Source organism: Phodopus roborovskii, unplaced genomic scaffold, assembly GCF_943737965.1.
Source record: "Phodopus roborovskii unplaced genomic scaffold, PHOROB, whole genome shotgun sequence".
Classification (NCBI taxonomy): domain Eukaryota; kingdom Metazoa; phylum Chordata; class Mammalia; order Rodentia; family Cricetidae; genus Phodopus; species Phodopus roborovskii.
This window is the reverse complement of record NW_026126511.1, coordinates 54,584,601-54,718,762: the sequence shown is the minus strand read 5'-3', so window position 1 is coordinate 54,718,762 and position 134,162 is coordinate 54,584,601. Positions and strand designations below refer to the sequence as shown.

Genomic DNA, 134,162 nt, shown 5'->3' with positions numbered 1-134,162 from the left:
GCAAGGATCCAACCTAGGACTTTGTATGTCCTAGGTAAGCATTCTGCTGTGGGTTTCAGCTCTGATCCTCCTGTCTGGTGTGTTATAGAAGCCTTTTGCTGTCATTTGTTGTGTTAAGCATTTGTCTCAGCCAAGGTATGCAGACTCAGAAATTGCTTGTAAAATATAATTTCCCCAGAAAATGATCCCTTATTCGGTCAAAATGAGGAGCCAGTGCTGAATTCAGTTCACAAATGACCAATTTAATGTATATTATTAGTGCATAAAAATAATTGTAGGTGTACAAAGGGAGTCTGCCTTCTCAGCAGCTGCCTTAGGTATGCTGGGCTAACAGTGCCCAGTCAAGTTGGCTCCTGTCACATTTGCCCTCTGCTTTGGCTGCCCTCGCTGCAGTGTGGAGCTCTAAGAGGAGGGAAGAACAACAGCCTCACCTTATTTCTAAGAGCTCTTCCTTGATGGTGTGTTACTCTTGTGGCTTCTTTAGAGATAGCAAGCTGTTCCAGATGTACGTTGTAATTTCCTGCTCATTTTCTCTGTGTGTATTTAAGACCTATTGCCTAAGAGTTGGGAAATGCTTGTTCAGGGAGTTAAATTCTTTTTGTGTGTGTGTAACTAATTTTTTTTTTGTTTATTTCTCAACTTGAATGAGAGTTTGCTTAAGATGGTTGAGGATGCCTTTGGTAATACATCGATCATAATTAGATTCAAGGAGCCAAGTCTGTCCCTTTTTCATGATTTCTAGGTCAAGAAGCAAATTGTGGCACGTGTTTTTAATCCCAGCACTAAGGAGGCAGAGGCAGGTGTATCTCTGTGAGTCTGAGGCCAGCCTGATCTACAGAGCGAGTTCTAGTATTGGCTCCATAGCTACTGAGAAACCCTGTCGTTGAAAGTAATAAACAAACAAACCAAAGCAAATTGCGGGACTTTGGAGATGGCTCAGTGGTTAAGAACACTGTCTATTCTTTCTAGAGGACCTGGGTTTGGTTCCCAGCACCTACATGACAGCTTACAACTGTCTGTAACTCAGTTCTAAGGAATCTGAAGCCCTCCTCTGGCCTCTGAAGATCAGATGCACATAGTACATCTACAAATCTGCATGCAAAACACTCATATGCACAAACATAAAAAAATATTTTTTAAATGAAGCAAACTGCTTACTTTGAAAGCTCAAATGGAAACCTTTGTTTTGGAAAAATACAGGAAAACTGATGGATTTGGTAAAAATTCCTAATCCACCTCCACTCAGAAAATAGAAGTGATGTGTACTTTAACGGCACTGGTGTGAAGTGACCTAGGGAAGTGTGGACCATGGTCCATTGGAAACTTCAGCATTTGAGTTGGATAGTGACTTCTGGCAGCCTCCATCTATGAGAACATTGTGCCAGTTACTGAGACAAACAAATAGCCAGCAGTTTCTATGCCCCCATCAGGAGATATGAAAACCAGAGAGTATACATTTTTTAATTTAGTGCATTTTTGCTACTCAATAAATGTATAATAATAATAACCATCACATTTTTATTAGACACCGCACATTTATGAGCAAGCTTGGTGGTCTCTTTGGGTCTCTGCCAAGGTCTAATGGAACCTTCGTAGTTGTTCAGATTTCTCTTTTAGGTTTCTCTCATTTTTGCATAATTTAAAGAACAATGGCAAACTTACCCAGAATTTGGAGAAAATGGAAGAGGTGATATTTATCTTATCTGAGAGTCAATCTACTCTAGCATCTCTAAGCCAAGGACATTCTTCTAGGGATCTCAGTGCTATATAACAAAGTTGAGCAGAAGATAACACAATGGAAAATAAAAATGCTAGCTTAGCCTTTAGTTCAAAAATTGGTCTCTGATCCAAGACTTAACAGTCATTGACCTATGAAGCCAAATAGTATGCTTACTCATCACTAATAGCCCAACTGGGAATTGGCACAAAAACCAGTGCCTAGCTTTTTAGAAACTAGAAATGAAATCTGGTTGAAGGTAGAGTTATTGCCATAACATCAAGGCTCATGAATATAAAATGTCTTGAGAGTGAGAAAAATTTGGAAAGTAGCCACACAAATTGTTTTATAGAACTTGAAGTTTTCCTCCTTGTACTCCAGCAGAAAACTATGAGGTGTAGTCACACATCCTGATAGCCATTGAAATTGTGATTCATTTTCTGGCTTTTCACTTTAATTGGTACACTTGTCAGATAATCTGATTTGAGACATCAAAGGGTGGTACAAGGACATTCGTTAGTCTATGGACAAATCCTCACTGAGTGCTTAACCAGAAGCCAATCCTCTCTAGAGACTTGGATGCATCTGTGAGCAGGAAAAGCCTGGCCATGGCAGCACTTACTCTTCAGTCACATGAGGATGAGCACACCCTGCTGCCTATAATGTCACAGGAGATCTGCAGGACTGCTAAGGTTGAAAGGTGAAGAAAATGAAGCTGAAACAGGAAGATCTGTGTCACTCTGCTTGGCGAGACAGTTGAAATGAGGCTCACTGGTGACCCTCAAGTATTTGAAAAGTTCTTACCCACTTGAGGGAAGTACAAAATAAACCAAGCTAAATAAGGGCTGGGGTTGCTGGGAGGATATAGGTTTAAATAGGTGGCAGGGTACCGATGGGAGCTGGAATGCATTGTTGATGGAAGAAAAAGCAATCAGATGAATTATTGTTTTGCCTGAAAATTGCAAAGGATTGTCTTCCCCAGACAACCGAAGTGCAGGGTTAGTATTTATGTCAGTTACTCTTCTCATTGCTGAGACAGAACACTTGGCAAATGCAGCCTAAAAGAAGAAGGGCTTATTTGGGCTCACACTTAAAGGATGCTGTCCACCATGGCAAGGCAGTCGTGGTATCAGTTGCCTTCTCCTGCATATGCACTACCACTTAGAATGGGTCTTCCCAAATCAGTTAACTGAATCTAGAATATCCTTCACCAGCATTCCCAGAGACTTGCTTTCCTCTTGATGCGAAATCCTGTCAAGCTGACAGTCAATAATGTCAATGTTCCCTATACCTGAAATTTGGGGGTCAGAAATGTTATATATATATATACATATATATAATAAATTATATATAAATATATATCTTACATAATTCATAGTTCATATTTCACATAAAGTATATATACTATATAGTATATATAAATACTATATATTTTACACATATAGTATTTTAATATATTCCATACATATAGTATAAATATATTCACTTACATATAGTATTTATATATTATATAGTTTGTATTTCATATGTGTAGAATATCTATCTATCTATCTATCTATCTATCTATCTATCCATCATCTTGGGGGTGGTACCCAAGTATAAACACTAAATTCATCTATGTTTCATAAAGATCTTGTACAAATATCTTTAAGGTAATCTAAAAACAGTATGTAAAATAATTTTATGTGGAAAATAAGGTTTCACAATGTAAGATTTTCTACCCGGGCACCATTTTGGGGTCAGAACAGTTCAGATTTTGGGACACCTTGGATTTTAGGTTTTCAGATGAGGGATGCTTACTTCCTTACCCTCACAGCATATGCTGTGCTGTACACCAGTGGCTTGTGTGATTATGGAGTTGAAGCAGTCTGAATACTTGCACGTGGGGTAGTGGTTTGAGGGAGCTGGTGTCATGGTTCCAGCATGAGCCACAGGCCTGAGGACCAGAAGGACCTAGTCTCACATCTGAGTTTCCAGGCAGGACAGCAACACAAACTCAAAGCCTGGTAGTCAGTCAGCCAGAGGGAATTTCTTTCTCAGCTTTTTGTTCTGTCTAGGCTTTTCTTCAATAGATGAAGCCCACCCACGTTAGGGAGGGCAATCTGTTTTCTTCTGAACACCAATTAAAATGCCAATCATATCCAGAAACACTCCTAAAACATATGCAGGAACAGTGTCTGACCAAAAATCTAGGCACTTCAAGGCTCAGTCAACTTAATACATAAAATATGAAATTCATCATCATAGTTATGGAGAGTATCTTTAAAACTGGAGGCAGCCATAATTGTGTTCACCATAAGTAAATAGTAAGTCATCGTCTTAGTGAGATAATATGTATAATAGTCCATAGCCTTGGGTATCTAGGAAACAAATGCATTTATCTGATTTGTAGGTTGATGGTGGTGGTGGTGGGGACTTATATAGAAGTAATTTTTTGTTGTCTGATGTTAATTGATTTATAGCCAGTGTATTTTTTCAGAAGAACTGATCTTGAATGTCTTAGAGTTATTTTATCTTTTGAAAGTTAGGTAGGTATTGAGAGAGCAGCCGCGTTGGTTAGGAACAAAGCTGGTGAAATGGAAGAATGGGCTCCCAGCAGGGCTTAGAGAGGCATCCCAGCACCTGAAGCCATACTTTTTACTTTTGCTGATGATTGATGCTTGCCATTTAATGTTAGGGTGAGCAAGCTGATGGCAGTGACTGTACCCCAGGCAGCACCGAGTCCCTTCCACTGAGCACTGGATAGGAACTCAATCTGTGGGTTTATCTTTTTGTCTGAACTGAATATTATAAGCAGGTAAGAAATGTCTTCTTATGCAGAATGTTGTCATGACCGGCCTTCATTGTCAAGGTGGCCAATTTGGAATCATCACAGACATACACTTCTGGGTGTGTCTATGGGGTACTTCTGGAAAGGTCCAGCTGAGTAGGCAAGACCTTCCTTGAATGTGAGCATCACCATTCCATAGTGTGGGTCCCAGAATGCATAATGAGGAGAATGCGAGCCGAGCAACAGTGTTCATCACTGTTTGTTTTCTTGAGTGTGGCCTGTTATCGTGCCTTCCCTGACACGAAGCATCACACCTTCAGACTGTGAGCCCAAGCAAACCCTTCCTTTCTTAAGTGTTTCTCTAGGTCTTTGGTCACCAAGTCAACTGCCAGGACAGTAATTAACACAAATGGTGGGGGCTACAGTTCCATGAAAAATATGACAACTTCCCCCTACCCTGACCTTTCAGCCCTAAGCTCTGCTACCTGTAGTCATGCAAAGGGTACTGACCGGGAGAGGGTACTGTGCTCAGTGGAAGGGTGTTCATACTGGAATTGTTTAGGACAGCGAGATGCAGTTGGGAATTGAGGAGAAAATTGAGAAAGTATGGTGCATTTGTACTGTGGCCACAAAGTAGCCTTACAAAGGGTGGGGCATAGCACCTTGGGCAGTGAAGAGTTTCCAGGATGGAGTGCTGAGTTTTAAAAATACAGCTCTAATTTTCTGACTTCTGATTTTGGGGTGTTGTACAGTAAGTTTGCACTGCTTTTCAAAAATATTGTGTGTGTGTGTGTGTGTGTGTGTATGTGCATGCATGAGTGTGCATAGTAATTTTTAAAAAGGGCAGTCCCTTTCCATTATAAGAACTACTCTGGTTAATGTAGCCAAGGGAAAAATGGTAAATATAAAGAAAAGAGCATCTCAAACATACATGTGGTTTAAATATTAAATGACCTGCACAGGCTCATGTGTTTGAACACTTGGGCTCCAGCCATTTGTACTGTTTTGGAAGGTTATAGAATCTTTAGGAGGTGGAGTCACGATGGAGGAAGTAGGTCACTGCAAACAGGCATTAAGGTTTTATAGAGTGGCCCTCCTTCCTGTCTGCTCCATGCTTTCTGTTCTCCCAAGGTGTGGGGAGGTTGAGAGGACCAGCTGTACGCTCCTCCCATCTGCTATGCTTTTCCTTCCAGTGGTGACTATGGCTCCTCAAAGTGCAAACAGAAACATAAAGTGCCTTTATGTTGTTTCTTGGCAGGCATTTGGTCACAGCAAATGAAAAGTAGCACAGACAAGGAACCCTGAAGAGTGGGACTATGGCTGTGATGAGCCTGGCTGTGTGGTTCATGGACCTTTGACTTGTTTTGCCAGGGGAATGCAGAAGAGTTTGGGATTGCAAGCTTGAGAATTCTAGAATGACATAAGTAGAGGCTAGAGGGTCATTCTGGTGGGAGTTTGGAAGACAATGATGCTCAGTGAAGCATGGACACTAGTTTTAGAAAGGAGCTCGAACTCTTTTGGGAACCGGATTGGAGGCTATTTATGTTATATTATGGCAAAAAGCCTAATTTCATTCTGCCTATGTCCTGAGAACTTGTTTGAAGACAAACTAAAAGTAATAGACTAACTTCTTTGGCAAAGGACATTGCAATATAGGATAGTATTAATTCTGTGGCATGGCTGCTATTTCCTGCTCTTATCCAAACACAAATACTAACAACTAGAGCAGAAATATATGGAAAATACGTATCTTGGTGAAGAAAGAAACATGAATGTGTTTAAAAGATCTGCAATTGCTGCAGACTACCACTTTTAAAAAGAAATATCTTGATTGAAACAATGGGAAAGGTTCTTTGAGGGCAAGGCCTCACCCTTGAAAAATCCCACTTGTGAAAATGCATGTTCACTGGAAGGAAAGGGAGCCTGAACTGGGAAAGCGGCTAAAGGTGATAGATCCTCTTTGAAAAAAACACTCAGAGAAGTATTTCACTAGTATCAAACTCAAAATACACAGGACCTCTTGCAGCTGTTCCACAGGGCGCAGGTGACATCTCAAACAGTCAGGAGAACTTGTCAGTATTGTCTTTGGGGTACTGGCTTTTCAGTCATGAAAGACGCAAGGATGAATGGATCATGGAGATTTGTCCCAAGGTACTAGAGAGCCATGGAGGACAGGCAACATGTGGCAAGGCTGAATTTTTTGAAAGAAGGCCTTGAAAGGCCATTGCGTGAAGATGGGAAGGTGAAGCTTAAGCTGTAATGTAGGCCCTGGGATGTTGGTCATGCCTGGACCACTAGGCATTTACTGAAGAAAGCTGCAGACTACAGCGTAGAACTATCCCAAGAGAAGTCTACTTATGTTGCAACTGGACAAAGCAGAGTGGCACCATCCAAGGCTGTGGAGTCCAGATGGTTCTCCCAGGTGTTTCAGATGCTGGACACAGAGCTATAGGAGTTGGTATTTGCCCTTCTGGGTTCTAGTCTTGCTTTGGCCTAACGGTTCCATGCTATGCCTTCAGTCTTCCCTTTTGAAATAAACGTTTACACTGCAGCATTACATACTGCAAGTTTATAGCTGGGTTTTGCTCTTTTGATTTTTAGTTTTTACTTCATCAGGGACTCATGATTGAGATACTGCCTTGCTCTTCAGAAGAGACTTTGGCCTTCTAAACAGTGTTGGAATTGGTAAATCCATGGGAACTTTTGAAGTTGGAATGAATACATTTTTGCATTATAAGGGGGCTGTGACCTTATGGGGACCAGGGGTGGAATGTTGTGGTTTGATGATATATATTTATAGACTCATGTTTCCTGTAGCCCAGAGCTACTTCCTCTGCACTTCCTGCTTCTTGACTGTAGCTACAATGTGACCAGCCACCTCACACTTGTCTCCATGTCTTCTTTCCCACAATGGACTGCATTCACTCCTAAAGAATGAGCCCATTTTCTTATATCCAAAGAAAAGTAACAAGTAAAATTTCTTAAATATTTAGTGCCTATGAATTTATTTAGTATTTATGTAGTGTTGGCTTACTAAAGCAAAGCATTTCTCATGAGAGAGCCAGCCCCTCCTTAATGGGAAAATCACATGTTTTGTGACGGAAAGCATTTCATTGCATTCAGCTTGTATCATTCTTTGGGGAAAGCATCTAAGTCAGGTTTTCTATTGTTGTGAATAGATGTTATGACCACCACAGCTCTTATAAAGGAAAACATTTAATTGGGGCTGGCTTACAGTTCAGAGGTTTAGTTCATTATTGTCATGGTAGGAAACATGGCAGCATGTAGGCAGATATGGTGCTGGAGAGGTAGCTGCGAGTTCTACATTTGTCAGGAAGTGGCAGTGATATACTTGCCAGGCTTGAGCTTCTGAGACCTCAAGGCCCAGCCCCTAGTGAACATACCTCCATCAAAGTCACACCCACTCCAACAAGGCCACACCTCCTAATAGTGCCACTTCCTGTGGGCTTATGGGGGCCATTTTTAGTCAAACCACCATAGGGAGTAAGGGTCACTTTTCCCAAAGAGCTCTGAGATCCAGTGCAGGATGAGGAGGCTTCAGTTCAGAAGGACTTTCCTCTGCTTAGCACTAAAGTTCTTAATCTCTATGACCTCATTGTCCTCTGGAGTTGGAGTTCTGGCCATGGGTTCTGAAGGTGGTGGTGAGGTAGCTGAGTGGACGGGAGGCCACCTACAGCTGACTTCAACCAGTGGTCCCCTGGGAAGGTAGGTTGGCCCTGAACCAGTCTACACAGTATTTTTGAGAATGGGGTCTTGTTACCAGATAACTCAAGCCCAGTGAAATTTCTTAACCCTTGGGTTAAGAAGAGAAGATAAACCCTGATCATACAGTGAAACAATGACATAATTAGTACAAATGTTTCCTCATACATCATTTGTTCAGAGACCTTCACACTCTTCCAGTTCTTTATAAATTATACAAGTTAGTCTGAACTGGAGTATGGGTGTTTTTGCCTGTATATATGTCTGTACACCATGTGTGTGCCTGGTACCCACAGAGGCTAGAAGAGGGTGTTGGGTTCCCCAGAACTGAAGTTGCAGATGGTTGTGAGCCACTATGTAGGTGCTGGAAATTGAACTAGGGTCCTCTGGAAAGCAACCAGTGCTCTTAACTTGGAGTTTTTCTCTAATCCTGGAAGGTGCATATTAAAGAAAGGTTACAGGTGGGTGTTCAGAGAGGTCAATGAAGCTCCAGAATTAGCACATTTGCCTGGTAGTTAGGTGTTTTTGTTATTTGGTTTCTTTCTTTCTGTTTCTGTATGGTGCTGAGTTGAGCCAGGGTCTCACTATTTACCCCAAGATGGTTTTGAACTCCCGGTGTTTCTCCTGCCTCAGACTCCTAAGTGCTGCAATTCCTAGAGGTTTCTTTTCTCTAGGAATTTAGCCTATTTTGCAAGTGCTCTTTTTATAGTGGCTCAGTTGGAGTTTGTACTGGCCTAAGTCTCTAGACTAAAACAGGAACAACTTTGTAATAAAAACTCAGACCCTGAAAATATTCAGTGTTTCTTTATGCTTTGGAGCAGGTCACACATTACATATGGATATATATATATATATATATATATATATATATATATACTTTTTTCATATATACATATATATATATATATACTCATATATATGCAAAATGTCATTATATCAGAGCTAAACTCTGAAGAAATAGCATTTAAGAATGTATGTACCATTAGCAGATAGATGGATTATAAATGCATAGCAAATTCTGAAAATTTTCTTCTAGATATTGATCAAATTAAAACTATTACTACATATTTTTGCTCAGTGATTATTTGAAAAATAACATTAGTAAGACTTTATTTGATCCAAAACTTTATTTTAAATCACATCAGAGAAAACAGTTATGGAAATCTTGGCTCTGAGATTGTAGCCATATTATTTTTGTTATTAACCATACTTTACATGTCTTGTACTATTTTTTTTTACTGTTTACTTTGAGATTCTCAAACAATAAATTAAAATGCAGAATGCTGACCTACACTCAAACTGTTGGTTTGCTTCATTTAAACAGTCTCAAAGCCTGCTCAGAAAAGGAGTACTGTCTTCTTTAAGGTGGTCTCTGCCAACAGAGGTGTCTGTGGTGGTTGTTTGTTTTTGTTGTTTTTTAAACCATAGAGCATTATGTCAGGCTGACCTTGGAAAGGAAGAAAAGGGTGAGTAAGCATGGTATATTTCCTGAGAGGTCTTTATTCAGTGGGGTCTGAAATGAGGTGAGCCATCAGTGGCTTTCATTGACATTTATGACCTTTTGAGTCTTGCTATGTAATCCTGGTTGAGACTCCCAATTCACCATACACTGGCTTCAGCCTCCTGAGTACTAGACTTGAAGGTTTATGCTACCATTTCTGACTTTAGATAAACCAGAAACTAGAACTGGAGACCTAGAGTGACTATGAGAATCTATTTGATGTATCTTCCATCAAAGTGACAGCCCCAGTGATCCAATCAATCTCATGCATAGATGGGTCAAGCAACATGGATAACCAATTGGCTTTTAGTAAGGTAGATTATTCTGGATCAGTGGTTCCCAAAGTTCCTAATGCTTTGATTTGTTAATATAGTTCTTCATGTTGTGGTGACCCCCCCAACCACAAATTATTTTCATTGCTGCTTTATAACTATAATGTTGCTACTGTTATGAATGGCAATATAAATATCTGTGTTTTTCTGATGGTGTTGGGCAACCCCTGGGAAAGGTTCATTTGACACACCCCTCCCAAGGGGTCATCACCATCTACAGGTTGAGAATCATTGTTCTAGATAATCTTTTGGGCATATCCACTCAGTTGAAAGACATTCTTTCTGCTTAGCTTTCCTTCGTGGACATAGATGAACAGCTTCAAGTAAGAAATATTTATGTTTGACCCATGGCTTCAGAGTTTTCCTTTCACGGTCATTGGGCTAACTTGTTTCTGAGCCTATGGTAAGACAGAGCATCTCGGGACCATGGAAAGGGTGGGCTGGAATCCTGATAGCCTGTTGTTCCCTTTCAAAGGCGTGCCTTCAGTGACCCACTTCTTCCAACTAGACTTCTGGGTGTTTTGAATAAGAATGTCCCACATAGGCTCAGGTATTTTGAGCACATGGCCCCCACTTTGTGGTGCTGTTAGGGGAGGCTTAGGTGGTGTGGCTTTGCTGGAGGAGTTATGCCACTGGGGGTGGGCTTTGAGAGTTAAAACCTGGGGACAACTTTCAGTTCTTTCTGTCACCACCCTTGGTCAAGCTGTGAGCTCCCAGCATCCTGCTCTAGTTGCTCTGTCTTCTGCTTGCTGCCAGGCTTTCCTTCCATGATGGACTCTTGGCCCTCTGGACCATTACACTGAAAATGCACTCCCTTTTCTATAACTCTCTGGTTATAAGTTGTCTTGGTCATGGTATTTTATGACAGCAACAGAAAAGCAACAATAACTTTCCTCACCTGCAATAGTGTCACCAGCTGAGGAGCAAGCCTTTAATTGATAAATGGTTAGGGGGATAGTTTGCATTCCAACAACAACGGAAGATTTTCTGAGGAAGGAGAACTTCCATCTGCGTTCCGACTTGCAGGTGCCAACCCGCAGGCTGACCCTATGGATATCAGATTTACCTAGCCAGGCCTTCCTTCAGTAAATCTCTCCCACTTCCCTCCCCTTCCTCTCTATCCCTGCTACCCTGGTTAGAAGTCCTGAGACTGTCACCCTAAGTATTCAACGGGCCTTACAATGGGAGCATGTCCACCGTTGTTATTGTCACAGGACATAATGAGGGCAGGACCCTCTCATTTATTTTGTTTTCCTTCTGGAGGCTGCACATGGCTCTCCATAAATGATGAGTTGAATAAAATCATTGTTTGTGATCATTACAAACATCTCTAGAGGATTGAAACAGTATCTTTCTGCTTGGATGTGGGTAAATTATTATGAAGAAGGCACCTTTTAGCTTCTGAAAAATCATTAATGTCCTATTGAAAATCTAGGAGATAGGGGACAAATTCATCCACAAATTCATGATCCTGGTGTCTGCATTTTGATGTCTCCTCTGGGTCTGTCTCCTGAACTGTACCCCAGGCTTCAGTGGAATTTGTATAGTTATTCATGTTGTATTTAAATTACTTCTCTACTTTCTTTCCCATTATTATGTCATCCTCATAAATGTCATTCCTTCTCCTTTTCTATTAAAAATAGTTTAGTGTTTTGGTAAAATTAATGTATTCTTATTAATATATTGTAACTTCACAAAGCTCTTGTTTTGAAAAAATCAAGGCTATACAATATGTATGTATGTATTTTAAACCCTGGAAACAACCCATTTTACAGGAGGGGAAATGGCTTGGGGACTGTTATCCATTTGTTTACATTTTTTGCAGTGCTGGGGATAGAGCTCAGGCTACCCTAGCCCAGGTTTCCCACTCCTTACAGAGCTATCCCAGACTGCCTAATGGGAGGCTCTATAGAACAGGATGTAGTTGCTGTTCTCTTTTTACTTATTTACCTCCCTTCCCTCCTTTATCTTCCTCTGCTTTCCCTCCTCATCTTCTTTGATCATTCGTTGTTGTTGTTTGTTTTGGGACCAGATTTCACTATAAAGCCTAGGCTGGTTTTCTGCTTCAGCCTCAAAAGGATTAGAGTTGCAGGTGTGCCCACCATTCCTGGCTACAGATTCTTTCCTTTCTTGGTGAAAAATCTATGGGCTGTGGAAGCCCGCTCTACCTCATCTTGTTTTCTTGAGTGTTTTTCTTCCTCTCAGCACAGCAAAGCATGTCTTTTTATTTTTCCCTCCTTAGGTACACCTCAATTGACATTTCACAGTTCTTTACATCTTTACATTTACTTCAGATGATAATCTTTGATGAGGAAAAGGTCGTGGAGATTGGTGCTTTGGTTCAGCCATTGGCTACTGTAACATTTGAAATCCTCATCTATGGACATACCACCCTGAATGTGCCCAATCTCATCTGAAATCCTCAGAAGTGAGTACTCGGGATAAGCAGTAGAGTCATCCAATCCAATTAGAAAGATACATCCATGCATGCAGCTCAGCCATAATTTAAGGATTAACAATAGGCATGGCCTCTTGGATCTCATAGCTTTTGAGGCGATAAATGACTCAAAATGCACATTTTCCTTCACATTTGGATAGACTTAGAAGCAACAAGAATGTCTCATTGCTTTTTCACTGTGTAGTCAATACACTGAAGCAAACAGTGTCACACTAAAGTGAATAAAATGGTAGACCTATTTAAATTCTGTGTGATCAGACTTTGATTCTATAGAGAACAGTGGAGAACAGGGTCATCACTGTTGGCATTTTAAAACACTACTTCATTTTCTTAGCCATCCAGTGGTTCCTGTGCACTGCAAATAGTAATATCCTGGTGACATCTGTCTGCTGTGGTGTAGTATGCTATATCACATGGCCATGTTTTCCCACTTGTCTTTGAGCCCGTGCTATTCATTAATCCCTGTCTGAATACCTGTAAATGGCTTGCTATGTACCTCCTGGGTCTGGCTAGCTCAGGAATGGATTCTCTTTCTTTCCCCTTGACCCTGTTTTCCTTTCTTTAGATTGTAGTCAAATTAGGGGAGTTTGGAGGATAGGCGCTTTCTAGATCTCTCTCCATAGCTACTACATATGTTGTGTTGACCACTACAATAAAGGGCAGGTGGGACAAATAGTCACTGCCAAAGCTATTTAGAAGAAGATACATAAAGATGTTCTATGTTCTTAGTGGGGTATGGTGTAGGATGGAAATTCATACCTCCCAGTAATTAGGATGCAGAGGTTTCAAGAAAGAATTTCAGGCCAGCCTGAGCTGCATAGTGACACCCTCTGTCAGAAAACCCAAACAACAAACAAAAGGAAGTTGCATGGACTTTTTAAAAAATCACCAAGGTAAACCGTATAATAGTCTGTAACACCGAGAAGCTTGGATAGTTATTGAATTGACTGTCCACAATAGCATAATTAATAGAATCAATGTGTTCTCTTTTTTGCTGCAATGTATGCCCTATGAAAATTTGAAATGCTAATTTTGATTATATGCTTTCTCTAAGCAGCCACCCAGTACAAAATGGTGCCTGAGATGTGAATTTGTCATAATCTAAAGTGGTTATCCCTCTGTAACTTTAAATATCAACTTGGATCCATATTTATACATTTCTCTAAGTTAAGGCTGGTGAGTGCAAGTGTGCTAAAGCCTGGCCTGATGAGTAATTCCCTATTTATCTTTATGTATTTAAACTAGGGGAGCATAGAGACATATCAGGCCCTGGGAGAACTCAGAAGGGCCCTCCCAGCTCTGGGAGCACACCACGCTTAGAAGACTTGGTGTCTGGGAGTCTGTGCTGATTCAAGTGCCCTGTTCACCCAAACCACTTGCAGGGCACAGAACAGATTCAATAGAGAACAAAGTGCAAGCCCTTTAAACACCGTGGCAACACTAAGATGGTGTAGTGGGCTGACTGTGGAGGATAACAATACACAACACATTTGGAAAAGCTACAGGAAAGACTTCTTTTTGACATCAATCTAGTGATGGAACTGAGGGCCATCCATGTGCATGCTGCACAAGCCCTCTACCATAAACTTATACCTCCTAGTTTCAAGAACTTTGTAAGGTTTTAGTATACAGAAATGCCGGGGTGATGCCGGGCTGTGGCTGTGCGTGCATGTGTTCACAAAGCCATGGAGACACAACAAAGTCACCTTCAAAGACTGCCCTTGCTATCATGCTTCTCTTACCCAGGTCCTACCTCTTCAACATTTATTAGCCTCCCCACAACAGCACTTTCAGCTGGGAAACACATCCCTGTGTGGAGGGGACATTTCAGACAGATGGAAGTGTCATTAAGTTTGGGACTTCATTAACAGTGTTAACAACACTCAGAGTTGGAAACAAATGAAGAAAATACTATTAAATACATCAGTGGGGCCTGAGAGCGATTAATGCTCAGTTGGGGAAAAGTGAGGAAACAGATTGAGGAGTTTGCTTTGAGAAAGGCAGCTATTGGAAGAAACCCCCGGAAAGGTTAAAAAAAAAAAAATCTATTATTCTAACGAGTTGCTAAACTTTCAGACAGAGGGCTCCACAGTTGTCAAATACTGCTCAGCATTTGCTGGGTTTGAGAAGTGAGGTAATTGCACTTTTATGTTATTAATACATATTCTCTAGGAATCATTTAGTGTAGGAACTGAATCTTGCAGCATTTCTGCTCCTGTACTCATCGATGAGGTGGGAAACCACTGTCCTGGTTCCATTTCTCTTGCTGCCTTTGAACACTCTGACAAAAGCTACTTAGGGGAGAAAGGCTTTTTTAGCTCCAGTTCCAGGTTCCAGTCAGTTACAGCAGGGCAGTCAAGACAGATGGCATTTGAAGCACAGAGTCAGGAGGAGAGGGGGAATGCATGCAGATAGTGCTTAGCAGCAGGGGGATGGGGGTGTGGTACATGCATGACTGTGCTTAGCAGCAGGGGGATGGGGGTGTGGTACATGCATGACTGTGCTTAGCAGCAGGGGGATGGGGGTGTGTGGTGCATGCATGACTGTGCTTAGCAGCAGGGGGATGGGGGTGTGGTGCATGCATGACTGTGCTTAGCAGCAAGGGGATGGGGGTGTGTGGTGCATGCATGACTGTGCTTAGCAGCAGGGGGATGGGGGTGTGTGATGCATGCATGACTGTGCTTAGCAGCAGGGGGATGGGGGTGTGGTGCATGCATGACAGTGCTCACCTTGCTTTCTATTTTTTATACAGTTGGGAACCCACAGGAACCTAGGGAAATGGTCTCTCACTTTTATAAAGGTTGGGGTTTCCCACATTGATTAATGTAATCAAGACAATCCCCAAAGACTGTCCAATCTATTCTAGATTGTGTCAAACCAAAAATTAAAACTAACCATTTGACTGGGCTTTGGTGGCACATGCCTTTAATCCCAGCAGAGGCAGGGGGATCTCTGTGAGTTTGAGGTCAGCCTGGTCTACAGAGCGAGTTTCAGGACAAGCTCTAAAGCTATAGAGAAAACCTGTCTGGAAAAACCAAAAACAAACAAACAAAAACAAACAAAAACCAAAATACAAACACAAAAACAAACAAAAAACCCAAAAAACAAGCAACAACAATAAAACCCCCCAAAAAATCCAAAACCAAAAAAACAAACTAACCATCACAGATATGGAGGGATGTGTTCAATATTACTATGGTGAGGCCTGGTGTGGGGATTTTGAGAGGGCTGGGATGTTAGAGTTGGATGTCTCCCTTCCCACCTGAGGTAGCCTGGGGTGAAACAGTTTCCCCAAATCAGGAAAATGAGTGTTTTCCAAAGTGGGCCCTCGCTCCTTGCTTCTCCAAGGCCAGAAGGAAGGGATCTTTTTCAGATCTTCACAGTGGGAACCTGAGAGTCTGGAAATAAGGGAGGAGGAGGGCCCTCTGAGACTATGGCCCCTCCGACCTTTTAACTCTCAGGCTTATTCATGCTGAGCCTTTGGGAATTACAGTTTGAAGTAACTATACTTACCTCGGCTCCAGGTGTAGGCTGCTTCTCTTCTCTTCTGCTTCAGAAGCAGTGACTTCATGTCTGCCTGGCTTTCCGCACTTTGTCTCATGACCTCAATTCTCTGAGGATTTAAGATGAATTCCTGATTTTCAGTCTGTTCATCATTTTTCTCTGTGAATGGGAGTGATGACTTCCAGACTCACATATCAGACCAGACACCAGACCATTATAGTTATTGTTAAATTACCACCACCACCGTCATCACTGCTATTATTATTAGTTTGGCTAATAAGGGTCTCTCATCTGGCCAGCTGGTTTTGAACTGGCAATGTCCAACCTTGAACTCCCGATCTTCCTACCTCCACATCCTGAGTTCTGCGATTCGGGTCGTGTGCCTCTGTTTCTTCATCACTTATAGATTGTGCATAGGCAGGAGTGCTAGTCCTTTAACTTGACAGGCACCGTTTGCTCTACTTCACCTTTTAACTTCTGAATTTGGTTTCCTCCTGTGCGCCATATTTTGTGTGTAGTTGCGTTTTTTTAAGCATTCTTTTTCAGGCATTTGAATTCTGCGTTCCAATTAGAAAGGCTTTTACCACTCAGAGTGTAAAGGAATTTCTCCATTGTTTCTTTTAGCACCTTACAATTTAAATTTATACTTAAGTGTTTGCCCCAGTTGAGCTTTAACCTCATTTGAGTGTGAAAGAAAACTCTGTTTCTCCTAGATGCCTCTTCTGTTTTTTTAGAAACAACTACAAACTAGTTTATTTTCCTTATTAATTATCTTATATTATTCTATTATGTACTCAGATTTTTAAGAAATTTATAGACCATTACTGCTCTATCCAGTTATTTGTATGATAAGGCTGCATTTTATTTACTGTAATTTACAAATACTTGAAATTATTATGGCTAGTTAACATCTCATTTAGCATCTCATTTTCTTTCTTATCAAAAATTTGTCAGTTGAATTTTCAACATTATTTTTAGTTTCAATGTGGCTAATAAAACAATTTATTGGTACTTTTATTGTGATCATGGTAAGCTTTTAGATTAACCTAGTAAAGATTATATTTTTTCAAAATTGAGATTTTATTTTTCTATCTAGGAATACCACATGTCTTTTTAGTTGTTCAAGTATTTTGTGTCCATGGGGGGATTTAAAAACATTTCTTTAAATGGTTCCTGCACTTTTTTTTTTTTTAAAGTTGTTCCTGGGCTGCTTCTCTACCTTATCCTTTTTCTCCTGTTGTAACTGCCCCCCCTTCAATGTAGCTCTGGTTGTCTTGGAACTTGCTCTGTAGACCAGGCTGGCCTGGAATTCACAGAGATCTGCCTGCCTATGCCTCTGGAGTGCGGGGATTAAAGGTGAGTGCCACCACAGTGGCTGCAACTGGGTTCTTTATATTTTATCTAAAGTGTGTTACATGCACTCAGAATAACAGGTTGTTAAGTACATATACTCGTTATTTATACATATATTATTTATTTTGTTAAAACAAACTCACAAGGTTTATTTTTGGTTATTTTTAAGATAGGTTTTGCTCTATAGCACAGGATGGCTTTGAACTTGAAATGCTCTAGCTTCAGCCTCCTGAGTGCTGGGATTATAGGTATACACCATTATGCTCAGTAAGGGTATGTCTCATAATACATGGTATTGTTGTGCCATGGGGCTCTGAGATGTATGAACTTGGCTTTACCATTTTTAGCAATGGGGGCTAAACCACAATCTCCTCATTAGAAATAATTCAGCAACCTGGGCATGGTGGCACATGCCTTTAATCCTAGTACCTGGGAAGCAGAGACAGGCTGATCTTTGTGAGTTTGAGGCTAGCTTGTCTACATATCCAGTTCTAGAATAGCCAGGGCTGTTTCACAGAAAAACCCTGTCTCAAAACAAAAACAAAAACCAAAAAAAACAAAAACAAAAACACAAAAAAACAACCCCCCCAAAAAACACAAAAAACCAAAACAAACCAAAATAAAATTTAAAAAAAGTGACAAAATAGTATTCACTCACCAAGTTAGCTTTGAGAGTACGATGGCTAAAGCGCGAAAGGACCTGCAGTGTCTGCCCCACTGGAAGCAAGCCAGTGCTTGTTGCCATGGTTCCAGGCCTACCAAGTTCAAACTTTTCCATGAGGTCAGTCTGGGAACCCAAACCACCTGCCTTTCACCCCACGCCATGAGTAGATTGCAGGGTTGTAGGCCAGGGATGGGAGAATGGAGGAAACAGAAAGTCAAGGGCTGTGGCCTGCTTATGCAGTTATTGTTACTGGAAGGAAATGGAAGAATTCCATGCTGATTGTTGGTGTGTGTGTGTGTGTGTGTGTGTGTGTGCATGCCTGTGTGTGCTCATGTGTGTGTCCACAAAACAAATAAAGGATATAAAATTAATGAACAAGACAAGAACAGGTGAAGAGAACAAATGGCCCCTTCAAATGTGTTGAGAACTTATAGCCTATAGGCCACGCTTACATGCATGTATCTAAACCAGGGTGCACAGCAACAGTGAGAGTAGGTAGAATGTTGGATGCTGTGTTACGGATCTGTGGACTCTTGGGATGTTCATTCCTTGTCATACCTTGACTTCACTTACACCAATCTGGGTCCATCCAGAACAGTGACAAATGCCAAACCTGATAGAATATACAGGTAAGGGGGTGGGCAGGGAGGGAGGACAGGCAAGAGGGATGTGGTAGTTGGAGGAAAGAGAGCATCAGAGAGTTTGGGGATTAGGACTAACTAGAATTTACTGAATGCTTCATGTGCAGAAATGCATGGAGGGCTATTCGAGGAGTGAGGAGTATCATGGCATCATGAGGGCATCTGTCTTGAGTATCTATTGTCTGTGCCTTCTTTATGTGTATTTTTTTTCTTTTATTCTTAAGGTTGGTTGCCCAGTCAGGTGTTGTTAAGCCATGTGTGCCTAGAAAGCAAAGCCACCAACATCTTATTGTGATGGTTGGAGTATTGGTAAAACATTCCAGATCCTGATTATAGGAGTCTGTAGTTATGGTTTAACTCTGAAGCAACCTTGAAGAGGTTAGCCACGGGAGTGGGTGAGTGCCTGGAAAAATGTGATAAGGTCAGGGAGATAGCAAGGTCATTGTTTCTCTTACTATGCAGGAAAAGGACCAAAGCAGCAAAGAAACCTGATGGGCTAGCAAAGAGGCAGGGAATCAAGAAGGGGGCTTGCAGCCAGGGATGCAGATTAAAGGGAACTAACCTGACTGCAGTGGGAATGAGAAGGAAGAGCAGACTGCTGCTTCTTTTGCAAAAGTGCTGGGTCAGCTACTTTACTCTTTCTCACTGCTGCATTACTTTTAAAGGGACAGAATGCTTCAGGATTCAGAGGCGGAGATGGTCTTTGCTCATAGGCTAACAGCCTAAATTCAGACCTAAAGAACGTGGTTGGAGACAGCTGGTGGAAAACCGCCCCAGTTCAGTCCTTTGCAAATGTCTTCGCTCTGTGCTTCAGCTCTTTACACATCACCTTCCAGTATTTCATTTTCTCGAGCTCTTCTTCTTCTTTTTTAAATCAACCTGGCATTTCGTACTCAAGGGGTCTAGCAGAGTCCCTGCTTAACTCAAGGCTGTGGGCGACCTGGGGTGATTAAGACAAGCTACTCTGATGGTTTATGGGAAGTGTCACTTCCTCCCAGCTTCTTCTATCTGCCACCGAGCAGTTAACGCTACAGTCAGCTCTCTAACACCCGAGATGAGACTGCTGTGAATACCATACAGCAGGCTTCTTCTGCAGTGGAAACTTGTAAGCCAGACTCAGAAGTCAGTGCCGGGACTCCAGATGACCCCGGACTGCGGCAAAGAGGTGTGGGAATGGACAGAGGGGAGGGTCACCTGGCCCCTCTCTTCCCCCTCGGGGCCCTGCGGAGAACGCTTTCTATCCCCGGGGGTAGAAGAAGGTCGCTCCTGAGGCAGGCACCCCCACCATCCGCGAAATCTGCAAATTCATTGCTACCTTCGTCTTTGGAGCGAAACCCTCTGGACCCAGTGGGGCCAGACTCAGGGCTTCGCCGCCTTAGGCTTACTTCTCTCACAGAAAAAGCCTTTATTTGCTTCCCTATCGCAGGGCTCCAGTCTTTGGACTTTGCTTCTCTCATGCACGCCGTCAGGAGCTGCTCTTAAGTCTTAGCAACTTTCACCATCTTGACCCGAGAGTCTAAGACAATGTGAACAAAGAGGATCAGGGGGAGAGAGCCGGGCCTTTCGGCGGGCTGCGGGGGCAGTGCTTGTGTTGGGGATGCCGCACTCGCGGATCCGGTCGCTGGTGGGTGGCAGGGCGCGGACAGCGCCACCGGCGGGCCCTGCCCCTGGTCGCCCCGGCTAGTGCGTTTCTTTGTCCCTGCCTGGGGCTGGGCTCGAAGGCCGCTGGCCGCGAGCAAAAGCCCTGGCTGGGAAACAAGAGCTCTGGCTTCTAAGTGCACGGGCGGCAGCGGGCGAGCACTGAGCAGCGAGCAGCGCTGATGCCCAGCCGGTGGCTCCCGCCCTGCTCTCAGGCTATGCGGAGAGCTTCGGGCCACGGAGCTCGTGCCCTGGAACTCGTGCCTTTCACTTTTCCTAGGGAAAATAGAGCTCAGGCTGGCAAAGACAGTCCTGAATTGCTTGGCTTGGGAGTGAAACTCAGTGGAACCTTCTCCCCAAGACGCACACTCAGATCTAGGGCGTGAGTCGAACTCAAGGACAGAGGAGTCCCGGGTGCCCTTTGCTCCTAACTGCGGGAACCTGGGAGGCGGAGGCAGGACCTAAACAACCCGAAGATGCCAGTCAGAACGCCCCTAACAAACCCAAGTGTGTGTGTGTGTGTGTGTGTGTGTGTGTGTGTGTGTGTACGCGCGCGCGCGTCTGTATGTGTGTGTGAGAGGGAGAGACAGAGAGAGAGAGAGAGAGAGAGAGAGAGAGAGAGGAGAGAGAGAGGGTCTCTCTCTCACACACAGAAAGAATCTGACTCCACACCCAACTGTCTTACCTGCAATACAGTTTACGCTTCTCTGAGTCTGCCTGAAGAATGAAAGAGAAACTGCCCTGTCCAACCAAGCTTCCTCCACCAACCCTTCCCTCCAAGTCTATTTTATAATGCAAGGCAAGGTTACAGAGTCCACGCGAAAATTGCTTTCCCAGTTCCCCACAGTCCCCTGCGTCTCTAGCGAGCTAGATTTCAGGTGACCGAACATCTCCCGGCTGCTGCTTCCCTCCTCTGGCACCGCGTCTCTGGCTTTCTCGCCTCCAAAACAGGGTTTCTGTAGGTCGTCCGCCCGGAGAAGTCCCGCGCTCTGCCGGCCTGTGCCCGGCCTGCCGCAGAGCGACTCGGGCGTCAGGGCGGGCGCTAGGACCGGGCGGAGCGGGGCGGTCGCCGCGCTACCTTAAACCCGGCCCAATGCCGCCGCCTGCGCCACTCTGCGCGCCGGCGGGGGCTGCGCAGGAGGAGCGCTCCGCGGCCACGGCGCTGCGCGGCCCGCGCGGCGACACCTGTTCGCGGCAGCCTGGGCAGCACGCGAGCTCCGGGACGCGGTCCTCGCCCGCCGCTTGCCGCTCGTCTCCTTGCACGCCGCTGGACCTCCGCAGACCATCTGCAGCGTTCTGGATACTAGCTTTGGACGCCGAAAGTTTTTTCTTCTTTTTGTTATATTATCCTTATTTTTTGGAGGAGGGACTGGGAGGAGAGATTTGTCGCCGCCGCCAACGTGAGATTTTTTTTTCCCTCTCCTTCTTGAAGGATTCATGCTGATGTCTGCAGAGTCGGTTAGAGAGTAAAAACAGCGCATGCCTTTCTGGAGTCAGGATCCGTAAATTCTGACGTAGCCTGAGCATCTTAAAAATCCCTGTAATATCGCCCAAGCACTTACGTTGCTATGGTCATTCTGATCTCTAGGCAAATGGAGAAACTACGGATTTTTTTCCCTTATTACGGTCGGATGGGGTGAAGACCTTTCTGCCTGCTGAGAGCTGAGGCTCCATATGTAGTGATGCATAGCTGTGTTGATCAGTGTCAGTGTGTGAGTATAAAGTGGTGGCTTCTTAGACTATCAGTGGTTTGACCTTGAACCTGTGCCAGAAAAGCAGCAGATTACTTTTATTTATGCATTGGATGGATTGAAGAAAAGAACCCTTTTTTCCCTCTCTCTCTGCAACTACAGCAAGGGAGGGGAGTTGGATATACCTCGCCTAGTGTCTCCTGGTTGATACCATCATTATTGTTTATTCTTGTGCTTAAAAGCCGAGTCCTCTGATGGCTCCCTTAGGTGAAGTTGGGAGCTATTTCGGTGTGCAGGACGCGGTACCGTTCGGGAACGTACCGGTGTTGCCGGTGGACAGTCCGGTGTTGCTAAGTGACCACCTGGGTCAGTCTGAAGCAGGGGGGCTGCCCCGGGGACCCGCAGTCACGGACTTGGATCATTTAAAGGGGATTCTCAGGCGGAGGCAGCTGTACTGCAGGACTGGATTTCACTTAGAAATCTTCCCCAACGGTACTATCCAGGGAACCAGGAAAGACCACAGCCGATTCGGTAGGTATGCCTTTAACCCTTCCATGTCCACGCGGTGACCTGTTCAGATTGTTAACTACCAGGAAGGCGGTGGCTAGGCAGGGATGCTAGAAGGGATATATTCTCATATTCCCCCCCACCCCGGTCTCTGTGCGTGTCTTGCCACCAGCCCAGGGAGGGAAAAAGCCTCCGGAATTGCAGATCTGTGGCTGGCACTGGTGCAAGTCTACACTGAAAGGCCTTTCTTCTTCTTCTTCTTCTTCTTCTTCTTCTTCTTCTTCTTCTTCTTCTTCTTCTTCTTTCTTCTTTCTTCTTTCTTCTTTCTTCTTCGGGAGGGCGATGAGTTATGAATATAACCCAATACCAAGTTTTTTTTTTGGTCAGATATGCGAGAAGATCAGATTTAAGAAGTTTCTTTTTAATGGACCTATTCCACGAGTTTAAAGCTTTAATCGCTAATAACTTTAAAATATACCCAGTTTGTTGTAGGTAGTCGGTGTCTTGCTCCGATTAAGTTTTTCCCCCTTCCCTTTTTCTCTGATAACTGTTCTGATTGAATTGTAAATTAAGTGTGCTTCTTTTTCCTGGGGCTGGTCTGAAAGCCATGCAGGCAAAGATTGCTGGTGGTTCTGTGGGGAGAACTGAAGTCGGGCTTTAGATCTGAAGTGTGCAGGGCAGGAGCACCCGGGGAAAATGACCTGGGAAGGGGCCGAAATCCTACTAGGGGTAGGGATGCTGGATCTTGTAGCCATAGGCTCTCTCTACTACTGCCTTTTAATTTCCACAGTGTGCAGCCTTGTGTGGGTTTCCTGAGTGGCTTTCTGATGTGAGTTTTTGCGTGCGCTTGCAAAAGCTGCAGGCTCATTTTAAAGGCCATTCCGAAGATTTCATGCTCCTGAGCAGAGTACTTGTGACTCAGCATGGAAGGCTGCAGACTCAGGTGGGGACTCTGCCCACTTTCATGCCTTCACACACGTGCCTGGCGGGACACCTTCAGTGGTGCAGTGCTAAGTTGGTGAACACATTCTGTCTGGGGCTGGGGAGGGGGCGGGGTATGTGGAATCTAGGTCCCCCCCCCTTACTCACTTAAAAAAAAATCGACAGTTTGGGCAACCAGACTGTTGGAAGGAGTTAACTCAGAATAAACCCACCTGACGACACTTAGACTAGGTCGTAAAAACCAAGTCCTGTGGTGATTTTTCTTCCTCATGCTTTAATGCCAGATGTTGGACTCATTCTAAACTACGTGCTTAGCTTTGTGGACTGCGGATGTTGTCCCAAGGTGATGAGGGTTCAGGCCTGGATGGGTATAGTTCGGATTCTCGAGGCCCAGGGTTTCCCCCTTGGCTCCCTACTGAGGCTGGGCTCAAAACTGAACCTAGTCAATCTCTCCAACTGGCTTGTGTCTCCTCGCTGCTTAAAGGCAGAAAGCGTAGCTCATCGCCAAGATTTTTCCTTTGAAATCTTCTCACCACCTTAGAAGTGTAAACGTCGCTACTGGTTGTCGCGGAGGAAAGACTAAACTTTATTGGAGTGCTTGTCTAGCTGGCCACCTTAAGGATTGCTACCGAGACCAGCTTTCGGAGCAAGACAGGCGGCAGGAGGCGGGTGGTGGCGGGGATTGAGTGTCCCAGGGCGCCGGGCAGTCCGCCTGAAGCTCGGGGCAGCGGGAGTCGGGTCCTCCCGCGCTCAGGGCTGGCAGGTGCGGGCTCAACCCCCGGCCCCGCGGTGCTTTCGCTCCGCGCGGTCCTAAGCGCGCTCGGGTTCTACCTTCCTTTCCACCCTGCTCCAGTGCGCCCCTTGGTGCTGCGGGGACCGCTCGGGTCTAGGGGAGGGAGGACAGGGGCCGACACCCTTCTGGCCGCGTGAAAGGTGTTCGACTTTTCCTTTTTGCCCGTGTTCAGTCCCTTATCTTTCTCTTTGTGTATGGTGCGGGTCTGGTGGCTCTGACAGCCGCCGCCCGAGGCAGCGAGGTGGTGGTGTGCGGTTTGGGAACCGCCGGAGGCGCGCACCGCAGCCGGAGAGTTGGTGGCGGGGACTGAGGACGTACTAGAGGTCGGAACTGAGCTTCGCGGTCTCAGGCAGCCCTCCCCCCCTTTCTGAAGCGCGCAGCGGCGTTTGGGAGAGAGTCGTGGGGCTCCGCCGGGTCTGGGAGGTGGGTCTGGGGCCCCGGCCTGGAGAGGCCACAGCCGCAGGGGTGGGGGTGGGGGTGACAAAGGGCTGCGCAGGCGGTGCAGGGGGTGGCATGCTATTGTTAACTGCTGGAGCTGGCCTCGCAATGGCAGAAGGCCGGCTGCACTGAGAACGCACGGCTGCAGGGGCTCTGCGCCAGCCAGGGCCACCTTCATTGTGCGAATTTCCAGATCCCAACCCTGGGTGTTCCACTACTGGCCCAGGTCACTGGATGGCTCTTGCATTCCGGGCCCCTCCACGTACCTTCCCCCTACGACGTTCTTTCTTTTTTTTAAAATGCAGTCACCTTTAAGATAGGACGCTTGCCACGCGCACTTGAGACATCAGATATCTGTGCTAGGATGCAGGGCCAGGGAGCGCGCGCGTTCAGGGGTCAGCGGACAAGGACTGCAGGTATCGCGGCAGAACCGAGGCTAGCAAACAAAAAGCCCACCTCCTCACCCCGCCTCGATCCTAGAGGCTGGAGAAGGTGTCGCCAAGGAAGTGACATCTCTACTCTCTGGTTCCGCACAGTGTGTGTGTGTGCGTGTGTGTCCGTGTGTGTGTGTGTGTGTCCGTATGTGTGCGTGTGTGTGAGGGGGTGTTGATAGGAAGGAAGCGGAAGACCCAGCCTTTGCTGAGGACCCCGGGTGCGAGTATAGCAGGTCGGCCGGGTGTCTGCCGCGGGGGGAAGGGCGCGCCAGGCTCTTGGCGGTGCCACTCACCCTGGTTTGGATGGAGCTGAGTGGGCGGTTGTGCGCAGTGGGGGTGGGGAAGGAGGGTTATTTAAGTCTTTCATCCGGTTGCAGTGAGAAGCGGGCCCCCGGGGTGACAGCAGTGCCGCGGTCTCCCGCTGCTGCTGCTGCGGCAGGTCCCAATATTAGCAACCTCTGCAGCGATGTGCGTGTGCCGGGAGCCTCTGAGCCCTGCCTCCCCAGCCCCGCCCTCAGAGCGTCGCTTCGGCTCTAGGACCCGGCGGCGCGGGCCCGGGCGGGGCGGAGGGGCTGCGGGGCGCACCTGGCGTCCGTTCCGCGGCAGCTTCACCTTCCACCCCCTCTCTGCGGCCGAGGCCTCCGCGCCTCCTTAGCTCCTCCCAGGGGACTAGTCTTCTCCCTGGGTTTCAGAGTAGCTGTAGGTGGGGTGGGTTTACACCTCGATTAAAATAGAAGGTGCATTTTCTACCTGGAAGAGAACAGAAGGAAACGTGCTGGGCCAATGCCTTCTGCCGCCCCCGAGCCGCCGCAGGTGATTGCAGCTGCTGGCAAGCTCGGTGGAGGCTAGGCCGCGGAGGTGCTAGGGGACATGGGGTGAGGTAGTTTCAGCACTGCAGGGGCTGCGGTGGGGCCAGGGAGTTGAAGGTGGGACCTTCCGGAGCCCTTTGTTTTTTCCTTGGGAGTGATGAGAGCTGGGAGGAGGGGAGCTGGGGGTCGTGTCTCTTGAAGCTGGGAAGCAAGAGTGTGTTTTTTCCCTTGGAAGGGCTTTTTGGTGTTGCTAGACAATGAGCAGAAATTAAGTAGGCAAACGAAAAAGTGAACGCTGGGCCTGTGGAAGCTGAAGCAGGCCTTCCTCCTGGTGTGGGGGTGGTGACTCTAGAGGTCATTAGAACCCTAGGTGGATACCCCTACTGGTGATTCGTGCTCTGTTAAAGGAGTCGGTTCAGATGATGGTGGTCCTAGGTGGGACAAAGATGATGTGATTAGAAAATTAATAAATGGAAGTTAAAAACTTATTTGTAGGGTTTTGCATAAAAATCAAAATTCAATTCTTCCTGCCTTGCTTTTCAGTACCTTACAGGGGAAAAAAGCTTTCCTTTTAAGGGCGGCCTTTAGGCTTGCTGCAACAGAAAACTTGGATATTCACTCAGCTGCCATTTTCTAAGGGAACCCAGCTTTGTTCAAGCTGGTGCAGGAATTCCTAGATTCAGGCCCTGTGATGACCCTCTGGAGCCCCACATGGGCATATCAGGAGCTGTGAAAGAGAAGGGTGCTTGACCACCCCCCCACCCACTTTTGAAACAGGGTCTTAAGAAGTACAGGCTGGCCTTGAACTACAGATCTTCTTGCCCACCCACACCTCCCAAGTGCTGGGATTACAGGCCAATGTCACCATGTCTAGTTTAACCTTCCCCTCTGTCGTGTTTCTCTGTAAGTCTGGACCACTTTTCTCTCTCACCTCCCTTCCTTTGTTTTCTCTTCAGTCTCCTCTTCCATCTCTTTCATCTTCAACATAGTCACCAGGGCCACTACAATGCCCAAGCTGCTCTGTAATTCTTTGACTCAAGCAATCCTTCTGCCTCAGTTTCTGGAGTAGTGACCATTGGCTACTCCATGCTGCTGTTGCAGAGTATAGTCTTTTGAGAATGGCATATATTTATACAATGAAACCTGAGCATACCTGCCCTTTGTTTTCCCCCTCCAATTTCCCTTTGACACCTCCAACGGGTCCCCTAACTTCATGGTTGCTGCTTCCTCTTCTTCTTTCCTGAGTCCAGTCAGTGAGGCGTATATATGCACATGGGTATAGGGCTATCTAATGGAGCATAGGCAACCTACCAGTAGCCACACCCCTAGAGAAAAATGGCTCTTCCTCTACTAGTAGCTGTCAGCAGCCAAAAGCTCCTCAGCCAGGGGTGGGAGCTCATTAACCCCCTCCCATCCATGCTGGAATGTTGACTGGATTGATCTTGTGCAAGTTTTGTTCAGGTAACCACAGTTGTTATGAATCCATGAGTGTAACAGCCATGCCATGCTCAGAAGACAGTATTCCGGCAACACCCCTTCCTATCTTCTGTCTCTTCCGTTCTTTCTACCCTCTCTTCCCAGGTGTTCTCTGGGCCCTGGAGAAGGTGGTGGAGATGCAGATGCCCCAGTTAGGGCCGAGGACTCACTGTCACTTACTCTAAGAACTTCAATTAGGAGTCTGCATTAACAGCTGCCTGTTGCAAAAAGAAGCTTTGGTTAGAAAATAAAGTTGAGAGAAGCATAGACCTTTGAGTATAAACATAATTATTTAGAAGACAGCTTGGCAAATATTTAGAAGGCAACATGATCATTTTGCAAAATCACAATGGGAGATTCTATACTAGGGCCCATGAGATTGCTAGCCACCCCGGCTTTTGAGTGGGTTTATAGTACCAGGTATGAATTCTCTCCTATGGATCATGACTCATATCCAATCAGAAAGGGATTGGTTACCCATGTAACAGTCATACCACTATGTCACCAATGGGCACATTGTACCTGGCAGGTCTGTACTGTAGCATGCAGAGTAAATACCATTGATATCTCTTCTTCAGTGGTCTGCCTAACACCTTCTGGCATTATGAAAAGTAGCCAGCAGAGAGGAAATTTCCTGGTTAGTTTGGGATTTTTTTTCTCTGTGTCCTGCAGCCAAATTGTGTGGAGAAAGGAATTTATCATCTTGTTATGGTGTTCAGTGAAGCTGACAAATCTGGTTTCATCTGCTTTTGTTGTCTGATCTGAAGAGGGCACACGTGAAGGTGCAACAGCTTCTGTCTGCCAACTCTCTCATTTCCCATGTCTGGCTTTGAGGTGAGGGATGGCAAGGTGGACTCTAGGAGGGTGGACTAACTTGGGGTTACTGACACAATTGAACAGAACCGGACACCCAATCACTAGTAGTAAGTGAGACTTCAAAGAAGGGAGACCTAATCTGGACTAGTCAGAAGTGTGTGACCAGTGATTTTTTTGCCTTATCAGCCTCCAAGAGGCCACGAGTAGGTTCTTATAGAAATGGTTATCTGTGGTGGAAAAAGGTAGACAAATGTCCCTACTCATTTGCCACCCAGTTAGCACTTCCCACTGTGGCCTTTCTGAACTGATGTCATCTAGGTTTTGTGTGCTAAGATAGGCCACAGTGTCAGTTTTAGGCCAACCCATTATTCCCTGTTTCCCCCTTCCTTCTTTTTATTCCTCCCCTCTTCCCTTGATCTTGAGACATCCTATCTGTAGAACAGATAGATCTGTAGACAACCCTGAATTATCACTATCTTCAGTGCTGGTCATGTTGGTCACTCAGCTTTGCACAGGTCAGTGTAATGGGTGCTCTGTCCTCCAGGAAGACAGTTGGAAGCGCTCACTTGGCACCAGCTCTAGCCCACTGAGGCCTTGGTTGATCTGGTGTAGGGTGTAGAGTTCACCTTGGACAAGGTGGTACCAGGAATGATAAAGATCCTGGTCTGCATGGGGTGGCAGACTTTGGGGCTACTTTGTTGCCAGATCTCCCTGACCTTACCACATCTGTATTTTCCGGGTGTGGGAGAAGAGCTGTGGTTCACACATTTGGGTGTTTTTCTTGCTCTTGGGTCATGGAGGAAAACTCATAAAAGTCTAGGCTGTTTTTTCTTTCTTTCTTTCTTTCTTTCTTTCTTTCTTTCTTTCTTTCTTTCTTTCTTTCGGTCCTTACCCTTAAGGAACTTCAGGGATATGGATTATGGTTTGAGGTGATAAAATATTTCCATCTGGACTCACTGGGTCCTGCTTCTTCCTGGGAGAGCTCCTAGATTCATCTCAGATTTTTTTTTATGCTGCTCTCCTGACTTGCTTTTCTGTAACTGAACAAACCACTAGTCTTTGGATATACTAGTTCTCCACAGTCTGCCTCCCCCTATATGTGCCACAATGTTACCATAGTTCTCTGTTTATTTGTTCTTTCTATTATAGTAGCCCCTTCCTCCATTAACTTCACTTTTTACTGCATCTGAAATGTTAAGTAGACTTTTTCAGAAATAATTCAAGTTTCAAATACTTTGTGTTTATACTATCCTATACTAGTTCTAGTTCATTATTAATCTCGTATAGATTAAATTTTGTCATGAATTTGTGTGTGTGTGTGTGTAAACAGTGTAAATAGTGTTTGGGGTTCTGTGGCTTCAGGCATGGAAGCAATGTCTCTCCATAGATGATGAAGGCCTACTATTAAGCAGGAGGCAGGGCTGTATATTTTTGTCACATTTTTATAGTTAATAAGTGGTATGGTGCTTGGTTAATGTAGTCTCTCAATAATAATCCATTGATAGAATAAGAGAATGTATATTGATTTTAGGCATTTTGCTAATAACTAGAAATGATAAATATATTAATATATCCATTTTAATATTATATAACAGTAGTCTCAGAAGTTAAGTGTATAAAATGGTAAGAGATTACAGATACAAGACCCAAAAAGTTAGAGCCATCTGTGCAGTGTGTGGAATATTGAAGGAGGCCTTACGTTCTGATTGGCACAGATGATTGAAATTTCAGTTGTCCTATTATGCGTTGGGGCCGAAGACATCCAAGAGCCTAGGATTGTCCTACAGCCTGGAGAAGAGAAGGCCTCTCATGCTTTAGCATTCTGCCTGTTACATGATCCTTGCTGTGGCCATTACTGTTATTCCTGCTTTTCTTCAGACCAGACACTCAGGTAGTTTTTTGAAATCATATTTTTGTTGGATCAGGTAGAACTGTTTGTTGGTGGGTTATTCATTTTCAGAGCTGCCTTATATTTAGAGAGGAAATAGATTATCACATGGCCTCTCAAGGGATATGAACAGATTTTAGTTTTATGGTTAACCCTTTCCTCATTGATCTGGCAAATTAAATTGCACAGACTTCAAGGTGGATGAGTGTTTCCTGTTTTTTCACTTTATAGTCAAAGTAGACGTGAAGTAAGTACTTATGCTGATTCCAGGGTCTCTATGACCTTCATTAGGGTATTCTTTCTGGTACCAAGAAGAGAATCTTATCCAGGTGGCCTCTCCTAATGATTGTTCAATTTTGATTATTTTGAGTCCTAAAGGTTAGGAATAGTACCATAAAGTAAAATGACTGCATCAAAAAGGAGATATATCTTCTATGCAGTGAATCTCCGGGAGATACTGCCTCTTTGACCTCTGTGAAGGAGGGAAGACTAGTCACACAATGGCTGTGTCAGGGGGCTGGCCCATGAAAGTTACAGGTTAGTAGTTCAGATGTAATCTGCAGCTTTTCTCTTTATCAGTCACGATTTCACATTAGGATATGTTTCTGTATGTGGGCAGATATTCTGTAAGCTGTAAACATGAGACTCTTTGTAACATTTCGTGAGTCTACAAAAGTGAGTAAAACTGCATCTATGAGGGTAGATTCCCTTGCCCCTGAGTTTTCTTCGGACTTAATCTTTTACTTCATTGGATTTATTGATTCAGGGTCTGCATTTGATGGCAGCCCAGTCTAGTCCACAAGAGATGGAAAATTAATTGTTTAAAAATCCATATAAGTGTTTTTTCATTAGTCACAGGAGACTGACTGTAGCATGTAAACGCTTGTGCTTACCTTCTGTCTCTCTCCATATATATATTTACACACACACACACACACTGTTTCCATAGGCTTTCCCCTCTTCTTCTTCCATACTCTTAGATGTAAGTACACTGTCAATAATTGAAGAATCTTCAAAATAAGAGCTCATTATTTGATATATACCGATACAAGAGCTACACACAGTGTAGTACTTTAATTTATAACCAAAGTGGGAGCATGGCCAAGTACAGAGATGATTAGCAGCATCTGTGTGTCCTGTGGGATGCACGTCTTAAAGCAACAGTAGACTCAGGGAGACTGGAGCTGCTGTTGTGTGGCCATAAAATTCTGGACTGATGCCCAGCTTAGGTGTTGTTATTTTTAGTGAGGTAAGCAGGGTGAAAGAAGGAAGTGAGTGATCATTATATTGATTTACTTTGGGGATAGAGTATTCCATGCCTATTTTAATCAGGAGCATTTTTTTTTAACCAGTATTTTTCCTTCCAGAATATTAGGCTATTTTAGTTGTGTAACTATTTCTTTGAGATCTAGACAATAACATAAAAAGAATCAGTACTCTGTTTAAGCAGAGTTATTTGAAGTGTGTGTGTTTGTGTGTATATGTGTGTGTGTTTGTGTGTGTGTATGGTACTTCAGTGTTTCAAGTGGATCTCAGTAAGGTTCACAATTGAGAGTTAGTTCTGTCTCTGTATCAGCCAGTGAAAGATTTAATTAGCACCCCACACTATTATTTTTAGAGGCATAAGACTGTTCTCTGAATAGAATCTTAAAAATTATTTGTGTATATGTACATACACATGTACATATTCACACACACATATATGCATACATATATATTATAGATATTGTGCCAGGGGATGGTAAGTATAAAATCAAGATAACCATACATAAATACTTAATTTCACATATATAAAATGAAAATATTCCATTTCCCCCTGAGTTTATTCTTAGCTCAGTACATTGTTTTCATCAGACATCATTTAGAATGTTTATGTCATTATTAATTCTAAGAATTTTTAAACTGTATTAGTTATCATGTAAGTCATGCCCAAATATAATAATTTAGGTCTGAAGTCGATAAGATAGAATTTAGTTGGAACATCAGTTTTTTTAGGGCAGAAGTCTTAACTTGTATGAAATGTTCCAAGTAGGAAGCTGAGGCCAGTTTCCTCTCTGGAGCCCCTGGGAATGCTGTGACTTTGGGGACATGCTCTGGGCTCTAACTCTCCTCTGTCTGCTGTTTATCTCACAGGCATTCTGGAATTTATCAGTATAGCAGTTGGCCTGGTCAGCATTCGTGGCGTGGACAGTGGACTCTACCTCGGCATGAACGAGAAGGGGGAGCTGTACGGATCAGTAAGTAGCAGCAGACACTTTGTTAATTCCCAATTCCTATCTTTGATTTGAGCTGTTTTTGCTGGGTTGAATAAGAAGAGAAACTGAGTCTGGAAGTCAAATGGGACTTTTTACTCCCTGCTGTTTCATTACAATTCTGCATCTTCACTAGACCAGATTTGCCAAGAAAATGCTTTATTTATATGCCAAGCCATCTTCATTATCAAGTAAATAAAAATTCACAAGTGTAAAAAATCCATCTTCTTCTGTTGAATGGGGAGTTATTTTTGAAATGAATTGAAATGATCCCCAAGCTTTGCCAAGCATTGTAATTAAAACTAGAAATAGGCCATGCAGTGAGAGTCTAAACCCTTTCTCTGAATAGCATAAGAGTTTCATTATGTAGGAGAGATGGAGGTGGAAATTATTGTCAGATAGTCCTGTATGTGAATAGGATCCAGCAGCATTATAATTATTTGCAAGCATTAGAATTTCTTTTCCCCTGGTCTCACTTTCCATCCTTACTAGCTAGGAAGGTCCTGATGGAGTATTTGCTGTACTCTGCCAGTTGTTGGGAACTGTGCCTGAGCCTGGGGTATAGCTGTGAGTGACATCAAGTCCCTGGTTCTACTCCACAAGAAGGTGGTTGGTTTTACCCTCTGGCATCTCTTCACACTCTTTGTATAGGAGCACATCACAGGGCATGGAACACAGTCGGGATTTAGTATTTTCCTGAACATGAATATGGTGGATGGGTTATGGTTACTGTGAGGAACCAGAGTTCAACAATAAATTTTTGAACAAAATAACCTTGAGTTTTCATTGTAGTTGCTGGTGGCCAAATGATCATTTCATTCAAGTTACATGAGCTATGAAACCTTAGATTAGTGCTTACAAAGAATTGAAGTTTAGAGGAAGCTCAGAATAGGGAAAGTTGTGAAATTCTCAGCTGGTACAACCGAAAGACAGCCTTTCTGTAGATACACTTCTTTACCCGTTTCCTAGTTTTGTTGTTTTAGATTTTTAAAAGCTTTTTAAAAATAATGCTTTATCTGTGTGTATGCTTGTACACCATGTATATGCAGTGTCTTCAGAGGTCTGACAAGGGCATCAGATCCTCTGGAACTGGAATTACAGATGGTTGTGAGCCACAGTATGGGTGCCAGGGACAGAACCAGCAAGTGCCCTTAGCCATAGCACCATATCTCTACCCTCCTTATCCTGTTTTTAAAATATGTATACATACGTGTAGTGAAAAGTTCTACCCCAATATGACAAATGACAAGATTATGTCCTGTATAACTTGAATATATTACACATTAAAAAGTTTTTAAAATTAATTTTTTAGTGTATAAAGGAATGTTTCCTTATTATATTTTTATACATGTGTTAAGCTTTGCTTATTTTCCCCTTCATTACCCTTCCTTGTCTCTTCCTTTCTCTCTCATTCCCTCTCTTCCCTCATGTAGTTCTCCTGTAATACACATATGTGTGTATAATAAATACTATTAAATGCCAGGCGTTGGTGGCACACACCTTTAGTCCTAGCACTTGGGAGGCAGAGGCAGGTGGATTTCTGTGAGTTTGAGGCCAGCCTTGCATACAGAGCAAATTTCTAGACAGGTTCCATAGCTATACAGAGAAACCCTGTCTTGAAAAACCAAAACCAAACCAAACCAAAACCAAATCAACAAAAAATAAACCAACAAAATCTAGATTCCATATGTAAGAAAAAGTATGCACTATTTTTCTTTTTACATTATCTCTTTTCTTTTAGATCTCTTCTAGCTTTATGTCGTACATCATACACACATTTGTGCCCATGCATGTATGCATGCACACATACATATACACACTAGTGAATGCACACAATACATACACATGTACACATAAGTGCATGCACACAACACACACGTACATACATACATGCATGTATATAACCTACACACATGCACTCACACACACATGACTCCATGTTCTGCATACGAGAAAATATGATCTTTGTCTAAACTTGGCTTATTTTGTCAAGTTTGGACTCAGGTCAGGTCCATCTATTTTCCTGCAAAGGGCACACCAATTTTTCTTTATAGCTAAATAAAACTCCCTTGTGAATATGTGCCTCATTTTCCTTGTCAATGTGTGTGTTGATAAGGTTGGTTCCATATCTCAGCGGCTGATAACACACAATTTTTGACATCATAGGATGTGATTTTTCTGTTTTGGAAGACTTTTCCACTACAGGTTAATTGGTTTAGATATTTGAATACTTTTTAGAGGTGCTTCTTGAGAAAGAAAAGAAATTATTTGAAAATGTTTGTTAGGCATAGAATTTAATTCAGCTTTTGAAACTCATCTCCTGAACAAGTTTTCGTAGTACTTTTAAATGCAATGATTTATATATATATATATATATATATATATATATATATATATATATATGTTTAAAAATAGCTTGGTAGTGGTGGCACCCCTTTTATATTTTTGATTGTGAGCCTAACCTTTAACGGCTGAGCCATCTCTCCAGCCCTGGCACCCACTTTTAATTCCAGCACTTGGGAGGCAGAGGCAAGTGGAACTCTGAGAGTTTGAGGTCAGCCTGGTTTACAGAGCGAGTTCCAGGACAGCTAGGGCTGTTACACAGAGGAACCCTGTCGTGAAAAATTTTAAAAAAGTTTTAAAATAAAAAATTATGAAATTATATTCTCCATTTGACATGCTTTTATTTTTTTATTTTGGACATGTGAGTGGATTTAATTAAGTCTATCCCAGATGAATACAATACAATGCATTTTTTTTTTTGTATAGAACAGAAAATCTGCCCTCAAGTGAGTTGAAGGAACTGTGGGTTTATAAATTTCTGTATTGTTATTTGGAGACAGGGTCTAACTATGTAGTCTAGGATAGCCTTGAACACATGGCAGTCCTGCGTTGCCTTCCTCAGTGCTGAGATTATAGACACAAAACACAGCAGCTGACAGGGACTGTGTTATCACAACGCTCTCCACACTTTTCTGAGCACAAATTCATACCTAAAAAGGTAGCTTTTTTCCAATAGGCATTCATCTCAAGGTAGGAATTTTAAATTATTTTAGGTTGTATATAGATTCATTTATACCCTTACATAAAATATGCATCCAGTAGGTGTTTCTGCAAAATGTAGTGATTGAACTAACTCGTGTCTAGGCCATACCATTTGATCCTTACTTCAAGGACTATCTTTCATGCCCTTCTGGAATGTTCTCCCCAGCTGACCAATGGCTACACTGTCAGATGACATGGCCAATATGATTCACACCCCTGAGATTCATTGGCTGACAAGGAGAGCACATAAAACTCCATGTTCACCAGTGTTGTCTGAAGGACTTTCACTGACTTTTCTCATCTGTTCAATGGCTTCTGGAGTCATTTTCTCTGTCTCTCTGGAGTCATTTCTCCTTCATTGTGGCTGTCTCCTTGCCCTCCTGTACCCCAGGGCTAGCACAGTACCTGGAACATGGTGGCAAGAACACTGAATGTTGATCCCCCAAACTCCCAGAACAATATTGCAGGAAGTTGAGCCCAGACTGTTAAAGCTCTGTCAATCCCAGCTCCTCCTCCAGGGCTCTTTGCAAACATACAGTATGTGGTTAGAAGTAGATTTGCTGGATGTGGTAGCATATGACTATAAATCCCAGCACTAAGAAAGGCGAGGCAGGAGGGTTGTTGCAAATTGGAGGCCAACCTCTTCTGCATAGTCAGGTTGTATTGCTTGAGTTGTAAATTCTCAGCTGTTGCTGCCCAGATACCTTTGGTCCCCATCATGAACTCCAACATTCTGGAGCTATAAGCCCAATTAAACACTTTATTTTATTAAAATAAAACAAGTAAACAGTTTTCCAAAATTTTAAACCAAAAGCCAACGGAAACAAACCCCCAAGCACTAGCTGAGTGTGACAGCACATGCCTTTAATTCCAGCACTCAAGCTGTGAGTTCCAGGTTACAGTTCTAGGCTAGACAGGGCTACACAGTGAGACCCTTTCTTAAAACAACAACCAGAACCCCAACCAAAATCTAAACAAACTAAACAGTAGACTTCTACCCACCTTCTCTGTGGCCACAGTCAGCTGTCAGTCCCAATTATGAATCCCAGCGAGGGAAAAGCAAGGGACACATACCATCTCTTAGGTCAAGTATCTTCTGGAGATTGCCCTTTGGATAGAGTGCTACAGAGATGTGTTGGTATGTTGTAATCTCTCTGCAGAAGCATGCTTTTAGATGTTCCCCTGCCCCAGCACCTCCCAGCATCAACCCCTTCACACCAATGGCAGAATTACCTTCAGTACCTTGATCTGAGGGGCACTTCACTGAGATATCTCCAGTGCTTGCTTAGAAGCCTGCTGCCCTTTGCTGTGTAGAATCATGCATGTTTTCACTGAGTACTTGGCCTAGGTCTGCATCTCTGGTGCCATCTTTTGTATCAATTTCTGCATGTCATTTGAATCTCTTCACTGTTTCCCCAGTGTGTTATGAAGTGTCACTTGTGCACGTGGGCAAGTTAATTCCTCTCTGGGATACCTTTCTGTCACCTTCTCTACTTGATGAAATAGCACTCTCTAATTAAGGTCCAATGGAAATATAGTCTCTTGTGTAAATCCTGCCTCACACTCCCAATCATAGTTCTGCTTATTCTAGTTGGGATATCTTGATTTTCCTTGGAGTCTCAACAATATTAGTTTATAATTCCATCACTACACAAGCAACAGGAAAGCTTGATCACTGGTTCAGTGTGCTTCCTATAGTAGACCCAAAAGGCCTACACCCCCCATTTCAATTCCTAAAGTTACCTATTGCCTAGCCCTTGAGGTGGGAGGTGCTCAGCAAATGCTTTTCAGAATGAAGTGAGTAGCAGCATGGTTTCTATGTCTCCTACAAGTTGTGCAGGTTTAAATCTTGTTGTATCTCCACCTGGATGGTCAGCATGAGCTCAGGAGTCTGCTGTAGGAGGGAACTTTTTCTCATTTCCACGCCTCCTTGGACAGTATTGTGTTGTCCCTGGTGTGTATAGCCCAAAGGGATGCAGTTGCGGCTGGAGAAAAGATAGAGGCAAAGGCATGGCCAGATTCCCATTCTGCCTCTGCTCCTGAGTGGCCTGGGCCTTTGCTTGCCTCTTCTCTAAGAAGGGGAGCATGAACTGGACACCGGGGCTGAGGCTTGCTGTCTAGATGGACCTCCAAAATCCTGGGGTCTGTATTTCCCAGGCCTTTCTCTTGCCTCTGATGCTTCCTTCCCCCACCCAAAATGTTTGTGCAGCAAAATCTTTTCTCCTCCTCTGGGCAGAGTTGGGAGGAAACCTCCCTGGGCAGCAGGGTTTTCCCTTTGGTCTGTACCTCTTAAGGGAGATTTGGAGAGAGAGGGTGAGAGCCCTGCTCCCTTTGGGCCCTCTCATGGCTTCTACTAGGTTTTGTGGTTATTCTGACCCCTGTGGCCATGGGAATGAGAAGGGACCAAAATAGCTTATTCAGACTGAAGGAAGGAAAGAAAAGAAACAGGTGAGGATGTTGTTAGAAAAGCTTTGAAAAGATGGGTACCCTCATGAAAGAAGGTAAATAGGTTTGGGAAACGAGTCACTTTTGTTAAACAAATTACTGTGACATGTAGTGATGTACTTTTGTATTTGGAGGTTAATTGCCCTTTTCCTCCCCGCCTCTCCTTCTCACCCTAGGGCTAGATTAAAGGAGACAGACATGAATGGGTGAAACTTCTTAGAAAAACAGAAAGGATGCAATTACGATAATGTAGAAACCAGAAAAACTGTATTGCTAATGTGTCACAATTCAATTAAATAATTCTCACTCTGGCTATGGTTTGGATATTGTGCTTAAGTCTCAATTTATGTGTGCCCTTTTTATTCATGTCTTCATAGACATTCATGTCAACTTGGTGTCTAGCCCTGGGATAAAGTGTACAACCATGAAACGGCTCTCACAATCTGGCAGGAGAAATATCTTTGTAAATAGTTTGGTGCAATGTGAGATTTGCTGTAATTGAAGAATGCTCAAATGTCTTGGAGCCACTGGGGTGGGGGTGGGATTTAAAGAACTACTTTGGAAATGTGTACTGTAGCATTTAAAGTGGATTTTGAGGGATGGTTAGAAGTCTCAACAAAGGGTGGGAAGGCAGGTTAGGGCATATAACACTTGAGATCAGAAAATCCTGTCTGGATGACATTTAGAGACAACATTAGATTACATGCGTGTACATGCATGTGCCCCCATGTGACTAGACAGCTAGGAGTATTAGTTTGCATTTGTCACTTTTATTTATCTCAAAGCGACTAAAGCTCTGGCTCAGAAAGGTATTTTTAGGGGTTTAATCTAAATTATCTAGTTATTATCAAGGTGCTTTAAGCATCAAGAGTAACGGACTATCACAAGAGTCTATTTGAAAGGAATGCTGTGGAAAAATGGGTCTGCTTCAAGAAGCCTGGCAGTGTCTGATCTTTTCCTGTAGGAAAGGTAGCATTCTCTAAACTACTGATGCAGGAACCTAGAGTGTAGGAATGCAGCTATGAGCCAGGGGACGGCACCAGACTGAGAAATGCTGGCATTTCTGGTTTATATCTGGCCTCTCATGTCGTTCTTATTGGTCTTTCATTCGATGAAGATTTTGAAGTCAGAGTCTCTCTATAAGCATTCTGTTTCCCAGGGGTTCAGCCACGAACAGTGTATGCCGTTGGCATGTGGTGAATGTTCACTGACCCAATTTCTCAGCCTGCTCTAGCCGCATACACAGAGCCTAGTGTGCTGGAGCATCAGGCAGTGATTGCTCTACGTGCTGAGGGGCGCTGCACGTAGCATATCCATGTTTTCCACAGCAACCATCTCTTTTAGTACCAAACTAAAACCAAGAGAATCTACATAACTCGATCTGAGGCCCAGAATTTGTAGATGCAATGCGGACTCAGGCCTAGCTCTTGCAGCCTCAGGCCAGCACCTGGAGGCCATCCCTACAGCATCCCCACACAGGAGCTTGTTGAGACAAGTGTTTGCTATTGCCTTTGTTTGTATTTCCAGGGATACAGTAGGACTCTTGTTTCTTAGAATCTGTGTACTATGGATTTCAATGAACCTAAATGTTCTTTTAATTGAATACATTCTACATTCTAGGCATGGGTGGGGGGGGGGGTGGGCATGAATCCCTTATACTTACACTTCTTAGACAACTGAAATCCAAGATATCTTTGTGTCAAAACAGACCTGTAAGAACAGTAGGACCCAAACTGGCATGGTTGGTTAATGTGATGGCGGAGGTTATTTCAGTGATGCCATCTCACTGTGACTAAGTCCTTGTTAGTCCTGGTTCACCCTTGCTATTTCACTTGAGGTTATGGAGATGGGAGATTTCTTGATTTTCCTTCCAGCTTCTTCCCATTTGAATTATTGAGACCCAGTGATGTTCTCTAGTGTTCATCGATGCAAACTCACCATGGTGGACCAAGTAGGTCTTTTTTTTTTCTATATGTCCTGATGTGGGCGCAGTATCATTTAGTACTGAAGGTCATTTTTGATCCAAATACAGTCCTCCATCCATTTCATGGGGGATTGATTCCAAACCCTCCTTGGATATTCAGGTCCTTTATATAAAATGGCATAGTATTTGAACAGGACCTACATACATTGTAATTTTAAGCCATCTCTAGATGACTTGTGATAAATACTGTTGTGTACATATTATGGAATACATATTATGTGTACATATATGTTGTGCTATTATTGTTTAAGGAGCAATGACAAGGAAAATGTCTGTATGAGGTCAGTACACAGAATGTCCCCCTCCCCCCACATGTTTTGTTCTGTGGTTGGTTAAGTGAATAGAGTGGAAGGGAACCATTTATGTTCATGGATGGTTATGAGGTTAACTCAAGGATCCTGAGTATTATCTTTCCCATCTCTTCCTTTTTCAATGAAATCAAGCAGCAGCAGCCCTTCTAGAACTTGTTTCCTGAGATCTTCCCATGCCTATGTGACTGCAGATAAGAAAGGCTGGCCAGAGGAAGGGTCAGGTTATGTTGGACAGCGCTCTCTGCCCTGACACCGGCTACACTGGGGCGACTTTTGAACAAGCAGGATAGTTTTTTGTGTTGATGGAGCAGGATAACCTAGGAAATGGCAAAGTGTCATCGAATCTACTAATTCGTTTTTCTGTTGGTTTGTTCCAAATTCCTTTGATGGGAAATGTTCAGACATGTTCCATTCAGAATCTCCAAAGAATGCAGTTCATAGGCAGGAAATGAAGAGGTTCATTTCTTGAATGATAACAAATATTGGGCATGTTCTGGGAGCATTATCTCATGGTTCACAAGTGTGTGGTCAGTTTTCAGAAGGCTTAGTAATAATTCTTAGCTGATCAAGGGCATTATTTTGGAAGATCATTTTAGTTCACAGTGTCCTTATTTCAGAGGCCAGGAGTAAGGTTTTAATGGATTGCTAACACAAGATAGCAAGTGACAGATCAGGCAAGTCAGGAAAATCTCATCTCACACATATACATGTTAGGAGTGTGCATTCATGGGCTGTAGCTCAGTTGTTGGGATGATTGATAGATATGTACAAGGCCTGCCTTCAACTCCCAGCACCCCATAATGGGGTGTGGTAGTACCTGCTAGCTATTCCAGTACATAGAAGGTAGGAGTTCTAAGTCATTTTTTTTTTGTGGCTAAGCAGAGATAAAGGGCGGCTTGCGCTACATGAGACCCTGTCTAAAAAACTGTGGCCATTGCTTTTGTGAATAAAAGCTATTTTAACCAGAGTTAGCCACATGGTAGAGAAAGTTTGTAATACAGTAGTATTACAGGTAGGACTTTGGAGGAATGTTTTTCTTGTACCTTGTTTTTATTTCATGACTCATATGTTTCTTTTGTGATCAGGTTTCTGGCCTTCAGGTGCTGAAAAATCATCTTTTGATCTTGTAGGTTTGGGATTTTGCTTTAGTTAGGGTGACATTATTGAGCAGGGCAGAGTAGCAACTTGACTGAGGTACACTTAAGACATGTCAGCTTGCTGCAGAGTAGGTGCACCTGACCTGGGGCTTCTCCAAGTATTGTGAAGGGTTTTCTTCCTGTTTGTGCTGCTGGAGACTAAATGTTGGCTTCTCCCGTGCTAGGCAAATGTCCTGCCACCAAGCCACATCCCAGGTGGGGACAGATATAATCATGAGCTTCTTCTGAAAGGTTGGAGGACAGTGGTTCTGGATCCAGGGGATAGGCTAAGGAATGGCTTTTCTGCAGGCGCAGGAGCCTTCCAGGGGACAGGTGCTCTTCCATACCTAACTGCTGCCTCTACCTACCTACCCCCTACCTTACTGCTGTTTCCTGTTCCATATTAGCCCCTCTGCTCCCTGCTCTGACAGATGCTAGATGGGGAAGGCCTGAGAGAGTGGTTTGGGAAGTTTGATAAAGCTGTCACTGCCGAAACGGAAATTCTGGGAAGTCAGTCACTCAGTTAGTGTCCCAAGTTCCTGCCAATATTTAAAACAAAGTCTTGAATGTAGTATGTATCCAATTAAATGTTAGATGAATGTGTTTCCAGTGAGATTCCAAATCTCTCTTCCTTTTTCTTTTTGTTTATAGTAGTTTTATTCATAATTTTCCATACTTGGAAGCAACTAAGATATACTTCAACAGATAAATGGGTAAGTAAGCTTTGGAGTGGCCTGAGAATGCTCTGGTATTTCTAGATAACAGAATGTTACTCAGCAATAAAAATAGATGAGCTTTTAAACTATGAAAAGAAATGCAGAAAGCTTAGACATATATTACTGAACAATTTTTTTTCTCTTTCTTCCTTCTCCCTACCTTCCTGCATGTCCTCTCCTTCTTCTTGGCATTTAATTTCTGATTAGCTCTTTGGAACTAAGAGAGTTGACACAATATTTGAATGTAAGAGTCTTTTCTGGATAGTTCCTGTTAGAGAACTTTATAGTGATTATATCTGTAACTGATTTTTGCTTGAAAGACTACATTTGATGATGATCCCTAGGGATTAAAAATAAACTGGATGCTGGGCAGTGGCACACACCTTTAATCCTAGCACTTGGGAGGCAGAGGCAGGAGGATCTCAGTGAGTTCAAGGCCAGCCTGGTCTACATACAGAGTAAGTTCCAGAACAGCCAGGGCTACACAGAGAAACCTGTCTCAAACAAAACAAAGCAAAACAAACAAACAAATACAAAACAAAAATAAATGGCATCTGAGTAATTCTTGCATATGTTTGTCTACACAGTAGGTCTACACACAGAGTGTTTTTTATCCCCGTGCTTTCCTGGCTGCCTCCTGCTTCTCCCACTCCTGAGTCTTGGTGTATAAATGGAAGCCCAATGAGTGTGTGAGTTGGGATATGCAAGAAGAACGCAGCAGGGTTAGGGATGGTAGAAACAGAGGCCTGTGACCTTCATGTCTTCGGCTTCTCCCACTCTGCTTTCCTTATAAACCCAGATACTCCTTGTCACCCCATCTCAGCTCTGTTCTCCATTAGACCCAAACTACCCTTTGATTGGAGCCTGCTTCTTAAATTGCTTTTGAACCACAAGACACCATTCATAGTTCCTGATGCATTCTGTTATTCACTATTGACTGAGTGAGAGTGAGTAGCACATTGCATTCGAAGTCCTTATATTCCTTCTCCTGTACACATATTCGTTCACTCACTCACTCACTCACTCACTCACTCACTCACTCACTCACTCACTCACATGCTCTCTCTTTCATTCAGTCACTTTACTCACACACATTCACTCTTATGTGTTCACTTGGCTACACACATTTGGATATACTTTCTCATACTCAACTCACAGCTTTCTTTCAACACTCGGTAAACATTATTGACAGCCTATCACTGCTGACACATGGCTTGCTACTTCAGTGGAATTGGCATAATTGCTAAATTTTGCCTATAACCCTCAAATCTGCATTTGTCTCACTTTCATGCTTGTTTGCAGGCCATGTGCAGAGAAGGAAAAACAGGGAGTCTCCCCCATACTTACATTCCTAGCTGAGGTCAAAGGTCAAGCCCTGCCTTCTTGCACAGGCTTCTCTGCAGGGCATCTGTTTAGTGTTGTGCATTTTTTATTCTGTGCCTTTTGTTGATGATTTTGCCTCATAAAATGTCCTCGGTGAGTGCTGAAGAGCTGCCTAGTGCTGATAGCCGCCCCAAAGGGTGTGTATGATGTGTTCTGTGAAGCACACTTGTGTATTAAAGACGCTTCCTTGAGGCTTGATTTTGGTGACATTGGCTGTGGGTCAGGTGGTCATGAAGCTACAGCATACATTAAGTAAGTGATTTTAAATAGAAACACACATGAAATGTGTTGGTAGGTTAACAAAAGTGCTGTAGCAGGAAGCCCATGGGAACCTCACCCTATGTTTCCCCCAGAGCAGTGCTTCAGTGTTTTGGGAGATCTTATAAACACTAACTCCTGTGAGGACTAAACACTGGCTGGATGCACAAGTGTGGTCATATTTGTACTTTGCTGTGTGGGTGAGTGATAGGAGGAACCTACAGCTTTGCGCAGGAATCACATGTGTGAACCAAGAGTTATCTGGGCTGGTGAGATGGGTCAGCTGGGAAAGGCACTTGTTGCCAAGCCTTGCAGACTGAATTTGATCCCTGGAGTCTGCAGAATAGGAGAGAACTGATTTCCACAAGTTTTTCTCTGACCATGCCATGGCACATGTGTGTCCCTCATGCCCCGGCTCACAAAATAACTAAACAAAACTAAGAAAAACAGAAAGAATCATGATTTGGTATGATAAGTGTTCCAGTACAATTGGATGTAAAAACTCTTGGGATTTTGCAGGAAGCTTAGCTGGAGGAGATGTGGCAGAGGAGGTTGAGAGAAACAGGGCTGGTGTTCCTAGCAGAAGCAAAGGGACTTAGTTGTAATGCTTGAAAACAGTGGCTGCCAACAGGGCCCTGATTCCTCTCTCTGCTGGTATCAGCTGATTTGAGAGGCTTCTGTGTTGACATTTGGAGGGTCCTCCCCTGTCAACATCATACTATTGAAGGATGTTGCCTCTGTGTGATCCAATGGCTCATCTAGGAGATGCCTTCAAGCCTGGGGGGGGGGGGGCACTGGTACCCCATCTGACACAGCAGGGTGGGGGGCTTACTCCATTGGAGTCAAGTGGGAGCCATTGCCCTGGGGTGGCCTCTGAAGTGCTAGGCCACATGTCCCTGCTGTGCCTCCACAGGAATCACCTTGAAGCTGTGAGGAAACATCATTTGTCAGCCTGTCAGCCTGCTGTGCCTCAGAGGCACTGTGACAATCTACTCAGAGGGAAAAAAAAATGCCTGCATTCTTGACACCCCTTACTTTGGAGAACTCCCCCTGGATTGCAAGGTTATGGTGTTAACTGGAAAGGGCATACTCAGAGCTACCAACTTTTTTACTTTCTATAAATGCTTAAAATCCAGACAGTGGTTGATTCCCCCTTAATCAGATTTTAAAAAGTTTACTCATTGAAATGCCCATTGAAGTTTATGTGTCCTTTGTAAGGAAGTGCTGGAAAATCAATACAGTATTCAAGGTCATTCCAAGGACATCCCTCTCCTCGTGGCGCATAATGTGATTGCCTCACAGAGTGCCAGGCGACTGTGGCCTGCCTGGCTGCCCTGTGGCATTGGCCTTCTTAGTGTCACCCACAGCCACCTGAAAGGAGCTTGCCTATATTCCTTTTCATCCCCCCCATCTCTTCCTGTTCAGGCTATTCTTTCATTTTCTACGTTACAGTGTTTCAGACATGTTATGTATCCCAGTTATGTTAAGTGGGCTTGTAACTTTTCTCTTTCTGTCTTTCAAACTGATTTCTATTTGTGTGCTTTGTGGGAGGTTCTGGTCTTTGCTTCATTTATGAGCATCTAGAACATGGATGTTAAGCATGGAAAAATGGAAGGCTAAGGCTTAGAGTCTTAGTTCTGTTGCTCACCAGCTGTGCAAATATAGGTCATGTTCTATCATCCATCCATCCATCCATCCATCCATCCATCCATCCATCCATCCAGTCTTTGATAGTTGCATGCATGTATAATTGATCATGTTTACCCCATCGTCCTCCCTTGTTCCCCTTCTACTCTGTTGAACCCTTTCTATTTCCCAATAGGTCTCCTTCTTACGTCCATATTTTACCTGACCTCCCCAGTTTAACAGAGTTATTTGTATGAGCATAGATGGGACATTATTTACAGGCACATGGTCTCTTCCCTGTGACTATACTCCTGGAGAAAGTGACTGCCCCTAGCCCAGCAACTGTTAACTGCCCATTTCTGAGCTGAGGCCTATGGCAAGGGCTGATGATAGTGGTTCTATAGCACTGTTTTGACCACAGAGGAGACAATGCCTGTGATGTGACTAGCTTAGCACTGGTTCCCATGTGACAGTGCTGTGTCTGTACCCTCTGATGCTCCCCACTGCATGAGAGACTGATGCCTTGTGTTTCTCTAAAGTTGAGATCTGAGGACTCATGACTTAGCCAATTTATTCTTTAAATGACAGCCATAGCACCAGTGTTTAAAGATTCTCTAAAAAACAGTTTTTAAAGATAATGTTAGTTTACTAATGCACACACACACACACACACACACACACACACACACACACACACACTCTCACACACCAGAGTAGAGTTTGACATCTGGTGTCTTCTATTGATTTCCATTTTAGTTTTTAGACAAGATCTCTCACTGAGCTTGGACCTCACTGATTGGTCAGACCAGCTACCCAGCAAGCCTCAGGGATCCTTTTGTTCTTGCCTTTTCAGTGCTAGGGTTATAGGTGTGTGCCAGGCCTGGCTGTCACATGGATTCTGGGGACTGGTCTTGGATCCTCTCACTTACATTTACCAACCGAGTCTCCTCCCCTGCCCAGTAGTTTATTCTCATATGTAACTGTTATTATTTTATCTACTTAAATAAAGAAATTTATTAGGGATTTCGTTTACTTTGTAATTTTTCTTTGCTATTTAAAATTTTTTTTTTATATATTGATGAACTCACTAGGCTCCCACAGTAACCAGTATAACTACCAGAATCATTTCTCTGGGTTAAAGTACTGTTTAATTTGTTTAAAATTATTAATTTATTTGCTTGTGTATTTGTTTTGAGACAGGTTAGCTTCAAATACATGACAATCTCCCTGCCTCTCAAGAGCTGGAATTATAGACATGAACTATTTTGCTCTGTAGACAGACTTTTTTTTTTGGTTATCAGCTCACAAAAATTGACACAGAGGCTTATTATTAATTATGAAAGTGTGACCATTAGCTTAGGCTTGTTTCTAACAAGCGCTTATAACTTAAATTAACTCATATCTTTTTTAAAAATTTAATTTAGAATCAACCTTACATATCAATACCAGTTCCCTCTCCCTCCCATCCTTCCATGTTCCCCACCGATTCCCCCATCCCACCCCCATCTACTCCCCAGGGAGGGTGAGGCCTTTCAATGGGGGATCGTCCAAGTCATTTGGGGATGGCCTAGGCCCTCCTCTGTGTATCTGGGCTGAGAGAATATCCCTCTGTGGGGAGTGGGCTCCTAAAGTCCTTTTTTGCACTAGGGGTAATATTGGTTCCACTGTCAGAGGCCCCGTAGATTGCCCAGGCCTCCTGACTGGCACCCACATTCAGAGGGCCTGATGCAGTTCAATCTGGTTCCCCAGCTTTATGACTGGCATCTGTGTGCTCTCACTTGGTCAGGTCAGCTGTTTCTGTGGGTTTCTTTAGCACTTAATCTTTAATATACATTCTTTTACATGGCTCTGTTACCTTTACTCTCTATCCCATACTGCTTCCTCTGCATCTCCTGGTGTCTCCACCCTTGGTCTTCCCAGCATCCTCTGTGTCTGGAAATTCTGCCTAGCCATTGGTCATTCAGCTTTTTATTAACCAATCAGAGTGACATACCTTTACCCATTGTAATCAAGTACCTTGCAACATTTCTCAGCTCAGCACATTTAAAAGGGGACCCTGTGGATTCCTAACGGGTGTTCCTGACTCTTGCCTGCTCTTGGGACCCTTTTCCTCCTACTGGGTTGTCTTGTCCAGCATTGATATGTAACTTGTTATGTATCTTGTGTAACTTGTTATGCCATGTTTGGTTGATATCCCTGGGAGACCTGCTCTTTTCTGAAGGGCAACAGAAGAGGAGTGGATCTGGGGGAGAGGTGAGGTGTGTGATGGCGGATTTGGAGGAGTGGAGGGAGGGGAAACTGTAAGGAGTAAAGTTTTTCCTCCCGCGGGTCTTGTCCCGCCGCCGCACCAGCTCCAATTAACACACCGAGACTCTATATTTGATATAATGTTGTTGGCCAGGTACTAGTTTCTTATTGGGTAGCTCTGTCTTAATTATTAACCCATTTCTATGTATTTCCACATGGTCTCATCTTACCGGGGAGAGGCGGCTGGCAGATCTGCTCTCTCCAGACTCTCCATCTTGACTCCTCCTTACTACTTCCTCTTTCCTCCTTGTCTCCCTCCTATCTTCCTTTCCTATTGGCCAACAGTGCTTTATTCATTAACCAGTTGAGAAACATATATACATAATGACATCTCCCATCAGGAAACTGTGGTTGTGATGTATGGTATGAGAGAAGAATACATTTAAAAAAAAGGAAAAAAAAAAAAAAAAAAAAAAAAAGAAAAGAAAAGAAAGCAGGCTGAGAAAGACATGAAGAGCAAGCCAGTGACCAGCATTACTTCCTCCATGGTCTCTGCATCAATTCCTGTCTTCAAGTTCCTGCCCTGCTTGAGTTCCTGTCTTGCCAGCCTTTGATGATGAACTGTGATATGGAAATGTAAGGGGAAAACTGACCCCTCACCAACCCCTCCCCCCAAAAAAAAGGTTCTTGTGAAATTATGTATTTAGGATCTTGGAATAACAGGATGACTTGATAGTACCAATTAGATCTGGAAGTTTAGTTATACCGTAGAAGACAGAAGGGTCTCATGACAAGCAGACACAGTTCTGCAAGTGTGGAGATGAGGACAGATTTTATATATTACAAAACAAGGCTGGGTAGAAGGATTTGGCTCCAAAGTAATCTGGACTGACCTGAGCATTATGGAAACCAGGAGTTGGGGATTCAAGGAGCAGAGAGATTGCCAAGAACAGGCTCCCTTCCCATCCAGTCTGAGCAGGATTCCCTGTGGGTATGGGTGGGGTGGGGGTACCAGAGGTGCCCAATTTCCAGTTAGAGGTGCTGGAAAATCTAGTAGTCCTGTGGAGATAGTGCAGATTGACCTGGGGTCATTGGCATCATCAGATCTCTTTGGTGGTGTCTTTACTATGCCTTGTGCACATACCCTGCACTTACATATTGCTAACCTTTTACTATCTCATGGGTTTAAGCTCTCACAGGCAGTTCATGTTACAGGGAGGTTCACTGGCCAGGAGGACAGCTCCTTTTGGGAGCATGTTCCTTGAGGCTAGTGTGGGGAAAAGATGGAAAATGTAAGGGAAGTCTCAGCAATCACAGTCACAAGGTACTTATCCTCCAGCTAGCTTCCCAGGGAGAAATCTGGGGTGTTCCTTGTGACAAAGTGGCTCCCTCCTTCTGTGTCATGGCTCATCTTTGAGGCATGTTTTCCAGGCTACTTTCAGTCAGCACTTCTGGGCTGCAGTCCCTCCCCCTCCATTGAACATCGGAGGCAGTACGTTTTGTCTTTTTTTGTCTATTTTTTGGCCCCTTGGAAGTTTCCTATTTATTGTATCTCTTCAGAGTTACCATGAAAGCACTGTGCTGTTCCTAAGACTCAATCATTATCGTCTTAGACTCAGAGGGGTCTATTGGGGCTGGGGTGTAGTTATGGCAAGGCTCATACCTAGCATTCTGTGAGGCACTGGCTTCCATCCCCAGACCTGAGCCTTAGAAATCTCTTTGTAAAATGCCCTTCTTTTACAGAGAAATAAATTGAAGTCTCATCAGTTAGCTCCATGACAATATGTTTCTGGAAGGTGCATGCCTCTACTGGGGGAAATTCTGTGTATTTTTCAGTCCTTCAGAATTTATCTTTGGGCTTATATTGTCATTAAATCTGCTGATCTTTCAAGCCCTTTCCTTTTATTTCTGCAAACTGTGTGCTGAATTTAAACCGCTTTGTTTATCTTGGAAAGCCTCTTCATTTTTCATTTTTTGAGTTCACCTCCCAGCAAAATATCTGATGGTTATCACAGAGACCAAGTAGTTGTTGGACTCATCTGTCTTTGTCTAGTGTCCTCCTTCTTTCTTTCACTTACCTCTCAGCCTCTTAGCTTTGTTTTCCTTCGTTGTCCATCAACCTGGCCCTTCAAGGGCATCTGCACTCAGTTCTCACCAAAGAACATTTCACTGATATATTTATAGCTTTTACATATCATTTGTATGTTTTAAGTGGTCATTGAATGATGTCACTCCTCATACCAGGTGTAGTCTCAAGTGAGGAAATATGTCCTATGATTTGTTTTTCATCTTAGTGTTCTAAGATCTAAAAAGAAAAAGAAAAAAAAAACTATCAACTTTTTCTGTAGGTGTGTTTATAGAAGCATTAGAGTCACATCCGCTGTGTATTAGCACAAGTCTAAATGCTCCTTAAAGCAAAACACAAACTAAACTTTCTAAACTCATGTTTTGTTCCACGTGGAGCAAGGCTTTCTCTGTGCAAATATCTCTTTGAAAATGTGCAGAAAGTTTATGAGCTGTGCGATTTGCTAAACAAAGATTCATTTTTATAAGCAGCTTCTAAGGAAGGCCCCTGAACAGTCTCACTCATGCTATTTGGCAGAGCAGATCTGTCCTTGGCAGCTTATGTATTGCCACATGGCAGGCCAGCCTGACACATGGGAGATGTGTGTGTGTGTGTTTGTGTGTGCATGTGCGTTCAGTGTCTCTGTATACATGTGTGCTTGTATCCTGATTCGAATTAGGACCTTGGTTGTTTCCTAAATACTGACGTGATTTGAAGATTTTTTTAAAAATTAAATTTAAAAAATTATTTTTTAAAAATAATTCTGATCATATTCTTTCCCTTCCCCCAATCTTTCCAGATCCTACAGACCTCCTTACCTCTTTCTCCCTCTCAGAAAAACAAATGAAGCACAGTTAAACAAAACCCCACAAGAAAAAAAAATACACCAAACCATAGCCAAAAAAAAAAAAAAAAAAAAAAAAAAAAGCGCAAAAAGATCATGGAGTCTGTTTTGTGTTGGAAAACTACTCATGGGCATGGGGCCTGCCCTGGATTGATACACCTAGTTTCACTCCATTGGAGAAAACTGGTTTTCCCTTTCCTAGCAGGCACCAATTGCAAATAGCTTCTTGGTCAGGGGTGGGGTTTTGCACTTAATTCTTGGGAAACTTTGAAGCTGGAAAGTACAAGTTTTTGTTTCCTTTTTTATTCATTCATTTTCTTTTTTGTTGGGAAGAATGAAGAGATAATAGTAATTCTTAATTATATATATGTATCTTATAGAATTCAAAATACATAAAAACACATTTCTCTATTAATATTAATTCATTAAATTTTTTGAGATGGGAATCTCATTGTGATGTCCAGGTTGACCTAGAACTCTTGGGCATAAGCCATGTTTTCACCTTAGTTGTTTCCCAAGTGTCATTGTAGGTGTAGACCACTGTGCTTGGCTTACATTTATATTTTAATCAATATATAAGAACATAAAAATTGTACATTTTTAGGAGGTACCATGAATACTATCTGTTTTATTTGTGTGTGTGTGTGTGTGTGTGTGTGTGTGTGTGTGTGTGTGTGTGTAATTGAAGTTGAACCCAGGACTTTGTACATGCTCAGTAAGCACTACCTCACTATAAAACAAACATGTATCTCAAGCATGTATCTTCTGATGGTAAATCATCGCCATCCTTCCTTCTTGCTTTTTTGAAATCTACAGTGTCTTTTGACTATCCAACCAACTGACTGTATAGAGCCTCTCTCCTACCTACCTGTGACTACACTCATTGGTCAACAGCCTCCTCATTCTTCCCCTTCCTCATATAGTCCTGATATAGTTTGGTAAGACAAAAGGAAAAATTGGCTATTTATGTTGACCTGCATGCAACCAACTCCATTGTTCCCATAATTCCAGAGGTAATAGAGATGGTCAGGAATTGAAATCCAGGCAGGTCCACCCAGAATGCCGAGGAATTTGAACTGGTTTTGAGAAAGGAGACTTAAGGTGGGGCACATTGTGGGCACAAGGGGGTTGGCTCTGTATTGGAGCATGTAACAACATAAGAGGAGGCGCCCTCCCACTCTTCTTCCTGAGTGCTTGCTTTCCATCTAGTTGGGGACTTGTCCCAGGAGAGAACAGCTAAAAGACCTGGCTTCTTATTAATGGCCCTTTTGTCATTATATTTAATCACCCTGGCCCTCACAACATCTCCCATTAAGGCTTTACTGCTGTATTATTAATGAGAAAGAGTCATTGTGGTTAAGGGAGGTTTAAATACCTCGACTGTAACAAACAGTAGATATGAGAATGAATGACTACAGCAAAGTCATTAACTCCGGAAACGTTCGGGGAGCTTTGCAATTAAGTCATTGTCATGCATTTCCCTGCTCTGGTGGTTTATATTGTAGTAGCCAGCTGTTTAAGGGACCATGGAGTTGAGTAATGCAGTCATTTACATAGCATGGGTAAAAGCTATGGCATACATTCATGTGGAAATCATGCTTTGAAAAAGCACCATGCAAGTCTGTATATTTGCAAAATGAACTATTACTCTGTTTTAAATGTTGTAACATCTTTCTCTCTCTTTTAAAAGCAGCATAGATTCAAATTGAGCATAACAGTGCCTGTGTGTATTACCCAGTTTCATGTTGTCTAATATTTTAAATTGGCATCTAGATGTCTGTGTCTTAAAGGGTGCTTAGGCATTCTCGACTGTACTATAATTTTCACTGTATTATCTCATACTTTGCTTTAAACAGGAATGGTAAAAGTTTTGAAGTTTTAATTTTAGTTTCTCCCATTGCTCGGAATTTGATGACATAAAATGAAAAGAGGTTTCCATAGCTGCTAACATTCACCAGATTTTGTTCCAGAGCATGGACTTTAGTAGACTTTTGAATTAAATCCACATTCTCCACCCAAGTCTAGTGATAAAATCCAATAGTTCAAAGATAGGTATGCCATAAACAGCTATAGTTAAATAATCTAAAAAAATTTAAAACATGGAAATACAATAAAACAAGAATTGATCACTTTATAGTGGAATACTCTATAAACTGTCTGCATTGGAAACATGTGGTGAGTTTTAAAACATCTGCGTTCTATAATTCTAAAAAGTGTATAGTTTATTTGAAGGCCCACACTCCTCTTGTGCCCACATGTAAAAAGACAGGTTAATACATTTTTTTCTAGTGTTCCAATTTGCATTTGTTTATCTATTTTTAATTAAAGATACTTTTGGAATCTTTGCCTCAACTAAGTATTCATCACTTACAACTTAAGTGTGCTCACACTTGAGAAAGTATGAATTTTGCTAGTCTGCCTAAGACAAAGATGGCACAGTGATACACTCCCTGTTGAAAGAGAGAAGTCATTGGTGACATGTCCGAGGTATAGGGAAGTGCCATGGCCTTTTATTATGGAAATCTTAATTTTGATGAAGAGCAGCTTGTCAGAGCAGGACAGCAGGTGTGACGTGACTGCAGCAGTCAGGACACACTGTTGGTTTCATAGTTCAGTGTCAGTGTAACCGCTGTTACCATGTAGCTGAAACTAAAGCCCTCTGTTGTAGAACACCACTGATCTGACCCCCAGGAAATGTTGGAGGTGTTGGACTGTTTTAAAGTTGAACAAACACCATGTTTGCCCAGAGAGTTATGTGTATATAGGCAATGCTAACTGACCAGTCGGTGAGGGAGAAAGCCATACCATCTGAGCTGTGCAAGTGTTAGTTCTACCTCTCAGCTTACCTTATATTTTAAGGAGTTTTTCATAGTTTTAGAAATGTGCCATGTGAATCTTCTGGCCGTGTAGACATTTGTTTATGTTCTCTGCTTTATTTTGCTCTCTTCCTCTTTCTCTTGCAAAACTAATAGTGTGCGTTTAAAATTACACATGATGGTACAGACAAAAGGAAGCCTGTGAGACTCTGAAGAGTTTGTGTTCCATTCCCAGATACAGCCTGCTGCTGTATCCAGCTCTTTCCTCAGGTGACATCCTGAGGTTGGTGGTTGGTGGCCCTTTGGGAAGTGGCACCCCATGTCCCACAGGTGAACAAAGCCGCAGGATCCTCAGGGCTGGCAGTGAGAAGCAGAGAGAGTCAGGTCCTGAGGGGGCGGTGGCTGAGTAGGGCTTCTGGAAATATCCTATGCCTAAGCCTTCACCACTGTAATGATGAGAGGCCATGGTCCGGAAGGGATGCTTCACCTCCCCTTTGGGCTTATTGCCCCCACACATTTAACTGGAAAATGACATGATCTGCATTCCATTTGCTTCATTTCTGAGAAGTTCTGATGAGAGGTCCCTAATAATGTCAGGGACACTGTTGGTCTTGAGGGTCCTTACTATAGATTGAGCATCTGTAAGAAGTGGTGGGAATTCTTGGGGACAAAAGTTTTGGATTATTTGTAGAGATGTGACCGGTTGAACATTTCCCCCTTCTCTCTCTTTCGGTTTCTGTTTCCTTCCTTCCTAAAGTTCTTCAATCCTTCCTTCTTTCCTTCCTCCCTTTGTTCCTTCCTTCTTTTTTTTTGGAGACATGGTTTTTCTGTGTGACTCTATCATGGAGCTCACCCTGTAGACCAGGCTGGCCTTGAACTCACAGAGATCTACCTGCCTCTGCCTCCCCAGTGCTGGGATTAAAGGCACATACCACTATGCCTGGCCAGTTGAGCATTCCTAATGAAAAAGTATGAAAAACTCTGAAATACGAAACTTCATGAGGGCCAACACCATGTCCCCAAAATTCAGATCCTAATAGAATTCTAGATTTTCAGTTAGGGATGCCGGGTCTTAAGACTTGGGGAAAGCCATGAATGGGTGTCAGTATCTCCTTAGTGAGTAAAGGGTGAAATTGAGGTGTGAGACAAGTCTTTTCCCAGGGTGTGAACCAGCTCTGAGCAGCTGACCCATCTCTGCCATAAGGAAGACCTCCATGCCTCAGGGCAAAAAGAGCAGGAGCTGCTGCTCAACCCTGGCTCCCAACAAGGAGAAACCATCCTGCATTTTTAAAATAAAGATTTTGCAGTATTAGTCAGGTGATATAACTTCCAGGGGAGAGAAAGAACCCTTAATCTGAATGCATACTTCCCATCTCCCCACCTCATCCTTTAACAACTGAAGCCTTAGCATTCAGTTCTGTTTTCTTTTATTCCATTTCATCAACTGAAAAAAAAAAAATAAACTCACACAATTGTTTTGGAAATTTTCTGAATTTGTTTTTAGCCAGGAATTAACTTTCATGTGAGGATTCTGCAGGAGTGGCTGCATTTGTCCAGAAGCCCCTTCTAGCTTTACAGGCAGACAGAGTGGAGGCCTTCTCTTTGCTGTGCACCGCACACCCCTCCCTGTGAGGTTGAGCTTCCTCAGTTGCACTCTGGGTGATGGATGATAGCTCACTTTCTGCCGTCCATTTTGTCCCTATGAATGGGGTGTGAGTGGGCTGACCTTTTTCTTTTACTTTGCCTTGTTTCAACTTACACAGTAAATTAGTCTGATGAGGTGATACTTTGTTAAAAACCTTAGAGCCGAGGGGGCACTCAGTGATAGGGTGCTTGTCTAGTATCTACAAGGCCCAACATCACAAAACCCTAATTACCAAACCAAAACAACATCAGAAACCTTGCTGATGTTTTTTGGCCACTTGGAAGAGTACTTATGAGGAAGCCAGTAAGAGCTGGCAGATGATGTTTCAGGCTTTTGGGTTAGGAAAGAGATGAGGGGGCCAGTAAGATGGGCTCAGTGGGTAAAGGTACTTGCTATCAAGGCTGAGCTCCTGACTTTACTCTCCGGGACCCACATGGTGGGAGGTGAAAATGACCTCCACACATGGGCCATGACAAGAACTGTGAATAAAAAATAAGACATGGCAGAGCAGAGCATGACTTATGTTGAATTGCCGGTTGAACTGTAAAATTTTGTCCTTTTCTCTCCAGCCCTCTTGACTTTCTAACAACTGGAGAAGATGAATCTATCCAGTTGGCTTTTCCGGAACTTAGTGTGTTAAGTCATATGCTTAAAATATGAATATAAAAGGGCATCCGTGCTTTGCTGCTATGTAAAGTGTGTTGTGTGCCCTCAGTTCTGAATGATAGGAGCAGAAGATGACAGTTGTCCCTCAGTATCTGTACAGGATTAATTCTATGACACCCCTCAAGGTACCCAGATCTGCCCCTGCTCTTCTCTTCTGTAAAATGCCATAGTCCTGCACAAAAACTATACATTATCTTTTCATAACTCAGAATCCTGAAAGCACTGTCAACACTCTAGGAACTCCTATTGTAACGTGTTTGGGAAACAGTGACAAGAAAGGCAGTACATGTTTGGTCCTCATGCAACCAGCACTCCAAATAACGTCAGTCTGTCACTGGTTAGGTCTGTGGCTGCAGAGCCTATGGGCCTGGCTTATTTCTTTTCTCACTTATCCAAAGTGCCAAGTGGACAAGTGCAAAGCAATCATTTTTTTTTTAAATCTTTTCCTATTTTTAATGATGGAAACAAAAATACACCTAAAACCTAAGCTTCTAGAAGAACAATTTGTTCTGACCATCTTGAATCGTGTTTCAGACCTTGGCCTCCTGTCTGGTCTTGTGTTTCAGAGCTGGTCTCTGAAGACATCCTTTGATGACAGTTTTGTCCAAGGAGATAGAAACAGTACTTTGGAGGAGGTAGGAGGTGATTGTGGTTATACACCTTGATGAAAGCCTTGATCATTGGCCTGTTGGTAATTTCTGTCTCTCCTGTGCTTCTGCCAATTTGCTGAGGGTAGCAGTCAATTGCAGCTACAAGAGTATGGCTATCGGGACAGCCTGAGGTGCCATCATCAATGTTCTTCAGGACAGTGTTGCATCTGGAGTAGCATCCAGCCAGGGCCAGTACCACTTTCCCTGATCTCATGAACTTTCCCATTTGGACAGTAACCAGCAGGTACCCAGCAGAGAGGATGCAGGAGCACTCTTAAAATAAGTAACTAGAAAGGAAGGTATCCATTTTAAAGGTTTCAATTGTATGGTGATAGGAGCTAGGGGTGGAAAGGTCCCTTTCCTCCCTCCATCAGGAGCAGCCTCAATACACACTCTTCAGCCGAGTGTGTTCATTTCTGTGGGATGTGATGGATGTGTCATTTCTGGTCATGGCTGACATGACAGCATGCTCTCCACTCTGTGAGATTATAGAGCTTAGGGAGAGAAGAAGGGGACAGTATTTAAGAAGGCAGAGAGATTTTCTTGCAGTGGGGATGTGAAATTGAGACTAGCTTTCATCTTGGCATCTCTGCACCTGAGCATGGCTTATGAAATAAGGGGGCGAGAGGATTTGTTTGGAAATATTCCCCCAGTCAAGACAGAAAGCATTATGGGTATCCCTCCTTCTGACCCCCTGGCTGCACTTCTGCAGATCCAACCGCCGTGGCCTGAGAACCCGCCGCACACATTGCTGTTGTCTGTAAGCCCTGAACTAGGGCTTTAGACTTTCCCCACTATTGAGAGCTTTGTGCTGGGTATAGGGATGTAAAAAATAGATACACAAATCAAACACTTGATAGTAATAAATCGAAAAGCAATTTTGAAACAATTCTTTGGCCTATATGTAAAGATGAAACCAGTTTGCGTGCTCGTGAAGTGGATGAGCTTGTTTATGTTTATACTGAGAGTTAAGTCTTGGCTGAATATTTGTTGTGCAGACACAGAGAACTTTCAGTGCTTTTCAGAGTTGACCAGGAGTTTGGTTCCCTAATGGCCTATGCTGAGAGTGCTGCTTTGCACAAGTACATAGTACAAAATGTCAGAAGTATGTTTAGACCATTTCATAAATGGTTGGAAATTCTATTCTAATCTCAAGCCAAAATTTATTTTTTTAATAAAACTCAAGTCAGCAACTCAGGTTTTATGAAACTCAAATAACAATTTTTTAAAAATCAAACAATCTAATATAATACAATCCAAAGATATTCTAATTTGAAAAACTTTTAAGTTAAGGTGGAAAAAATGGAAAGTCTTTGTTTCTCATAATTAAATGGTTTTGTTTTTACAAGAGCAGAAAAGGTTTTATGTATGGTGAAAACATTACAGTTCACTGTACTTCACAGTCTCAGGGCTGAGCCAAGGCGCTTCAGGCCATGCTACTTGGCTCTGTGTGGCTGACAGCATGAGCGGCACATAACATGCATGATGCATTGTTCAGAACAAGGTTGCAGTGGAGTCCTGTGATGCAACATGGGAGCGTGCTGCCAGCAGCACCTCAGATTTATTTTGAATTTGAGTTTCAGTTAGTTTTGGTTGTTGCACATTTGGAGACCTTTTATGGTTGCCAATTCCTTTTGTGACCCCCATGTTCAACTGTACAATTCCAATGGGACCACACCCCATAGTTTAAGAAGATGTGTTTTCAATGAGTCTGTGTAACTACTTATCCTCCATTTACTCTGCATTAGGTATCATTAGTTATCTAGAGAGATTTTAAAGTCTGAGGGTGGATGTGGTAGGTTCCAGGCAAGCACACCATTTTTATGTAAAGGAACTTGGAGAGTCACAGGTTTGTAAGACATCTTCAGGCCAATCCTTTGTGTGTATCAGGGTACAATGGATGTCTTAAAATGTGGACTAAGAATGGTTTGCCTTAGAATTCTCCCAGGGATGGATCGATTGATTTTTGAGATAGGATTTCTTTGTGTAGCCATGGATATCCTGGAACTTACTTTGTAGACCAGACTGGATTTGAACTCTGAGATCCATCTGCCTATGCTCCCCGACTGCCTGGCTCTCCCAAGGATTTTAAAAACAGCTGTTTTGTATATTTTGAGATCAGTGTTTTAAAGGGTGAAGGCTTCCATAACTCATAAGTTGAAGACATGCCTCAGGCGAATGTACTGAACTTCAGAGAATGCTCCATGCAACAGGGTGCTCCAAGGTGTCACTCACTGTTAACACTGCAGACATCATTGGATATAGCAAGGTGGTGTTCACTTGGGCAAACCCTTCTTCCCAGGGAGGCTACTATCCAGATGCTGTGGGGAAATGAGAATGGCCAGTGGGCCAGTTGTCCTTTGAGTCAGTGTCTGATGTGGAAGAGACCAACTAGATAATGTCTAGGTATTGTCAGCAGATTGAATGTTTTCATATTCATCAAGGTGCTGCCCTTTTCTTGACTTTGCCCTTGACATTTCTACATTGAATTATAAAAAGTAATGTGAATCTTGTCTTAAAAATTCGATATTATGGTTCTTTCTCATTTCCCAAAATGTTTAAAATCTTTTGTGCTTTAGCCATCTTGAATAAGAAATTCAAATGTCATTAAGTTGATGGAGTTAAAACAGTTTTTGAAAAGTGCATTGAAGTAGTTAAAACTGGATGTTTCATTTTTGGTGGTGGATAAGTATGTACAATATATTTGATTGTGAAAATATAGAATCCAATGCGAAGCCTCACAACTTCCGTTCTGACAGAGAATCTAACTGTATAGAAGTTCACTGAATCATGTAGCTTTTGAGTTGCTAATTTCCACAAGTGGTTTTTTTCTTACTTTCAGCTTTTTAATAATAAAATTAAAATTAAAATAAAAAAGCATCCTTGATTTGGAAGTCTGAACTCTGAAATGTCCCCACATTTGAGCATTTTTCATCACTAACATGATGTCACAAGTGGAAAATTCCATATTATGAGAATTTTAATGAAAACATATGATGCAAGATTCCTTCGGGCTATGCATAGAAGGTATATTTGAAACATAAGTGAATCTTGTGCTTAGATATAGGTCCCATATCCTAGATATCTCATTATGTATATGCAAATATTTCAAAATCCAAAATAAAATAGTTTAGAAGTTTTCTGGTCTAAAGTGTTTAGAATAAAGGAGACTCAACTTGTGTCTAATAATGGAGAATATTGATTTTTAATGAGGAAGCTACATTTTGCAATGTATTTATTTCCTTTCTTCTTTTTATTTTTGACAGGAAAAACTAACACAAGAGTGTGTATTCAGAGAACAGTTTGAAGAGAACTGGTACAACACCTACTCTTCCAACCTGTATAAACACGTGGACACCGGAAGGAGATACTATGTTGCATTAAATAAGGATGGGACTCCAAGAGAAGGGACCAGGACTAAAAGGCACCAGAAATTTACACATTTTTTACCTAGACCAGTGGACCCGGACAAAGTACCTGAACTATATAAGGATATCTTAAGCCAAAGTTGACAAAGACAGTGTCTTCACTTGAGCCCTTAAAACATAACCACTATCAATGCTTTCATGCGGTGGGTTCTATTGGCTAGCAGGGCCACCATCTCAGCTCCACTGTTGCCAAACTTTGTCGCATGCATATGTATGAGGGAAGCTTGGATGGGACTTGCTGATTTACTCTGCACTTACTGGCTGGTCCTTCTGGAGGGCTGCCTGGGGCCACTTGCTTGGTTTATTGTGAAAGCAGGGGAGAGAGGCTGTATGAGAGGGTGCGAGTGCGTGAGTGAATGGAGGGGGCAGCAGCGCGCCAAGAGGACAACGGCCTGATGCATGCTGGGAAATAGACACGCTTTTACATTTTTGATCAGTTGAACTTCATCCCACATCAGCACAGCCGCCATACTTCAACTCATCAGGATTTTTGGCTGGTGGCCTGCTCAAGGGAACACTGCCTTTCCACAGGCGTGGAGGGTGCAGCCTCATTTAAAAAGACTGTCAGTTCATTCTCGCTGGTATCATAGCCCAGTGAACTTAAAGCAAAGACCTCTTAGTTTAAAAGAAAAATAAAAAAGAAAGAAGAAAAAAGAAAAAAAGAAAAAAGAAAAAAAAAAAAGAAAAAAGGTTAAATTTATTTATAGAAATTCCAAAGGCAACATTTTATTTATTTTATATATTTATTTATTATATAGAGTTTATTTTTAATGAAATATGTACAGGCCAGATAGGCATTTTGGAAGCTTTAGGCTCTGTAGGCATTAAATGGCAAAGTCTGCTATGAACCTGTGGTAACTTCATGCAAGTAGGTGTACAAGAGATTCTAATGGCCCTAATGTACTAAAGGCGACAATCTATTTTGTGCCCATATTATTGTAAACTTCTGCACATCGCTCACGACACTGAGTATTCACTCTCCAGACTGCTTGTTTCATAGCTTACCCCAGAGGATTAAAGAGAAACTGGGTCTCAGCCCTTCACTCTGTGTCTGTAATTTTCCTCTCTCGTAACTCAGTGTAACTGGGCAGTTGGAACATATGAGGGTTGGTGTATGTCTTACTTGTTTTAATCTATTGCAGAGTGTACCAAAGCTAAGCAATAACTATGCCTTTTCATTTCAGACTACTTCCATGACAACAAGACTAACATCAAACATGACACTGATTTAAAATTACCAAGGGAGAGGAAAAAATATTTATGTAGTACAGATTTCTCTTCCTCCTCTTCCTTTTCCTCCTTCTTTTTCCTCTTCCTCCTCCTCTTCCTCTTCTTTCTTTGTTCTTCTTTCCTCTCCTCTTCCTTCTTCCTCTCTCTCTCCCTCTCTCTCTCCCCCCCCCTCTCGGCAAATATCAGATGAACAGGATCATTCTTGTAAACTTTTTATTTGTGTCTTGGCTATCAAATATGGAATTATACAAGGACCCCAGGGCTCATTATAACATCTTTTATGGAGATTGCGTTTGGTGTGAACTGTCATAATTACACGGGGCTAGTACCCTTTAAGTAAAACTTGCAACATGAAACCAATAAATCTTTATCAGTAATGACATTAGAGGGGTACTGTACTCATTGCCTGTGCTTTCCTTTCTTTTTGGTCTTCAAGAGTTCTCAGAGAGAAGGTTACTGTGTAGAACACTGTTTACAAAATCTTTTATAGCATTCTATATGGAAAAGCTTAAGAATACATATTTATTTTAGAGCAAAAATTCTAGAACTTGCTATTGGGCAAGGGAGACCATTTCTCACTCTACACTAAGGTGAAATGAGCCAAATTCTTAAAGCAATACTTAAGAAAAAGGAATCTCTAACACATTCTTACTTTCTAGCCAGCTAACACTGGGAAATTGAAAGTGACAGTTAAAAAATGTGTTCACATTTACACAGCCCTTTTTAAGATGCAATATTCTGGCTTTGTTTTTGCTCGGATGCACATTCTCGATGGGAAATGAAAGCATGTCACTGGCAAGCTAAAGCTGTTGTGAGCTTGAAGTGCCTGACTTCCTGTCGAGAGCAGATTCACTCCATGTAGCCCACTATGGTCCAAGCTGGAACACGTGGTGATATCCCCTGCTGCTGAGCATTAGGGAGCTGAGGACTCATATTTGGAATTGAAAGCTGTCTTACAGACGGGAACCCAAAGCTCTGAAGTAGTTGATAGGATAAAGATCAGAGTGTCCTCCTTTCTAAACAGGCACTGTATTGAATTTGGAGCCATGTTCTTATTTGTTATTCAACTCCTTGTTGCTAAGTTGTATACATATTCCATTTCTCCAAAAGCATTTATTTTGTTTTTACTGAAAAGGATTCAACATTTGACCACAGGAAAGAATTAGGTTTATAGGATGTCATAGCTACAGTATCTGAAGAGATCAAGTTTAAAAGACAACCAATAATAGTTACAAAGTAGCAGGTGTTCCAGAAAAATCAACCCAGAAGAAAGAAGAAATAATTGTACAAGAATTAAAAATTTTCATACATTCCCAGCAAATGCTACTTTAATGTCTATTTTTGGACTTTGTTTTGGTACTTCTTTCTTTTTAAAGCAAAATGTTGTGTGCTTTTGGTAACTGGTAATAAACTGTAATGGTCTGTAAATAAATAAATATTGATGTATGCAATTTATGTAAATAGGCACTCTGGGAGAGAAGATGGCTCAGGGTTTCTGTGTGAGTACCACCCTGGGAAGTAGGCAAATCAGGCCCAGTCTTGGGGTTGTGTCCAGTTCGATTCCTGCTATAAGAGATGCAAAGCCTGTTGGATAGCAGCCTCTAGCCATGGTGGGCTGGGTAATTCCAGCCCACAAACAGATGCTCAGATAGCCAAAGCACTCTCTTGTTGGTGCCAACACTGGCATCATGGTCAAAGACTTAGCCAGGGTGTACTGAACCACCTTCCCATCTGTCATGCAAATATCCCCAAGCAGTATTGAAGGACATGCCAGGTCAGCATTGGGGACCTGTTCTGCCAGGTCCTGTTTTGTAGATAAAAGAATGGTTTCCGTTGGCAGTATTTTCACTATTTCATCTCATTAACACTACAATATTGTGTTATTTACTTGATAATCTGTAATTGTATGTAAATACATACAGGATTATGTACTCTGTGTAAATACATAATTACAGACTTTGGAAAACTGGTAGTTTTGACTTGATGTCCATTTGGGAGGTGCTTCAGATTCTTTGCCTATGTGAACCAGAGAAAATCTGAAAACAGTATCTTTGCCTTTATAGCTTGCCCATGCAGTGGAAATGAATTGAGGGGCTGGGGGAATGTGGAGGATGGGGGAGGAACACACATTCACTCCCTCACCCCCACTCCACCCAGGCATTTGATGAAGCAGCCAGGAGTCTCCTGGGATGAAGAGTTATGAACCTGGTGTGAGCACGTTTTTGTGGACAGATGAATGGACAATGGCAATTGTTCGAGGTCAGATTCTGTTTGCTGCATCACTTGACCTTGAAATGTGCCAAATTTAGATGCACTGTCTGTGGTCATGTGCACAGAAGGGCAATGAAGTGGTGGGGGGTGGCAAACTGCCAGCTGAATTCAAAGGATGTGTGAGCCACCAAGACCCCTCCAGTATGTGTGTGCCTGTGCAGTCTACATACCTGCAGAGGCTGATAATTTATTCCTAAAAGTGAAATGGGGAAGAATTATAGCAGCATACTATCTCTGCCTTTTTCAGGAGACAACCCAAATCCAGTGGACCCTGATCATGGAAAGTTTGGGGGAAAATGTGTGACCAGAACCTCAAAATGGATTTTTACATTCCCCCACTTAAAACAAAACAGCACACTTTCTAGGGTACTTCTGTGCTTGCCCTGACATCTTTAGAAAGCAGCCTAGTCTTTATGAGAAAAGAAGCGACAGGAACAAAAAAATAGATTGTGCCATATGTTTTTCTTCAGGAAGCAAGTGTCAATAAGCACCCTAACAAGTTATCGTCCACTGTCATGGCTGTCAGGTCTTGAGACAGCTGCACTACTTTCAGGTCAGACAAGTGTTGCTGAGCCTCCTTGGCTATTTTGGTTAATAGTAAGGGCATTCTAAGAATTCCCTTTGTTCTGCAGCTATATCTCAGCTTGCAGGGCAAAAAGAATTATTACAATTTAAATTAGAAATACTTAGAGGTTTACAGAATATCTGAAAAGCCAGTGGCCTTTGCCCCCTATACTCCCCTGAAACCCTTTAAATTATGTTTGTGGTTGTGGTTGGTTCCCATTGTTATATGTGAACCTAGGCAGGAAAATTGGCCAGCAGATGTTGAGGAGTTTAGACAATAGGTTGTATAATGAGAGTATCTAGAGCTCAAGGGCTGGTTTTCTGGTTTTCCCTTCTCACACAGGGACGGACAGCTTCATTGATAAGGCTTATGGCTTAAGTTAGAAAGACCTGTGGTTTTTTTTTTTTTTTTTTTTTTTTTTTGAGCATTTATGCAGGCTTTTTCCTAACCATTTCTCTGGGATGTTGCAAAACATTCTGTGGGCTCCACCTGGCCTCTGCCTCTGGCTTCTAGCCCAGACAAAAGCACTGGGCTGTGAATGACAGCTCTGTGTGATTTCTACTGCTTACCACTAGGGGCCTTTCCTAGTCTGCAAGACTGGTGTATTGCTGTTTCAGAGGCAAGCAATACTCCAAACGTTCCTGTACTCTCCAGCTGACAAACTCTTTCTCCCTCCAATTTTCTTCTCTCCGTTTCCTTCCCTCACTCTTACCTTTTCTATGTGTGGAGTAGCATGGGTGATAAGACACAGTCACTGATGGTGCCCCCAGACACTCAAGAGATCATGCTGTGGCATTTGTCCTGAATCCTGGGATGAGGAATATTCAGGACTGTGAACCGTGAAGTGCACATGATCCAGACATAGAGGCCTCTGGATGGTAAGATTAAATGTGAAATGTGAGGGTTGAGCAGGAGTTACAGAAGAGGTCGCTGCATGTTCTCTCCTGTCTTGTGTTGCAAAGGCACCTTGTCTGTTGGGAATAGGAGCTAGTTGCATCTCTTCCTGATAGACAATGGCTGAGCTGGAGACTCAGGGTTTCATTAACCTTGTGGAGGGCTGTGGATTCCTGGGGATGAAGAGGGCCTCTTATCACCACTACCTTCGGGACCTACCTGTGCTGATTGGTTACTCCTGGTTTCTTTCCAACTATACTGATCAATAACTGCTGATTTAAAATTTCCTGTTACATTGACTTAATATCACAGGAAGACTGCTAATAAAACAAGAAACACTTAAAAGAGCTGAAAAATCTAGCACAATCTTTCAGATATTCAATTCATTCTTTAAGTAAATATGCATTGAGTAATAGCTGCATGATACAATGTGGTACAGGGGATGAAATAATAACAAGTTGGGTGTCTTGACTAGATTTTGTCTGTGATTTCAGTGCCCTCGAGGTTGCAGCAAGAGGATTTGAGAGGTAGAGGCCAGTGTGGGCTACATAATAAGTTCCAGAATAGTCTTGGCTATATCATGAGACTTTGTCTCAAAACCCCCAAACTAAAAACCAAATCCACAAAATATCTATTTTTTTTTAAAAAAATAAAACCAACAAACAACCCAAACAATAAACAGGCAGAAAGTCCCAAACCTCAAGGGCCTCTGAGATGGCTCAGTGGGTAAAGTCATTTGCTACCAAGCCTGAAACCCTGAGTTTGGTCCCTGGGACTGAAATGATGGAAGGAGAAAAACAATTTCTGTCAGTGTCATCTGACCTCCACAAGTATGGTGTGGCATGTGCATGACCACACACATACATATACACACAAACTGATAAATGTAATAATGATGATGATAATAATAATAAATATAATAATAAAACCGAAGGGCTGGCTCAGTGGTTAAGAGCCCTTGCTTTTCTTCCAGAGGACCCAGGTTGGTTCTCAGTATTCTTGTTGGGTGGTTCACAGGTTATCTGTAGCTCTGGTTCCAAGAGGTATGACCTGCAGGCAACACACACACACACACACTGGGGAGCAGAGACAGAGACAGACAGAAATAGAGACATACATATAAATATAAATGTAAATAAAAATCTTAACATATTTTCCAACAACAAAACAGCTAAACAGCATTCTGAGCGGATACAGAAACGCCCCGCTGGACTTTGCTTTGTGATTAGACACTTGGTGCCTACTTAGGGCATCATTAGATTGGGATGCCCACAGGATGTAATTACAACAGCATCAGTAATTTTCCAAAAGTCATCCTCCTTCAACGATGTATTTAATTTATATTGACACATGGCAACTCAGGAGCAGCCCCATCCAAGCCTGGATGCTTTAACTAGGACATTTGAAGAGGCTGTCCTCAAATGGAATGATTTAGTCTGTTGGGTAGCTGGATTCTTTCCTAGAGGATAGTTCCTTTAGAAATCAGTGGAAGGGAGACAATCCTGTTCCCCACTCCTTCCTCCTTGGAAGACCCACAGGGAAAAGGCAATGGGCTTACAGAGTGTTGTAAGTGTATATTTGTGACGTTCTCTGAGGATGTGAGAGCCCTATAGCTTGTTGACCTGAAATGATAAAGTATGAACAGGTCTCATCTCACTAGAACACATGACTCCAATACTGGAGAGATGAAATTGCACATTTTGGTTTTAGGGACAAGACCATTCATTTTGTCTGCCTTCACCAGAATTACAAATCTGTAGCTGATCAACTTCTTGTTTTCTTTCATTTTTATTTTGTAGCTAGAGGGGTGCTATGAGTTCCCACACTCTTGGCCTGTCTTCCCTAGATCCCGTTTTAAAAAGGAAAACCTGTTTGGGTGTCTATTACAGAATTAGCAGAATGGGCATAGTGTGTGGTGTGTAGTTTGGGCAGTTCCCCCAGGAATTTGAATTTGACAGCTAATTGAATCAGAGTGCTGGTATACTGGCAAGAAAAGAAACTTTTGTATCTTTCATGATGCAGCCGGATTGGGTGAATCTGGTGTGTGTGTGTGTGTGTATGTGTGTGTGTGTGTGTGTGTGTGTGTGTGTATGTAATGCTCATGTAACCATGCATGCCATAATCTGAAGTTCCATCCGGGACAGATGAGGAGTGTGGTGACCCTTTAGTACACAATTAGAAGCCAGGCCACTATTGTGATTCACTTTAAAGACACAATGTCAGATTTTGTGTAATGTGTCTGAATAAACACTGTTTCTCTTGACACATTTCTCACTCAAGCAGGCTGAATTCTGCTGTTCTCCTCTTTGTCTTTTTTTTTTTTTTTTTTTTTTTTTTAAAGATAGGATTTCTCTGTGTAACAGCCCAGGCTGTCCTGGAACTCACAGAGATTCTCCTGTCTCTGCCTGCTGAGTTGCTGGGATTAAAGGTGTGCACCACCACTGCTGGCTCAGTGCCCTTTTCTCATTGCAGATGTGAAGAGCTTGTTCTTGCCGAGATAGCTGTGCTGAATAGGAGAACCGCATCTCCAGTGCCATCTATTGAAGTGAGAATGTGCCTGTAGCTACAGTCTAATCCCATCTATTCCGTGTCTAGATTCCCATAAAGATAGTTCAGTGTTTGATCCTACCCCGTATCCCATGAGGTTCTAAATGCGTTTCAAGTGGGTCACTGCCTTGACATCACCAACATGGATTTCATTTTCTTTTGTCTGTGTTCTAAGGAGGTGGCTATACATAAAATTAAACATAATGATATCAGTTTACAAGAACACTGAAGAATGACACATGGGGTACTGAGATGGCTCCGTGGGTAAGGAGGCTTGTTCCGTGAGCCTGGTGACCTGAGTTTGATCTCTCGAACCCACGTGTCTTAATTACTTCTGTGTGGTGGTAAAACACCATGAACAAGGTGTCTTACAGCAGTGTTTGCCTGGGAGGTTGGAGTCCATGATGGCAGAGCAAAGGCCGTGGAAGTAGGACAGCTGAGAGCTCACGTCTGGATCTGGATCTGCAAGTGGGAGGCAGAGGGATCACTGAGAATGGCAGAAGTCTTTTGAAACCCGAAATCTCATCCCCAGTGGCACGCCTCCTCCAACGAGGCCACGCCTCTTAATCTTTCCCTAAAAGTCCCACCAACTGGGAACCAAGCGTCCGAGCTATGAACCTATGGGGGCATTCTCATTCAGGCAGCCACACCATGTATAGTTGGAAGGAGAGAACCAACTACACAGAATTTTCCTCTGACCTTCATGTATGTACAGTGTCGCACTCGCTCCCTCCATCTCTCTCCCCCTCCCTCTCCCCATGTCGCTCTCACACAATAATAATAAGACACTAAAACCAACATTATACCGAAGCTTGGATAATAAAAATAATTATTTGTAGTGATTGATCACATTTAACATGTTACATGAAAATTCATTACTGAGTCTTAAGTTTTAGATCATTGTATATTATATTTAATGTATAGCTTATATTCAGATCAAAAATCAAGTAAAGGGAATATTTTGTTAAAATTTATTATTTTGTTCAAGAAACACACACACACACACACACACACATTCACACATGCACACTTACTTTATATTCCAGGATTATGAAAACAGAAAAAGTTATTAAATTTATTTTCAATGCTTTGCAAATACTCACTCATGCACTTGGCTTGTGCCGACCTGTGGAAGTGTCATGGATAACCATCATGAGCTTCCTGTCTGTTTTATGCTAAATACCATATCTCTCCTGGGTGGAGGTCTGGCCTGGAATATGGTTTAAAGTCTAGCAACCCCATTCAAACGACTATTCTGGATAATGCTCCTGGCCCCTGGGGCGTCTCATTTGGGTTGCCATTCAACTGACTGTGCACTGTTGTCCCCAAGAAACTGCTTGTTGGCTGGAGTTTGAGTTGTAATGTTTCTCTGAAGAAGGCAGCATCCATGAGGTCAACACAGTGCTCTTTACCTTCTGGATATTTGTAATGATTAGCTCTATATTTTTAGTTCAGAACAGCAGTTAAGTTTCAGAATTCCTGTGCGACTGTTTTTATCCCAGAAACATGTGACGGCTTGTCACGAGGCTGTCTTATTCGGGAGCCACACCCAATGGCCCTAAGCATACTCAAAGAGCTATATTAGGGAACATGTGACAAATGTCTGGCAATTTATAAATATGTTTGATTAGTTTACTACTTTCTAGAAAGGGGCTATGCACTGACTAGTGTATGAATATTACAAAAGTGTCTGAGGATTGAGACAGAACCGTCATCCAGGAATAGTTCCTATTCCTACCAGACAGGCTGGAAAACTTCAAAAGTCGCAGAGTACTAGGTGGAGGGGAGGTCGCGAGTCAGCTGTGGGGTGTCACCAGCCCTAGACTAAGCCCTGTGCAGTCTCACCTAAGGTATTTTTAAAGCAATACTAAAAAAGATCAAACTATTTTGAAGTCACTTATATTCATCTTCAAACAAAGCTCAATAATATTTATAGAAATAAAAAAAAAAAAAATGCACAGCACCCAGGAGGTGCACACTGGCGCATAGTCTGGCATCCAGGAAAAAGTCACCAGCCATTCAAACAGACATGAAAATGCAAACCATAACAAAGAGTAGACATTAGAAGTCAATCCAACCTGACTTACAACTACAAAGACATTAAAATAAGCAGGTAAATAAGCATAAAAACGAAGCAGACACCCACAGCTAAACACTGAGCCAAATTCCTGGAATCCAGTTTCAGATAGGGAGGAGTGATAAGAAAATGGGGTCAAGACCAGGCTACAGAAACCCACAGAGACAGCTGACCTGAACAAGGGGAGCTCATGGACCCCCAGACTGATAGCTAGGAAACCAGCATCGGGCTGACTCAGACCTCCTCAACGTGGGTCTCAGAAGGCCTACAGGACCTCTGACAGTGGAATCAAGTTATATCCCTGGTGCAGGAAATGACTTTGGGAGCACATTCCCCTTGGAGGGATACTCCCTTAGCCTAGAGGCAGGAGGGAGGGCCTAGGCCCCACCCCAAATGACTTGACAGATTTTGATAATCCCTCCTGGAAGGGTTCACCTTCCCTGGGATGGGGGTGGGGGGATGGTGGGGTGGGGTGGTGGTGGTGGTTGAAGGGTTGTGGAGGGGGGGTATGGGAGGATGAGAGGGAGAGGAAACTGGGATTGATATGTAAAATGAGGGGGGGGAAGCATAAAAATGAGTTCAACTGCATTTCACATTTCTAAAATATCAGAGATACAAAAAGTACAGGAAAACATGCAGATTTCCAGAGATTAAAAAAACAAAACAACAGAATGTGTGTGTGTGTGAGAGAGAGAGGGAGAGAGAGAGAGAGAAGAGAGAGAATGTGTATGTGTGAGACTAGAGATTATCAGCAATTTCGATATAGTATTAGAAAGCAGAAAGTTCTCAAAATTCCAATAATAGACTATGTAAAATGAAAGACACAGAGAAAAAGATTTCTATAGGATGGACCAGAACTCAACTAGTGATCTTAACTTCAAGTGGCTTAATGTATAAGTAATTTGAGCCCCCAGGAAAAGAAAGAAGAGAGAAGGAGAGAAGGACAGGGAGAGAAATGACAAGAAATGATACTCCAAATATAAACACATTGATAGTTTCAGAGTGAAAACATGAAAACCTCATTAACATCATCAAGAGAGCAGGTGTGGCTAAACTGACACAAAACATGGTTGATTTCACATCGAGAAATATTACCAGGGATAAGTAAGTGATTTTCGTAATGATACATGATTTTGTTTAGCAGATTTAACAGTCTAAAATATGCAGCTAATAAATAGAGCTTTCACATATATGAACGGAATGTGTTAAAACCTCAAGAATAAATAGGTAAAATTTAAGATTCTGTAATTTTCTGGTAAATTGCTATAACTTGGAGGTAATAACTAATCATTAAGTATATAGAAGGTTTGCACAGCACTGTCAAAGATAACACCCACCTAACATTTCTAAAACATTCCATCAAGTGAAGGCCAAACATTTGTCAACATATTGTAAGCCATGGCACACCTTGAAACATATTTAAAGGAATTCAGGTCTTGACAACAGAATTCAACTATCAGAAAGGTAGATGGGTAATTCTCATATACTGACTAGGAAAACAAGAAAAAAGACACTTATTACAAATACAAAATAAAATATAAGAATAAAGGGATATTAAGGGTAGTTCATGTCAATGTACTATATTTAGCGCATTCAACAAATTGCATATAAATGGAGAATTCTTCAAAACTCACAAGCTACCAAATACCAAAGCTCATTCAAGGGGAAATATGTTACATGGATATCAAAGTATTTTTTATCACAGAATCAAATTTTAATTTAAATAATCCCCCAAACTCCTCTAAGTTTAGAAGGCAACATTGGTAACATTTTCTAAATGTTTAAGGAAAAGAAATGGTTGGCTGGGGAGATGGCCCAGTGGTTAAGAACACTGTCTGCTCTTTTAGAGGATCTGGGTTCCACTCCCAGCACCCACATAGCAACTGTAACTCCAGTTCTAGGAGAGCTGACACCATTTTCTGGACTCCACAGGCACCAGGCATGTACATGCACAGATACGCATTCAGGCATAGCTATTCATACACATAAATTAAATAGAAGTAAAAAATTAAAAAAATGTTATTTTAAGATAAACTTAGGACATTGAAGAGAATTCTTTTTAAATTAAACGAGACCATAAATCAGAAAAGCATATTCTGTTATAGTTCAAACTCATAGTTACAAAGATTCTGCACATAATTTTAGCAAGTTAAATCCAACAATATTTACAAAGGAGAAGGTATGTTCAAATGGGGTTTATCCTCAGATGGCTATCTTAAGAGTTTGCCATTGACTTAATTAAAAAAAAATCAGTGTAATTTGCTTTGTTACCAAACAAATACCATATTATCGTCACAACAAAGATGTAAAAAGCATTTGATACAACCCAACTGTCTGATAAAACTCTCTCAAATTAGGGATAGAAAGAAGCTTCTGTAATCCATGAAGGGCAGACTATGGCAACACCATAATTAGGAAGTGCTGAGTACACTAGTTCAAAGTTCAGGAACAAGACAACATGGCCACTCTCAACAGTTCTGCTTAAATGGAGACACCCCCATCCAGTCTGGTGGGTCAGGGTCCCTGACAAAGGAGACTGCAGAAAAGTCTGAAGAAGAGCTGTCCTAGCAGATGACTGCAGGAAATGTGATAAAATCCACAGAGAAGCTATTACCTTTAAAAGATGGCTTCATCAAGTTTGCAGAGTGCAAAAGCAATGTGCAAAACTATTGAGTTAATAAGATGCACCTCTACATCTTATTATCACCATTTAGTAAGATGGAAAATATGAAGCACTTAGGGACAAAAGTGACGAAAGATTCAAGACTTGATGGGGGATGTCCTTCTGTATATATGCTTCTCTTGTTGGTTAATGAATAAAACACTGTTTGCCAATGAGGCAGGAAGATAGGCGGGACTAGGAGACAAGGAGAATTCTGGGAAAGGTAGCAGAGGGAGCCCACCACAGAGTTGCCATGCTGCCAGAGGAGTAATAACATTCTGGGCCATTACCAGGTAAGCCACAGCCTTGTGGCAATACACAGGTTGATAGAAATGGGCTAATAAGTCAGATCTATCCAATAAGAAGACAAAGTCATTGGCCAATAGTTTAATAGCTAATATAGCATCCATGTGTTTATTTAGGGCTAACGGCTACAGGACCAGGCTGGGACAGAAAACTTTCAGTAACAAAGACCAATGTACTGCATATACTACACTCACAGGTGGCTATAATACTAACTTCCCACAACCCAAGACCCAAGGCAATCCCAGGCTAACACTCACAAGGATTTTTAGCTTATTCCATTTCAAGCCATCCTCTGTTCTTCTCTCCAACCCCATATATCCCATCCTTTCCTCTTCTACCACATCTCAATTTATAGAGCTTAAAAAGACTAATTTCTGAACCAGCAAGAGGACACAATAGGCAAGGCTTGTCAGCTAGCCTCAGGATCTAAGTTTGATCCCTGGGACTCACATGGTAGATAAAAGAGCTGACCCTAGAAAGAGTCCTCTGACCCCCACAGGGATGTGGTGGCCTGAGTGAATCCTCCCCACAAATATAAACATAAATTAATACAAAATTCTAATCCTAGCTGGGTGGTGGTGACATATACCTTTAATCCCAGCACTTGGAAGGCAGAGGCAGGCAGATCTCGGTGAGTTCCAGGCCAGCCTGGTCTACAGAGCGAGTTCTAGGACAGCCTCCAAAACTACAGAGAAATACTATCTCGAAAAATCAAAAATAAATAAAAAATAAAATTCTGATCCTTGAATTTATATGATAGCCTAAAACAACAACAAACACCAGTCAAACAGAACCCCCCCAACCCCCCAAATCCCCCAGAGGAACAAAGTGGGAGAAGTTAGAGTTGTTGTAGTTGTGGAATCTGATAAAGGCTTGTATTAAGAGTATGCTCAAAGCTCTCTGAACTCAAGGAAAAGCAACTTGATTAAAACCTGGGACAGAAGTTTGAACAGATGTTCCTCCAAGGAACATCCAAGGGCCTGAGGCACTGAAAGACACTCAGCCTCACCAAGGAATACAAATCAAGCCAGGGTCAGAAAAGCAGCTAACCCCGAAAACTTTGACTGCACGAAGTGTGTGGATCAGGAACTGAAATTCTCACACACAGCTGGTGCGAATAGAAAACGTACGACTTCTTCAGAAGACATCCGACAGAGTCTTAAGACTCCCGAGTGACTCAGCCATGACACTCCTACATATGTACCCAATAGAATCCAAAACCTGTGCCACACAAAGATGTGGCTGTCTTTGTAACAGGCAGAAGCTGCAAGAACCCACGTGAAAGAATAAAGCACCACAGTATACCTGCACAGTTTGACGTGGCTCAGTGCAGACATCATTTTAGACAACTGTGATGAAGAAAGAAGCCAGACAAAGAGAGTAGATGCTGTCTGTTTGGAAGCCAATAGAGACTCCGGAAAAGGCCAGTAGTTTTCTGGAGGCAAGCAGGGTAGGCAGGAGAAAGGATCACTCAAGGGGAGAGGGAAGCTTTCTGGTAATGCATATGTTTGACTCTTTGACTTATCATGTGCCTAAGTATTATCATGTAAATCAGGTTACACAGTCATGTGCAGTGTACTGAGTGTCAGTTTGTGCCCTGGGAATAAATCGGAAAGTAGGTGTAAAATGATTAAAATAAAACCAAGAACCCAACCAAGATTAACTATCTAGAGCCACCACATGGATGAGGCTAGTGGGCGCTCATGGGATCTGGTGTGTCAGGGAATCCAAATAGAAATAACCTCCGTTTTCCTTTTTTAAATTTTATTTGCATTGGTGTTTTGCCTGCATGTATCAGATGTTGGAGTTACAGATAGTTGCGAGCTGTCATGTGGGTGTTGGGAATTGAACCCAGGTCCTCTGGAAGAGCAGTCTGCTCTTGACTGCTGAGCCTTCTCTCCAGCCTAAAGTTTTCTATCCAGGAATCTTCTCTGAAGTTGCCCAAGTAGGAGCAAAAGGGAGGAGGCAGAGGAAGGGACTCAGCATTAGGATGCACACCTGAGTTCTCTCTCCTGCACTTTGCCTCTGCAGACCAGAGAAGGCTGCCAGAAGATGAGGATGAACAGGGCCAAGGGAGACTCTTTCCTGACAGCTTTTCCCCCAGTTCAATCGGCCTTCTGCGAAACCCAGTACTGTGGGTTAAATGTGAATGTCCCCCATAGGCTCAAGTGTGAACACTTGCTGCATAGCTTGTGGGGTTTTAGATGGAACTTTTCAGAAGAGGAGACTCATTGGTTGAGATGAGTCAGTAGGGAATGTATTGGAAAATAGAATATTACTTTAACTACATAAAGATGTGTTGCTCTCGTTTATGCTACATTTGTTTAACTATATAAAGACATGTTGCATTTGTTTATGACGCGTTTATTTAATTATGTAAAGATGTGTTGCTGTTTTACCTTACCTGCCTGAGGCCCCTGATTGGTCTAATAAACAGCTGAATAGCCAATAGTTAGGCAGTAGAGGGATAGGTGGGGCTCTGGGGGCAGACAGAATAAGGAGGATGATAGAATACGGAGGAGGAGGAAGAGGAGAGAGAGAGAGGGGGGGGAGGGAGGGAGGGAGGGAAAGAAGGAGGGGAAGAGAGAGGGAGAGGGAGGGTGAGGGCGAGGGAGAGAGAGGGCGAGGGCGAGGGAGAGGGAGAGGGAGAAGATGATGCTTAGGCCAGTCCCCCAGATATGGGGTAGGACATACAGAATGAAAGAAAGGTGAAAAGCCCCGAGGCAAAACGTGGATGCAGAGAAACAGGTTAAATTAAATTATAAGAGCTAGTGGGACACATAAGTTAAAAGAAAGCCTGCTAAAGGGGTCGGCTCTGTGCCTGGCCCCACTTCCCGTCCCAAGGTTGCTTCCTGTTCTACTAAGCCGGTAAGGGATCCCAGCTGCATACCCAGTGTCTTCCCCTCCACACTGGATGGACTCTATCCTTTGAAAATGCGAGGCAAATTAAACCCTTCCTCCCTGGAGTTGCTTTCTGTTAAGTGTTTGGTCTTGGCAACAGGAAAACTAACACAGCGCTTTCACAGGATAAAGCGGCTTGATGTACAGCACCGGATAACAGATGTGTGGAAGCAGGGGGGGAACATCTTACAAGAAAAGAAGCCACCCGTGGAACATCAAGTAGGGCATCTCTGTGAAGTGCTTTGTAATAGTTCCATATTTTTAGTTCAGAACAGCAGCTAAGTTTCAAAATGCCCGGTTAGCTGTTTTTATCTCAGAAACACGTGACAGCCAGGAGGCTAAATCGGGAGCCACACCCCATGGTTCTGAGCATACTCAAGGAACTATATTAAGGGCCATGTAGCAAGTGTAGGAACAAATTATCAACCGTTCAATCAGTCTTAGTCACTAAGCATTTGAAGCATGTGTAAGAGTTCAGAAGAGGCTTGTGGTAGAGTGGGTGAGTGGTGGACTCAGTACAACAGATGATGCAGCGAGGGCTAAACTCAAAGTTCCAAACACTACCCAAACAAATTAGGTGTGAACGTGAGGCGGTCTGACTAAAGTTTTGCTTCCACCACTGGGAGTAAAGAATTTATCTGAAAGGCGCCAAATGCACCAGCTGTGCTGTTTTGTGCCGGGAAGTGTGTAGTGTTGTACTTAATATCAAACGAAGACCACAGGGTTTATTAATTACCTGCTCAGGTGTGTTGTAGTGACTTAAAAAAAGATCTGAGGCTATTAAGATAAGAACCACTTGCTAATCCACATCTGAGCAGAGAATATCCATTTGCTTTTGGGACCCTGACTGGTAAAAATCTATGGGGCAGCAATGTTTAAGGATAGTGCATGTAACAAAACATCACTCTAAGCATCCTTTCTCCACCAGGGGCTTTGTCTCAGCGTTTAAAAAGCAGGTGTGCAATCAGGTCACCTAGATTTGAATCTGAGATCCCCCATTTCTTCTACATTTTGAGGCTGGGGATGAAATTACCTTCCTCAATATCTCATCTTGCTCTCCTCTCCTTATTTCTGTAGGGGTTGCTTTTTGGGTCAAGATGTGAGAAGCCTTTTGAAAAGCTCCTGGCCCATCATTACTACTCTTCAGATGGCTGTTATCCTTCTACACCTGACTTCCAAGTCCTTAAAATGACATAAGAAGGAGTGTGATTTTCTTGGTTCTATAGATAATAAACTAGCTAGTTCATTCTACATCTTGGTTTCCTATGATGGCTGTAGCTTTTCTCTCTGACATATCAGAGGCATGCTACCTACTAAGTCTCCTCCACAGGGAAAGTTCCATCTCGAGTTTTACCTGGATTAACATAGATTTCTGGGTGATGCTCCCAACTGCCCTGGTAGTAAAATGTAGAATACAGGGGTCATTTGTAAGATGCATTCCCTCTCAGAGTGGGTGCAGTATCATTTGCCTTCATCCCATTCCAGAGAGATGCAATGGCCCAGTATTAGTCTCCTTTTTCCTTCCTTCCTTCCTTCCTTGCTTCCTTCCTTCCTCTCTTCCCTTCCCCCTCCCTCTCTCTATCTCTCTCCCTTCCTCCTTTTCTCCCTCTCTCTCTTTGTTACTCTGTCCCTCTTTCCCTCCCTCCCCCTTCCTTCCCTCCCTCTCTCCTTCCCTCCCTCTCCCCTCCTTTCTTTCTCTGGAAACAGAGTCAACATTGAGTTGACCAGGGTGGCTGTCTTCAAACTCACAGAGACCCTCCTTCCCCTGCCTCCCTAGTGCTGGGATTAAAGTCTTCAATACCATACCTAGTTCCTTTTCTCTTAATTGTAAAAATTATTCAGAGAAGAGAAATGACTCAATTTGGTTCAATTTACATTGGAATGAGAGATAGTCCCCTTTGAAGCCTGACTTTCCAGTCTACACTGATTTTGTCCCAGTAACATGCCCTCCTCTCCCTTCTGTTCAAATTCTAAATCTCCCCAATTCCATTTCTTATTTATTTCTTGTTCTTCCCTCTATGCAGAGAAGGTATGCTCAGGTAGATGGCTGGCCTCCCGAGAACACTCCCAAAATTTATCACTGGACTTTCCAAGGGAAGACTACAGGCTGCCTATTAAGGGGCAGCCTTTCCTTTCTCCATTTGCTAGGTGGCCAGGCCATGGAGCACAAAAGGCCTTCAAGACTTTTCTTTGCCCATGCAGCTAAGTCCAATGTCCAAAGGGTTGCAAAGACAATGGTAGTAGAAGAAGGAAGAACCTCAAGAGAGTATTTGAGGGAGACCACATGTGGTGCAGCATCCAGCCTGGCTGCTCTGGGCTCAAAGGAGAGACACATAAGCAATGGCATAGACAGCAAATTCAAAAGTAGGGAGCAGAATGTGATTGCCAGGGCCTTAGGCTGGAGGGATGGGGAGATGTGGGAGGATACAACATTTCTGTTATAAAGACGATTGGGTTCAAGAGATCTCTTGGGAGGTGACTGTAGTTGCCAATGTATTATGTAGTTGAAAGTTGCAGAAGATAAGGTTAAGTGTTCTAATCATAAAACAACCATAGCCGTGCCTGTGTTGATGACCTTGGATTAACTGTTCAAAACAACCTATTTTAAAATGCAGATTTTCATTTGTCAATAAAAAAATAAAGGGGCAGGAAAAATGGCTCAGTGAGTCAAGTGCTTGCTGCACAAATGGGAGGACATGAGTTCAAATCACTAGAACTCATGTAAAAGCTGGACTTATATCTAGAGTGTTTGTAACCCTAGATATTCTGAGAGATGGGAGGCAAGAGGCAGGAGAATCTTCAGCAACTCAAGGAACAGCTAGTACACACAGCAGAAAGGCAGCAGAGAAAGCCATTTTCAAACGAGGTATAAGGTAAGGTTCAACACCAGAGGCTGTCTTCTGACCACCACACATGGACTGTGCCCACATGAGTACACACAGGCACACACACACACACACACACACACACACACACACACACACACACACACCCCATATCCATATAAACAAATAAACAATATCCCTTACAAATACTTGATATTGAGACTGCACTATTGAGTTCTTTTTATTTCCTCTTAGCATTTTTTTCCTATTTGAGATGGGAGAGTAGGTTCTGCTGCTTAGCCCACTTAAAGATGACACGTTCACATATATTCACATACACTCTAGCAGCTTTATGAGGGCTTGTGCTGGTTAGTTTTTTTGTCAACTTGATACAAGCTCAGATCTTCTGCAAAGAGCAACCTCAACTGAGGAAATGCTTTCTTCGGACAGTCTTGTTGGCAGGTGGTCTTGGAAGCATTTTTTCTTAATGATTGATGTGGGAGGGCCAAACATTTTTTCTAGTCTCTGCTTTAGTTCCTGCCCGGAGGTTGCTGCCCTGAGCTCCTGCCCCAGCTTCCCCTGATGACGATGAACTGTGATGGAGAGTATGAAACAAACTCTTCCCTCCCCAGTTGGCATTGGTCAGTGCTTTATCGCAGAAGTAGGACAGGGCTCATTCACAAGATTTTTTTCCATTTTGTTGTTTGTTTGCTTCTGGTGTTGGGAATTAAACTCAGGGCCTTGCAATTCTAGGAAGTGCTTTACTATTGAGTTACATCCCAGCATATTTTCCCCAGTTTAAATGAATAACAAAACTGGAATGCAGAGTTAAAATGGAGGCCTTGAGCAGAGTTGCCAGTCCAGGTTCACTGGGTAGCAAAATTTTGCTTAATAGAAAATGACTTTAGTGGGCTGTAGATGTAGCTCAGTTGGAGTTCACTTACTGAGACTGTACCAAGCCCTGGGTTTGATCTCTAGCACTGTGTGAACAGCACATGAAAGCTGGAGGAAGGAGGAGGAGAAGTTCTGGCTCACCCTTTCTTAGCTACTCTCTTAGGGTTTCAGTTGCTGTGAAGAGACACCATAATAACCACAGCAGTTTTTATAAAGGAAAACATTTAATTGAGGCTAGTTTACAGTTTTAGAGGTTTAGTCCATTATCATCATGGCGTGAAACATATGGCATGCAGGCAGGAATGGTGATGGAGGAGTCGAGTTCTACATCTTGATCCACAGGCAACAGGAAGTGAATTGTCTATCACTCTGGGTGTAGCTTGAGCATATGTGAGACCTCAGAGCCTGCCTCCACAGTGATACAGTTCCCCCAACTAGGCCACATCTTCTCCAACAAGGCCACACCTTCTAATAGTGCCACTCCCAATAGGCCAACTATTCAAGCACTTGATTCTATGGAGGCCATTTCTATTCAAACCACCACAGCTACATAGAGGGTTTGAAGTTAGCCTAAGACACCTGTCTCAATAAGCAAAATGAAACCTAACAATATGGAAAGTCAGTGAATGACTTATCATCATTGGTAAAGCTGCATGTCCCCAGTGTTCCCATGGAGCTCGCTAGTTTGAGACGCATAGCTGGAATACTGTTCTGCCAACTTCCATTCTGCTTGAGACTTGGTAGCCTTGTCTACATTTTGGAAATGACCTTTCCAATTACATCAGAGATTATCTAGAGAGTAAAAACATGGAGTACCAAAAACTAAGCACTGGAAGGGCAGTGGGAGGAGAGGCAGGATTGCATCGTTAAGTGTCCCTATTCCTAAGGAAGGGCCAGCTTAGATCACAAGACTTCTCACCACACCACTTAAAGATGTACACAATTCACATATAATCACAACAAATGAAAAAACAATAACCCCCCCCCCCCAAAACTTAAGCCAAAGCCAATAGCACATCTCCAGGAAGATGCTTGAGTGATTGTGCTGCTGCTCCCTGATTTGTCTCCTCGGAATTAAGAGAAGATGGGAGTTACTTCCAGGTGGTCTAGAGGAGAGGTGTTCTTGTTGGAATCTGGCTGGCTTTGTACAAGCCCAGGGCAGTCAGGAAGATGCATTCAGGGGTCTTGGTGTGCTTTCTGTTGCTGTGTTAAACCAACACTACCTAAAGCAACTTGTGGAGGAAAGGGTTTATTTGGCTTACAGATGTCCACCCTCGGGGAAGATAAGGCAGGAATTCAAGGAAGGAACTGCAATAGAGGCTGTGAAGGAATGCTGATTATCGAATTTGCTTTCTTATATACCCCAAGACTTGCCCAAGGATGGCACCCACAGTGGACTGAGTTCTTCCACATCACCCATCAATGGTCAGTCTGATGGAGGCATTTCCTCAGACCACTCGAGCTTGTGTCAAGTGTACAGAGATCTAGCCAGCACAGCAGGTGACTCAAGAGCCTTTTTGTCTTTTGTCACTTGCCTCTGTGGTGGGTGGCAGACTTTGTCTAGGAACTTCCTAAAGAACTTGGGTGGGTTTCCCTGTTTCTTTCTTGCCCAGTGGAAAGGCATTCTGGTTTACTTCTCTTTCCCACCCCTCCATCTTCTTCTGCCCAAGATCTATCAATGAAATTTTAATTATTATTATTCTTGCCAAGCAATTTCTGGGAGCTACTGTGTCTCTGCTGGATAGCTTGACTAGAAGTTGCCCTGATGCTTCTAACTGGCACACTTGGACTCGAGCTGCTATGCCAGTCTCTGAACCTGCTCCACCTTGTGGGAGTGTCACCCAAATAGTGGTAGCACCATCCATCTCAGGATTCAAGAGAGAAAAAACAAACCAAAAAACAAAAACAAAAACATTCAGTCCTTTGCCCTCCATTCCTCCAGCTCCCCCATAGTCACTGAATTGCCCCCAGATTATTTTTGAACTCTTCCTCCCTCCCTCCCTCCCTCCCTCCCTCTCTCTCTCTCCCTCCCTCCCTCCCTTCCTTTTCTCTTTCTTTCTATTTCCTCTGCCACACCACACTGTTGAGCCCCCTTCTTTTTAGTACTGGATTCTCTATCTCAAGCCACAGTCCCCTATCCATCCCTTCCCAGAGCCACCAGGGTAGCATAGGGTTGCAAGGGGGCTGCTGTTTTTGTAATGGTCTAGATTTTAGTAGGGTGACATGGCACATTTCATCACATAGCTATTTCTGCACAGACAATTGATCATGGTGAGTAGATAAAGACAATCTATTCACCCTTTTTGGTCAGCATATCTGAATTTGGCATAGGCCATAGATTCAGATAGAGTCTGACTTTATTTCCAAATAAGGTAGAAATCAGCTTTTCCAGTTTTGGATTTTTTTTGGTGTGTGTGCATCTTGGTTTAGTGTCAGCAGGCCTCTGTTGCATAATCAGCTCTAGGAACTTTCTAATTTAAATTTTATTTTAGTTTTGTGGTACTTGGGATAGAACCCAGGGTCTTGTACATGCTAGTAAGGTGCCCTGTCACCAGCTTATATTGCAGAACTCTTTTTGCTTTTTATTTTGAGACAGAATCTCACTAAATTGCCCAAAGTGGCCTTGAACTCACTCTGGAGCCCAAGCAGACCTTGAACTTGTGACTTTCCTGCTTTGACCTCCAAAGTAGTTGGGGTTCTGCCATCAGATGACCTGACCTGTTTTCAGAAATGTTATGGCCCCCTTGGCTTGCAGAACAAATTCTAATGACTTCTCAATGGCCACAGGCGGTGTATCTTCTTCAACCACCATTCCCTGCCGACATTCAGTGTTTCTCCACACATTCTCTGATTGTTTCTTCCATTTATAAGTGAGACCATGCCATAGTTGTCTTTCTGTGTCATTTCATTTAACATCATGTCTTCCACAATCATTCATGTGGCCACAGGTGCTAGAGCTCCTTTTAAAGAAAACATGGGCTAGTGCCCCAATGTATGTGTATGAACAAATTTCATGGCAAAATGGGAATGACAGAAATATATTAGTGTGCTGTAAGCTGGGCTAAGTGTAGGTACAGTCATTAACTGGCTAGCATCTCACAAAACTACAATTCTCACAGAGTGGCCCTTCTAACCTCCAATTCTGTGTCAACTCTATACCAATGTTTCTGCTAGGTCTTCGGTGTTGTAAGATGATGCGTACAAGGCTGGAGGGATGATTCACTGGGGGAAATGCCTGCTACACAAGCAGGAGGGCCTGTATTCAGATCTTTATCAACCATATAGAAATCCATGGTTGATGGAGCTTCGTGAGTGAGGTGAAGACAGGTTTCAATATACACATGTGCAGGCACCATATACCACAACACACACAACAGACAGACACACAGACACTAACACAGGAGCATAAGACAGACAGACAGACACACACAGCCACATACACATAGACAGACAGACACACACATAGCCACATACTCATACACAAAGACAGACAGACAGACACACACACAAAATCAAGGGGGGACAGGTTAGTGGTTAAGAGAGTTTGCAGCTTTTTTTTAGAGGACATGAGTTCAATTCCCAGGGTCTGGCAGCTTAAAAACGCATATAGGGGACCCAACACCCTCTTCTGTTTTCCATAGGACCCGCACTCAAATACACACGGCCCCTCCCCACACAAGTAAAAATAAAATAAATCTTAAAAGCTAATGCTCAATATGACACACCATCTTTTGTAATAGACCCCACTTCCATTCTATTTCTTTGAAAGTGGGCCATTCATCCAGTCACTCTTTTGGCCTACATTCACAGGACCAAACCTGTGCATGGACACTACACTGGGGCTGGACTCAGCAGCAAGAGAATGGATGAATTTCCACTCACCCACACCTGAAACTTGATAAAGAAGGGTAAGCAATAAGGGCTTCTAGAGCTTGGGCTGAGAGATATGTGGAGAATAGTTAGGAACACATATGGCTTGGAAAAGGGGTCATCTTGCTGAGTTAGAACATTGCTTCCTGGTCTCCTTAATTTCTGAGTTTCTTAGTGTCTTAGATAAAAAGCCCAATGACACAGCTTCACCTGTCCCTTGCTTGTCTCCATCTTCCCCTCATCTCCTGAGTGTGTCTCCTTGGGCTGGATAACTCTTCATGGCTGTTTACACGCCCATTATCGATAGGCTGCCAGGATTCTCTTGCACCTTCTCAACAGTCTCTGCCCAGATGTGCTGCACAAAGGGAGTTATTTAATCTGTTTTAGTAAATTACATTTCCCAGCCTCTCGTCACTTTTATTACTCTTCTCTGAACTCCCTTCAGCCTTTTCCATGTCCTTATGATAATGAAGTGTCCAGAATTTAATGTAATTTTCCAGGTGGGATTTGAGGAAGGTTGCATAAAGGAGACTCACCTCTGTGCTCTGCTGATGGAGACACTGGGACCAAAGCCCAGAACGACATTAGCTGATCTGAGGCTGAATCAGCTTTACTAACCTATGTCTAACTCTTCTTACCATCACTGTGCCAGATCTGTCATACAGCCTGAGTGTTTTGCTCCACACAGAGAAATGGGGTTATAGTGGGTTTTCCTATTTTTTTTTTAAAGCTTTGAGTCAGCATTTAGCATCAAGAATGAGAAGGGGGAGAAAAGTTAAGAACAGATACCAGCCAGGTGTTGGTGGTGCATGCCTTTAATACCAGCACTCGGGAGGCATAGCCAGGTGATTCTCTTGAGTTCGAGGACAGCCTGGTCTACAGAAGGAGTTCCGGGACAGGGTCCAAAGCAATATAGAGAAACCATATCTAGAATGCCCCCACCCCCAGAACACACACAAAAAGAAAAAAAAAGATACCAAGAGAAAGACTCTATTTAGTGATTCAGCTTTCTTTTACTGCAACGGATACCTGAGGCAATCAATTTAAAGAGAAGAAAGGTTCGTTTTGACTCACGGTTGGTTGGTTCCACTGCTTTGGGGCTTATGGTGACACAGAGCATTGTGGCATGAGTGTGGCTTAGTTCATGATGGTGGGTTAGGAGGGGAAGGAGGAGAGAGAGGGAGAGGACAAACTGGAGTCCTGATGTCTCCTCCAAGGCCATGCTCCCAGTGGCCCAACGTCTTTCATTTGGGTCCTTCCTCCTAAAGGTTCCACTACCAACTAATACTGTGACAGGGTAGCGACCAGGCCTTCATCACAACATGTGGCCTTGGGGAAGCCATGAGCTAAACTATAATGAGTAGTATAATCAGAAATAGTCATTGTGCATCAAATGCTTACTGCACTGAACTCTGTGCTGAGATATTCCTTTAACTTGTTCTACTTCATAGAAATATTTCATGAAACAGGTTGAGGAGAATTAGGCCAGAGACGTTAGGCAAGGAGCTAGAGGTAGCACAGCGGGGTTTGAATCTAGCTCCCCTGGTGTAAACCTATGCACCACTGAGGCTTGGGTGGCACAGTGCATGGGATCAAGTTTGGCTTAAGTGTTGGCTCAGATTCTGGGCCCCATTTCTACTTCCTGAGACGATGCACTTCTCACAGGACCACTAGGTGTTTAAATCTGAGAGTGAGAATGAAGTGTCCAGGGCAGAGGTGGGGGCAGGGGTAGATCATGCTCGGTGAATGTCAGCATTCTCCCATCCTTGAACATCACTATCTGTAAAGGAGTTTCAGAATCTATCCAGACAGAATAAGAATGCAAAGCTCAGACAGACAGATTCCCATTGAACGGAGACAGGATCCAAGTGCTTTAAACCTGAGGAGTTGGATGTTCAAGGACACTGCTGATGGGACCTGATGGATGCTTGTCAACTCCAGCAGCAGAACCCCTCTGTGACACCTTGCTGTGTGTGTCCTCTTCTTTTTAATATCAGTGTTTAGGTAGAGTAGTTCAACTTTATTACCTTAATGTTCATGTCAGCCTTGACCAAGTATAAAAAGCCAGTGCAGTTTAGTGGGAGATTCAAACGGTAGATTACTTTGTATAGACACAGCCTCTTCTGTGTTAATATTAGTGCTTTGAAACCTTTACTCTACTGAGCAAACATTGCTGGACTTCCCTTTTTCTCTCTGTGAGTTCTTTATGGCTTATTTTGTGTAGCAGCATGACAAAATGTGAAAGATGCCATTAAATTGTACAGGACCCACACCCAGGCATAGGCATCTCAGTTTTGTAAAGTCATGCAAGTTCTTTATTTGATTTTAACTTCTATCCTTAAATGAGAGTTTCTGCCAGGGAATTGTCATAATATGTAAATGAGTATATCTCCTACACAGTGCCTGATATCCAAGCAGATGATTCATAAGTTCAATTAAGATTTTTAGAAAATGTATTTGTTTTTAATATATGTGTAGGTGTGTGTGCCTGCACGAGTCTATGTGTATAACATGTGTGCAGGGCCTACAGAAGCCAGTTAGAGCTCTTGGACCCAGAGTGGCAGGTGATTGCCAGCTGCCTGATGCGGGTGCTGGAAACTGAACCCAGAGCAGTAAGCACTCTCAACTGGTGAGAAACTTTTCTAGCCCCTAAAACGTAAAAGGAAACCCACGTGCTTATGTATTTGTCTACATTTATTTCTTTGTGTACATGCCACAGCAAGTATGTGGAGGTCACTTGGTGTTTGAAGTCAGTTCGTCAGGCTTGGCCAAAGTGCTTTTACCCACTGAGCCACCTCACTGACCTCAGATTGGAGTTTTCACCTTATTTTTTTTATTTAATTTATTATTTTACATGTTGGTCCCAGTTCCCTCTCCCTCCCTCTGTTTTACCCTCTCTGCCTCCTCACACTTTAAAGTATATCTACCTCTTATTTCCCTTCTTCCAAACAACTCATGCATCACTAAGCATTCCTAAGTTATCTGCCATGTACTGAGAGGACTATATGATGCTGGCTACCATCAGCACCATCACTGCCATCACTACCACTACCCTTGTTGCTATAATCACCATCACTACTGGTGCTGCTGCCATCACCATGTCTATCACTGTTATCACCTTTCCACCATCACCACCATCACTCTCATCAGCACTTACTGGGCACCCGCTGTGCATCAGGCACTGTGCCAAGCACCTTACAGACTCACTGCTATTTATTCTTCCCAATTATTCTGTAAAGTAAGTAAACTTCTTACTCCAGTGTTGAAAGTGAGAGTGTTGACGCTTAGGGAGGTTGAATAATTGATCCAAGGGCATCAGGATATAAAAGGTAAAAAGAAACATGAGCTGCAGCTCTGCCTATTATGATCTGCTGGGAAGCAAAATTAAAGCAGATGCAAACCCAGGAACCTTTAGAGAACCCCCTGAGCAAATGTAAAAGTACGTACTTTAAGCCGGTTCTGCAGACATTCTGGACCAGGACTGATGAAGGTCAGGGTGTTTAGGTTTCTTATACCTCTGTGTAATTAACACATTTCTAGTTCCCGGTGGTCTGCTGGTTGGTTTGATTTTTGTCAGCTTGACAGGAGCCAGGGCCATCTGAGAAGGACTTTCAATAGAGAAAAATAATCTCCATCAGATTGACCTGTAGGCATTTTCTTGCTTGTTGATTGATTTTGCAATGGCCCAGTCCACTGTGAGTGGAGCCATTCCAGGGCAGGTGTCTGTGGGTTGTATAAGAAAGCAAACTGAAGGAGACACTAGGCAAAAGGGGTTTAGGGTCAGGGTCATCTTGTGGTCTGGCAGCAGCAGCACCCAGGGTCCTTCTTTTGTAGGCTCTCCTGCCTATGCAACATGACTCCTTCTGGTGCTTTGTCCCTCTCACCTGTCAGGGCTCCTTTCTGTGACTTCTGCACAGACGTTCAAACAGAAGATCTCACTGATTCTGTTTTACTGTTTTCACTCGAGCGGAAGCTGGCCAGGATGGTGACTGCTGGCCTGGGTTGGCAGTTCACTCTTGTTCAGTTTGGCCAAAGGATCTGGTTATGTGGACCATGGTCACATATGCAGAATGTGAGTCTTGGGACAGCTGTGTACACAGTGTCCAGGGTGGGGATGGGGATCATAAAAGCTTCTGTTGCAGGAGACTCAGTGTTGTAGGGCAGGCCAGGCCTGGGTATAGCAGTGGGTATAGAGGATGCAATGGAGTGATCTTGATGAGTAGTAGGAGGAAAAAACATATCTCAGCTTAGGTTGTGGTAAGTTTCTAAGAGCAGATCCATAGATGAGGAATGGTGAGAATTAGGGGTAGCTATATATCTAGATCCATCCGTCCACGCATCCACCATCCATCCATTCATCATCCATCCACCATCCATCCATCCTCCCTTTGTTTCCCCATCCACTCACACACCCACTCATCCATCCAATCACCCATCCACCATCCATCTACCTACCCATTCACCCATTAATCCATATCTATCCTCTGTCCATCCATCCAGCTGTCCATCTCTATCTCCAATTGGAGATCTTCCAAGTCAGGAAGAAATGTTTTATCAATAGCACTGAAGGCACTGGAAGGACTTATTAGGGATACTTGAACATAACAGTCATTTAAGAAGAATTGATATGGCATGGGATAAATCAGATTGGCAGAGATAAGGCTAAAGTGAGGGATTCTGTGTCAGTCATCTTTCTGTCACCATGACAAAATATCTTATAGGAGGGAAAGGTTGATTTTAGATCAGGTTTCAGGGGATCAAGCCGTAGTCAATGGGCCTACCATTTTTGTGGTGAGGCAGAAAGGCATAGTGGAGCCAAGTCACTTATTCATGATAGCCCAGAGTCAAAGAGACAGAGGGCTGTGGTCCTAAAGTTCCCTCAAGGGCACATAACCAATGACTGTACTTCCTCTCAGTAGGCCCCATGTGCTAAGACTCAGTACATGGGTCCCTGGGGGACACCTGTCACATGCCTAAGCCGTGACAGTGGTACACTAATCCAAGCCATGGCAGGTTCCTATCAGGAACTGGTTGCATTTATCTAGATTTGTGACCAGGAAACAGGAAAACAGGGCTCCTTGCACCTTAGTTTCTTACCCTTAGTTACCTTTAAAGATTTTTAGTTCTTTCCCAGGGTTAGGCAATTAATGGCCTCACATGACTTTCTGTTTATTAGATACTCACATGGTCTAGTTTGAACAATAACAAAAGACCTATTTCAATGAACTCAGGGCAGGTAATGAGTCACAAGTTGTTTTAATTTGTTTATTGAATTCACCTCCTTGCTAAATTCCCTAACTAAACTCCCCTGAACTAGTGTTCAGGCTTCTTGCTGCATTTCTTGCCCCTTCGTTCTAAGAATTGTACTCAATTGTTGCAGATATAACTTCAATCTCTTTCTAAAAATACTCTGGTGACAGTCCCAGCTGAGGTGGTTTCACTATGTAGCCCAGGCTGCCCTGAAACTTGTGATCTTCCTGTCCCAGGATCCCAAGTGGTAGGATTTTACACATGTACACCAACACTTTATTCTTTAATTTGTGTGTGTTCTTGCATGCCCCTGCCTGACCACCACCAAGTTAATTACCCATCATTCCTCAGTCTTTACGGAAACCATACTGTGATGAGCCCCTACACATATCTGGTTATCTTTTCTTCAAGAAGACAGTCAAGAGTTTCTTTAAGCTTTCTAAAACACTGCCAGGTTTTGCCAAGTGATTAGCAAGCTGTGAATGGTGGTTTGGAGAACTCTAGAGGAACATGAATCATTTGGTTTTCTACTGGAGTTTCAATAAACTACCATATTCTGTAAATCCAAGATTCTGCTAATTGGAAGATAATTTACTGCGCTTTCAAAAAAAATGTAGATGAAACACCCAGCCAATTAACTAAGACACACAGAAGTGTTTGCTGATTTAGATACCGAAATGTGGGAAAAGGGGCTGGAGAGATGGCTCAACAGTTAAGATGCTGCTTTTGAAGAGGCCTTCCAGTCCTCCCTCAGTAATTTGCAACTGTCAGTAACTCCAGTTCAGTGAGATCTGATACACCCCTTTTGACTTCTGAAGGGACCAAACATGCACATGTTATATAAAAAGTACATGCAGGCAAAACACTCATATAAAATAAAATCAATATCTGAAAACCTTAAGTGTGGAAATTAGTATCTTTTAGTCATTCTCATCTGCCCTGGCTCTTGTAACAACAGCCCCGCGTTTTGTGTTAGGTCCTGCCTTCTTCTGTCTTTTCACACCAAAGTCACATAATTTTCCAAAATTAACATTTAGTTGTATCCCTTTTCTTTGGTCATTTCTTTACTCTGTCTGGTATGCACCATTGTGGTGATTAATTTCTACTGTCAACTGGATTAGAGTAACAAACACCCTGGCCATTATGAAGGCACTACTTTGGGTAAGTCTATGAGAACTTTCCCAGGATGGATTAACTAAGAAGGTAAGCCCTGCCCTTAAAGTGGGTGGCACACTCCTGTAGGGTTGGGTCCCAGCTGACTGGAAAAGGACACATGAGAAAGTTCGATGAACTCCAGCAGTCTCTTCTCCCTGCTTCTCTGTCCATCGAGGTGTGAGTAGGCAGCCTTCTGCCATCACGGACAGGATCTGGGCCCAGTATCAAGCCTTCTCCATGCTCTTGGCTCTCCTGAGTTGTGACCCCATGTAAGCCTGTCATTCCTTAAGATGACTTTTTTTTTTTTTTTTTTTTTTTTTTTGGTGGTGGTGGCAGGGTTCAAACAGTTTCTCTGTGAAACAGTCCTGGCTGTCCTGGAACCTCACTCTGTAGACCAGGCTGGCCTTGAACTCACAGAGATCCACCTGCCTCTGCCTCCTGAGTGCTGAGACTTAAGGTGTGCACACCCCCACCTTAAGTTGCTTCTTGAAAGGTGTTTCATCGCAGTGTGAGAAAACTAATGAATGCAACTGTTTTCTCCTTTGCCTGACAACTATTCTGCTCTTATTTCACCTTCTCTACGCCACTCTCTATGACACCAGAGTCAGCCTTATGTTGCTGTGTTATTTTATCCTATAAATCCTCTGTGTGGACATCAATCTCCACAGGTAGTGGTAGGTGGAGATGAATCCTAGGGCATGCATAGGGTCAGCATGGAAATATATAAATGGTCTACTTCCGGGTCTGATAGGTAGAGTTTCTGATTGTTGAGAACCAAAAATTATGTTCACTATGAGCCTCAAATGTGAGCAAATGTTCCTATGACCCTAACTTCTGGAACCAAATCATATCAACAAATTCCTGGTCTTCATATTACAGAAAGCATGTTGAGAGACTTTCTGGCTCCCATAATCCAGTGAGCCAATTCTCATGATAAACCATGTCTGTCTGTGTATGAATTCTTTGTTTCTGCTCCCTCAGGAGAACTCTGACCAATGCAGCTGTAGTTCAGCCATTAAGGTGGAGAAGGGACAATGAAAAGAGAATATGGTGACTCTTGCCTATAATCTCACCATTTGGACAACAATGGCAAGAGAATGCCTGCAAGTTTGAGGCAAGCCTAACCTACATTGTGAATTCTGTCTAAAAAACCCATTCCAACAAAGGAAAAAATGAACAAAAATAGAGGAAATCAATGATACTTATGGTATGCTTCTCAGGGAAGATTTGTGGAACTTATCACATAAAACCTTGTGTTAACTGGATTGAGTAGAATTTAGTCACTTAGACATACTTTGTATTTAAATCTCCATATTTTCAGAAAAATCACTGGAGAGCCTATTACCACAGAAGGAGGAAGTATAATATGTTTAGGATTGATGGGCAATGCCCATATCAGACTACTGTAGTGAGATATTTACTTTGTCTCCTTCTGTGGCACTGACCACGCCCATTGGGGGGTGGAGCTATGGGCAGAAGTGACCTGTGGAAGGAAGTCTGAGGAAGAGCCGGGGAACGCTTTCTTGCTGGCGGACTCTGACAGGAGAGCATCTGGTGGAACTTGCTGGTGTTCATCTGTCTAGGTTGTAAGTTATTTCTCCCTGAATAAACATCTATTCATCCTATTTGTTTATCCTGATCCTTATTTAACCGCAATAGACTACAATGACTTTAGATGCCAGTTTCAGAGGAGATATACTGTACTTCTGGATTTCCAGGAAACTCTGACGATTCTGAGAAGGGAATTATGGGAAATCAATATTTCAGGAAGAGTAATTGTTCAGCAGAAGGGACTGCCACTGGGAGAAAGAGAAATGGGAAGACTGCAAGCCTACTGTAGCACAGAAGTGGAGATGAACAGTCTGGTGAGTTGAGAGCAACACTCTAAAGTCAGGACACATTGAAATGACATGTAGCAGGCTGCCCAACTGAGAGCAAAACCAGAAAAGATACAGAGTTTCACACCTAGGTGCTCAGAGAATGGGACTGGCCATATCCCATAACAGGCACCAATAAAAACAATTTGTGGAGGGAAGATTAAGCTGGCATTGAAGATTTGAGGCTCCAGAAAGACTTCAGATAAGGTATACAGTAGTGCTTAACTTTGTGAATCAAGAAAGAAAAGGTGAGTTAGTTGTTCATGGACCACATTGGCTATTAGGTGTCCTAAGCGTAGGATTGACTTGGACTGTATCTAGGAACTGAATTATTTATAGATGGTTTTCTTATTAAAATATTCATATTATGTGAATTTTATAACATTGACAGCTGTGGTTTGAATGTGAGATGTCCCCAGAGGCTCAGCTTAGCCCCAGCTAAGGCTGTGGAACCTTTAATGGGCAGAGCTATGATGGAGGAAGTATACTACGGGGGAGGGCTTTGAGGATGTATATCCACACCTCACTTCCTGCTCTTTCTCTGGCTCTGGACTGCTGATACAATGTGACCCACTGCTTTATACCCCTGCTCTCATGCCTTCCCCAGAGTAATGCCATGTTCCCTCTAGAAGTCAGCCCAGACAGACCCTGTCTCCTCTAAGTTGTGTTTGTTCGGATGTATATATATATATATATATATATATATATTAATCACAGTAACCAAAATGAGACCAGCATAATATTAACAGTTCTCATCTGCATTGAGGAGTGTTTTCAGTAGCAATGGGTGCATAGATAAACAAATACAGTGCATGTTTGGTGAACCTTCATCTCAATTACATTCTCTGGATGACCCTGCTTAGGTTCAGGATGAACCACTATCTCATCCTTTGGCCTAGAGGGCTTTGCTTAGCCTTGGGGACATCTGGAGTCCTCATCATGACACACGTTTCCAAATGCCACTGGCCATCCAAAGATCCCACCTCTCAAAGCCCACTCAACAAATGTGCTTATGAATGTTGATGGTATATATTCTTAGGTTACCCACCTCACTAATGCTAGGGAAAATTTTCCGTCAGGCCCAAATGCAAAGGATTGTCAGAAGTCTGCACTTTTGGCTTCTTTAGTGAAATGTGAAATTTAGGAACCCATTCTTCATGGATAATAATAGTGTGCGGTTGTGAGTGACACTCCCAGCGCCTCTCACCCCCGGTTCAGCCCTTGTAGCTGTCACCTGGCCTAGCTGTAGTTGAATAATCTGTCTTCTGTTCTGGGATTGGAAATGGTCGATAGATATGGACCTTAGCTATGGACTTCAGGGCTATGAGTTCAGGAATGGGGAATTGAAGAGTAAGAAATGAATGAGACCTTTGGTGGGGGTAGGGAGATAATTTTAGGAAGAGAAGTCTAGAAATGTTGGAGGGAGACATGGTTTTCTCTCAGAGGGACACATCATGTATATAATATACATTTGGAGGGAAAGCATCAGAGAGGCAGGGAAAACCCATAATAGAGTTGTATCACAGAAGCAAGCAAACAAACAGAAAATAAGAAGCAAAGGATTCTACTATTGAAAGCAGTCTGTGGGAAATGACTGCAAAAAGAATGGGAAACCTCAACTCAAGGCTCAAAGCCACTAGCCTCTAAAACAAGGCAGTTCCATGCTGACAGGCGCCAAGTGAAACCCTTCTTTGATGTTTCCAGAAACCTGAGTTCATCTGGATGAAGACATTGGGACATAGAGGACACCTGGGCTAGCCTGTGGCAGGCCTTGCTGTAAAGTTCCCACTCTGCAAAGGAAAGAGAAGGCTGTTTTTTTTTCTTATCCCTTGGCAAACCCATGGATTAGGGCTCACTGTCTTTACAGCTGGAGGCTAACTCTTAACAGAGGTTGGGGGGATTTGCATAGTAGGCAAGCTGAGGAGGTAGCCTCTGCCACTTACTCTAGTCAGGCAGCCTACTCAATGCCCTAGTCTAGAGACAAGGTTCCTCTTTGTTCCCCATCACAAAGGGGCTCAGCCTAGCCATGTGTGCGTACAAATCACACCTTCAGTCAGCAAATTCCTTTCTCATCATTTTTTAACCCTCTTCTACTTAACAGTTACATTTTCTTCTCAGTGCACTCCAGCTCAGTTAAAAGACACTAAGGTTCTAAAGCAAAAATAACTTACTGTGGCTCAGTTACTCAACACATGAAAGGTCTTTGCTTTGTCTATCGCAGTGACATCTCCCCAAGCTCAGTTTATTTTTGGAAATATGTGCCATGAATGCAATCCACATTATCACTGTGAAAAAAGAAACTGTTCTGTAGGAATGGGATCAGTTAGCTGCTTGGATTTATTTCAGTCTGATCCTTGGACTTGGGTCAGATGCTCCACTGAGGGAGGACTGAGGGAGGATTGAGGACTAAGAATAATGCATAAACCATACTCTCAGCATGCTTAGCTCAAGCCTTACAGGAGTAAATGGTGCTCCCAATTGCAAACTTTTGGGATTGTTCAGCCCTCCTGTCTGCCTTGCATCTTACCAGGCTTTGGGAGAAATGAATATTCTCAGATCCCCATTGATATCCATTTTGTCCTTTCGGAGACCTATCGGCTCTGAACATCATAGTAACTAATGTGTCTTGAGCACTTACAATATGCTAGGCACCAAGTTAAGTATTTTGACTTGCATTTTCTTGTTTTCTTTTTATATCAGTTTTTGTTGGGGCTGAGTGTTAGTCTGTTTTGTGCTGTTGTATCAAAATGACCGAGGCTGGGTACTTTATAGAAAAAGAGATGTTCATTTGGATTCCCGTTCTAGGGATTTAAGGATGTGACAGTGACATCTATTGAGCTCTGATGAGGATTTTGTGGCAGATGACATCACAGTATATATATATATATATATATATATATATATATATATATATATACACACACACATATGTATTGACCTGCTGGTTTGTGCCTTAATTCACTTCTTGGGGTCCCAGGTGCTACTTTCCATGAGGTCCCACCTATTAAAACTTCCATGGCCTCACCACCACCAAACTGGAGACCAAGCTTTAGCTTGGGAAGGGGGAGGGAATACACTCAAACTCATCTGAACTACAGTGGATTCTCTTTTACCATTCCCATCTCACAGGTGTGGAAGAAGAGGCTGGAAGAATTGGAGAATCTCTCCTAAGGTACTGCAGCCTCTAAGAGTCCAAGCTATGGTTAGAATTCTTCATGCCACACACTGTACCCTCTGTGGAATCCAATGTCCCGTGAAAAGCAGGGTCAACTGGTATAGTTACCTTTCTAAGATAACACTTTGCTTGGCCTGAGTCATGAGACCCTTGAGCTGGTCCTGTAGCCTGGCTTGCTCTTTTCTGGGGAAAGCCTCCCCCCTCCCATTTTCAAAACCAGAGCTGAAATCATACCCAGATACTTATTTTCTAACCCCAGAAGTAGGATCCATACATGGCAAGGCCATCCTTTGACTTGTGCTGTTATTTGTTTAAAGTTTTGCCAAGGAGTAAAACCCCCAAATTTCTTCGGTATTTTAATGATTTTGCTATAATAAAGACAAATAATGGCACACACACAAATGCACACAAACTGAGAACACCTTGAAAATCCCCGAGCACTTGCTTAGTGGTCTCTTTCATCTTTTTAATTCTAGGAATGATTTGTCAGGTTGGATAGGGCCCAGCTTGCTGCTGACTCCAAAATGCAGATGGCTTTCCCCTTTGGGAGGTAGCAGTGTTCACTAATGGACCCCTAGTGTTAACAGGAAACATAAGGTGGAGATGGGCTGGGGACTTAGCTAGGTATTTATCACAGTGATTGTGCCCAGGGGTTTCTCATAGTGACTGCTTCATCAATTTTAGTCATCTTTCTTCCTCTGATTTCTGTGGTTCTCCTAAAGGGCATTGTTCAGCACTACATTAATTCGAATGCTAAATATAGCTGGAAAGAGCCCGGTCCCGATGCTCCACTGCCCACTGGCAGGCAGGCATCTGCCAGTCGGTAACCTACTTTTATTCCAGTCTTTCTTGCTAGAATATATCATGCCATTGCTGCTATTTATATCCGGAAACCGTTCTGAAAGTTGTTAGCGATCCTTCCTGTGGCAGCGCCCTGCCCTCCTCAGAGCTGCTGGAGTGTAAACCATGGCGGCAGCGGGCATTCCTCCCCTCAGCACCTGGCTGCACTAGGTGACCTTGATCCTCACCATCCTTCCTTTGAAAACAAAACACCAACTTGGAATTTTAATTAAAAGGCAGCGAATGGGCTATCGAGCTCTGAGCCTTGGCTGAACTGCTCTTGACTGCAGTGTGGATCGGAGGTCAGCATTGTGAAGCCCGTAACAGTAACTTATCGGGGAATCTCATCAGCCCAGTTGAGCTCTCGGCTTCACTCGGAGCCAAAAGCTCGGATGAAGACTTTTCAATTTAATTTAATTTATTTTGGTTGCATGAAATGGACTCGGTCAGAAGCACAGGAGATTCTACTGGGGGAAATCCCCTCTGTCATTCCAAAATGACGGAGAGAGACAGCCATATAGAGAATACCCCTTTTGGTTCAGCCATGTGGAACTTATTGGTTTAATGTCACAGCCCGAGTGGCCCAGTGGTGATGACATATGAAATGGCTCCCTTTGGTTCAGGGTGGCTTTTGGAGCACTAGCGGTTCGGCTTTAGAACTGGCCCATAAAATGAATTAAGTCTGCTTTAAGTGGGTTGTTTTGCATTGAAAAAGTTATTTAAAGCCTTTTAAAAATAGCATTATCGGGTTTATATTACTTTGTGAGGAGGCTCACACTCTGTTTATTGCAAAGACCTCCTGATTTCAACATTAAAAAACTCTTCATAAAGGGACACCACCACCCCCTAAGCCCCATCCCTACCCTGCCTAGATCTTCAGACACTGACCACCTTGAGTGACTCTGGTGACAAACCACTGGAAATCCAGTCTTCCTAGGGTCTGTCAGCAGCAGTTCTTAGTGGGGGGGATTGGTGGTGTTTAAACAGAGCCGGGATCTACAAGGCACTATTATCTTGGGAGTGTGAACCTGTGTTTTAAGTCTTGCCAAGGGCTCTGGTGACTACAGAAGTTCCCTGAAATTAAAATAAGTGGGATTTCAGGGAATGAGAGGGCTGAAGGAACCCGGTTACCCTGGGTTTCCCTTACTAGCACATAGGGAAGGTCACATTACAAGATGCAAGAGCCATAGCTACGCCAAGAGCTCTTTGAATCTCCTCCCTGACCATCTGTGTGCATATATTCGTACCCCCATCTTACACACAAGACACAGATCCCATACCTGAGGCACGCTGCTGCTTGCCAGAAGATGGAGACCCTGTCTTGGGACCTTCTTGTCTTGTCTTAGTTTCCTTTGGAACTCCGGTAGAGTAGCCTTGCCTTATTCAGGGTTAGCAACAGTGAACCGAATCTTCTTTTATCCATCAAAATTAAATGGCTGGGAGTGGAGAGGTAGGAAGCTAAGATCCCTACCTTCCTACTCCTCTGCTGTTGACAGCATCATGTTCTCAAAAACCCATGGTTTAACACATTTGCAGAACACCATTGAAGTGTGGGTGGGTGTATTGCAGTCTCCATGGTGGGTCCCAGAGATGGAGGGGATTGGAGAGGGGATTCTATGGCAGGTTGGAGGAGAGGCCTGGTTTGGAAGATTTGCTGATTTCCATGTGTGGTGGTTTGAAAGAAAATGGCCCCCAAAGGGAGCAACACTATTCGGAGGTGTGGCCTTGTTGGAGGAAGTGTGTCACTGTGGGAGCGGGCTTTGAGTGTCTTTTGCTCAAGCTTCCCTCAGTGTGACAGTCAGTTGACTTCCTGTTCCCTACCATCTGTAGCACTCTCCGCTCCAGCAGCATGTCTGCATGGACACCACCATGCTCCCCGTCATGACGATAATGGACTGAACCTCTGAAACTGTAAGTGAGCCACCCCAGTTAAATGTTTTCCTTATCTGAGTTGCCATGGTCATGGTGTCTCTTCTTGGCAATAGAAAACCCTAATAAAGACAACATGGTATCTGAAATCTCATCAGGACTGACTGGAAACCACTCAGGGTTTAGCAGATAGCTTCAAAAGTTCCTGAAAAGGCCCACACTGCCAATTCCCTATCAGTATTTAGAAGTGGGATTGTGTGAGCCTTTCTGGTCTTCTCATGTTGCTCAGTTCCCTGAATAGAGGTGCCTCTCTGCCTCACTTCTCCAGGTGGGTTTTTCTGCTTCATGCTGTGCACTTGTGTGGTGGTATGCATTGCACCCAGAGCACACCTCACCACAGGCCTCATTCCTCCTTCGAGTGTGGATAATGAGGTTCTGCCTTTCACACCCTTGCCCCTGTGAGCACTGAAAACCAGCATCTGAAATGACACATGTCATTCCAGCACATGGCAAAGGAAACTGGGTAAGTAGAGGGCAAGCCTCAAGACCACCTGAAATTCAGCAGCTCCCATGGTGGGGCTCAGGAGAGACTTGTCAGGCAGAGATGTGGGAATGACTCTTGCAGTTGAGAACACTATGGAGCAATTTTGGGCAGGGTGACAAATGGAGCCAGGTGCTGGAGGGATCAGCTGCAGCTGCACAGTGGAGAAACAGTATTTATGTGTGCCATGTGGAAAGCATTGGGGCTGGACCCCAGGACTTGTCAGCTACCTCTCCCTCCTCTCACACACCATGCAGGGAGCGCCTTAGGATGGGAAGACAGCGATGCACATGTGGCCACCTGTTGCTTAGATATTGCCACATACTCTGCGAACCTCTGTGCTCCCCTGAAAGCTCGCTCTGCCCCACGCAGTCCCCAGGAGCTCCTCCATGTCCATGCCTATTTCAGCCCATTGCAGCTTGTGCTCTCCAGGTCCAGAGCTTCGCCGTGGCCTCTATGAATCAGCATCCTCGTTCTCTTGGAATTTCTTTCATCTCTTCCTGTGTCCACTTTGCTTTGCCCCCTCCCTCTGAGAGTCTTCCATACTGGAAGACTGGCCACTGCCTTGGACATGGTCTTGCCCTCTGGGTTGAGGCTATGAGGAGTATAGGGATAATGATTTGGTTCAGCCCTGAGTGTTCTGGTTTTTCCTCATTACATTAAAAAAAAAAGTGTGTGTGTGTGTGTGTGTGTGTGTTTTGAAGTTCTAGTACACCCACCCAGTAAAGGAGGCCATCATCCTGTACTTGTGAACTGTGTAAATGCTAACACTGTGTGTCCTGTGTGTTCTGCATATGGATGAGTGCAAAGAAAATGCACATATGTATGCACACACACCATGATTTTCAATGGACTGATAGATTGTTTAGCCTTTGCATGTTTGTAGGGATCATAGCTGATCTGTACCTGATCTAAACGACACTGTCTAGGGATCAGGTGACAATTCAGGGCAGGAACATGCACCAGGTGTAATGGGCACATCTATCTGGTGTCAGCAAAGAATGTCCGCAGTACTCATGCTCTCCTCCCAATCGTTGGAGCCAAACATACACCAGCTGGCTGCACACGCGCACGCACACACACACACACACACACACACACACACACACACACACACACGCTGTAGAATTCCTTTATAAGTCTCTAAGGAGACACAGAACATACATACTTAGCCTGATCATGCTCATGCACTGCCTAGATTGTGCCCTGGCCACAGAGCCAGTGATGACTGACTCTTTTGTGCATCTGATTCAGCTTGGAATGGAGTGTGCAGGTCCGGCAATAACACAGAGGTCTGTGGACAGCCTTGTTTCCATCAGCGAGTGTTATTTTGAGCAGTCATCAGGAGCGAAATAAACATCTGGGCTGTTGTGTAACCCAGCTTTCCTCTTGCCCCCCACTGAAAGTGGGTCATTGTCATGTGGGTGGAGAATAGCGCAGGTGACGTCTCTCCCTGGAGAAACTCAGGATTTCAGTTCCCTAGCAGGGCTCTGATCACAGATGCCACACAGGTCTTTGGAGGCCTTGGCCTTTGTCTGACGAGTCAGTTTTGATTTTTATGATTGATGACGCAGTGAGTCAACAGGATAATAACACAGCAGACCGGGTGGACATGGGGCGGAGGGGCCGTGCTCTCCTTTCATTCCGTATAAATTTCACAAACGCTTGACCCGTGCGATTTTAAACAAGCAAGCAGACAAGCCCCTGGCTCTTGGTCACTGCTTAGACCACACTGGTCATTTTCCTTTGCCTTTTCTTTTTGGCGATTGGATTCTGTTGGTTTGGGAAGAGGGAACAGGAAACCACAAGGTCAAGGATGGATGGTCACCGTTTTGCTTCTGAGGGTCAAACTCAGAGCCTTGTGCATATTGGGCAGTCATGCTACCTTTTTTGTAGTTGTTAAAAAGCAAAAGGCAACAATGTCATTTTAAAAATGTTTGAAGTGGCTAGGGGTGTAGCTCAGTGGATAGGGTACCTGCCTAGGTGCAGGGAGGCCCCAGTTTGCTCCTTTGCTTTGTAAAAACCAGGCATGATGACTTGTGCTTTTAATTCCAGTACTTGGGAAGTAGTGGCAGGACAATCAAGACTTCAAGATAATTCTTGGCCACGTATCTGGCCAGGTCAGCCTGGGCTACATGAGACACTGTCTCAAAGGTCATGTGAAAGAGCCTGTCTTGGACTGTACCTTTCCTGCCTTGCTCAGTTACCTCTGATAACTGATGGAGCTGCCTTATCTGTCAGGAGCTGAGGGCTGGGCTTCCTCCCATGAATACATGGCTGGAAGCAGAGGGAGGTGAGAAGCTAGGAGCCGTGCATTCCCATCCATCTGTTGTTGACAGGATTGAGCTTCCGGTATAATTCATATCATACCTAGCACATCTCCTGCCAGACTCCATCGTGATGGAGTCTTACAGCCTCTATGGTGGGTCCCAGAGGTAGAGGGGGGAGGGGTAAAGACCATAGGGCTTCCTCTGCTATTATTGAGGAAGAGTAAAATGATGGGCAGAGGGAGGCCTGGGGTATAGGATTTGCTGGTTGCCAGAGTATGAGCAGTTCATCACAGCTGATCTGAAACTACTCAGGGCCTGGGAGATATTGCACATCACTTTTCGTAGGACCTGTAATAAAACTTTTTAATAAAGAATGATTTTAAATAGACAATGGAGAGTAAAGTGAATGTACACACACAAGCCAAGGTTGTGCAGAATGCCTGCTCCCCCCAGACCTTGAGGAATAATTTTGGTGGTGTGAACTGTGAGCAAAGAGTTCTCCAAATGCATAAGCTCAGGGCTGTTTTCACTTGTTCAAGGAAGAAGTTCCTGGAGACATGCTGCTGGTTAGTAGGGGGCCTACGAGTCACGTTCTGTGAGACCTTTAGAATACAGTGGTGGTGAGGGTTATAAGAACAGCTCATGCGTGTTCCTGTGTTGATTCTGTGACAAGGGCTTCCTTCCTAGTGTCTTGTTAAGTTCAACCAATTAGTTGCTGCCATTGTGTCCTTAATGTCAAAGAGGAAACTGAAACTTTGGGCATTGATTTTGGTTACCCTGTGAGTGGTAGGGCAGGATCTGAATATCATAACCTGGCTCCATTGTATGCAAAACGTTTCTGAAAATGCCATTGTGTCCACAAGTGACCAGTGCCTACTCTGAACCACAGGTTTGACTTAGGACTAAGGCAGGTAGTGTGGTGGGCCTCCATCATGACAAATGACCTCCACCTCTGGTTTTGATTCACGCTGGAAAGACTAGCTTTCTGCCTGTTGTATTTGTTATGTTGCCTCCAGATATCTGAACTATGCAACTTCCTGGAAGGCCAGATGTGCAGGCATGCAATGTGGAATCCAGAGTCCCCTGGATTGCTCCGAATTTCATAATGCTTTACCTGCCATGGTCCTTTCTCTGCTATATTAGACCAGACACACTAAAATCCAATGTGTTAGGTGTTAAGGGATCATTGTGGGACATTGCCACAATCTCATCCAAGTTTTCTGAGTAGTGACTATGTTTCAAATGTCACCTGCCATAGAACTTACTTGGGGGTTTTTGTGAATTGAACTGTGTGTTGGTCTGTGACTGGGACAGAATAAAACAATTAGCTTAAAAAGAGGAAAGAATTTCAGTCAATGGTCACTTGGCCCTCATGGCAGTCTAGAATAAAAAAGAAGGTGCTGGCTTCTTAATATCACCTTTCAGGGCATGCATGGCCTAGTGACCTAACCTCCTTACACCAAGCCCTTCCTCATTAGTGTCCCATAATGTCCCAATGGTGCCTCAGCATGGAGAATAGACTTTATGTAACACAAGGGGCTGTCTACCCCTCCTTCTAAGGTTCCAGTGACAAACCAAGATCCACCCAAGTTCACCTAGGGGAGAACCAATGTGTTTATTAGGCTTACCTACAGAGCAGCTGTGGAGGAGTTATGTGCAAGAGTATAGGTAACCTTGAAGTAGCAATACTCAAAAGTCTGTACCCATCAGTGATGGTGGCTTCCCCAAGGCTACCTAGATGGAGTGTCCTCCTTCCATTCTTCCTAGCTTATATCCTTTAGCCCCTCCCACAAGACCCTAAGGCCATGTGAAATTAGGGCAGAATTGCATACAGCTGGTTGGGGGTTTGTGGCTGGATACTCTGGTGAGGGTTCCTTGACCCTTCCATCTCCTACCTTCTAGAAGGGAAGGTAAACAGTCAACAGGCTCAGCTATGATGAGATTTAATGAGCAGGTTCATTAGAGCTCCTAAAGATGGTGAAATTTGGGCTTAGAGGACAGGATAGTCCTGTACAAGAATGATCTTCAACTTGATGGGTTTTACAATCAATCACCTGGGAGACATACCTCTTGGAATGTCTATGAGGGTGTTTCCAGAGAAATTACTTGGGGTAGAAAGACTACTGAGTGTGGGCAGCACCCTCCTGTGGGCTGAGCCCTGGGCTGAATGAAGAGGAGACAAGAGAGCTCAGTGCCTGCGTTCGTGGCTCTCAGTTTCTTCACTGGAAATGCAATGTGACCAGCTGCCTTACACTCCTGCCCACCATGGTGATTATACTCTCAGGCCATGAGCCAAAATTAGCCCTCTGGTTAGTTGCTATCATCAGGTATTTTGTCATCACAAGAAGAATAACTAACACGAGGGAATACAATCTGAATCATAACAGCCTGTGTCACCCAAACGCTGTGTGGGACTTATAACTTGCAGCACCTATTAAGTGTGATCCACCTGGGTTTCACACTTATATCACAATGTGTTAGGTTTCGAACCAGGACAATTGGCTGAGGTGCCTATATAACATATCAAAGTGGATGCTGGCTTTCAGGTTTTCCCTGTATCTCTCAGTCCCTACCTATTATAGGGCCCTCCTGCCTGGCATGCCCAACCCCTTACCCTAAACTTCTCCAGCCTAGGGGCTTGGCTGCCCTTCCCTTTAAAATCAACCATTTTGGTTATCTGTCCCATTTAGTCTACTCTGTGACTCCTGGATGTTGCAACTGGTACCCCTCTCTCTCCTCTACCCAGCTCAGCCTGGCCATGTCCACTCTGGACTCTCCCAGATGTTCTTGCCTCTGGCTATGCTCCCCCACATCTCTGTAGAAGAATATTATTTTAAGTTGTGTTACAGTTGTTTATGCTCTGGAGTATTTGTTTAACGATGTAAAGACATCAGGGGCCACCCAGACACCCAGACACACAGCAAGACACAAAATAAGAATGAAAGTAAGATTTACAGAGTAAGAGAAAGATAAAGGCCCAGAGGCAAATGGTAGATAGGTTAATAAAAATTAAGAAAAGCTGGTAAGAAACAAGCCAAGCTAAAGCTGAGCATTCATAAATAAGAATAAGCCTCGGGGTATATTTATTTGGGTGCTGGGTGGCTGGCCCCTGATGTTATTGTTTGTTTGTTTTAGCCATTGAAGCCTCCGGACACATCCTCACTTCCATGATGCTTGGCCCTGTTTACTTCCATTCCATCTCATTCCTCACTCAGTCTCTTTTCCTTCCTAATCCAGCCTTCCCCTCCTCTCCTCTCATTGGTCCCCTCTGTCACACTTCAGTAACTCTTTTTTTTTTTTTTTTTTTAAACTTTGACCCCTTGCCTCTCTGGACAGGCTCTTTCTCCTCAACCACAAATATGCTTCTATTTGATATACTTCTATTTGCCTCTCAACTGTCTTCAGTCCACTCATCATTATTCATCCATGCATCCATCACACACTCACCTACCACCCATCTTTATTCATTTGCCATTCGCCCAATCCATGTGATTCTGTTTACAAAATGCAATATATTTTCAAAATAAATCATGAGCAGCTTAGCCTATTGACAGAAATCACCTAGAAGCTCCCCAGGATATGTCTGTAGGAGAAAGCCCAAGTTGTTTTTCCATCCATCACTGTAGGAGCAGGCCAGTCCCACATTCCCATGCTCCCTTGACTGCATCCCTCCATGTGTACCTCTGTTCACATGCTCCACCTCAAGGGACCTGCTTGCTTTTCCTTGTCTGAGGACCTGCTCCTGGACTCTGCACATTCACCTTCTTTTTTATCTAGGTCTCCATGCAGGCCCCACATTCTCAGTGAGTCTTCATCTCACCTGACCTCAAGCAGTACCCAGCTTTTATCTGCAAGTACTCTTTGATGCTACCGAGTTGGCTTTTATTTTCCCCAATGCACTTAACACAATAAAAGACACACTCTTTATTATTAATTTTCCTGAGTGCTTTATCTGTTCTGCATTCCTAACTTCAAAGCTAGAATAGAAGCTTTGCAAGAAGGAGGTGCTTGTCTGTCTGCTTCACCATCTCTTCTTGGATGGTAAAGAGGTTAGCAGCTATGTGCTAAATAGTAGTATCTATTCAGGAAGTCCTTATTGAATCTGCCTGCATGTTGGCTAAGTGTTGGATCTGTATTGTATCTAGTTCATAGTCTGGCAGGCAAGGCATATTCTATCCACACCATAAGTGTGGGAATGAAGATGCACATAAGGTATAATAGGAACACAAGGAAATGTCCTGTCTTTGCCCATGGGGAGTCAGGGGGAATGTGTGGCACTTGGTCCTGAAAAGGTAAGGGAGCTTACCCGGCAGTCACAGAGGACTATTCTGCCCTGTCATGAGGTGGGACAAATTTCCAGCTCTCTTCTTACTTCTGATGACTTCTGCTTCTTCCTGCATCCCAGCCCTCATTTGGAATGCAGGTATTCTCCAAGGGGTAGCTCTATCATTCCACTGTACTATTTTAGAAGTTTGCTCTTTAGTTCTCTGGGATGTTTCCTAAATCACCATCTTTAACCTGGGTATTTCTCCCAGATAGTTAGTTCACCATCTCGAGAAACAAGTCCCCTTTACCTGGATATTTTCTAAAATTTAGTATTCCCAAAGCCAAATCAAGCCCAACCATCCCCAAATGGTTTTCCGCTTCTGCCATCATTACTTTTTCAACCACTGAGGTTGGTCTTTTAGGCAACCCTGCTTCTTCCTGGGTGTTCATGTATAATATCCTTTAATATCCAAGTCCTCAGATTCATGCCTGTGCTGTCTTGTATGCCCCCACCTTTCTACACGTTAGTCTGGGCCCCCTCCACCATTACTATGGCTTCCCCCCCATCAGTTAAAAAGATTTATTCATTTACTTGTGTGTGTGTGAACATGAAGTTATATGCATCATATATGTACTCAGTGGCCACAGAAGGCAAAGAAGGCATTGGATACCCTGGAACTGGAGTTCCAGATGGTTGTAAACTGCTATGTGGGTTCTGGGAACTGAACCCAGGTCCTCGGCATGAGCAAGCGCTCTTAACCACTGAGCTGTCTCTCCAGGCTCCCTATCAATGTAATATTTACCTTTCCCTCTCTCTTTTTTACTGATCTGCCCTTCACACTTGGTCAAAGCTACTTAAAAAAAAAGACTAAAGCAGAAAATATCCCTGCTTAAAGAGATGTCAGCAGATCCCTGTTGCCACCACAGTTCAAGCTTCTCCCTGAAGAACCAAGGCTCTCAGCCAGTTCTTCTCAGGTCCTCCATGCAGACGAGCATGCTATGATTGTCCAAGAGCAACCCCACCTCTGCTGGTACACCCAGTACCTTTATCTCATAATGTTCCATCTGCCTAGAATGTTCTTTTCAACTTCTGGTAAACCCTACTGAGATTTCAAGATGCAATTTACATACCATTAGACATACTCACTGATATTACTAGTCAACTCCGCTATTTTCTCCCCTGCCTCAGAGTGCTCCTGCCTCTCTGCACTGTTAGCATTTATGCTATGCACATTACTTGTATTTACATACAGTTGTACATTTGTAAGTACAACAACGTCATATTTGAGTGCTATTCTTTGTGTGTGTGTGTGTGTGTGTGTGTTAAGATTTGTACCTTGCATATTCCTTTTTTGCTTCAGGATATTCTTTGTGTGTGTGAGTGCTTGTATGGAGACCAGAGGATAAACTTGGGCATCATTCTTCTGGTGCCATCTGGATTTATTTTTTGAGGCAGGGTCTCCCATTAGGTTAGAGCTTTCCAGGAAGTTTAGCCCAACTAGCTGGCCAGAAAATTCCAGTTGTCCATTCATTTCTACCTGGGTGTTTTTTTTTTTTTTTTTTTCATTTTTTAGTTTTTTGGAACCTGGGGATCATATTCAGGTACTCACACTTGCAAAGTAAACACTTTACCACCTAATCTCTCCCCTCAGCCCTAAGAGATTTCTTTACTGAGTCTTGTAGTTTAGGTCTGTGGTAGATTACTCTGCTTTTTTATGCTTGGAAAGTCTTTTATTATCGCGGTTAAATAAGGATCAGGATAAACAAATAGGCTGAATAGATGTTTATTCAGGGAGAAATAACTTACAACCTAGACAGATGAACACCAGGAAATTCTGCCAGATCCTTTCCTGTCCCTGTCCGAGTCACGCTAGCAAGAGAGCTTTTCAGGGCTCTCCCTCCGACTTCCTTCCACAGGTCACTTCCGTCCATGGCTCCACCCCACAATGGGCGTGGTCAGTGCCACAGAAGGACTATCTCACTACATTTTATGTTTTCTCTCTTTTCAGGAAGTTATTTGGATACAGAATTCTAGGTTGTCCCATCTTTGCTTTAACACAAAACAAAACAAAAATTCTTGCACTGGGCATTGGTCGCACATGCCTTTAATCCCAGCACTCAGGAGGCAGAGGCAGGCGATCTCTGAGTTCGAGGCCAGCCTGGTCTACACAGTGAGTGCCAGGACAGGCTCCAAAGCAATACAGAGAAAAACTCTGTGTAGAAAAAACAAAAAAGAAAAAAAACAAAGCAAAACAAGCAAACAAACAAACCAAAAGAAAAAAAAAACAAAAGCCAAACAACCAAAAACCCAGAAAAACAAAAAACAAACAAACAAACAAACAAACAAAAACTCCAAAACCCAAACCCCCAAAACAAAAAATCCCCAAAACCCCAAAACAAAACGTTGCTCCACTCTTCTGGTTTTCAGTGGAAACTCTACCAACCTTCTCACCCTGCTCCTCTGGGGGGAAGTATTTTTCTCAATTGCTCAAATTGCATTGATGCGGCTTTTCTCTTAATTCTTGTTTTGATTGCGGTTTGTTGAGTTTCTTGGGTATATACACTTATACATTTCATCAAACCATGAATCAGTCATTATTTAACATTGGTTTTTTTTTTTTTTTTGTTTGTTAGTTTTGTTTTTCTGCTTTTTCTGTTTTTATTTCTCTGGGGACCAAACCTTTGAAGTTAAGTTTCTCTATAGCTTTGTGCATATGTTTCTATATTTTAAAAGACTTTTTTTTGTTTCTTTCACATTGGGTTACTTATTTAGTTTTTTTTTCTTTTTTTCTTCTCTTTCTCTTTTCTTTTTCTTTTTTTTTCTCTCCCACTTTATCAACTTTTCCCTTGTAGTGTCAAACATACTGTTAAGCCAGGTCGTCTCTTACAACACACGGTACATTTTTAATTCTAGAACTTATTTAGTATTTTAAAGGATATTTCCCAGTTGTTAGTATGTTTTACCTTTTTTTTCCTAGTTTGTTGGATACAGAGAATATAGGTAAGCTAGTATTTTCATGTCGTTGCAATTATATTCTAAGTATATTTGTGTTTATTGTTATATTGTTTTTTTTTTCATTTTGTTTTTCTGTGGTATCAAGTTTATTAACACTGTCACACAACATATCTACAGAACTTCTTACTTCTTATGAAACTGACTCCACACTCATTTAATAGCTACTACTCACCCCCTACCCACTGTCCCAGGCCCTGGAAATCACCACTCCATTTCCTATTATTTGATTTAATCGGCAATTTCTGGAAACATCATATAGCATTTGCCTTTTGGTATCTGGCTTGTTATAGTTATTATACTATACTGCATTCAAGGTTCATGTATGTAATGCATGTGACAGAATTCTCGAATGTTCTAAGATTCAACAATATTCCATTGCATGTAGCTTTTCATTTACCCATCAGTAGACATTTGTACTGTCCTTCCCCTCAGTGCTACTGCTACTATGAAATGGGTATTCAATGTGCACATTAATTTTTGATGAAATGTCAGACATCATGAGAAGGAAGACAGTAGATACACATACTTAGTGCCTGTGGAATGACACAGCCCAGAGAAGCCTGGGTGAAGGTCACCTCCAAAAAAGAGTTGAAGGATCAAGGCAAAGAGCGCAAAAAGCCAGTGCTGGGTGCTGGGTTGAACAGCCACTGTGGGCATGACTTTCTTCTTGAAGGCCAAAGCTCACCCTTGGAGACTTTTCAGATGATTTTAGTTCAGAGAAGGAGATAAAATCAGAGCTACTAAGAACGAATCTGTAACCCAATGCCAGCAGAATCTCCCTTCTCTGTACTGTGCCTCTCCAGGTCCTCATCCCTGACTGAGCCTGCTGTCGAGAGATGCCTGGAAGCAGCACAAAATATCTCTGTCCTTTTGGGCAAGTAAACACAGTGAATAGGCACACCTGGATCCACCTCTGCATATGCTACTGCTAAACAGCCAAGAAAATACTATGTTAAGCAAGTGTAAACCCAATGGGTTAACTACCAAACAGAAAAGGGGATAGTCCACACTTTATTTGACTCTGTTGTGAGGGGGAGATTTTGGAAAAGAATTAATAACAGAGACATAGAAATGTCATCAAATAGGCAGGTTAGTATTAGCATCAGGCAGGGAAATCATTGTACCACATCCTCTGCAAGTAGAAGCTATAGAGGTCTGGTATTGAAATCCTGCACTGGCTGGACCTGAAATGGAAAGATGGTGGAGAGGAAAGGGACACATGTGTTGCAGGGGTTAGGTGAGGGTTGCCAACTGAGTTTTGTCTGAAATTTCAAAATTCAGAAGTAGGGATATCTGTGAATTACTTAGAGACACCAAGGAAACACGGATATCATTAGCTACAAGATTGGTAAGTGTTTCCCTGGAGGGCCATAGAGTGGGTAGCTGTTGTGGAATATTATTTTAACTAGGCAAAGATGAGTTACAGTTGTTTAACCTGTGGGATATTACTTTAACTGTGTAAAGGTGTGTTACTTTTGTTTTTGTTGCATTTTTTAAAATTATGTAAAGATGTGTTGCATTTTCTTCACCTTGCCTGCCTAAGGCACCTGATTGGTCTAATAAAGAGTTCAATGGCCAATAGCTAGGCAGAGAAAGCATAGGTGGGGCTGACAGGCAGAGAGAATAAATAGGAGGAGAATCTAGGCTTGGAGAAAGAACCAGAGAAGGAGGAGAGAATGAGGGACATGCCTGGGGCCAGAAGCCAGCCAACCGCTAGCAGCCAGCCAGCCCTAGACATGAGAAACAGTGAAAGTTAGATCAACAGAAGGAAGAAAGGTGATACGTCCTGAGGCAAAAGGTAGATAAAGGGAAACAGGTTATGTTAAAGAGCTAGCCAGAAATGAGCTTGAGCTGGGTCAAGCATTCAAAACTAATAATAAGTCTCTGTGTCACAATTTTGGAGCTGGTTGGTGACCCAAAAGAAAAAAAGCCCGGTACAGGTAGGGGACTGTTCCTGTTGTTTGTCTCAACAGACCTTGGAGACTGATTTGACATGGATAAATTTTAAACAAAATTAAGATTAACAAACAACTTCTTAATAGTGCTTTTATTATTTTTTAAAAAAGGGAATCAAAAGGACATTTAAGTGACTCTGTGTAGAAACAGAGGAAATACCCGTGAGAATTCCCAGTAAGATTTTGCTAGTCTTCAGCCACCTTTTATCCTAGACATGTCTTGTCTAAAATGCATACCTTCTGGTATCTTCTAGGTCAGTGGTTTCAACACTCCTAATGCTACAATCCTCCTGTTGTGACCCCCAACCATAAAATTATTCTGCTGCTATTTTATAACTGTAATTCTGCTACTGTTAGAATCATAATGTAAATATCTGATATGCAGGATATCTGATATGCAACCCTTTGTGAATAGGTCATACAACCCACAATGGGATCATGACCCACAGGTTGAGAACTACTATTCTAGTAATGGACTAGCTGCCTGGTTTGAAGACTTGGGTGCTTTTCAACAGTCAACTATTCCTGTCTTGCTCTTGACTGAAGGGTTTTATCCTATAACTTACCCTTGATATGTAGATTGGAGGTGACCCAGAATGTCACAGCCTGCCTGGGTTGGCTTTGCAGACCAGCAAAGGACTTTGTAAATCTCTACAGGTAAATGTTTTGGACTGAGTGTGTACCCCCAAACTTCTCCAGTCTTTTTCCCTTGGCAAACACACACAATTGCTTTGCTCTTTTGCGCATGAGCAGGTGATCCCCATGGGAGGTCATTCTTGCTCAAGCCCCATAGACTCTGACCTTGGTTCTGCTCTATGTTTCTTAGAGCTAATTCCTATCTGTGTGTTTCACAATGCAGGCCCGATTTTCTGTTATTGTCATAGCCTATTGCACGTATGGAAAATGAGCTCCTGGATCTGTAATTCAACTTATGTTGGCATCTGCATGACAGCAATGATGAGCATGACACTCTGTTCCCAAGTTTTGTCCCAGGAGCATGTGAAAAAGGAGGTACCTGGTTCTGAATGGATGCTGGATGTTGGCCGCAGGTGCTGAGGCTGCTTCCAGCTCATAACTCTGTTGTTGACTACAATTTCTTACTTTATCATCAAATCAATTTAGAAATCCCTTCAACCTCCCCCTGCCACCCTGCCCACACAACCACCAGAAACTTTATCTTCTAAACACTCTAAGGCTTATCTCTATGGTTAAGACTCATGTTGAGGTATGAGTAAGCAATGCCACCCCACCTCATGTATTTTCATACTTGGTCTCCCTGTTGGTGGTGTTGTTTGGGGAGGTTATCAAACTTTTTAGGAAGTGCTGCCTTGCTGGAGGAAGTGCATCACTGGGGGTGGCCTTTGAGCTGTAACAGCTTCCTCCCACTTCCTGTTCTCACTTTCTGCTTCCTGTGTGCAGATGAAAAGTGATCAGCCAGCTTTCTGCTGTCACCATACCTTCCCTGCCAGTTGCCATGTCTTTCACTGTCACGGCAGACTATCCCTCTGACACCATAAGCCAAAATAAACCCTTCCTTTCCTAAGTTTGTTAGGGGATTTTATCACAGCAACTGAACTAAAACTACCATATTGTCTACTATTCTGGTTGGTGGGGGATTGGTGCATCTAAAAATGAGGCAGACTAAAGTCTCATACAATAGACAACTTTATTTAGAGATCAGATAGTTTATACTCTACAGGTAAAGAAAAGTCGCCTGAGTAAAGCATACAACCACAAAGACAAGCCACGTGTAGCACAAACATGTTTTTTCATATAGGCCCATGGATAACAGTAGTAGAAGTAAACTCACGCCTATCTGCTACACCTGGGAGGGGCATAAAAATGCATTCCAAGAAGAAGTCTGTGTTCTGAAGAAACCACAAGGCTCTTGTTTTCTCACAAGCACTCAGAATTCTTCTCACATGACTCCATTTTTGTACTGTGTTGTAAAACCTCCCTTTTTATTTTTCAACAGCAGGATAGCTACAGTGGTTTTGATTTGAGATGTTATAGATAAATCTAATTGTCATTTGATGCACGAGTATCCTATAAGCAAGCAAATTATAATATTAGAACAGTAAAAGCATTGTGTGTAATACTCTGCCACCAAGAACAGAGATCCTAACTATGTCCACTATTATTAGTTTCATTATTATACTAATCAGAAAAAATCTAGAGAGTGACTTGAAAAGAGACCCATATGATTAGTAGTTCTAGTATCTTGTATAACCTAAGCCCATAATTGCCTTTAATAGGAATACAAATGTTTTGATGTTCTATGCAAATAGGAAGTGATTTAAATCCCAAGGGAAAGCTAAAGTCCCTTCTCCAGATGAGTTACAGTCTCAAGGTCCATTCATAAACATAGCCATTTAGTAAATGAATTTCTCCCTTGGTGCACAGGGCCTGAACTTGGCCTCAGATGGGTAGACTTGACTTCTGATGATAGGGCTGAGATTTCCTTTTGTGCATTAGCTGAAAGTTTGCAATCTTTCTGGTGAATCCCACCAGTGTCCTTCATGTTTGGGACTTGGAGAATGGAGATGCTGAAGAGGAATCCATAATGTTTCAGTTTATCCATCTGCAAACATGGATGCATACCCCTTCCCCATTTTCTTCTAGAGAAGTAAAAATGGAGCAGATTAATGCATCAGCTTGCTTATTTCCTTCTGCAACAAAACCAAGGCATGTTAGCATGTGCAGGAGTATGAGTCTCTTGCTGGAAATAATCCCACAACATAAACAGAATCTGAAATATTATTTAAGAGCTTATGAATTAGCCATAATAGATGAATCAAAACAGCCAGTTACACCCATTGGGCTGAGGAAAAAGAAGTACTAATACTAATAGATTGATGAATATCTGGACCATGAACTCTCTATACCAGTAGGTAGACCACCAATAAAATAAGTATCTGCCTATGGAATGGGAGAAATTTGGGCAGTTTTGTAATCACAAACAATTGGTATGAGAAAATCTCATAGCTTGCCGGCTGGATAATAATTTCTTCTGCTTCCATAGTAGTCTTCAAATCAAATTTGAAAACCAATAGAGTTCTATAATGCTCTTAAAAACTGATTGTTAATTAAGGGTAATATAATACAGCAGGGATCAAACCAATACAATTGTTGACATTGGATCCTCTCTGATTTACTAATTGAGCAAGAACAGTAAGGCAAGCACCATTCCATTCCAAAGCTTTATCCTCTTGTGATATTCCTGTAGGAGACAATATTGTGGGGAAAATAAGCAAGTTTAACAGCAGTGAAAGATCCACTCGATACACAAATTCTTCTTTTAGTCTGGATTCAGACAGCTGTGGTTCTTTTCTTCCCTCTGAAGATGACATGCGAAGACTGTGCAGCACCTCTCTCCTAGTATACTGTTAGTGCACAGTGAGGCAAACACTTTGATTTTTCTGAAATTTGCCCTGGAAATACCAAGCACAACTCACGAGGCCAGAATGGAATTGGGAGATGACTTCCTTTTTCCCCTGTGGGCCTGAGCTTGCCCAGTTTGTGAAGTTAGGTTCTCCTAGGACCTCATCAAGAAGCGGAGAGAATTCAGTATTAGATTATCAAATTCCTCACTCCATGGCCCAGGGCCATTGTCAGGCAATGGAGGATTCATATTTAAAGGAGGTTTTCAGTAAGAGCTTAGGGAGCCATCACTGGCATAGTTGTTGGTGGCACTGTTTTTACTTTTGACTTTGCTTGAGTGGGAAAAAAAATCTCCTTTTTTGTTTTTACCTCCTTTTTTTAAAGTCCATTTTAAGGTTTGATCATCCAGTTTATATTCATTCAGGGAGATCCCCATCTTTTCCTCAGGATTAATGCCCTCCTTCTCTCCCTTATGTGTCTTATTAACAGTCTGAATTAATGCCTAAGTGACCCAAAATTGAACATGGGTCTTTCCCACTTGTTAATGTTGCCTCTTCAATATTCCCCCAGTCATTGTCCCTTACTTCTATATCTAAAGTTCCCTTTCCTAAAAACCAGAGATTATACTTGTGTTCTTTCTTTAAAAGAAATGATATCCAAACTCAACATAAGGTAAGTCCTTCCCTGCCTTCTTCCTACCATGCTCGCTTACTTCTGTGGGATTCTCCATTCTCTTGTCTCACAGCCACCTCCAGGTCCCAGCTCATGTTGTCACGTGTTTATCGCTCACTCTAGTTGGCAGCACGAACCTGGGAGACTGGAGAGGATAAATGAGGCAGACTGAAGTCTCCCACATAGCCAGCTTTATTCACAGCATCACATGGTTTATACTCTGAGGTTCAGAAGAGTCACCTGGGTTAAGTGTACACTCTTAAGGACAAGCTGCACATGGTAAGAACATGTTTTTTTTTCACAGAGGCACATGAACAAAACAGCTGAAGTACACTCATTCCTGTCCGCTACACCTGGGCGGAGCATGAAAACATACTCCAAGAACAGCTTTGTGTTTGAAGAAACAGAGGTCACAAGACTCTTGTTTTCTTGGAGTTTTTCCTCGCCAAGCACCCAGAATATTCCCATATGATTCCATTCTTGGGCTGTGTTCTGACACCATATGCCATTAATATTATTCTCAGGTTGTCTCAAAAATGTCAGCATGCTTCACTATCCAGTGATAGTAAAATCTTCAAGAGCAAGCAGGTTGTTATTTCTTATTTTATTTTTTTCCCCTCTAGTTCTTTTTGATACTTTTCCATGTGTATTCCCATTTCAGACATACAGTGAGCTCTTGGGAAGAATGGACACTTGAAAATGGACTTCCATGTTTATTAAAAAGTTAAGAAGGGCTGGGGGTATGCTTCCGTAGACAAACACTTCCTAGCATGGGAGAGGCCCTGGGCTGGATCCTCACCACTGAGAAAATAGTCAAGAAAATAAAGGCATCGTTGAATTCCAGTGTGCTGAATTTCTAGTCTTGACACTTACTTACAGGTTCAAGGCAAGATCATCGTTATCTACCATCCTCATTGCTGTTTAACATTTAACAGCATGAGACTTTGGGCTTTGTCTTGTGCAAGGCAGAAATACTGAGAGAAATCTTATTTGCTCACAACTTCCATCTGAGCAGTAAAAGTAATAGCTCAGGTTTGGAACCCAGAAGTGGAAGCGCCCAGAGAATGGATTATTTTCCTGCTCTGATATACTTTTAAATCTAACCACTGTGGAGAGTAAAATAGCTTTGGTCTTTATGACTTACCGTGTAAATATTAGCTCACCTTATCAGCTCAAAGGACTTTATTGCTCTTGTCTGTTTTAAAGTAAACACTACTGTCACTGAACACCCGTAGCCACTATCAAAAGCCAATAATTATTTAATAGTTGTTATGTGTTCCTTTGTACAGATTGAGCATCCCTCATCTGAAAAGTTTGGGTCCAGGAGTGTTGTGTTTTTGGATTTGTCTTTCAAATTTTAGAATGTTTGCACATATATAAGGAGATATCTTGGGGGAATGGAACTCAAGTCTGAACCCAAATGTTTACATTTTATGTATGCCCTTATTACACATGGCTTGTAGATAATCTTTTAAATAATTTTGTTCATGAAACAAAAGTTTATGGTATGGGATTTTCCACTTGTAGACCATGGGTTTGGTGCACTGCGCTTTGCTGAGTGAGGGATGCTCAGTCTACAGCGCGGTGCCTACACAGGTCTTTTTATTCCTAAATAGGTGCTGACTTTCCTAAAGGCTGGAGATTATTTATGCCCAAGGTAACATTAATTTTTCTCTTCATTTTTAAGTACTCAAATAAAACCAGATGCTTTAACAATGTTAATTCATTTAGTCTGCTTACCTTCCTGAGTTGGGTACCCTATAGCATCTCTATTCTGTAGCGGAGGAAAGAGATTCAGACATGTTAAGTAATTTGAAAACACTTAGATAGATGGCCAGGATTCTGACTTACAAGTTCTAACTTCAGAATCTAGACTGTTTATTTTTGAGACAGGGTCATTTTTATCACCAACTGGCCTTAAGTGTACTATGTAGTGGAGGGTGGTCTTGAACTCCTGACACTCCTTGCCTTTGTCTTCCAAGTGCTGGGATTACAGTCCTGCACCATCACACATGGCATAGAATCTCTCCTCTTAACCATCACAATAATCTCTGCTGTTGATGGCTTAAATTGAATGGAGGAAGGAAACGAAGAAACCATTCCCCTCCTTCCTAGCCTTGGATCAGGGCCAGGATATATCCAGAGAATTATACAGTGTTTGACAGGGATACTTGTGGAATTTAGCTCATCCTAAGAATGTACTTTATTCCAGCTTTTTGCAAAGTCCCAACAAGATCTATACTTGTTTGTTGTAGATTTAGTCCTGGCAAGGCCTCCTGAGAGGGCTAAATGAGAACTTAGAGGTTGCAGCAATGGTCTAATTGAATGGGCTTAACTTAATAGAGTCTGTCTTCAGTGCCTTCTATCTCTTTATCTCTCTCTGGTTGAGTGGGGATTAGAAATTGGACTAATATGAGAAAAACAGAAGTCTGTGAAGTGTCGTATCTGATGCTGGCAGCATTCTGCTCTGAATGAGGTCCCACTCATTGCATAACTAATAGAGATAGGCTTCCGGATAGGAGAAGGAGCAACAGAAACACGACTTGGGGCAAGCAGGAGCTCATTTTAAATTTAGAAATATTCTTGCAGGTGCTTGGTTATATTTTGTCATTTAACACCTCAGAAATACGTCAAAACTTAGATGAATCAATTATAATTTTTTTTTTGTTATTTTGAAACTGGACTCTAGGAAGGATATATAATTTTCCCTGAATGTGTCTGAATTAGGTACTTGTATAGATTCAGTATATGTGATAAATATTAAGTAGGGAACAACTTTGAAATTGTTGTTATTTAATTATGTGGATTATATATTTATAAACAGGAAAAAATGAGTGCTTACATTTTCTAACTTCAGTTACCCTCCCTGGTCCATGAATCAGGCAACGCTTTTTATTATCATATTTGGTGAATGCATTTGAGCTGGAGAAGCAGCTGACAAGTTTAGGATGAAACAAATCACATCAACAACTTAGTGAATGACCACACGTGTATTATAGTTTATGCTTTTGGATATGGGACCAGAGGCTAAAGATTCAGATTGTAATCATGAGAGCAGGATGTGGCCCAAGAATCTGGTCCAAGTATCCAATGCCACAATAAGCAGGGCTTGGGGGGGGCAGCAAGATCACCCCTTATGATCTTACCAAAGAGAAGTGTTTTGAAAGTTGACCTGGGTTTCCCTTTGTGGTAGGTACAAAGGATTGGCCACTCACTCAAGGCTCACTCTCTGCATTGTGTGTATTTGTGGAGGACTGCTGAGCTTGTCCTCAGGTTACCTGATCTGACTTAGGCTTAGCAATGTAACTAGGTGACAAAGGCCTGAAAGAGAAGCCATCGATGTCCTTGTTCTGGGTTCTCTTTAGGCCCAGTATGGATGAACGCTCCTTATCGACCCAATAAGGGCAGGGGCATCCTTCTTTTAGGCAATATGTGATTCCTCAGCAGGTTCAGATAGTGTTTGAGCATGTTCCTCAAGGTTCTTGTGCAGGAAACTCAGTCCCAGATGGGATGGTGTGAAGGAGATGGGCTCTAAAGGATGGAGCTTATGGGGAGGTGCTTAGGCTATTAGGAGTTGGATACAGTTTAAGAAAGGATGTGGGTTTTTATAAAAATCTGTGAGCCTACTCTCACAGCCCTCTGCCTTCCTGTCTCCTGTGATCCATTTGTCACAGGTCTTTTTCTGTTTTTCTGCCATGTGGTGGCAGAGCCAGGGAAGCCTTCACCAAAGGTGCTGCCTGATTATGTACTCTTCAAAATTGTGAGCTAAGTAAATCTTCTCTCTAAATAAAGTACCCAGCTTTAGGAGTTTTGTTACAGTAATAATAGGCAGGCAAAGACTGGCTGCCATTACCTAACATCCTTCATGAACTCTGAAGTCTCCCAGGGTCACTTCCCTTTTCCTGGGTGATCTACACACTGTGTAAACACAGAACAAAGCTTAAGTGAAGGACTTGGCATTTGAAAGCAGGGAGACTGGACCATGAATCTTGACATTGTCACTTGTCAGCTATGTGGCTTGGGGGTCTTTTTGGGCAGCCAGGTCTTCACCTATAAGCTGTACTGAGGATACTATGAGAGCATGAACTAGCCAGCATGTGTGAGGGACTCAGCAGTTTGTGACACTTAGTGGGAATGACTGGCTTTCTCTCTGCTTTTCCACATCCCCTGCTAGCTTTCAGTGGCCCTCTCTTTTCTAGCTGAGCCAGTGGGGTTCAGCAATGCAGAAACTGGCTGGTGAACTCATATTCTCATTGAGATGAGTGGCCACAGGAGGTGCCAGTAGCCATTCTAGTCAGTCCCAGGGCATTTCTGTCCTTTGCAGATTGTTGCCTGTTTCCCTGTGTTAATTTTTAACTTAATCCCCTTTCTCTTAGAAAAGAGTTGTTCCAAAGATTAGAAACATATTTTAAAATCTAATATAGATTAAAAATCTCTAATGAACCAAAATTCCAAATCCAAAGTTATCCAGAATCTAAAAAGTTAATTTAAATGCTGACATGATACCACATCTGGGAAGTTAACTTTATTGCATGCACAAAATTATTTAGACAATTGTATACAAATATCTTCAGGCTGTAAGTGTAATGCACATATGAAACATAAATGACATTAGATTCATCTCCTTATCTCTAGTATTTTGAAGATACTGTAAAATGGGCAAATAACAACAACAGCCCAAATCTAAAACATTTATGGTCCCAAGGACTATGACTAAGGCATACACAACCTGGGATGGATGGAGGTATAAACAGAGATGGTGTATAGCTTTTTTGCACAGGGTCAGCACGACAGTAAGGGGTCCAGTTGCTGCACAGGGGATAGTTATCCAGGCGATCCAGATGGGGCTAAGTTTGCCTACAAGGCTTGAATGGTCAGTCTACTGGGACTGTGTTAAAGGAGGATCAAGAGGATACTTGCCTTTGGGCCCAGTTAAGGGTGTGCCTTTCAGTGTACAGTGAGTTGGCATCCAGCAAGTCTTTTGTCTTTCACCATTCAGCCAAGCACAGTAGGAAATGCTCCAGCCAGAAGAATGCCCTGTGAAGACCCTCTGCCTCTAAAGAGCCGCATGCTGGGTATGACTGATGAGCTCCAGAGAAGGCAGGAGGAAGTAGAACAGGATGCAAAATGTGGTTTTCCTAGAGGCCAGCTGGTGCAGCAGTTTCTCTTGCCACAGGAGGTGCTGGATGGCAGTAGTTTGATAGGCAGGGGAGGACTGGCTCTTTGGCATAGGCTTCACTATTCTCTACACAAGCCAGCTTTGGCACACATCGCTAGGTACCTGTTGCCATAGCCCCAGGAGTGGCAGTGCCTTTATGGATTCTGAGGTCTCCCCAACCCTCACAGGAGACATCTGGGGACCAGGAGCTGGCGCAAACAAAGGGGCAGAATCTACAGGTTGCTGAGGAAGACTTGGAACTTCTCGAAAGAGAGAGTTTAAAGACTAGATTGGGAGTTCCAGAGCAGTCATGCAGCAATAGCTTGTGAAGGTTGAGCGACCATTTTGAGCCCCCAGAGTGTGCTGGGGCTTAGGCTGAGGTAGCCTGGAAGGTCAGGTTGGATATGTAAGTGAATGACCAGGTTTGTGTTAATTTACAAGACTCTGACGGTGGCAGTAGACTGAGAAGGTACACATGACTATGGTACCCAAGAACAAAGAAAAAGGAGCAAAGGAAGGGGAAATGAGCAAGGATGACACACTTAGCCAGGACTCAGAGCAGAAACACAGCTTAGATCTGGGGTCCCAGCAAGGCAACTGTCTGGAGACGGGGTAGATGGAGTGTGGTGAGGGAGGGACAGGGCTCCTGTGAGCTGCTGAGCCAGGTGCCAGCCTGGATGTACAGATGTTCTTTGCTTTGCACAGGCAGAGAAACCCAGGGCGGGCTGAGCTGGGGGAGTGGTATGTGGCAGAGGAGGGGTGCGAGCGTCTTCTTACAGAAGGTGTCGATTGATTTCTCAAGATCAATGCCAAGGATATGTCATTTTCATAGTCCCAAATGTCTTGGTTTTTCCTCAGGCCGTATTGAAGAGCAGGAAAAGGAGGAGGAGGAAGATGAAGGGTGGGGAGGAGAGAGAAGAGAGGGAGGAGGTGAACACAGGAATAGGGAAGGAACAGCTGGCCAGACCTCAGAAATACAGAGTAACCTTCACAATCAGATAAGCTGGGTTACAAATTTACATCCTTTTCCTTCTTCAATGGCTTTATTTACTCCTGACTTTTACCCTCAGCCCATTGATAGCTTTTTGGATGCAGTGAGGGATTTTCCCAGACTTTACACCCAGCTTGTGAAACTTAAGGAAAAAAAAAAAGTGGTTTTTCTTTTCTTTATAAATGTGGAAACAAAGAGCCACACCTAGGCAAACAGAGGAGTAGAGTTCTGTGACTGAAGGGTTCCCAAGCAGCCTCACAAAGAAATTTTCTCAATGAATATGTTACATATTAAAGCCTTCTACTCAACATGAATAAAATGGATGGAGTGATGATGCTGACATTCTGAGGGTCACAGACCCCTTAGATAACATGGTAGATGTTAAAATGCAATTTTAACACCAGAGGGGAGAAAATCATGAAAGGGTACTTAGAGTCAGTCCAGTTTCCAACGGCTCAGGTTGAGCACAGTTTAGTTCCTTTATGGCATATATCATACCCTGACGGGCAATAGCTGAGGCCAGCAAAGGCTGTGGAGGGCACTGTGTGCCTCTGGCTGATTACTGCTTCTTACGATGTGTTTCTGTCTTTTCTACAAGTTGTTCTTCAAAGTGAGTGGATACGAGCACCTCTGAGAGCATGGTTACAGTCAGTATCATGTCCATCTCTTCCCCTTCTCATGTCACCAGATGTCACAGTACCTAAAACTCAGACCTCAGGGGATAATCCCTTTTAAACCCCACCACTCCAGAGGTAGACTTGCAGGGAAAATGCTTGTCTCAGGATGCCTGATTACCCACGGAGGAACAAGTAAAGATTCGAATCACCGAAGGACGCTTGCTTCTTCTCTCCCTTTGATACTCACCACATCTCAGTTCATTGTGATTTCTTATGGACTTCTATGTGTGGTACTGAACAACCAATGCTGGACAGCAAACTGTGCAGTGCAAACAGATTTCACTGAGAACTGTTGAGATGGGATGGAGGAGACTACAGTGTAGACCTGGATTACAAGTGTACACAGCTTGGACACGATGCAGGATGAACTCAGAATGCAAATAAGAGTTTAAATAAGCACCAGCAGTGAGGGAAGATCCTGGTTAGGCCAGCCTGATCCATTCTTGCTAGAGATAGGCTGGGTGGTGGGAGATGAGGGACATGGTCAGCCAGATAACAAGATGGACGTGATTTTGTATTATAGGCTGGCAAAGGCAAACCTAGCAGGATCATTGCTAAGCGCAGATTCTACAAGGAAGTGCACAGACAGCCTTGCTGGGAATGGTTTAGGGGCCTGCCCAAAGTGGAGGTAAGCCGTGACTCTTGGGCAGGTGCAGGGACAGGCTGTTAATGAAGAACAAGGCAGTCTTTCAGGTTTGTTTGGATGAAAGAATTGTTGCAAGTTCACTGTAGCTTTCCACATGTCTCTCATTCCAACAGATAAATGGCTTTTTACTCAGAAAGACCTGCTGCCTTTGGAGAGATTATCTGAGTAAGGTTTCCTTGTTCTCTGTGAACCACAGCTAGCTGCTAACAAGAGGCAAGCTGCAGGTAACGCTTCCTTCTAGAACCTTTGTGGAATCAGCCTGGCACATCTCTATGCTTTTCATAAGTTAATTGCTAACTTCCTAGAGGGGAAAAGAAATACATTTCTTACTTTCAGGTCCCTTATCAAACAGGCCGAGTGCCGCTTGGTTAAGCAGTAACTCTTGCTATGCAAGTAAACAGAATTCCCCACCCTCCCTTGCTTGCTCTTTTCATACACTGAGAATGGGGAGAAAATAATCCCCAGCTATTAATAACACACTAAGCTGGAAGTGGCTCGGTTCCTTTAATACACCTTGAATGTATGAATTGCCACAGAAGACAGAATGCTTACAGGACCTCATGCTTTAACTGAAACTGCTTGTGGAAAAGCAGCTTTACATTGTACTAGCATGTGGCCCCTACTAACAAGTGGTCTGCTCCTCCAGTAGGACCCATAGGGTGATAGCGATACTGGCCCTGATTTGGACATCTCAGTTTTACATTAGTAAGTGCCTTAGCACTTCAAGAGCCAGAAAAGAGCCAGAAGTGGTTTGGGGATTGGGTTGAGGGGTGAATTTTCAATGCCATCCAAGGCCTCAGGTTCACAGAGGGCTGTGGAATGACGATGTTCCAAAACCCAACCTACATAGGCAGGCATGAGAACTGGTCCATTTATGTTGCATGATCTAGAAGTTGCTGGAAAAGCAGCTCCCTGATTGAGAAGCAGATCTCTCTGCTCAGAGATCTATCTCAGAACCTGAAATGTTGACCAAGAGGTTTCTGTGCTATTGTGCTTTGGTGTCCAAAGTAGATTTTTAAAAATGCAAAACTTCTACTTAAAATAAGAACATATTAACATATCAGCACTCATATCACATGCCTTGAATGAATGAGTTCACCAAATACATATTAACAATTAGGGAACTAAAAGCCAGGGGACCTCCTGGAGAACCTTCCCTGTTTCAAGAAGTGTCACCATCATCCTAGGCCCGGCCCTGACCGAGGACCCTGCCTGGTGCCAAGGTGCCTAGTCAGGATTGGATAAAGACCCCCAGGAGCCTAAATGCTGGGAGCGTTGTCCTCACCCCCACTATGAGAAATTCCAAGTAATTCTGAATCACAACATTAAAAAAACCAAGGCTCAGCTTAGCACTGGTGTTCTTCATGAAGAGAAGTTATTGCTTATAGCGTGTCCAGAAAAATATGTGAATTCTTTCAATTTTTTCTTGTTCTTGTTGGCTAATGCCCTGTGTGTCGACTTGCTCTGCCCTTTGGGCAATCTGGCAAGCTTTTCATTAATGAACAAAGTGTGTGTGTGTGTGTGTGTGTGTGTGTGTGTGTGTGTGTATGTATGTATGTGTTTACCACCTAAGTTACTTCTCCATTGCTGTAATAAAACACCATAGCAGTTTATCAAAGAAAGCATTTGATTTGGTTTATAGTTTCAGAGGGTTAGAGTTCATGATGGTAGAGTAAAGGGACAGCTGAGGGTCTGCAGCTTGATTTGCAAGCATGAGGCAGAGAGAAATAGAGAGCTCACTGGCAATGGCATGAGTCTTTTGAAATCTCAAATACCACATTGGTGACACACCTTTTCCAATGAGACCACATCTCTTAATCTTTCTTACACATTTCCCCCAGTTGGGGACCAAACATTCAACTATATGGATGGGGGCCATTCTCATTCAAACCATCACATTCTACTCCCTGGCCCCCACAGGCTTGTGACAGTATCATAGTGCAGAATGTATCTAGCACAACTTCAAAAGCCCCCATAGTCTTTCAGTCTTAACGCAGTTGAGAAGTCCAAAGTCTCTTCTGAGACTCAAGACAATCTCTTACTGGTAATACTTTGTAAAATCAAAAGGCAGTTTACATACTTCTCACATGCAGTGGCAAAGGATATGCATTAACTCTCCAAAAGTGAGGGAATACTGGACCAAAAGCAAGATTGAAACCAAACAGGGCAAACTCCAAATCCTGTGGTCCCATGTCTAATGTCAAAGGGCTTAGATGGCTCTTTCCTTCAAGTTTTGCTGGCTGACAGCACACATATATCCCTTGGCTGGTCTCACTTCCTGTGTGCAGTTTGCCTCAGCAGATATCCCATGGCTCTGGCACTGCTAACATCTTGGTGTCTCCAGTGAAATCCAGGCTTCACCTTCATGGCTTCATGAAATGGCTTCTCGAACTACATTTCTACACCCCTGGTGTCTTAGTCACTATTCTATTGTTATGAAAAGACACCATGACCAAGGCAATTCTTATAAAAGAAAACATCTAATTGGGGGCTGGCTTACACTTTCTGAGGTTTATCCATTGTCATCCTGGAGGAAGCAGAGAGGTATGGTGCTGGAGCAGTGGCTGAAAGCTTTACATCCTGACCCAAAGGCAGTAGGCAGGGAGAGAGAGACTTGGCCATGAGTACACTTTTGAAACCTCAAAGCCTGTGCCCAATGACACACCTCCTACAACAAGGGCACATCCACTCCAAGAAGAGCATATTTCCTAATCCTTCCCACGTTCTACTAACCGAGCACCAAGCATTCCAAAGTATAAGCCCATGCGGGCCATTCTCATTCAAACCACCACTCCTGGTCTCAGTGGTGTGCCCTAATAGCAGAGGAAGATCCTACAACCCTTTACTCACGTGTCATCCATGACTCTAAGGCCAGAACCACGTGAACAACACAGCCAAGTCTGACTACCAACTCAAGGTGAACAATGATACCCTTTAATCACATTTGTAGGAGCTTTGATTTGTTCTTGATTTTTGAGAACAGACAATTCATTAGGTCTTATATTACTACACATTGGAAGGTGAGCTGCATGGAGCCTTGCCACAAGTGGACCTCTCTCTTTATTCAGTTTCAGGTCAGGCTCCTTTTAAATCTTTGCATAGCTTTCATCACAAGCCCTGACTCCAACGCTACACATCCTGATGCATTCCACAACCCCTGCTTCAAACTACACTTTTTTCCCATTTATTTTTGACCTATTTGTTCTTTTTCCACCTCAGAACAGCATCTAAGAGTGCTTACTAATAACCATGTGACAGAGTCAAGTAGGCTGTCTTGAAACTTCCTCCATCAAGGAAATAATTATCCTTCAATTTAGCCTTAAGGGCAGAAAGCAGCCACATTCATTGCCAAAGTATCCTATGAATGGTCTCTAGCCCGGCTGTTAATTTTGTTCCCCTTTGAACTCATCCCCCCTCCCCAGAGCTGAGGCTTCACAATCTGTATAGCTCTTAGCACTATTGCTTTCTAAGCTCCTACTAGCATGGCCCCTTTTACAGTGTTCCTAGTCCTAGGTCTCTAAGTCCTCCACATTCCACTTAAATCCAGCATGACCGGGACTGTCACAGTAACAGCTCCCTCCTTGTTATCAGCTTTTTCCTTAGTTACTTTACTACTGCTGTGATAAGATGCCCTGACCAAGGCAATTTACAAAAGAAAGTGTTTGGGCTTATGGCTTTAGAGGGGTAGAGTCCCTATTAGTAGAGTGAGGCAACAGCTAAGAGTTTATGACTTGAGCCACAAGCAGGGAGGGTCAGCTGGGAATGGCATAGGCTTTTGAAACTTGAAAGCCCACTCCCAGTGATATACCTCCAATAATGTCACACCCCGTCATCCTCCCCAAACAGTTCCAACAACTGGGGACAAAGTATTCAAACATAGAGCCTGTGGGGGCCGTTCTCATTCAAACCAACACACCACCTCTCACTTGTGCTCTTTCTCCAGTGTGCCAACATTTCTGCCCTCCATGATCTTCTCCTAGCCTCTCGGAATAGCTGCTCTTACTTCCTTAATCTTCATTATCCCCCCTCACCAGGAAGCCTGAGTCACCACACTCTATTCCTGTCTTGAACCCTGGATGCTGTCCCAAAGCCTACTCTCTAAATGAGACAAGATTGCTGACACTCAGCGATGCTTCCTGCTCCGGCCCTTCTCTGATCCCTTTCTGCTCAGTACTGCCATAAATTTTTAGAAAACATTCTACCTATGCTTTGCATACTTTGTTCCATGTGCCCAGAACAACTGTTTCACTGCTCAGTGGCCCCCTATGTCTGAAGTTTGTCTCCTGGTGTCTAATTTATCCATGATCAAATAGTTTGAAAATATTAAATGAAAAATCCATGAACAATGAATGTGTGTGTGTGAAAGAGAGAGAGTGAGTGTATGAGAGGGTGTGTGTGTATGAATATGTGTGTAGAAGTTTGAGCATATGTGGTGTGCCTGTACACATCTGGATGTTCTAGGCCAGAAGTCAACATCAAGTGTCTTAAATCCTCCTGTCTCCACCTCTCCAGGAATGGGCCTACAGACTGTGTGTAGCCATTTCCTCCAAGATTAAATCTTAGATTTTGGAGCGAGGCTTGTTAAAACACGGGATGTTATAAATGAGGTAAAATAATAGGCTCTTCTAAGGGGAGGTGAAACATTCCATCCTACAGGAAAGTTCCCTAAGCCCTGGAAGTAAACAACTCAAAACAGATTCAGGAAGTTCCTAAAACTGATGAGATATACTAGGCCTCTCCCTTCTCAAGTGTATATAAAGCTGAAGGACTGCTCTAGGACACTCTTAGACAAACAGCCTCGAAGTAGAGGCTCCCTGAGCATCCTGGGAAAAGCAGGGATAAGAGGAGCTTCCCAGAAAAGACTAGCCCAGCTGTCTGGGAGAGGCTTGGGAACAGGCTGTTTAGTGCACTCCAGGTTTCCGGCTTTTGTGAGTGCTCAATGGTTATGATAGCTATTCCTCTAAAGAAATCCTTCTTACAAGTCCTTTCTTGGGGAAATGACTCCACCCAATTGCCTGACACTGGGACAGCCCCTGTCTAGACTTCCATCCTACAGGCCATCTGTCTGTAGTCTTGAACCTGTAACCTAGTGTCATGAAGATACACAGTAGACACATGGGTCCTGTTAACATCATTCCCTCAGAGACAGCACAAGTCCCACTCTATAATCAATGCTGAGGGACTATGCACCAATTCACTGATGTGTTTTAATACGTTGGGTTTGCTGAGCACAACTAGGAAGCAGGTCTTGGAGTTTGAGGGAAGGACTCAAAGTAGGAGCATACATTCTCTGATTCTGAGCCAGAAATATGTGGCAGGGCTCCAAGAATTGAAATGTAAAATATAATCATAATAGTCACTACTTAGGGGTGTGCTCACCATCAGGTGCTTTGTCTAAAGGGTCTCAGGGTTTTCCAAAGTCACAGAAGAGACCTGGTGGCAGGCACAGGAAAGATGAGCACAGCCCCGGCCCTTTGCACGGATGTGTCTGTGGGGGAAGGAAGAAATTGGATGAGGAAGGACAGGCTTCTGCTCCCAATGGATGGGGTGGGATGGGGCTATGTTTGAGGTCCTGACAATTGCTTTTCCAGTGATCACCCAGGTGTATCTGCTTTGCTCTAACGTGCATTTTAAAGGTTTGATTTGTGTTCTGTAAGATGCCTATAGGAAGCATGTGTGGATTATGCAAGATGCCACAAGCAGGCAAGGTGATGTCAAGAGTTATCAGAATGATGTTAGCCTGTGCTGGTTTGAATTCCTTGGCCTAGTTTTTTTTTTTTCTGAGAGAAGAAGAAATTAATTCATTGGTTTATTACTTGAATATTTATTTAGTAGGAAGCTAGGTATTGTTTGGACTCTGAATGAGAAAAAAAAGAAAGAAAGAAAGAAAAAAGTAAAACGAAAGCACCTAATGGTCTTAAGTTAGCAGGGAGTGGAGATACCAGGCACCTTGGTGCCTGGCTGAAGCAGAGGAGGAGGAGCTTGGCACCACTTCCTGGTACTAGAAAAGGGGTGTGGCCTGAGGGGGAAGGTTGTTTCTTGCTGTGACAATTGGAAAAGCTAGGTGGGTTCATGACTCAGCAGCTACCTGCCTGTGGTTGGGACACTCAAGTGTTTCTCAGTGTTAACATGTTTATTTCAAAGGAGAGTGGCCCAGTAGCAACAGAAGCTGTGAAGGTAGGGTGGGGCAGGAGAGAGTCTGGGTCACAGGGTGCTGCTAAGTTGGAGAAATCTCTTATAGTGTTCTGTCCATCATCAGGATAACTAGAGTTGACAATAATTGACTACTTTCCAAAATGCTTGTAGTAAATGTGGCTTGACAAATGGCTCAGCAGCTAGGAGCTCTGCCTGTTCTTCCAGAGGACCTAGGTTTCATTCCCAGTACTGTATGGCAGTCTACAACCATCTGTAACCCCACTTCCAGGGGAAGTGATGCCTACTTCTGGCCTCTGAAGAGTCTGTACATGCATGATACACAGGTACACATGTAGGCAAAGCACTTATACACATAAAATCAAAGTAAACATACAAACAGATAAGGATTGCTAGTAGGAAAGACTTTGAATGTTCCTAGCAACAACAAACAAAAAACACAGGTAAGGAAACATACGGGAAATGTGGAATACCATGAGAACACCAAACATTCAAGTTACAGAAATACATGAGGGAGAAGAATGGTAGGTCAATGACATGGACCAGATCATAGAAGAAAAATTTCCCAAAGTAAGAAAACATATATCCATGCAGATAGAAGAAACACACAGGTCACCAAATAGACAAGGCTATTAAACAAATTCCCTATGGTATATCACAGTTAAAAACATTAGACATAAATAACAAAGGCAGCTGAAAGCTACAACAGAAGGCACACAAGTCACATGTAAAGGAAAACATCAGAATAACAGCTGATTCTCACTGGAAACTTTGAAAGCCAAAATAGCCTGGAGCAATACATTCTAATAGATCATGGTGGCTAGCTTAGATTAATATATCCAGCAAAACTATCTGCCACTGTTGAAGGAGAAAAGAAAAGCTTTCCATGTTATAAATAGCCTAAAAATTTTTATATTCAACAAGCCAAACTGAAAGACAATACAGGAGGCAATATTTCAGGTTGAAGAGAGGAATGGGCATAGCTGAGAGACTATGGGAAGAAATAGGGGACCATAGTTACTAAAACACAAAGTACTGCTGAGAACACAAATAGCCACCCCCAAAACTAGCACAGTGACTGCAATAAACACATACCTTCCAACAATGACTTTAAACATTGGCTGCTTCATTTTCTGATCAAAAGACACAGGCTGGCTGAGTGGACCAAGAAACAAAAATCCCCCTATCTATTGTCTATGGAAAATACACCTTAGTTTTAAAAATAGGTAAAACCTTAGAGTAAAGGGATGGACAAAAGTACTTGAATCAAATGGGACCAGGAAGCAAACAGGTGTGCTATCCTAATGTCTGATGAAATAGATATCAAACTGGAACTAACCAGAAGAGATAAAGAGAGACATTCATACTAGTCAAGGGAACAGTTAACCCAAGAAGACAATACTATCCTAAACATATATGTACCAAACTCTGGTACACCCAATTTCATAGGATTTATATTACTGGAATTAAATATACAAATACACAGACTAGCATCAATCCATTAATAGTAGGTGATTCAGTCCCCAACTCTCTCCAATAAACAGAACATCTAGACAAAAGACAGACAGAGAGAAACATAGGAATTAAATGACATCATATATTAAGTGGACTTAATTGAGCTACAGAATATTTAACCTGAGCTCCAAAGAATATACTTATACTTAGCAGCCCATGGAAGTTTTTCTCAATAGACTACATTCTGGGACACAAAATAAGTTTTTACAAATACGAAAGGTTGAAATAGCTCCATGTATCATGTGACCATGTGGTGGTTTGAACAAATGCCCCATAGGTTCATAGCTTGAATGCTTGGTCCCAGTTGGTGGGAAAGAGGTGGCCTTGTTGGAGATATGTTGAAAAATGGTTTCTTTTCTTTTCCTTTCTTTTTTCTTTCTTCCTTCCTTCCTTTCTTATCTTTTGCTCTTTGCTGGGCACACCACACAGCAGCTCCCACACAGAGACTTAATTCTTACTTAATCACCTAGCCTTAGCTTGGCTTGTTTCTTGCCAGCTTTCCTTAATTTAAATTATCCCAATTATCTTCTGCCTCTGGGCTTTTTCCTTTTCTTACTTCTGTATATCTTACTTTCACTCTTACTCCATGGGTGGCTGGGGCTGGCCCTTGGTGTCCTCTATCTTTCTTTTTTCTTGTTTCCCCCTTTCTCTTCCATATTTCTTCTTCTGTTTATACTCTCTGCCTGCCAGCTCCACCTATCTGCCTCACTATTGGCCGTTCAGCTCTTTATTAGACTATCAGGTGTTTTACACAGGCAAAGTAACACAACTTCACAGAGTTAAACAAATGCAACATAAAAGAATATAATGCATCCTTGTATCATTAAATAAATGTGTGGTGATAGCTTGCTTGTACAAATAAAGCCTGTCTGAAGATAAGAGGATGGAGCTTGCAACTAGCTAACCATGGAGGTCTGGAGGTCATGGATTCAGCAGCACATACATACTAAAATTGGAATGATATGGAGATTAGCATGACCCCTGCACAAGGTTGACAAGCAAATTGGTGAAGTGTTCCATATTTACTGATTTTGCTAAAACATACTATATATACATTTCTGATATTGTTCAAGATATTGTATCTATACATCTCATTTAACAATGTAATGTAAATTTCTAGTCTTTAAAAGTTATTATCAACTATATAGGATACAAAGGAAATATAGCTTAGCAATTAATCAATTGAACTTATAGACACATTAAGTATGTTTACAGATATTTTAGAAAGATGGGTAATCTTCAAACACTTCAAAGATCTACAGAATATGGCTTTTAATATTTTAATAACATATGTTATTTTTTATGACAATGAGACATGTCTGTTCCTGGCAGCACCAATCTACTTCAGAGAAGATGATGGACATAAAGTTTACTTTCTTTGTGGCAAAGGTAAGCCCCTGGGCAAGAAAGTGCCCTTTCCTTCCCTGATGACAATATGCTGTCCAAATCAGACAAACAGGACACCAAAAACAGTGACCACAAACCTTGCCAAGACAAGGCAGTCTAGTCCTTCAGAATATCCTGCTCCACAGAAATACCTGTCAGATATGCTAGGCCTATAGGCCAAATATGGATGCTCCAACATTTCAGAGCAACCTTGGGTGACTGTCCAGTGTTGTAGTTTAAGATTATAGGTTTAAAGAGAAATCTGGCACTAGGGAAATGTCCAGAGATCTTCAAGATGTCCCCCAAATAAACAATCTAAGCAATAGTGGAGAAGCTATCTTAAATACCCTTGCCTGATAATGAGATTGATGACTACCTTATATGTCATCCCAGAGCCCTCATCCAGTAGCTGATGGAAGTAGAAGCAGACACCCACAGCTAAACACTGAGCCTGGACTCCTGGAATCCAGTTTCAGAGAGGGAGGAGTGATGAGCAAAGGGGTCAAGACCAGGCTGGAGAAACCCACAAAAGCTGCTGACCTGAACAAGAGGGAGGTCATGAACCCCAGACTGATAGCTGGGGAACCAGCATAGGACTGATCCAGACCCCCTGAACATGGGTGTTAGTTAGGAGGACTGGGAAGTCTATGGGGCCTCTGGTAATGGATCAGTATTTACCCCTAGTGTAGGGATGGACTTTGGGAGCCCATTCCACATAGAGGGATACTCCCTCAGCCTAAATACATGGGGGAGGGCCTAGGCCCTGCTTCAAATGATGACAAACTTTGAGGATCCCCCATGGAAAAACTCAGTCTCTCTGGGGAGAAGAAAGGGGATGGGATATGGGGTTGGTGGGGGCAGGGGAGAAGGGGAGGGAAAGGGAACTGGAATTGACATGTAAAATAAGCTTGTTTCTAATTTAAATAATAAAAAAGAAAAAAATGGGCATTGAGAGAAAGTCCTGTAACAGGGTTCAAGCAGAGGTTTTTTGTTTTTGTTTTGTTTTGTTTTTTTTTAATTAGGGAAAGGGTTCATAAAAAGGTGAAAGGGAAGGGGGTTGGCAGGCCTCTGGAGACAGGAGCAGCAGGAGAAAGGAAAGGGTGTGAGAGAGGAAGGGGGTGGAGCAGACAGAGAAAGGGAGAGAAAGAAAGAGCATAATGAATATGCACAGGAGGTGCTCTTAGTGGCTGCAGCTGAGGGTGTGTCCCATCAGAACCCCAAGGACAGGCCAGTACAGATGCCTGAATGCTAGCATCTAGGCAGTCAGCTGTTTCTTTTTTCACATTTTATAAGTTGCTTGCTTGCATTTTCTGCTTAGTTAATATTATTTCCTTCTCTGGTCTCTGAGGGAGTTGAAGATTAGATAGTATAGTTATAATTTTCCTTGTTTACCAAACTCAATAAAGAAACTAAAGATGTGTTAAGTGTAATAGGTTTGAAAGATAATTTGATAATGCAAATTGGAATAGAAAGTAAATTAGGTATAAGACTTTGAATTCATCATTAAAGAATAAATAGTGGAGTATTTTCTCTGAATTTGTCAAATGATAATGGACTAGACATTGTTAATGTATATATTGTATATAATATGTATATATTCCTTGTATATATCATATATACTTATTGTACTTATTGAATGTACTTTCTTAATTAGTTATAACCTTTTAAAATTTTTAGACAGAAAGGGGATAAGTGGTGATATCTTGCTGTACAAATAAAGCCTGTCTGAAGATCAGAGGGTAGAGCTTGCCACTAGCTCACCATAGAGATCTGGAGATCTGTACAGACAGGAAGTAAAGTAGCTGGGTGGAAACAGGAAGTGAGATGTTTGGGCACAGACAAGTGAGATGATTGGGCAGAGGATATAAGCTGGAAGAAAAAGGAACTCGATCTCTTGCCCGCTGAGCCTCTAAAGTAGGTAAAAGTGGATTTGGATGGCTGCTTCTTCTCTCTGATCTCTTTAGTAAATAGACAAATTCATGAGTATTAAGCGATTCATTGAGTAATGAATGGGTCAAAGAAGAAATAAAGGAGGAAATTAAATTTCAGGAACTAAATGAAAACGGAAACACAACATAGTAAAGCCTCTGGGAACATTGAGAGCAATAACTGAAGAAAACAGGAAGGTTAGAAAGACCATCGTGGGGGCTGGGAAGTGAGAAACAGGGAATAACAGTCTACACGTGAGCTGAAAAGGGGAAAGGGGGAAAACGGGGAGGGGGCTTTAACTAGGGAGGGGGAGGTAAATTCAAAAAGTGGGATGAGGTAAAATAACAGTAAGGGTGTCTGAAAAAGTCAAAAGAAATAATACTATTATCTATCTTCTTAAAATGCCCATAATATAATATACCTGTGTATACATATATAGTTTAATTGAAATTTCCTATCTGGGCTGACAATAGACCAACAAAACCACAACAGCAGGCACACGAAGCCCCACTTTGAGCTGTTTGTCAGAGTTGCCCAAGAAATTCCCCAATCCTTACAGACTATTGATTTCTATTGCTCTTGGGTAGACTCCCAGAAGTATAAGGTAAGTCCCTATTGCTGAAGACACCAGGCACTTCAGACACAGAACCCAGAGGACCTGAGTTGGATCCGAGCCAAAAGCATCACCCTGAAGACTAGATTTCATGACCAGAAGGTGCCATGCAAGCTTTGAAAGGAGTTTTACCTAGCTACGACACCTATGAACCACAACAAAGACCAGCATGGCATGAGAATGTAATGGTATCATAGTAGCACACCCACCTTGGTGATAACCAACAGCTCTCAAATTGGAAACCATGCCTGGTACTGGAAATCAACAACTCTCAAGAGGTAAATCATGCCTGGTATTGGAAACCTAGCCAACTACCCAAGTCTAGTGAAGTTATGGATCTTGGTGGAGAACCTACAACTGCCAATTTACCAAATTGTCATAATCCCCAACTACACTATAAATGTTTGTCTTTATACCCACAGATAAATGTAGTTCTAATCCTGAATTAAGTAGAATTCCCTTTCCAACAGGAGACCATTACAGAAAACCACAACTTATCAAAATGCAGAGTTGTGGATCCCAGAGCCAACTGATACATCGACAATACAACTTACACAGCTAAGGCTCAGGGATCATTTTGGATGAGCCAGAGGAACAGAAAGTTTGCTGTGAGATTGTGTCTCCTAGAAATGTCACCATGATGATTCCAATATGGCTGCCTTAACACCAGAAGACACTAATAGACATGCTAACATGGAAGAGGGAAAGCTCAGGTGGCCTCAATCCCAGACAAGGAACTACAGGTAACTAAGCAATCCAAGAGCAGAATCGACTTCTCTAAGAAGAGACCACTGATTAGCTATCCAATACCAAATAACCAGCTCCGAAAACATATACATACAAATAACCCTATTTGGACTGAGCAGGTTGTGTTTATGTGTTTAGAACACATACATATGTAGTGGCCATTAAAGAAAAAGGCCATGAATCTGACAGAGCACAAACGGGTTACACAGGAGGGGGTGGAGGAAGAACGGATATGGGGAAAGTGATGTAATTTTGTATAATCTCAAAAATTAAAAACATGCATAAAAAAAACACCCCACCTCTCAAAGCCTCTACCTGTGGGCATATTGGTGGAAAAATCCTCACATAGATATGATACAAATAATGTCTTATTTTAAAGGAAGCCAGAAATATTAGTGCTGTGATGAAACACCATGACTAAAAGGCAAGTTGGGGAGTTAAGAATTTATTTAGCTTACACTCTAGCAGCGTTGTTTATCACTGATGTTCATCAGGACAGGAGCTCAAGCATGGCAGGAACCTGGAGGCAGGAGCTGATGCAGAGGCCATGGAGGGGAGCTGCTTACTAGCTTGCTTCCCATGACCTGCTCAGTTCACCTTCTTATAGAACCCAGGGCCAGCAGTGCAGGGATGGCACTACCTACTATGACCTTCCCATTGATCACTGATTGAGAAGATGCCTTACAGCTGGATCTCATAGAGGTATTTCCTAGCTGAGGCTCCTTCCTCTGATGACTCTATAGCTTGTGTCAAGTTGATGCACAAAACCAGCCAGTACACCTCATTATCATTTCTAGGTAATGAACATGTAGCAATGTTTGAGAGGTCTCTGGTTGAACCTTTTCCTCTAGAAGCCTCTCTACATATCTATGTTCTGCCCTAAGCTTGGAGAATTTTTAAAACTAAAGTGGCATAATAGGATATCAGTTTTGAAACATAACTCCTGCAAATTCTTAAAAATACTTTTCCATTGTAGAGTAAATATTTTCCTTCTCAAACCGCCTTGCTGCCGAGGCCTGGGCATTGCCACACGACCTCCCAGCTTGACCTTAGCATGTGGCAGTGCAGCTCTCTCTCTCATCAATTTTCCCCAAGTTATCTTTCCTGAAGGATGCTTAAGTAATATGTTGTTAAACTTGGTGACTGATGGGGCCAGAGCCCAGCTGATGACAGCCTGGGCTAGACACAGGTGTACGTGAAGGTTGACATTGGAGGGCTTGAAGACTATCTGTGAGTAACTTGGAAGACATTGGTACTGAATGTGGAGTATTTATGTGGATAGTAGAGCTTCACCCAAAGAAGCAGGTGATTTTCAGTTCTGTGCTACACTGCTGTGAGCAGGGCACCTTGATTACTCAACACTTACAAGAGGGCAGGCACAACTGCCCCTGGTTGACAACAGTCTTCTTGTCCTTCAGTAATGCAA

General features: G+C 43.0%; 1 protein-coding gene and 1 non-coding gene across 2 annotated transcripts; both read left to right on the top strand.

Annotated features, from left to right (window-relative positions):
- The first annotated feature begins 21,424 nt into the window (after positions 1-21,424).
- Fgf9 (fibroblast growth factor 9) lies at positions 21,425-60,655 on the top strand. The gene is made up of 3 exons (XM_051195603.1): positions 21,425-22,523; positions 32,229-32,332; positions 59,451-60,655. The coding sequence occupies exons 1-3, from the start codon at positions 22,247-22,249 to the stop codon at positions 59,694-59,696; spliced, it is 627 nt and encodes a 208-aa protein (XP_051051560.1). The 5' UTR covers positions 21,425-22,246; the 3' UTR covers positions 59,697-60,655.
- A 68,329-nt stretch (positions 60,656-128,984) lies between these two features.
- LOC127230537 (U6 spliceosomal RNA) lies at positions 128,985-129,087 on the top strand. The gene has a single exon (XR_007835186.1). It is a non-coding gene; the product is annotated as a U6 spliceosomal RNA (small nuclear RNA).
- Positions 129,088-134,162: the final 5,075 nt, after the last annotated feature.

Coding starts and splice junctions, on each gene's coding strand:
- Fgf9 (XM_051195603.1), top strand. CDS start 22,247: ATGGCTCCCTTAGGTGAAGTTGGGAGCTATTTCGGTGTGCAGGACGCG. Junction 22,524..32,228: donor GAAAGACCACAGCCGATTCG/GTAGGTATGCCT, acceptor TTTATCTCACAG/GCATTCTGGAATTTATCAGT. Junction 32,333..59,450: donor AGGGGGAGCTGTACGGATCA/GTAAGTAGCAGC, acceptor TATTTTTGACAG/GAAAAACTAACACAAGAGTG.